The 143,029-nt window shown below is 42.4% G+C and overlaps 5 protein-coding genes and 1 long non-coding RNA gene across 10 annotated transcripts in view; 2 read left to right on the top strand and 4 right to left on the bottom strand.

Annotated features, from left to right (window-relative positions):
• The window catches only part of LOC130577934 (uncharacterized), a 13,585-nt gene extending 3,737 nt beyond the window's left edge, over nucleotides 1-9,848 (top strand). The window contains exons 3-4 of the long non-coding RNA XR_008965833.1: nucleotides 7,560-7,720; nucleotides 8,799-9,848. This is a non-coding gene — a long non-coding RNA (uncharacterized LOC130577934). The remainder of the gene's footprint in view (nucleotides 1-7,559; nucleotides 7,721-8,798) is intronic.
• Nucleotides 9,849-25,714: 15,866 nt separating this feature from the next.
• On the bottom strand, nucleotides 25,715-32,015 carry PSMB1 (proteasome 20S subunit beta 1). Its single transcript, XM_057373634.1, has 6 exons — nucleotides 31,851-32,015; nucleotides 30,576-30,683; nucleotides 29,008-29,089; nucleotides 28,443-28,572; nucleotides 26,784-26,890; nucleotides 25,715-25,992 (listed from the first exon to the last, which is right to left on the bottom strand). Exons 1-6 carry the CDS (start codon nucleotides 31,952-31,954, stop codon nucleotides 25,807-25,809), a joined length of 717 nt encoding a protein of 238 aa, XP_057229617.1. The 5' UTR covers nucleotides 31,955-32,015; the 3' UTR covers nucleotides 25,715-25,806.
• A 2,882-nt stretch (nucleotides 32,016-34,897) lies between these two features.
• TBP (TATA-box binding protein) lies at nucleotides 34,898-46,591 on the top strand. 2 transcript variants are annotated; one of them, XM_057373604.1, is made up of 8 exons: nucleotides 34,898-34,964; nucleotides 36,553-36,789; nucleotides 37,449-37,786; nucleotides 38,834-38,921; nucleotides 40,912-41,003; nucleotides 42,140-42,307; nucleotides 42,586-42,680; nucleotides 43,812-46,591. In XM_057373604.1, exons 2-8 carry the CDS (start codon nucleotides 36,736-36,738, stop codon nucleotides 43,889-43,891), a joined length of 915 nt encoding a protein of 304 aa, XP_057229587.1. In that variant the 5' UTR covers nucleotides 34,898-34,964; nucleotides 36,553-36,735; the 3' UTR covers nucleotides 43,892-46,591. The 2 variants fall into 2 exon arrangements, with proteins under 2 accessions (XP_057229587.1, XP_057229588.1); XM_057373605.1 differs by lacking the exon at nucleotides 34,898-34,964 and adding an exon at nucleotides 35,330-35,392.
• Nucleotides 46,592-46,602: 11 nt separating this feature from the next.
• PDCD2 (programmed cell death 2) lies at nucleotides 46,603-51,150 on the bottom strand. 2 transcript variants are annotated; one of them, XM_057373602.1, is made up of 6 exons: nucleotides 50,803-51,139; nucleotides 50,472-50,723; nucleotides 49,952-50,116; nucleotides 48,831-48,946; nucleotides 47,503-47,619; nucleotides 46,603-46,837 (listed from the first exon to the last, which is right to left on the bottom strand). In XM_057373602.1, the coding sequence occupies exons 1-6, from the start codon at nucleotides 51,101-51,103 to the stop codon at nucleotides 46,673-46,675; spliced, it is 1,116 nt and encodes a 371-aa protein (XP_057229585.1). In that variant the 5' UTR covers nucleotides 51,104-51,139; the 3' UTR covers nucleotides 46,603-46,672. The 2 variants fall into 2 exon arrangements, with proteins under 2 accessions (XP_057229585.1, XP_057229586.1); XM_057373603.1 differs by lacking the exons at nucleotides 46,603-46,837; nucleotides 47,503-47,619 and adding an exon at nucleotides 48,004-48,141 and having other exon boundaries at nucleotides 50,803-51,150.
• A 225-nt stretch (nucleotides 51,151-51,375) lies between these two features.
• On the bottom strand, nucleotides 51,376-71,783 carry GNPAT (glyceronephosphate O-acyltransferase). Of its 2 annotated transcripts, none has more exons than XM_057373599.1 (17): nucleotides 71,433-71,783; nucleotides 70,921-71,289; nucleotides 67,564-67,755; nucleotides 65,041-65,217; nucleotides 64,059-64,188; nucleotides 61,775-61,902; nucleotides 61,229-61,304; nucleotides 60,520-60,671; nucleotides 60,299-60,429; nucleotides 59,417-59,640; nucleotides 57,027-57,272; nucleotides 56,533-56,612; nucleotides 54,678-54,818; nucleotides 53,651-53,750; nucleotides 53,464-53,557; nucleotides 52,307-52,368; nucleotides 51,376-52,015 (listed from the first exon to the last, which is right to left on the bottom strand). In XM_057373599.1, exons 1-17 carry the CDS (start codon nucleotides 71,766-71,768, stop codon nucleotides 51,972-51,974), a joined length of 2,682 nt encoding a protein of 893 aa, XP_057229582.1. In that variant the 5' UTR covers nucleotides 71,769-71,783; the 3' UTR covers nucleotides 51,376-51,971. The 2 variants fall into 2 exon arrangements, with proteins under 2 accessions (XP_057229582.1, XP_057229584.1); XM_057373601.1 differs by having other exon boundaries at nucleotides 67,564-67,752.
• An 8,943-nt stretch (nucleotides 71,784-80,726) lies between these two features.
• Nucleotides 80,727-120,258, bottom strand: TRIM67 (tripartite motif containing 67). Of its 2 annotated transcripts, none has more exons than XM_057373606.1 (10): nucleotides 119,117-120,258; nucleotides 112,936-113,031; nucleotides 108,929-109,051; nucleotides 107,553-107,663; nucleotides 105,294-105,453; nucleotides 98,829-98,974; nucleotides 95,828-95,966; nucleotides 94,556-94,859; nucleotides 87,591-87,753; nucleotides 80,727-86,683 (listed from the first exon to the last, which is right to left on the bottom strand). In XM_057373606.1, exons 1-10 carry the CDS (start codon nucleotides 120,038-120,040, stop codon nucleotides 86,618-86,620), a joined length of 2,232 nt encoding a protein of 743 aa, XP_057229589.1. In that variant the 5' UTR covers nucleotides 120,041-120,258; the 3' UTR covers nucleotides 80,727-86,617. The 2 variants fall into 2 exon arrangements, with proteins under 2 accessions (XP_057229589.1, XP_057229590.1); XM_057373607.1 differs by having other exon boundaries at nucleotides 105,300-105,453.
• Between the last annotated feature and the right edge of the window lie 22,771 nt (nucleotides 120,259-143,029).

Genomic DNA, 143,029 nt, shown 5'->3' with positions numbered 1-143,029 from the left:
GCCAGTGAATTCCCTCTCTCATCTTAAAAGCCTTCTGCTTTCCCACAGCTCTGTGGCATCTTGTAGGTCTCAGATGGGGAATTACAAGTTGTAAATTTCTGTCCCCCTTTCACACTTCTAAGAGTGAAAAATAAAATGCTGCCAGCATTTTATTTTTGCAGCAGGGCCATCCCTCTGCCTCTGAATAAACATTTGTGTGAGGGCTCTTATTCTTGCCAAGGTGTTAGGATAACATTATCATGCTGATTCCCCTGTCCTCCTTCAGCACCCCCGTGCTGGAGATTCATTTCCGAGGCTTTGAAATGGCCACGCTTTCACCTCGTCCCATACACATGGAAATCAGATCACCAGAAGGAGCAGCAAGTAAATCCCAAATCCCATGGGGTTGCCAACAGGGCAGGTTAGGAAATTATGACCTTCAGTGTTGGATGAAGATGTTGGATGATTGATGGTTGGATGAAGAGGTCCACACAAAGAAACTGCAATGGAAATGGAGGCAGCCAGACTGCCCAGGGCATGGAGGCATGCTAAAGGGCTTGAGCTTCTCTTTCAGATTCCACTGCCCATTTCATCACTATTTCAGCAAAAGCCAGGGCTTTTAACTGTTTGCTTATGGTTATAAGCACAGGACAGAGCATTTCTTACAATTAACCACTGTCTGTGTAAGGATTCGGATGTAATCTGACCAAAAACTGCTGAGAATCAATAGAGAAAGCACAGTCATCACCCTCATCTCAACACATGCACACTCTGTAGAGGACACCAGGTACTCAGGCTGCTTTTCATCTGGCTTAAACATCAGATGTTAATACTTTTGTGTACCTTGCAGATCCTGGTGAAGATCAGCGTTTCTCTCTAGTGCAGCAGAGGTGTGTTAAAACCCACCAGGATTTACACACATTCTCTTCAGAAGCTCAGCTGTAAAAATAATTCTCATCACACATTACAAAGCTGACTGTGGTGTTAAACACAGCAGACATTTGGTGAAGCATGCTTCTGGACAGGAGCAAGGAGTTGTTAAGCATGCTAAGAAACAGTTCTCTCATTCAAACAGAGGACACCAAAATGGTTTTTGAATAAGAACTCACTGAGTTTTTTTCCCCCTTTCATCTTGTCAGGAAATCTTTGTGAACTTCCCTCCTCTCCATTTGCTTTCCTTCCCCTTTCTCTGCTGTCATTTACCAGCTGGGCCATTTTCTTCAAAGTACCTTCCAAATGTCACAACCACTGAACAACCACAGCAAATAATGGAATGCTCTAGTAACCTTTCCCAGAGCAGTTATATACCAGCGCTGAATAATTTGACCTGCTCTCATTCTTATTCCCATTCTTGGGAACGTATTTCACAGTAGTAGTAGAGGAAAGAGAATGGGTTTAAGATTTTGTCTCCTTTTCTCTTGGTTCTCTTTTGATGTAAGAAAAGCTCCACAAACATGAACTAGAAAAACCATACAGCCCAAACCAGGTACCCCTCAGAAGGAGTGTGCCAGCTAATGCAGCATGAGGAACATTTCCATTTTGAGTGCTGTTGTGCATGCTTCACCATGTACCCCTAATTATATGAAAATTACTTAGACATCCTCAGGGACCTCTAAAAAAGATTAATCCATAACAATAAAGGGCTGGGATATAGCAAAGATGTGCACAGATTTGAACACAGGGTTTCACCCTGGGAGAGACGAACTGTGATACAGGATTTCAGGCAGTAATTCAACTCTTACGTCAGTTTTTATAAAACAAGTGTTTTTCAAAGAGCCATGAGAACTGCTTTTTTGCCTATTCTTTCTAATGCGTCAAAAGGCACTTGCTGGAAAGGCGCATGCTAATTGACATTTAACCATGATAAATATGTTAAGATGGCCTACTTGACTGATCTTGGAATTTCTCTATAATTTCATTCAGTGTTGGTTAAAGTTCTCATCTGCCAGATGAATTATTTCTATCTGTTTCTTTGATCACTTTGAATTTCACACTATTTTGTATTCAAGGTGTGCCTGGAGCAGTGTCCTCAAACCATCTCCTATCCAACATGAGAAAACAAATATTGAAATCAGGATTTAAGCTTTGAAGATGATCTTATTGCAGTCTCAATCAGATCTCTGGATCTACTCTGGATCAGATCACTGCCCCCTTTCTCTTTCACAGGGTCAGGGCAATGCTGAAAGCGTTGTCTTTCTCACAATAGTTTCCCCTCCTTCACTTCAGGCCTTTCACTGAACATAATTTCTCTTTCCCTTAACAAGCAACCAGGGACCTTATCTCCTGTCACTAGAGAGACACCTCAAACCTAATCTGAGTTACTCACTCTCTTTTACAGGTCAGGAGTGAGCAGAGGCTTCCTCTGCAGCTCTCAGAGGTGTGGGTTTAGCCACACACTTAACCCGTTTGCATGTAAGTTCCTCCTGAGCTGCTTTCCATTTGCATCAAACAAAACAGTAGCACTGAGGGAAACCAAAGTCAGGGTCTGAAGCCCTTCATGTTTCAGGTTTGTGAGGAGCACAATCAGGGCACATGTGGTGCTGGGATGACCTGTTCCCAACCAGTCTGGTGGCAGAGCACATTCCTGTTTCAAGCATGACCTTGGGAAAATTGTTTGACCTGTCCGCTGTGTCTTTATTTCCCAGTTTTGAACTCAAGTTGATACGTTGCTGCCTCATTTGCTGGATTGCATGAGTAAATTAATGAACCTTTCAGAGCAACTCAGAGACCACAGTGACATAAATAGAGCTGGCCAGGAAACTCTTCTCAAATGCTTCAACTTTATTGCACATCAAGATAAAACAATCTTTCAAAGGCTGCTTGGTGGACTGGTAATTGAAACAAAAACATACACAAAACAAACATCATTTTGACGTAAGTGTGCTCATATGGGATGTGGATTCACATTCAAATTGCCATTGACTCCAGAGAGGGTCTTGAACCTGGGGCTTTCCTTTCCTGGAAAACTTCAGAATTATGGTACAGAATAAAAGCTGGCTATGTTAACAAAAAAAACCAAACCAAACCAAACCAAACCAAACCAAACCAAACCAAAAAAAAAACAAAAAAAAAACCAAAAAAAAACAAACAAACAAAAAAAAAACCTGGCTCTGAACATAGTAAGAATAGGAGGAATGTGATTCATGAGTGCAAATTTTAACCAGCACTTATAGAGAAGGCAAGGCACAATGGGGAAGAAAAAAAACAGAAAGAGAACACAAAAAGGCCTGCATATCTATCATCAAATGTGTCCTTTCCAAAGCTGTGGAAAAAAGCATCACGGAGAGTGCAACACAGTAGGCTAGGTGTGGACTGAATGCATAAACCTGTCTTCAAAGCGTGGAGTAGTGAGGTGTGAAACAGACAAATTTAGAGAAAGGAGAGCTATGGCAGCAGCAGCATCAAAACGTAGAGACTAGAGACTAACACAGCCTTGTTTAAGAGAAATTAGAGGCAGAGAGAGGGGAGGGAGAAAGTATTAATAGATTATAAGATTATCACACATTTCTAAAGAGGCCTGAAAGAACTGACTTCCTGCTGAGGGTTCCTCTCATAGTGGTGTGAACAAGCATCATACTGTCACCTGCGAAGTCTTTAGGTGCAAGTGGTGACACTTCAGCATTCACAGCCTGCCTTAGAAAATCCAGGGGAAGCAAAAGGAAGATGAAAACCATGCAAGTCAAAAGGGTGTTGCTCCCATTGTTGTCCTTGCTGCTTGGTTAACTGGGAATCCCTTTGAGCAACAGAGGGGTCACATCTGTCCAGATGTGCTGTGCTTGCACCAGAGGGCAGGGCACTGTGGAAGCAGCTCCACACAAACACCTTTCACCGTAATAATGCAATGAAATCTCCCTTCTTGGCAGGACCAAGCTCTCACGAAAGCATGTTTTTAGCAGAGTGTATACCTGCAAGAACAACACCTGCGGAAGATTATTATTGCCCTGTGACATGGCAGCACAGCCCCTTTAACAGAAAAGGCAGGACTGAAAACACTCAGGACAGTCATGAACTTCATGGACTCCTGAGACCGAGTCTGAGCGACCAAAGATAAGATTGGGTGCCCCCAGGCTGTCTCCAGCCAGGACCTTGGTCATGGCTGCTGCACCCCTGGCCATGAGTTCCTGCTGGTTCCAGATTGAGGACAGAACATGCTGTCAGGTGTGTGAAAACGTGAAGCTGAAGGAAGCTGCTTGTGGCTTTGGCAGAAGGGACCGTGAGCTTCACAGTATCATAGCAATGAACAGGTTGGGCACCAAAAACAGAGGATAAAGGAAAATCAGCCTGAGATCTTGACACCAGATAATGAAATGGCTGATCAGTGGGGTCACTGGAGTGTTGTGCTGAACCCAAGAAAGAGGTTAGCCATGTCCATATGTTTTGCTGTGTGTGTTTACACCTTGTAACATAACTTGTAACATAACTTGTAACACCACATAACTGCCCCAAAGAGAGTCTTGCCTTCCAAGGGGAGCTCTGCTATCTCCCGCAGGAAGCAATGGGCTGCCAGTCCAGCCTTGCTGATGTACTGTGTAATGTGAATCTGGAACAAACAGAGATAATCAAAATCCTTTATTTAGGTGATATAACACGAGTAATAAAGCCTGGCTTATTTTCCAGGAAGAGGTGTGTGAGAGGGTTTCTTTTGGGAGTATGGAGAATATGCTCTGAGTGTATGCTTGCCTAGCTTTAATACTTATTTCTAGCGTGGATAACCCCATTCATTTGATGTCCAACCCTATAAAAAGGACACAAGTAAGGATGAGAACTAACTTTATGATCCGCAGCCCTACAATACCTCACAGCCATTTTCAGCAACAAAAAAAAAAGCTGCTCATGTTCTTGATTCTTCTTGGGAGACAAGATGTTGTCTATAGCCACCACCAAAAAAAAAAAAAAAATCAAGTGAACTTCAAATGCTTTGCTTTTCACTCTTATTCACCCCTCCCCAGCAGTCCATTTCTCTTTTGAAACAGCAATATAATGTGTCTGGCAGACACTTATTGAAGAGCTGTTTGAGCTTGCCTTCCCTGCATTTCAAGAAAAAGTATTTTCCCTCTTCTAATGAAAATTCACTTTTTTGGTCTTCCTTTATTCATTTATTTTTGAGGCCTTCCACCTCTGTTAAGTGTGGGAAAGGCTTCCCTTTGCCAGGGTACAGCATGCATTGTAAAAGTAATTAAATTTTACACCATAACAATGACATGATCAAGGGAACTTTGAGCTGGCTTTGTGATCAAGAGCATTTCACAAGTATGTGAAAAGCTTCCAAAGAGCCCTGGTGAAAGAAAGGAAGATTATAACAATAGGAGAGGTATTTTGATAGCGGTAAATTAAGAGTCATAGGAGTGACTCTAATCAGGTTAAGCTTCAAAGAAAGAAAAGCACCTTTATATCTCTTGGGTACAGGCCTGAGTGCATTAAGAACTGTTGAAATTGTATTGGGACCTACACAAATCCCTGTGGTGCTCAGCTCTTGCTCCTCCTTGGGCTGAAGAATTCAACCCTGAAAGGAGAAAGCTTTTTCTAGGCAAAATAAGTAAAACTGCATAATTGGACTAAGTACCTTGGAAAAAGAATATTGAGTTGGTTTGGGGATTTTTGGTCAATATCTAGAACTCTTTAGGAGTTGTTATCTTCCATTTTGTTCCCTGTGGAAACCTTCTGGCAGTGTCAGCATGGGGAGAGCCTGGTGCATAAAAGTAGTGATGAACCATTCACACATGTTACAAGTTTTCAAGATCTGTGGAGCCTGAGCCCGATGCTGCCCTGAGCTACACCCCAGTGAAGTGCATCATGTGTCACATGCAAGTGACAGATATTTATATACGCTGTATAAATATGTGTATTCACATGCACATAAGGTACAATGGTTCTGGGCACATCATTAGAAGTCTGGGCTGGTAAAGGATGTGTACAGAGGTGTACACTTTAATGGAGAATCCAGCTATCTAAATAAATAACACCTACAGACAATCAATTTGTTAGGGTTAGTTTTGTTGTTTCTCACATATGGCTTATTCAACAACTTTTATATATCTTTTACTGTGAAAAATGCTCAGATTTTACCCAGGAAAAATATTATAACTTGTCTTTGTTGAGGGGAAAAAAAAAAGAAATGAAAAGTTGGGGCTGCCTCAATTTTCCAATCGACAGGGACACCTACAGGAAGACAAAATTAACACACTGGCATATTGGGTATTTTCGGCTTTATTTGTTCACAGCTTGAGCCTATTACCTAATAGAGACACAAGAAAATGGCCCATCTGTTTGCAGTGGGCAAATGTGTGAGTAGTACTCTCTGGGGCTTCCTGGGAGAAGGGCTGCTTTTCAAGGATGTATTTACTTTACTCTCTGTTTTCTCAACGGTGTATATAACTCAATACTAAAAGGCTAATTTGTTTAAGAAAACCAGACCTGACTTCTCCAGTTAATTGCTTACAGAAAAAGCCATAGGTACTGCATGGATTCTGTGTGCTTTGCTGAGTGCACTACAGTGGCCTCCACTATGTGGCCATCGAGGATTCCTAAAAGCCAGCTCGATGGCAGCAAAGCACTCATTGTTCCTGTCCTGCATGCTCTGGTGAGGCTGCAGCTCTTGGAAAAGATCGGGGATGTGTAAGGAGTGGGAGAGAGACAAAAGTCTGTCTATCAAGGAATGGAGATGAGGCAGTTGGAAGGGAAAGTCTGCTCAGGGGCACATGGGATTTGGGATATGATTAATACTTTGGCAGAATGTTAACAAGAACAGGATCTGGCAACTGAGAGGAAATGCCTATGTGTTCTCTTGCAACCAGCCTCAAGCCAGAAGAGGAGCCTGTGCTCAGGCCAAAGTGAATCCAAGCATCTGCATGTACATGAGCAGAAACAATCTATAAAACACGGAATTCAGAGACCCTCATCCTGCTGGACCTGTTCCTCCAGCAGGAGATGGATCTGCTTTGTAGCTCCTTTTATCAAAGGGAAACAGAAGAGATTTTTGACAAACAGCAACATTCTCTCCAAACCATGTCAGCAGTCACTGCATCCTCTCCCCAGCATCTTCACCACTCAAGATTTTAAAACAATTTTTGAAACTCCTCCAGTTAAAACCACTGATGCCAGAGGCAGCCTTTATTTCTCTCTAGTCTGCAGGGCAGAACTGCTTGAAGGTATTAGCTATGCTAAGCCTCTTAAATAACTATTAAACACATAAAACTCTTAAATGCACGCAAATCCTGTGTAGCAAATGGCAAACAATAAGGAAAAGCTGATCAACCATTATACGGCAATTTAATCTATGCAATTTGCATAATTTTGCCCAACAGAAGAAGGCTATGGTAAAATTGCTCTCCAAAGAAAGGCAGAAATGCTGTACCAAACAGGTAAACAATCAGGAATGAGGATTTTGCAAGAACTTGGCAAATTCTTGGCATATGGACAAAGGGAATGTGATATAATTGCAGGGGATGTGATGCAGATGAACTGGAGGAGACAAAAGACAAGTTGAGAGCATGTAAAAAAATCATTTTGCAATCAAATTAGGGACTTTAGAACAAAGGTTGAATATGTACTTTTAACTCTGTCCTTCTGTATCATTGCAGTAAACTTAGTTGTGGGCATCCTGTACCTGCATTCCAGCACTCATAACTCCTACATACAAACTGCAGCTTCCTGCAGTGTTTGTGCATGTGCAGCACCTCTGCGTTTGGACAGATCAAAGACTGGTCACTGTGCAGCAGTCTGCTTTGCAGATGGCCACAAGGTAAATGTGCCACCAGCACTAGAACTCGGGGACACCCAACAATGTAGCCTGTGCCTCCTGTGGGGTTCCTGCAGAACCTGTTTTCTCTGGTTTTCAGTCTGTAAGGTGGGTTTATATTTCCAGTAATGCCTAGCGCACTGTGGACTACATAACACTGATATAAACTCACATATTTAGTGTGCAGGTATTTCAGTGACAGGAGCTGTGCAACTTGTAAGTAAATAAGTGGAGGCTGCATGTCATTGCAGAGCCACCTGCTTAGGGTCAGCCTCTGCACCCCATGAATTTACACCAGGAGCTCACTAACAACTTAGTGCTGGGCTGCAAAGCAAGGTGGGTTGGTGGTTGTTTTTTTTCAGGAATATCAACTATTATGTTCCCAGCAATCTGGTGGTCATCAATGCCTTGCTGATAAACTGGAAATCTTCACTTTCTTCTATCCTCACCTCTCAAATGACCCATGAAAGAGCCTTGGAGATCAAAGAAATCCTCTTCCATCTTTATCCTTCAGACAGAAAAACTGATGGGATTTAGCACCCATGTGGGAATATGAGCATTCATAGCTGGGGAGTGGTAAGGGTGGAAAATGACTGGGGGAGGTGGTGATGGAAGAGCCCAGAAAATGAATTATCTGGGGAGGAGGTGATTACTGAATTGGGGGTTTTCATTGTAAGTGTGAGAGGACAGAAGAGAAATTACTTCCTCTGCCCCAAATAAAGATCAAGGAGTATTTGCATTCAAAGGAGTTGGGTTGTGCACATACCTCTTTGGCCCCCTTCTTTTAACTGGAAATCCTCACTAATTAATTGCTCTGCAAATTCTGCTTCTGCACATCATATAACTGAAGGGCTTGTTTGTTTCTCTGATACTGACTGCATGTGTTCCTTAACCTTGCATTTTTCTCTTTAAAGCCAAATGAAAAGTATGAAGGAGTTGGTGAAAAAAATAGGGGATTCTCTGAAATTTTTAAAGGATCCTGGAATTCCAATATGTTCAAGTATAAGTGTGTGTGCTACAGACTACCAAACAAAATGTCCAGTAACAGTTACCCATTGTTATTCCTATTTTTTCTTTCCAGCACTTTTAGGTTTTATCTCAAATTAACTTAGTAAACTCAGCAACGCGTGGGCTTTTCACAGCACCTTAGGCAGACTGAAGTGGAATTGATGAATAATCAGTGATGCAACAGCTGTTATCCAGAGATAACAGAGGTCTTCAGGCTGCAGATGTGCATGGGGTCAAGGGAGACAATGTTGTACATGAAAAAGACATACAATGGAGTTCTGTGTATTTTCTTCAGATTTCAAGAACAAAGAAGCAACGATCTTTTGTCTGCTGCTGCCATTCCCTGCTTCACCATTAAGGTCGTTTTCTTTTCTTTTTTTTTTTTTTTTCCTTAATGGGAGGTATTTTGAAATAGACCTCTGTCAATCATGCCCTGAAAAAAATGAGCCCATCCATGAGCAGAAGCCTTTTAAAAAGTTGAAAAATGCTGAACGTCAAAATGTGTAGCAATAAGTTAACATAACACTTTGGATACATGTAATTTGGATATTTATTTCAAAGACACGTTCTTTTTTAATCACTCAGTATGCCAAGTTTCAAAGGAAAATGAAAAATCGAAGAAAACAAGACTTGCGCTCAGTAAAGATCTTTCCAGCCTCCAACAGTGGTCAAGAGAACTGTGTAAGGACAGGGCTAGCAAAGAGAAACCATTCCTTCAGTGTATCTTCCTGGCATTCTGTGATTAAAGAATTTCTGAGTTCATGTTGTATCCAGATCTTTGTGTTGAATTGCATTTATAAACCATTCTTGTCTAGCTTTGTTTCTTTGTGTTTATAATTGATACTATACAGGAAAAGATGCTGCCTCTCTTCTGATCTTGCCGTTCATTGTTTCAGGTGAAGCCCATTAATATTTGTATTGTGAGAAGTGGTGAAAATCTTTTCCCTTGCTGCCTCTCTATATCTGTCACAATGTTATATACATCACTGCTGTTGCTCAGTTAGAGTCTGTCTGCTTAGTCGCACTCAAAAATCACCTCTGCTTTTAAGCACATTTGTGCAATATTTCACCGGGCTTCCAGCGCAGCTGGGGAAGGAAGCGCAAGACAAACCTTGAGCTGTGCCATCGTCCTCCGGAACGTGCCAAGCTTGCCTGACGAGCAGTCCCGGGCAATCCGGACGGGAGCAGGCAGCTCCTCCCAGCCTCTCCCCACAAGTGCCAAACCTCTGAAGCCCTGCCGTGCCAGGTAAAAACACGCGAGGATAAATTTGTGTAATGCTGTGCCACGGGAACAGCTCACCAGCAAAGCCAGCGCACATCGCCTGAGGCTGGGCATAAACTTCTGTATTCCTCTTGTCAGGCACGGGTGCAGCTGCGAGGAGAGGAGCCCAGGAGCCGAGTTCTGTGCCAGGTGTGTGCCAGGAGCCCCGGAGCAGAGCTGTGTGCCAGCTGGGATCCAGGAGCCAGGCGTGCCGCTGCCTGCGTCCCGGCCCAAACCTCTCCCTGGAGCTGCCCGCAGGCTGCCCCACGCGCTTGGCTGCCAGTCCCTGTGCCACATCCCAGTGCCCTGCCATGAAGCAATTATTTATTCTCACCGGAGAGCCTTAATGAAGTAATTACAGTCTAACTGTTGGTTTTTTTTAAAGGAAGGTGAGTGCTCTTAGACCATCTCCCCACGTAGGCAGGGGTGCATTCTTCCTCTGTGAAGCATCCGGAATATTGAAGAGACAGAGCTGTGCTGGGCTTAGCTGAGAAATGCGAGTGAGAGCACACAGAAGTTATGCTCCCAGCTCAACTTGTTATTTTTTATGGTTCCCGTCCCCAACAGAGGACAATGGCTTCTGTTGCTCTTACAGTCCATGGGAAGCTGTGTTTGACAGTACACTCTCAACACTTCAGGTTTGTTTTTTTTTCTGTTTGGGTTTTATTTTACTGTTGTTAGGATTTTAGCTCTTTTTTGTTGTTGTTTTGGGTTTTTTAATTGCTTTCTCCCCTCCTCCACACTTTATTCTTTTGGGATAGGACTGCCATTCACCAGCTGTTCACAATTCCTTCACCCCTTCTGTTTTTCAGTACCATACTGCCACGACATAGACTCAAAGGACATTTTATTCCTTGCTGGAGGCTTCCCACACCCACTGAATACATTTAATAAAAATACTTCTCTCTCTCTTTCCTGCCTTAGAGAAAAGTTGATATATCTGTACTCCTCACAAAATTCAGATTGACCTATCATCCTCAAACTGCCCAAGTTTGATTTCTTGAAGGGTTTTAGATCCTAGAATGACTTGATTTTGTCTCTCCTTGATAAAACAAGCTCATCCACAAAGTGAGTATTCAGCAAGTACTTTTGAATAAAATGTTTGTTCATCACCTCATAAATCTGACCTCCAAGTCCCTGCCCTTTCCATTTTGCTTTGTGTAATAGGGTTTTTTTCTAGGCTGAAACTTGCGCAAAAATCAGCACATTCCCACATATCAGGAACTGATATCCAAAAGAGGATAACTGGGATGACACTGTGAAGCAATTGACTACAGCAAAGGTGTCTGCTGAAGGAAGGAGAGCTATAGCTGGGCGATGTGCAGAGCATGGCAACTCCCACTGTTGCTAACAGGAGAAGAGGCTGCTGAACTCCTCTCAGGAATGTACTGTTTCAATTTCTAAATGAGCTATTTGTTCACTTGTTAAAGAACTCCTCTCTCAGGGCAGTGACTCTCAAAGATATTAAGAGTGGCTGCACGCAGCCACCAGAGAATTCATTGCAGCCACAAGACAAAAACTCGCTCTGATTGTTCAGTTCTGTTTTGACTTAAACCATCAAAACTGTGGCCACCATCGATTTATTGTGATCATATGTCACAGCTGCTTGTCTGAGAGGTGCTGGTTAGGGCATCCTCTTTTGGGCTCTTGGAGCAGGAGTGCTAAGGTGCCTCTAACAGGCCACATTAGCTCACCTGCAAAGCCTCTCTAAAATGCATCATGTCCATGTGGCTGCTTAGGCAACAGTGGCAAAACCTGGAGCAGTCCTCTCCTTATAGTGGATGAAACAGAGGGCTCAGTGTACTTTTCTGGTGCCAGCTTGGCTTTCTTCCCAAGTTCGGGATGAGACAGAGTGGCGCCGCTTGTCCTTGCTGGCCACCGAATTGCTCCAGGAGCAAAATCAAAGCAGCCGCAGAGGGGGTGGCAATCCTCAGAAAACTGTTTGCTCAAGCTAACAAACCCGATCTAGCTAAACAACAGCTAGGCAACAATGTAACTCTGCTGCCCACAGTGAGCAAGGATTCCCACAGCTCCGATGCTGAGGTCCAAAAAGCCAACAGCTGCGTGGCAGCCCCAGCTTTTAAACTGCCCGTGCCGCTCCTGCCCCTACTTCCGAGTTGGATTTGAATGCACAGACACCTTTTGGGCATAAAAGCTGATGGAATATAGGAATACAGGATTGGCACAACATCAGSCCAAGACAATGTTCAAGGTCCATCCTTTCCCTATGGAGTAAATGTGATGCCTCACAGGCATCAAAACAACCCCAAAGCCAGATTTTCTAAGGAACCAGCCACACCAGACTTTGTGTGCAAAAAAGGCCCTAATCCAAGAGAGTCTCAGAGACAGATTGACTCAGGACTAATCCCCTTCAGAAAAAGATCCTGCTCATGAGATGGCTTCTTTTCCATTGCTGGCAGACAATGACAAAATTAAGCACATGAACCAACTTATTTTCCAAAGGCAAAGTTGCAGAATTTCACACAAAAGCCCAGTTCTATAGAAGCATTTGCTTCTATGGCTTAGCACAGGACTTGCACTTGGTTCAAAACTTGCAAAAAATAACCCAAAAGAGCGAAAGAAAATTGAGTACTTTGGCTTTAAGGAAAAAGATTGACTGTGGACAAATAGTAATACTCTAACAGTGAGATAAGGCATTGATTTGCTGCTGCTGGTCTGTTATGAGAACTGCTTGCAAGAGGAAAATTGGGGACCCCTAAAATTACTGAGACAGGACCAAGCAACCAGCTAGAAACACTTCTTACAAAAAAACTGCAGTCCAGGTGAAGTGAGGCATCCAGGAAAGGCTGCAGCTGAGTTGAGTAACTGCTGGTGAAGGAAAGTCAACAACAAGTTGGGTAGGCTAGAAGCAGCAGTGGGAAATAGACTCTGCTGCTGGGTTTGGGGCTCTTCTCAGGGGGAAGCTGGATGAGACTTCCTGTAGAAGAGGTGAAAGCTGAGGACCAGTGAAGCTTGAATAAGGTGAACCCAAATGTAAGCATCTGAATTACTGTCTTTTAAGAGGAGAGTTTGATATTTCTGGCCTGTGAATCCTTTGAGCATTTGGGCACAGTCCAGGTGCATGTGCGCAATCTGTGTAGGACATGTGCAGGGGGCTGGATATGCTCTCCCTGCACAGACCTGCAGTGTAGCATGCAGGATGTGTCTCTTGCTGCTAGAACCTCAGTTTGTCCCCTCCAAGAACACTGGGAAGGCTGCAGAGGGTGCATGTGGTGAAAGCACCAGGTCTGCAGCATCTGCAGTGGCTGGCAGAGGTTACTGCCCTGCCTGTGGATTATGAAATGTTCACAGCACACCTGAGCAAAGCTTACAGGAGAAAGAGGTGCTGAACCTGTGGCAATTGCCCTTGTTTGCTGGTGATGAAGGAGCACGCTGCCCACACCAGGCTGCTGTGCCTGTCTCCACCTGCTGACAGAACCTCTCGTCTGCTGCCTCGAGCTCCTCTCCGATATGTGGCACATGTCAGAAAATGCGCGGGTGGCATAAGTCCCTCAAAGTCTTAGTTGTGTAGAGAACTTGTGAGTTGAAGAGACCCAGGAAGTTGCACGTGACTAGCTGTGACTTCGTGCCCAGATCCTCCAGAAGGATGAGGAAGGCAGCCTTTCCTTCTTCACTTTCTCAAGTAAAACAAAAAAAAAAAAACCCAGGGACAACTCTTTTGTAAGGGTCATGTCTGTTAAGACAGCCAGCCCAGATGTGTCTGGCACTGTAAATAAGGCTAAGGAAATTTAGAACCTTCTAAGATGAGGCAGCAGCTAAGCACATGTTTTGTTTTGGATTTGTTGTTTTTTTGGGGGGTTTTGTTTTGTTTTGTTTTGTTTTTTGTTTTTTTTTTTTTTTTTTTTTTTTTTTTTTTTTTTTTTTTTTTTTTTTTTTTTTTTTTTTTTTTTTTTCAAATCACTACTTTGTTGGTTTTTGTTTTTTTTAAATAAAGGAGGCTTTTTTAACAAGTCAAAATCTCTTTCAGTTTGCATCCCTCCCCCATTCAAACAGAATGTAACAAAATAGAGCTGGCTCAAAATACTCTTGTGATACTTCCTGAAATGCCATAAGAACCCATGTCTTCCATGGCAAGTCACTTTTAAGGCTGAGACATATATCTGTTTTGTGATATGCTGTGGGTTAGTATTTGATGGGTGGGTGCATCCCAGGCCATGGAGCTGCAAGTTCAGAATCTTTGACCAAGTAAGTTCACGTTTATCCAAAGCAGCTTCTGCTTTCAGCAGTGCAGACAGCTTACATACTGGGAAACTGTTGAAGAAAATCCACAGCCCAAAGGATTTTTCCCCTAATAATACTTCCGTTCAAAACGGCACAAAGCCAACAGTAGCGTAAGGGCACAGATCAGCAACATGTGAATGCAATACAGGGCATTCTCAACTATGAAATGATCTCCTGTCTTTCAGAAAGGATAATATTTTCTGACATTTTAATCCCAAATCTAATTTCTTTAGATCTGTTTCATCTTAAATTCACTGTTTTGCACCTATTTCTAGCACATATATGACAAGCCAATTTAAAAGAGACAGCTGTGCTGGAGAAATCAATCTGCAAAGCAACCATGTACGCTGGCTAACATCAGGCACAAGAGAGAGGCACAGCAGATTGTTTCTGAGCTTATCCTAAATCCTTTGGTCTCCCAGAAGTGCCAAGGGCTTGTGGTCAAAGCCAGGCTGCCCCCAGGTGAGGAGGGCACGGGGGTGTGGGGCTACCTCTGCCAGGTCCCCAGGGTTTGAGCAAAAAGTCTGCAGCGAGCCTGCCTTTTCACACGAGGGAGGGAGCTGGGAGGTGCAGCCTCAATTCTCGTCAATCCAGAGCAGTGCAAACGTATTTTGTGCTTTTCTGGCACCTTTGATATGATCAGCTTTGTCTTCAAGTACTGCTGTGGAGATTTGTCATCAATTTCTTCATTGCATCGTCACTCTGTCCTCCTTCCCTCCTTGCCCTCTGCCCCTTTATTGGTGCCCCTCCACCTTCCTCCTGCTCGATTGCACTCAATGAGACATCCTGAATTTTCCATATCTACTTTTTTTTTTCTTTCCCCCCTCTTTTGTCTTCTGGTAACAGCATCTGGCATTTCCCGGACAGCCCGTACTCCATAAGGCCTCAGTGTCTGAATACGAGGACCGCTTGAACATTGCCTGCTGAGACCGAAGAAGAACTTGAGTTAAAATAATCCTCTCTTTTGTTCCGCTTGGGTTGCTTTTTGTTTGCCTGACAGATGTTCAGCCCCTGTGCGTGTGCAAGGAGCGGCTCCTCCGCCAGGCCCTCTGATCCGACAGCTTATTGATTTCTGCCTATCTGTGCGGCTTGTCTCCAGCCTTTACAGATGCAAGGGCTGGGGCGGCAGCCCCTCTCCTTCACACACAAATATGGCAATCCTCTATTGTGAGGGGGCCAGCAGAGGAGAGCCAGCCTCACTCCCTCTTGAGCCATTGTGACAACTTTGGGTGGGTTCTGGGGGGCAGAGGGGGGACAGGCATGAACCACCGATGCTGCGTTCTGACAGGTTGTGATGCTGCCACACAGGTGTCTGAGGAAACGGAAAGGAAGTGGCTGTGGGCAGGAAGGACTCAGAGCTTTGCTCTGTGCCTGTGCATTATCTCAGGTTCAAATTTCAGTCATTTTACTGCGGAATGTGAGGATAAAAGTTGTAGCCAGGGAAAATCTTTGAAACTGTAGTTTTGCTCTTCTTCTAAATGACAATGCTGTCCACTGCTCTGAGTCTCACTGACTGGACTAAGCATAAAGTCACTGCATGCAAGACTTCAATGTTGCAAATAAAGGCCTTGTAAGCCACATGTAATTCATTTCTTCCTTTTTCCCCCCCCCTCTTACTATTCTTCCTCCTGTCAGGGTGTCTGTCAGGGTGCTGTGCAAGAGAGGCACGCTGCAGACCTGCATCCACATTTTGGCATAGAGCCGCGAGTTCACTTTGCTGCTGACAGCAGTTTGGCTTTTGTTAACCCTTGACATAAGTCTGCTGAGGTGACCTGTCACTGGCTCTAGTGCTGCGGATGGAGTGTGGAAAAGGAGGCAGTTGTGCAGCGCTCAGCTGTCTGCCCTCGTTAAGCCCCTGTCCCTAAAAGTTGTCACTGGGCGTGCCGCCCGCCACATCCCTGTGACAGCGGCTCCCCACTGGGATCGGTAATGCACGTGCAGAGAGGATGCATTCCCAAGGAACACCCCTTTCTCTGGGGCTGGGACAAAGGCTATAAGCGTTGTTCCAGGGTGTGGCGCATCCTTTGGCTTCACTGGTGCTGCCAGGCTCTAGGTTATCATTTACGGCCACAGCAGCTGGGCACCAGTTCATTGAAAACTACATAGTAACGTGTTAATGATCTGCTGCTTGACAGAATATTTTACCCTGAAGAAACAAATACAGACACGTTTCTAGTGCTACAAAGTTCATCTATTCTCCTGAAGTGTTGCTCTTTGCTCACAAGGGTTGGGGTAGCTCGGTTAGGACTTGTTAAGGCAAAACTCCCACTGACATGTTGTGGTCTGTTGGATCTTACTGAGAGGCTGTCAAGAGCTGGCAGAGATACTTCACATGGTGTCAAGTGATTTATATTGTCATGAAAATCAGGCAGAGAGTTTGCAGCCTGTGGTGGCCTGTGTTGCAGCTCCAGCTATGTTATGGGTACTGGATCTGAGACTGAAGCTACAGTATTTTGCCTCACAGTCCTTGGTGGATATTTTCCACCAACAGCCTACTAGGACAGGGCTCAGTCAGAGCTGATGGCAAAGGAGGTGGCTCTGTGTAATACTTCTTTAGATGATGACTAGCAGTAGGCTGGAAAGAGAGACTTGGACAGCATCCATGGGGCAGAACAGGTGTTCCATGCAGTCACGTGAGCCCCTGCTGCTTGCATCCCTCTCAGTGTGCTACAGCATCATGGGGATCCACTTCACTCTCAGGAGTAACACGAACAAAGTGTGCTCTCAGCATCAGTTCAGAACTTGAGATTTCCTTTTATGATCTCTGTGTCATGCAGTCCAAGAGGGGTGTGTTTATGGGCCCCTAATTCAGGGAAACTAACTTTGACAAGCCACAGCAAATTCTGTTGCCAACAACTTGCATTACTCTGTTAGTCTTGGATCTCCCTTGACACATATGTAAAAATCAGGCAAATCGGCTCCTTTGGAAAGAAGAGCTGTGTAAAATGCTCTTTGGTTTGACAAATGGGGCCTTGCCATGTCTGCAGGACCTTCTATTTGATGTCTCTTTCAATGTCAACAGGAGAGGACTGTAACTGCTGAGAACTGCTCACTCCACCCTCTGCAAATGGAATTTTATCTTGGGGGTGGTGCCTTAGGATTTTTAGTTTTTCTATTTTCATGTGTCTGTATTCTTGTACTTTTCTAGTACAGCACTAAAAACTACCCTTCGCTCATGTTTAGACAAAACAATCCCTCTCTGAGACTGAATCCTAGGACACCTCGCTGCCTCAGAGCCCCAAAATACGTAAACAGCAGTGAGTTGGGGGGAGCAAGTTCGGGGTGGTTGATATCATTACCTGTAAAGATCATTGGAGAATTAAGACCCAATATGTTAATAAGGCAGAACTTATAAAAGGTGAAGATCTTGTGACCCAGTGTCCATTTTGGGTGTAGCCACAGGAGAAGGCTTTTGTCTGCCCTAATGTACCAGTAGGCCTGTTAGGCCAGTATTAAAGTTGTCTAATTTCATTCTCTTAGGTTTGTCTGGCCTCTATTTCAGATTAGCCTGATTGATAAGGCATCAGGGGCACCACCCAAACACGCCATAAATTGGATTGTGTCTTGGTGGCATTTAAGGTGTTGGGCTCAACATGCTGAAAACAAGTTCTGAGGCTCAGCATTCAGTGAACTTGCCTGCAGGGAGCTCTGGGGACGGCCAGACTCCTTGCTCAAACCAGGCAGGATAGCAGGCGATGTATGAATCATTACCCGAGGGAGGATGAAGAGGAGACAAAATTCCAAAATCCATATCCATTGATCCTCTGCAGTCAGGGTGTGGAGTGATAAAAATTTCCTCTGGCTTTCAGGAAGGAAATGCCCTGTGCGGGTGGGAGAATCAGTGAATGCAGCTGAGTGCATTGGTTACTATCTTCAGGACAATGTAATGGCACAAGTGATTTTGTACATGTGCATTTTTGCAAAGGCCAACAGTGCTCTGTAGGCACTGTTGGACCAACATAACAGTGAGAGTTATGTACAGCAGTTGTATTTCATAGATGGTATCTGAAACCCAAGCTGTGTGTGCCCATGCTGAGTGTTAGAAAGGGAAAAATCAGTATTTGGATTAATTCCTTTCACTTGTTCCTGCTTTACTCTCACAGCCCTTCCCCTTGCTCCACAGCCTGTGGATGATGTTGTTTGTTTTCAGGGCTGTGTTCGAGCTATTCTGTGTCTTTCCTTTAATCGCAGTTCTTTGAAATTCTGCTGCTTCTGTAATGGAGGTTRAGTGTAGTTGCGTCACTGTTGTGATGGTCTTTCAAGCCATCTAACTGGCTTGTCTCATTAAAACTTACAATTGGCATTTACAGGGCAGCAGTCCTATAGTCCAACACTGTAGCTGGAGCCACACTGGCTGACCAGACACTTCATGTGGGTTGGGATGTGGATGTGGATGGAAAACCATGTCTCTCATGAGCTCATCCCACAGCTCCTACGATAAAGCTTGAGTGATCAGACCACCTCTGACTTCACCTTCTCTGCAGTGACACTAACTGGAGTAATTCAGTTAAAATCAACAAACAGGTGGCTTTTAATCCTCAGTTCAGAGCTAAGACTCCTGGGATCTCAAACTGGACACTCAAGGGCTGTGTCTTGTTGCTGGATAGCTTGGCCTCAATGTTCTTCAGTTAGTGAGAGTATGAGAAGGAAATGATGCAAGAAAAGGGCAGATTTGTGTAGCCACTTACACAAACAAAATACTTTGAGTGGTTCCAAAATACATTTTGGCTTTAAGTGGAGAGACGAAAACAACCCTTTACATGTGCAGGTCAAAATATCAGTTAAAACACTGCAATTGCACTCTCTTATGAGAAGTCTATTTTTATGTTATTTTAATCTGAGCTAACTAGTCAAAAGGATCTCATTTCAGGAGTCTATTTCATTGTTCTTTTTTAATTTTAATTGCAATGATGTCTTCTAGCAGCATAGTTAAATTAATGTGGGAGAATTAATTGGAGCTCAGAGCTCTAGGTTCGTGCAGAGAGCGGATATCAGTGTAGCTTTTCTGCTAACACAGAGCTTAAACTAAGCACTGGATTTAAACTAAACCACCAAGAACCCCTGTTAAATGTTTGTACAGGAATTTTATGGGTTAAATTAGGCATGTGAATGCCAGCATATAGAGAACTGCTTTGGCCACTGTGACTCCCCAGCTGCTCAGAGAAGAGCATATTGTCTGTTTAGTGCTTCGCTGTGTTTGATGGAGAGTATGCCTTTGACAGAGAAGCATCTTAACAGAGGTGAAGGGCACCACAGCCACTGACTTTAAAGGCTGGAGAGCAAAACAGAATAACATCTGATGGTTTAGATGTAACAGCCTGCACTGACTCAAGAGTCTATCTATTCAAGGCTGTAAGCTTAACAACTTTGCACTAAGGGTCTGGACAAATGAGGGGGAAACCAGGTCCTCCTGTTCCTGTGGAAATGCTTTTGTCTGCAGCTGAGCATGTGCTCTGGCTGGAACAGGACAGCTGGCCAGGAGACACCAGCTACCTAGGTGAGCGCTTGAAAGAAGTGCAGATACACTCTGTTATACACCCATTAGCAAATGTGCAGCTCAAGCTGAGCCACACATCACAGCAAACTTCACATGAGCTTATGTGAATTCTGCTCAGCCTCACTTAACATGCCAAAGAGACAGCAAAGTTTTCCGTCCCCTGCCTTGCACAGCACTACTGAAATCCTGTTTGGTTGTGTTTTTTAAAGAGCAATTTAATGTAAAAGCTCCCCCTGAGTACCAGCTGAAAACATTTCGCATTACTCTTTAAAATGTTTTCACTTCAAATTTTGTGGGTTAGCTTTTGAGAAGAGCCATTAAAAACTTAGACTGTGACTTATTTTAAATCAAGGAATGAATACACATTGCATGGCCCTTCCAAAGACAAATTATCTTTCATTTTAAAAAATCCCATCTAATTGTCATTAATCAATGATAATAAGATAATAAGATGGATATGATAATAAGATGGATATGATAATAAGATGGATATGATAATAAGATGGAGGCAGGGAATGGAATCCCATTCCAGCTCAGGCAGCTGTTGTGCATGTCAACCAGTTTCAAAACTCTTGGCAAAAGTTGTAAATGCAAATCTAATGAGATCGGTTTGTCTGCAACTCGCAAACACATACCAGCCGCACCAAAATGTTTGTTTGCCATGAGACTTAGTGGAGATTGTGTTAACCATTCTGCATTCAAGGGTACATGTCAAGAAAAGTTCAAATCAAGCACAAGGCAGTGACGCTGGAATGCAGCTTTCTTCAAAATGATCACTTATATAAACCCTGAAAAAAAGCCTCCACCTCAATTCATGCTTTTTGTTGTGTGTGGGGGTTTTTCCCCACCAAGACCCTTAACTTTCTGGTATTTCTGTGCATGAGGTTCCCTGCAAAGGCTGCATAAGCAAGCTACAAACAGAAGTATGTTTTCTACTGTGATGTTTGAGGATGGGCTCCTGGAAGGGGACCAACTTTCAAGGCATTCTACAGCATCTCTCACCTGCCAGGTACCCCCAGCTGGGTATGGATGGCTCCATCAGCTGCCCAAGAGCTGCTCTGGTTGTGGGGAGAACGTGCTCAACTGAGCCACCCAGGGGCTCCAATGTGTGAGTGTAGCCTTGAAGGACCAGTGAACAGCTCAATCATTCACCCAGCCTGACAGCCAAGCTAATCAGAGCCAGTGTCCACAAAGCCTGGGTAAATAGAGGATTGCTCCAGAGGGACTGTTCAGCTGAGCCACCTTAGTGGCCAGGCACTGCAGGTGTCACATACCAACACCTGGGTGGGCACCTAGGTGAGCCAGCACATTGGTGACTTCTTGGAGAACCATCAAGGAGACCATCAAACCTGTGTAGCTGCAGAAAGCTAAGCAACAGAAATATCTAAGTTTCAGAGAAGCCAGGTCTCAGGAAAGTCAAAAGCACACCCCAAATGTCAACACCTTGTTCCTCTTCCTCAGCACAAAAAGGAATCCTGGCTTTTAACTTTCATTTTATGGTCCTTTGAGCTTAAGTACAAAGGACTGGTTAAATTTCTGGTACTGTGACTACCGTCTTGCCAGTAGCCCTTTAATATGTATCTTGTGCCAAAGAATATTAATTATTGTAGGCTACAGTGAAGTCCATCCCTACTCCCACTTGAGCCTCTGAAATGAACAGTGAAGTTGAACTTTGCCAGCAACTGTTAGGAAAAGAGCCAAAAACAGCCTAACGGGAAAGATACTCAGGATTTTTTGTTTGTTTTTTCTGCTAAACCACGTTTTTGTAATTGTGAATACTTTGTTGAAATTGCTTGGAAAAGGAAGTACACAGAAAATGGTCATGCAATTCAAACTACATGTTAGTTTTGAAAGAATATAAGACGGGTCTCACTCGGTTGCACTCACACAGACAAAACCCCTTCTCAGAAGGAATTTGGCTTGAGAAGAGAGATCTGGAGACAAATCTTAGTTAACTTCAGGCCCATGTCCTTATTGTCTGGTTTAGGACTGCCCCAAATGGCCTAAAAGCAAAGGACATTCACACCAAACAAAAGCAATGGCTGAATGAAAGAGAAAAGAGGACTTGGAAAGCTGTCATTTCTAAATCCCTTCTACTCAAAAGTTGTTTCCTGACTTTTGATAAGGAACCCCGAATAAGGCAGCAGTTACTTTATGCTCCTAAAGACTATCTTCAGCTAGACTGGAGAAACAGGACTACTTTATTTTGTTTAGATTCATGTGAATGCTGCTTTAATTAGTCCCCACTTGCTCCTGCCACCTTTGCCCACGTTTAGGTTTGTAAAATCCCCAATTACTAAACTGAGATTAAAAGATTGCCAAAGCAGTTTTCTAGACCATATTTTCTAGACCATGATTACAGGGTATAAAAAAAATTTACAAAAATGGAAAATTACAACTTTGTCCCCTAAGTAAATAAATACTTAAGAATATAAAGGAGTAAGTTGCTGTAGGACCACTTTAAAATACTGCACTTCATATAGTGTTTTATAATTTACATTTAAATGGTTTTCTCTAGTCAGCAACCTGGTCCTGGCTCCCATCACACAAAGGCAACACACATATGTTGTGTTACAGGCATATCTCTGTAAAAGCAGAAATGTCGCCCTAGAGTAAGAAAGCTCAGTATTTCATTTATATAACAACATTTTATTATTCAGCCTCAAGAAAGTCTTGGTTTTAGTGAAAGGAAAATTGAACTCATGACTTATACTGTGAAGTTTTTAGAAGCATATATGCAGTATTTATGTGTCCTGTCACTTTTCACTTTCAATAGTAACAAGCCCCCTCTTCCATACATAAAATGCATTTGATGCATAAACAATATTGCTGGAAACATGTCCAAAAATAAAAGACTTTGCTTTACAAACCTAGTTTTTAAGGCTGGTTCTGACTTTGTACAGTCCCTTACATAAGTAAGGGTATACAGACATTTGGCTGAGATCAAAATAAAAGTCTCCCATCTCAACAAACAGTACCACAAAGCACATTATAGTGGGATACTGGGAAGGATGTATGACTATTTCCAGCCATCCCGTGTGGAACTGTGCCGAGGTCTGCGACAGCAAACAGCTATTGCCACCTTAGGGTGGCCCGTAGTACTGCCACAGATATAGAGCTGCTTGCTCCCGCTCTTGTTATACACCCTTACAGTTAGAAGTGCTCGGCGCAAGGTTACTCCAATCCTGCAGCGCACCCTTCTCCCCAAAGGTACATGTAACATGCTTCAAATTAAGGAATGGATTGCAATATAAATATTTTTGCTCTCCCAACCTTTTCTTACATAAAATCAGACATCTGATCCCCATCCAAGTAGATTTGCCATACCCAGACCTTTGCTTCCAGCACCCSTAAGTGGCGTTGTTACAACTGTTTTGCCTAGCTGCACCTCTAAAGCCTACCTACCTAGACAGTTCTGTGACCAAGTAAGACTTAAAATGCTTCATAAAGTGTTATTTTACATTGATAGAGCAATGAATACTGGATGAATACTGAGCTGATTTACACATGAGAAGTACAGGCATGGAACTAAGGAGAGCTGTAGACAGTCGGGGCCTTCCCACCTCTATCCCGAGATGACGACAATCTTCAAAAAACAGCTAGGGAACTTGGTGGATTAAAAATATCCTCTTAGTGGCTTTCATCTGTAATACACATCAGACATTTTGGGATGTTTTAATACTAATAAGCAAGTAACTTCTAGCTGAGCAGCCTGTGAATACTGTTGTACTCACTGTACTTCTATCACTCCTGCAACTCCTCACCCTGAGCACAAGCAGTGACGACCTCCAAGCAGGGCATAACTGGATAGTTAAAAAAGCGGAAAACAAACCTCATCTCACTGGTTCCAAATTCATCCACAAATGGAGTGAAAACAGTGCTATATTCATCTGTGAAAGAAATTTGTTATTTTCAGTCCAATGGGCCTGCGAAAAAGCTTAAATTCCCTGTTGGTTCTTCAGCTAGATATATTCTGCAGGAAAATCTGAAAAGGACACAAAATGGCCATCTCACATGGGCACAAGTGCATCAATAGGATGGCACTGACACAGTGTCAGGAAAACAGGTACCTGCTGTTGTACCTCTTCTGAGACTGCAAATGACACCTGAAAATTCTAATCATCTTGTATTTCTCCAGAAAGAACTAAAGAGAAGCAAGCCTAGCCACATAAAACTAAAGCCAGTAATTCCTAAAATCTATCTACATGCATTTATTTTGGATGTAAAACTTATCCTTAAATATAATCCTTAAATAATAAGGATTTAAATCCTTAAATAATATCCTTAAATTTATCAGAACTTTTGAGTTACATCATTGCAACTCTCCTACATGTCTGGCATCCTGCAAGAACATTGATTCATGTAGAAATTAGCTAGTTCTCATGTTTACGGCTCTTCCCTTCACTGTTTAGATCTTAGATATTGCAAACAGCCCGAAGGCAGGCATGTCAACTTGTTACCCTTGCCTACTTTTCTTTGCAACAAAATACTATTTAGTTTCACTAGATTTCACCAACTTTGCAAAAAGCTCCAACACTTGAGCAATTGTGAAACACTTGAGCAATTTCAACATAAATCTGGTATCGGACAGCTGAACTTAAGGTGCTTTAACTTAATTTTGCAGAAGTAACAGAGCATGTTTTTAATTTGGTATTGCTGATTTGTACTTCATAAGCACAGGCTTTCTGTTCTTAGAATTATTGCATGGTGTGCTATTTGCTCGGTACAGACAGCATACAGCTACAGTCATTTATACAATCAACCTTGTCCATCTATGATGAATTCTGCAGAAAATGTTAAACATCCCTTTACATTATCTGAAAATGTACGGAAGTTTTGTTTGTGTGACCAAGTGTCTTCAGCCAGACTGAGATGCTGCATGCCCTTCTTACTGCCCAACTACCCAGGAAAGAGCTGTTCCCTCCTTACTCGGCCCAATACTGGCACCCAGTGGTCAATTCTTCGGAAACGATTTGAAAAACTTAGTGGATTTCCTGAACACTAGATAAGAGTTTGTTTAAGCGGTTGTTCGATTACTGAGGTGCAAAATTCTACGTACTATCTGAACAGTCTAGGAAGCCTGAGACTACCATCATAGGTGAAGACTAGCCAGAGCTACAAATGCACACCACACAAAACGCACATCCAGAGACAATGTTACTGCAGGGTCCAACACATCAGCAAAATTGTTCTTTTAAGCAACAAGTACACCTTCTCAAGCAACTAGATACTTCATATGGCCTCTTCTAAAGAGCTACTGACTGTGAAAGGACTCCTGTGCTAGAGAAAATGATCTTACCCTTGATGATGCAGCTCTGTTTTCCTAAAGGTGCTAGTGCTGAAACCAATTTCCAGGTGTGTGATACGGCACATCAAACGAACTACACTTGATAATATTTTCCAAGAATCAAAAGCAGTAGTAGCACTAACAAAGGCTCCACACATTAAAAGGCATTCAGGAATCTCCATTCTAAGTTATTTTCCACCAGTACCCAGAAGGGCATTAACAGAGGCGAGCCCAGATGTAGCGTTCAGGATTAAACTCTGAAAGATTCCCTTTAACCTTCTTCCCCCTCTAATACAGTGATACTGGTTTCAGATGACTCATGCAGTCCTTACAAGTAAGTACACCGAAGTCAAATGCCAGGACAGCATGTCAGAGAAATAAAGAATGATAGGAAAGGCAAGCTATGACGTGCAAGGGAAGGAAGCATGAACAGAGCAACACTAAATGAAGGCTGAACTGAAAGAATTGTCAGAATAGTCTGTGAACCTAAATTTTAATAAGTTTAAACTCCCTTATATTGAAGCATGAGGCATTGTGAGAAGCAGATTAAACTTGCATTAGAATTAGACTGATCAATAGATTAAGATGAGATGAAGTAAACTGACTTGTAGCTTTTAGCTGCTTCCTTACCATGACCTGCTCCGGTTTCTAAAAAACATTACCATTTCTAACAAAGTCAGAAAATACTCAGCAACACAGCAGTTGAACTTCTTGAAAAAAGATTTAATAAGCAACTGTCTTCATAATACAGGTAAATCGTACATCAGAGATTACTTGCTTATATGTGAACTGAATTAGTCTTTTCGTAACTGGACAGTTTGCTCTTTAATTCCATCTTTTGTGACAATGCAAATCTTAAGTGCATCCCCAGTGTACACATCTCTCTCAGCAGCAGAAATGAAGACATCCTTAACCAGCTGCAAAGCCTTTTCCAGGGTCAGAGGTACATGTTCCACATTTTGCATGTTCTTGAAGCCAATCTAAGAAAAGATGAAAATGCATTTTATCCATTTAGCATGAAAACTGTTTCAGCCTCTGCACCAGAATGAACAGATTTAGATGAATTTAAAAGAAACGGCTTGTCTATTTTAAAAAACCCAAAGCTGAAAAAGCATTCCTCCACACAGTTTACAGATGAGCGCTTTGCCAGTACCAATACTCTTAGAAAGGTAACTAGAAGCAGATCAAATATCCAGCCAGAGTATCTCCTGCTGCTCATTCAGCATATACAAGATCACAAAGAACATCTGGATCTGCACTGATACTAATTTGAATCGCACGTGAGCCTTTTTTCTCTGGTCACTTGTAGTTAGGAACATTTCTTAAAAGCAAACATTCCTCAAGGTATCCAGACTTCAAAAGTAAGTCTACAGTGGAGCATACCTGGTCCTATTAAATAGCATGAGTTAGCTCACAAATTAAGTGTCAACTTATGACAACTTGGTTCTTGTAGAAGATATTTCCTTCAGTTAATAAAGTAAAAAAAAAAGGAAAGATTCTACTCCTTTCTCATCTGAGAGGAATCAAGAATGTTTATTATTTTTGTAAGCACAAAAGTGTTGACATCAGGTTCAAGTGACTAAACATCAATGCTGAACAATAAAACAAGTAAAACATGCTTTGGTACTTCTCCCATTCAATCATTAACAGATTAAATATGAAAATATTCTTTAAGTTTTTTAGACAGACTTAATTGAGTAAGTTAAATGAATGTCACAAATGTTTACTGAGATATGGAAAAAACAAAACAAAAGCCAACAAGATATTTTACCTGGTTATCCAGCAAAGGCTGCAGCATGGCACTTGCTGATCCACCTGCTTTGAAGGAATCTCTCTCATAGGAGCCCACCGGATCAAAGCTGTAAACTGCTCCCTTCCCTGAAACAAATAAAAAAAAAAAGTAGCATGTAATCACAATTTAGAAGGATGCTCAGTACTGATAAGCATTTTCAATAAAAACTAGCTCTCTGGATAAGCAGTGTCTGGGACACCGCAAATCCCTGTAAATCTTTGCCAAACAGCAAACTATGTTCAGATGATGCTTTGTACAGCAGGCTCACTATGGCTGCAGCCTGGTACAGCACCCAAGGTTATTTTCTCTATTTAAGCCACAAGTATGTTCCAACAGATATTTTCTACAGTACTTACCACAGAAAAAGTGCTGATGCAGAATAATCAAAGCAGAAAAATGTGCTAGAGTGTAGTGCTGCAGAAAGAGCTCTGAGGGTTCTAAGGCTAACACAAACAAGCAGCTCAGACATCATTCTTGGATTATATATTTCTTGAATTACCTTCAAAAAGCATGCTTCAATGCCTCTGCACCACGCTCACAGAACCAGGCACGGTGCTCTAGTCTCTTGCACACTTTGCCCTGAAGCTAGGCCAGGATGTACAAAGTTTATTGGCTTGCACCAACGTCAGAAATACAGACGCACTGTAGCTCTGAAGCATCAGGGTTTGATGAGGACATGCCAGTCAACATGCAGGAGCTGGCCATGCCCAGCCCTCTTGTTAGGAGAGGCTGCATCCAATTCAAGAAACTGGTCAGTGCACTTGGCAGCACAGCAGAGGATCCGAACAGCCCTCAGAAAGCCAGACAAATTAAAAATCAATCATGCCGAACCCAAATTTAGTCCATGCAAGCAAACCTGTACTCTGATTCTTATCAGCTGCCACAACACCCTTATAATCTGAGATTTACCATTATGAAGGGCAGACTGATCCCCTGCCAGATCCCACAAATCATCGACATGTCTTAGCAAGACTGGGAAAGCAGTATAACTTAATGGTAAAAACAAACTGCAGGGAATGGATAAAATTATCCAAACAAGACCACCTCTGAGCTCCTTCTCAGAGCCAATAAACAGAGCCAGAGAACACAGTATTTCAGCAACTCAACCAAATCACTGGACAGGAGCTCAAGTCCTGGAAGAGTTGTACATTGAACTACAGCTTCTGTGTAGAGGTCATGACTTTCATTAGAGGTTAGATAACATTTAAAAATAAATTTGTAGAAACATGTCTCTGGAGTAACTCTTCATATTTAATAACTCTTAACACACTCACAGGTCTGAGTAAAATAGATACAATTTCATCGATGACATCTCCTTTAAAGATGCAATTAAGATATCCAGCACAACTGTTGTAAAACTTTCCAGTCTAAAGTATGAATTATTTCACTCTAGAAAAATTATTAGCAATCAAATAATTATAACATAGCTTTTAGACCTTCAGAAATGAAAGATCAAGTTAATAACAAAGACTAGGAAATAAGTCAGATGCATAATATGTATTTGATCTGTGTAAGTACCATAATGCCTAAAGGCAGGTGTTACGAATAGGAACACAAGCTTCATTATTCCATCAGTACACTTGAGATATAAAGGAAATTCAGCCTCTCTTTCTTTTATTTTTCTGTTTCAAGACTTACCTTCCTCATCAAGTCCACCAATTATGTTGTAAACATAGTAGGGAAAGAAACGTCGAGAATACAGGATTGTAGACAGCATTGCTGCAATAGCCCCAGTAGTCATGGTCTTGTTATTGGAATGCTTGTACATCTGCCAGTGGTAAAGCACATCCAAGAACAAAGTCAAAACACTAAAGCTGACAGCCAATCAAAATTACATTTTCTGTAACCTCACTATAGAACAATCTGATGTTAAGCAAAATTATTAACCAGGACAATTACTAAAAACATGCTGGTCTAAAAGGTAAAGCCTTATTACAAGCCAAAGATTAACATATCTTCAAAGTAACCGGTGTTGTCTCATTAACAATATCCTCTCCAGCTGTTCCATTCTATAAATTTGTGGTGTCAAACTCAGTAAGAACAAGCACCAATTTTCTCTTCCTGATCTTTTACTAGCATAACAGTTATAATACTAATACTTGAAAAAACACAGCAGAAGTTATATTTAAAACATGTCATATTATTGGTCTCAAGTGCAATATTAATAATCTAAGTTTCTAAATACAGTAAGATAGGTAATTACCTTTAATCTGGCTTCAATAATTTTAGTAAGGGTAAGGCAGTCCCCATGAAAACCAGTGCATCCAATGACTGTTTGTTCTGTTCTGAAAAATGCAAAATTTTGTTGTGACTTTAGACTTACCATGAACAGCAATTTCTTACACAGTAGGTTATTACAAAAACATCAAATATATTTTCAGTTTTCTAGTGCTGTCAAAAACAGTTGTCTAAAATGTAGTAACAGATGTGTTATGTATGAAAGGCATCTGCAACCAACATCTTAGAGATGGACCACGCAAATGTCTCTCTTCAACCCACTTCTTTCTTCAACTGTCAGTAAGACTAACAAAAAGAAATTCTCCATTTCTTCATGAACCCTTAACTCCAGCCATAGCAATTCAGTCTTGCTAGATCTGCTTCACACCAGAGAGCCACAGATCCTATCACTCAATCTAATTTTTATTCCATTGGACCAGAGGGCTGCATTTAGCTTGTACAATGGTTATGTGACGTTTACCGTGTTAGTGGCTTTCTGTGTCAGCACAACAGAAGTTATCTGGCTGCAGATGCACTACAGAAGCTTAGCTCTCCAAGCAGTTTCAAAATATTTTACAAACAATAACCACAGAAACACACACTTGAAATTTTAATTCTAGGAAATACAAGAGTCTAGAAACATTAACACACACAGATTAAACCAAAGCAGTCATTCAGAAAACTCTTAAAAAAAATATTCTCTCATCCTGTCGCTAGAATTACACAAGGAGTCATTGTGTCAGTATGTATACTGTACCAGAGCAATCTCCATTTGGACAGTATCAGTCAGTCAAACATACAGTGACAAGTTAGCCACAAGAAACAAATTATTTTGATCTCATGTCATCAACTTAGAAAAATATAACAACAGAAAAAGAAACAATAACCCACAAGAGAAAAAAAGTTTATGTAGTTGATGACAGCCTACCAGGCAAGCACCTGCCACAGTTGAATGTAAGTAACATATAGTTGTAAACTGAGGAGATAGGACCTAGGTGTGTTAAACTAAGCATAAAATGAATATAGGAAGTTCAGTAACAGAACTACTGATAAGTTTACCTCTCCTAAAACAAACACCTCTCCAATAAGCCAGGCAGTTAACTAGAGAGACACAGTACAATTGGGAGCAGTGGGCACACTCGTGTACCATTGTCAGGTCTCCTGATGAAGCAGAATGAGTTATCATAGGATCAAGTTTTGCTACAATTAAGTAGTAAAACTTAATTGTTTTAACTTAAAAGTTTAACTTAAAAAGTTAAAAAATTTTAACAAAGTTAAAAATTCTTCTGATTATCCATCGAAGAAACCCCACATTCATCTTTGCATCATGCTAAAAATGTTCCATTCTCAGTTAACTTCAAGAGCATGAAACAAGATATCTGGCTATATTTACATCACCACATCTTGTATTACAGCAAGGGTCACCACAGCTCCAAAATAGACTTTGTTACTGCGCTTTTTCCATGGAATTATGTTTAAAGCAGGGGACAAGTAACATGGTCAGCAATACAAAAGATTCTTCATCTTTTTCAATCCTAGTAGATCTGGACTTACAGCTTGTAGCATTTTGGACTGTCCCGGCAGTGAATTGCATAGCCTTCACTCAGACGCGTGTCAGAAGCAACAATACAAAAGTCTTCTCCAGCAATCGCCAGCACAGTCCTTAAAGAAAAGTATTGATATAATCATGACTTCTTAGGCAGTAATCCTATAACCAGACTCACGTTTTGTCAAGCGCCTTAAATTCCTTGCTATGTTTCTCACTATGCACACCCCTACTCAACACTGAAGGAAGAAGACACCGGACACACTGAAAAATATGCATGGCCCTCTACCTTGATTTAAAGGAATATAAACAGAAACTTGGCAAAACCGAGACTCTACACTAGGCAAGAACCAGACCCAACGGACCAGGTGTTTTAGATGTCTGATAATGATGTATCCTTCTAAAACAACCCAAGTACTATGCAATAGTATCATTACACTTAAACATTGCTTTTGAAATCTGCTGTTATAACTTCCTAACAAATAGTTTAGTGATCATCACCATTAAGTAACAAAGAGATGCCCTTTAAAAAACAGTAGTCACCATAAGAGAAAAACCTACCTGACCAGATCACACCACCAACTCAGGCATGTAAAATATCACCTGCCTTTTATAGTTACAGCAAGGTAGCATTTTATGCAGTTACATGTTTACTAGCAACAGGACAAGGGACAATGGCCATTACCTAAAACACAAGAAGATCCACCTCAATATAAGGAAGAATTTCTTTACATTGAGGGTGGCAGAGCACCGTCACAGGCTGCCCAGGGAGCTCGTGGAGTCTCCCTGTCTAGAGACATTCAAAACCCACCTGGACGCCTTCTGTGCAACCTGCTCGAGGTGACCTTGCTTTGGCAGGGGGTTGGACTGGACAATCTCGAGGTCCCTTCCAACCCTAATAACTCTGTGATTCGGTAATATGACCATTACCTGGGTTTCCTAAGCCACTATAAAGAAACAACCGTGCGGGCAACAAAAGGTGCTTCCTTTAAGACCAGTCAAAGTTTAGGGATCCCGGGTGTTCCAAAGCCACACAGACAGGTAAGAACAACCCGAAAGGCTGCAAGGCCTCAGGGCAAGGCCGGGCCGAGCCCAGCCCCTCCGTGTGCAGCCGCTCTTTCTCTASAAAGAGGAGACCGTCAGAGGTGACAAACCCGCCCTGAGCACCGGAGGAAGGCATGAGTAAGGCGAGGCAGCCCCAGCCCCAGCGCCGCTCTCCCCTGGGCCCCCTGCCCCGCGCCGAGGGTGCCCCGTCCCGCCCGCTACCCGGCCGGGTCCCTCACCCTCCGTTGAAGGTGTATGGCGAGAAGCGATAGCGCTGCACGGACGCCTCCAGCCCGCAGCCCGCCTCGGGCGGGGAGGGCCCGTATCCGGCGGCGGACAGCATCGCAGCACCCTCACCACTGCTGTCTCACGGCGAAATGGCGGCACCGGAGGCGGAAGCGGAGCCGCTCTGGGAGGGCAGCGCTGCCTCCTCTCGGCTGCTCTGCCGGGCGGCGAGCGCCGTGCTCGGGCCGGAGGGCGGCGGGGCCGCTGTGGGCACGGTGTGTGCCGGTCCCTCGGGTAGCGCCGGCACCGGTTCTTGTCCAAGCGCTGCCAAGCCCTGTCACCTGCGTGCCCTCTTGTAGAAACACGCAGGCTGATGAGCAGCTGTGGTGAGGCCATCAAACACCCCTCGTGTTCGGGCGGGGGAGCAGCGCGGTGGCTCCTGCTCTAGCGGAGAGAGTGCTTTTGTGAAGAGTAAGGGTCGGTAATCAGAGAATAGCTTTGGTTGGAAGGAACCCTAAGGATCATCTAGTCCCAAACCCCGTCACAGGCCGGGCGGGGTTTCACCTTTCACCAGACCAAGTTGCTCAGAGCTCCATCCAGTTTAGCCTTGAACATTTTCAGGGATGGGGCATCCACAACTTCCCTGGGTAACCTATGCCAGTGCCACACCACCCTCAGGGCAAAGAACTTCCTCCTAATATCCAATCTAAATCTACTGTCTTTTGATTTGAAGCCATTCCCCCTTGTCCTGTCATGGCATGCTCTTGTGAAAAGTCTCTCTCCATCTTCCTAAGGAGGTCACCCTGAAGCCTTCTCTTGTCCAGGCTGAATAATCAAAATTATCTCAGCCTTTCATTGTGAGAGAGGTGCTTCATCCCTCTAAGCATCTTAGTGGCCCTCCGCTGGACTCACTCCAAAAGATCCAGGTCTTTCTTGTGCTGAGAGCCTAGAGCAGGACACAGTTCTCTAGATGGGATTTCACCAGGACTTTGAGGTGGACCATGGGGTGCGGTGCCAGGCACCATGGCACAAGTGGAAACAAGCAGGAAGGGCTGGGATAAAAGATCAAAGAGGTGCTAGGGGAGAAGGATGGGGGGAGGGGGGGTCAGTGTGATGAAGGGGTGTCTCGGTTTGAAAGACAGGTGCTTGCCAATGAAGGCAGGGATTCTTCTCAGAGTGGTGGATATGACCCCCCTTCCCTCCAAATTATTATAGCTTTGAAAATCACAGGCTTTCAGGCAAAAATATGGGTAAAAGGGAATAACAATTTTTACTAATATGTATAACAAGGTGAAACAAGTAACAATAACAATAGCAACAACCAGCCCAGTCACAAACCCAGTGACAGCCTCACAGAGACACACCCTCCCCTTTGTGCAGTTACAGTCTCAGTCGGTAGGGGCGCTGTTGGCTCCTGGCCGGGCAGGGCAGGTACGATGATTCCCCAGCGGCTGCAGGGGGCGCTGTGGCGCAGGTCCCGGCTAGGTTCAGATCTCCCGCGTCGACAATGGTGGACACAAAACGGCAGGGATGGATGGAGAAAAGTTCTTCTGCAAACTCACAGCAGAAACACCGATCTCGGTGCTACTCTGGACAGCAAGAAACCCCAGAATGGCAAAGAGACGAGCAGAATCCTGCGGCTGTGAGACGGAATGGAACAGGACTCAACCCCTGAAGCTGGAATCTCAGGAGTCCCCAGCAAGGCACAGGGGAGAAGATCACCGTGCAGCAAACAGGAACTAAGGAGCGGAGATGCTGAGCTCTGCAGAAAAGAGCAGACGAGCTCTCCCCTGCAGCTAGCAGGTCAACCTCCTTCTCTGAGCCAAGCAGTGCAGGAAGTGAAGTTACCCCCTACCACATACACACACACACACACACACACACACACACACACACACACACACACACACACACACACCCTCCCAGTGCTTAGCAAGATTGTTTAGGTGGGGCATAGGTGTTATTATCTTTGCTAATCGCCCACCCATCAAAAGGATGACCTGGCAATCAGTGTATCCCAGCAACAAATTGGGAAAGAAAAATTCCCCAAGAAAGGAAACAAAAGGAGAAAAACTTAACCCACAACAAGAGGACACATGTATTGTTCCGGAGAAGTGTGGCCGTGGTGGCTGCAGTCTCCATGGGCACTGTGCACACACGGCGGCGAGACCCGCAGGTGGCAGCACTGCAGCGATAATGTGAGGAACCACAGCCTCCGTGAGGGGCTGGTGCACTGCCAGGGATCCCATAGATTCACAGGCTCTGTCAGGCTGCAATGGATCAGAGGCGATCATCTGATGCAACATTTCTGCTCGAGCAGGGTCATCGTAGAGCACCTGGCACAGGGTTGTGTCCAGACAGTTCCTGAACATTTCCCATGAAGGAGACTTCATAACCTCTGGACAATCTGCCCCAGTGCTTGGTCACCTGCACAGTGAAGTTATTCCTCGTATTCAGGTGGAACTTCCTGTGCATCCATATCTGCCCATTGCCTCTTGTCCTATTGCTTGACAACACCAAGAGCCTGGGTCTATCTTCTTCACACCCACCCCTTAGATATTTATGCACATTTATGAGGTCCCCTCAGTTGTTTCTTCTCGAAGCTGAACAGACCCAGCTCCCTCAGCCATTCCTCCTCAGGGGAATGCTCCAGACCCTTAATTATCTCTGTAGCCCTCTGCTGGATCTGCTCCAGGAGCTCCATGTCTCTCTTGTAATGAGGAGCTGGAACAGCACTCCAGATGTGACCTCACCAGGGCTGAGTAGAGTGACAGAACTGACTTGCTGGCAATGCTCTTCCTAATGCATTCCAGGATACCATTTGCCTTCTTGGCCACAAGGGCACTGCTGGTCATGGACAGCCTGTTGTCCACCAGGACCCCCAGATCCTTCTCCGCAGAGCTTCTTCCCCAGCTCGGCCTCCAGCCCGTCCTTGTGCAGGGGGTTACTCCTCTCCAGGTGCAGGACCCTGCACTTGCGCTTGTTTAATTTCTGAAGGCTTTTCCCCGCGAAGGCTGTTGTCCCGGTGGCGGCGGGAAGTGACGCGCCGGGAGCGCCGGTGGCGCGTGGGCGGGGCGCGGCCGGGCTCCGGCAGGCGCTGAGCGCGGCGAGAGCGGAGCGAGCGGCAGGTACCGAGCGCTCGCCGCTCCCCCGCGGCCACTGCTCGCCCCGCTGCCCGCGGACGGGCCGGCGCTGCCGGTGGGGCCGCGATGGTGCGGGGCAGGCCGTGCCTGGAGGGCGGGGACGGTGCGCGGGGCCGGGCTCGCTCCTCACCTCCGGGGCGGCCTGAGCCGCGGCGAGGGAAGCGGGGAGGAACTCTCGCGGCGGGGAGGAGGCGGCCGCSTTTCTCTCCCCGCTGCGGCTCGGGGGCGAGCGGCCGTGGCGGCGGGATGGGCGCGAGCAGCGGCGGGACCCTGCGATGACGGGCGGGAGCGGGGCCGGGGCTGCGTGGGGCCGGGACCGATGTTGGATGGGAGCGAGGGGGCGCGGAGAAGTGATGGCCGGACGTCGAGCGCTGCTGTGTGGCTGGGAAGGGAGCCCGAAAGGAATCTCGAGGGTTGGTCGGGGCCTCCTCCGGGCTGTCTCCTGCTTCTGGACTCTGTTCCCTCGATCAAAATGTTGCCCGGCGTTTGTAGTGGAGATCTGAGCAAGCCGCGTTAAATGGTTATAGGAGGGACCTCTGCGTAGACGATGCCCTGGCTGCAGGTTTTGGCATGCCTGGTATCCAGCCTCCTTGCTAAACAGCTCGGCTGTCGAGGAGTTGGATTTATTTCTTCCAGGATAATTTAGGCTTCTAATGTACCCCCGTCTCCAGGCTGTAAAAGCTGTGTGCTCTGCTTGATACCTTTGGTGAGAGTAAAGTATGTTATGGTCATGGGGGTAAAAAAGCAGGCCTCTTTAGCTGCAGTGTAAATATTAATRTAATTCTAAGCTCTTATATATTTAAAAAAAACCAGAGGCTGAATTAACTGTCTTCAGATTTTGAGGCGGCCTACCTCTGGCCAGATAATGACCTGGAATATTTCTGGGCAATAGTTAAGAAATTTACATATTAATGGGAAAATATTTCATATCATTGATATAACATTTAAATTCTCCACTCGTTTATTTCATGACACAGCAACAGAGGTATAGTTAAAAAATAAATTCATTATACATTTCACTTGTATACTTGAAATTGGTTTTCACATACTTTTTTTTTCTCTTGAATTGCATGTCATTGCTGTTTGAAATCTGTTAGTGATTTCTTTTATGCAATTGGATGAAAGAGGTTTTCCTAGCTCTGATTTGACCAGCAATGCTTTCTCATAGAAGAAAAAAAAATTTAAAAGCCCAAGCCTTAAAAGGGCCAGGAAGAGACTTACAAGCAATGTCAATTAGTAGTCAGGGGAATTCTAAAATCATCAGTACTTTCCAGCAAAGCTTGGAGTAGAATGTGCACTAGCAGTTTGTGCAGGAGGGTTTGGTTAGACAGAGGCCTGCCCGTGTGAGTCAGGTAATCTTGCAGGAACTTCAGCAGAATCACACAGCAAAGTTTCTATGGAATGTGCCTGAAAAATGTTATTTTTATGGATTGTGCATGTGGGTATGCGTACGCGTGAATGTTCTTATATGTATTTGTACGTGGGTGTCTCTTATCTGAGTCAGCAGTTGATAGGTTTACTTTTGGGTTGTGTTTAGACATTATTCTCAAGGTATTACTTCTTTTCTTTCCAGGCTTTGGTTAGTGTTTTAGGCTCATATTTCTTTGGAGCTGATGTTTTCCTAACACTTCCAGCTTGGCTTTAAAAGCCACTTTGCTGGAATGTTTTAAACGGTTAAGAACCCTCTAGGATTTGAAGTTTATTTAAATTGGTTGAAGAAATAACTTCTGGCCTCACCAAAGAAATAACTGGAATCATGGATCAGAACAACAGTTTGCCACCCTATGCTCAAGGCTTAGCATCCCCTCAGGTAAGAACAAATTATTGAAGATGCAACTATGATCTGAATTTCTTTGTGAAAGTATTTTCTGTTTCTTACATGTAGCTTCACAGTTTTTTGTTTGCAGGCGTGAAAACTTCTGTTAGCTATCGAATAATACTAGTATAAAGCAGAATTTTAAAACCATTGATGTCTACATCCAGAAGTGTAAGAAACATGCGGTTTCTTGTACATGGGGTGTAAGAATGTACATGGGATTTCTTAATGGGGTTCCTCTAAGTTGAAACATGACCGACAAGTTGGAAAGATTAATTTAATTTTGGTGGTTGCTCCTTCAGCTGTGTACATAATGTATTATTGCTGGGCTGTGAATACATTTGGTACACTGAGCACAGTTGGTGTTGAAACAATTTCAAGTTAAATTGTGCGTCGAAGTTGAGAAAAGCTTGCAAGGTAGTGTGAGAAGCATGTCATGTCCCTAGATCCCTGTGGATAGTATTTTATTCTATAGACAGCTGCATTTCCAAGGATTTCCTATTTTTAACAATTTACTGCTATATGCTTCAGATTTGATATGAGCACATCAACAAACATAGATTTACTTTTAGACTATTCCTGAAAACTTTGTCTCTTAAAACAAAATGGAGTGAACATGAGCTATGGTTTCTGTGTCACGTTTTCTTCTGTAGGGTGCAATGACTCCAGGAATCCCAATCTTTAGCCCGATGATGCCATATGGCACAGGACTGACACCGCAGCCTGTCCAGAGCACCAACAGTCTGTCCATACTGGAGGAGCAGCAGCGGCAGCAGCAGCAGCAGCAGCAGCAAGCAGCACAGCAATCCACATCACAGCAAGCGACACAGGGAACATCTGGTCAAACCCCCCAGCTCTTCCATTCACAGACTCTTACCACAGCCCCTTTACCAGGAACCACACCTCTGTACCCCTCTCCAATGACTCCCATGACTCCAATAACTCCTGCGACACCGGCATCAGAGAGCTCTGGCATAGTGCCACAACTACAGTGAGTGCCCCATGTGTTAGTGCATCATGTCCTTTCTCAGACAGCCCTTTAAAGATTTAGGACTAAAGTCACATGAGGAAATAGGTACTGCATTTTGGTGGGAAAGGAGGTCCTGAGAATTTATGGGTCTCTTGTAGCAATGTGAGTAATTTTTGCTTTTATTTTTAGCTGAGCTTCATTACTAAACCACTTAGTAATATAAACAGTGTCTTAGTGATTTGTCAACAGTACATCTTTGGAGCATACCAATGGAGGATTATATATGTCTTCAATTAACACCATTGTAGCTTTCAACTCCTTGCACTTTAGGAGTTCATGATGTTCCCTTTTCTAGTGCATGGCTAACACTGAGTTTGTGAGATGGGAAAAAACCCTCGAACTAGTTCTGAGTTTAGGTATAGGTTTAGGTATTTTCAGTGAAATTCAGTTTTAAAAAGACTTTTTCAAAAATTTACAGAAGAAACAAAGAGAAATGGTTGATAACATAATTGAAAAAGTAGTTTCTCTTTTTTTTTCCCCCTCATTGAGGACCTTTAAATTTCAGAGTTTTTGCAGGGAAAAAAATATCTAGGAACTTCTTTTAAACTTTCTGGAGACCTGCTATCCCATCTCCTGGCAATGGATTTACCTCCTGGGTCATTCCCACTTAATTCTGCACCTTCCTCCTTGAAGGGTGTAGCAAGGAAAATTTCAGATATACTACCTTATTTTCTCCTGTTTCCAGCACCTTCCTTGATTGTGGTGAGGGCTCTCAGCATCAAAAATTTTACCTTCCAAACTGAAACAGAGATTTTTCTCATGGGACACTTTTCATAATAGCTGGCAGATACAGAGGAATCAGCAGTCATAGGCCTTAGGAGCTACTGCCCTACAAAAAGAGGTTCCTGAGATGAAGCACTGCTCAGTGCTCCTGTAAAGATACCATTCAAACTCGCTCGTAGAAACAAAATAATAAAAAAATAAAATTGATTAAGCTTGGTTAAAAATGAGGAAGATACATGAATTCGTTACTGTCTTTTTTAATATATTTCTTCAATCTGTCTTTAGGAATATTGTGTCCACAGTGAATCTTGGTTGCAAACTTGACCTAAAAACCATTGCACTTCGTGCCCGAAATGCTGAATATAATCCCAAGGTAAGAGACATGTATTAATGTTTATCCTATAATGGATATGTCAGAGGCACAGACTGTGGCTGCACGCTGCTGCAACAGACTGAAAAACCTACCTGCTATATATATGCAGTTTTATACTATAGTTAAAAGGGAAATCTTAATAGACTTAGAGCATTCTAATTGCTAAAAAGCATTTTTATGCTGAGGTAGCTGTGATGTGCACCAGGTTGTAAGTTGTTAGATTTAGGAAAAACCTAACCAACAGTGTAATATACTAGCCAAGCTTTTTGTGGTAGAGCTGTCCTCTGCTGCTGTTCATATGGGAATGTTTGTTTGTTGTGCTCAGACAGCTTTTTTTGCATATTACTGTGAAATGTCTTATGATGAAATCTTGTTCCCTGTCTCCCAATAATGAGAAAGGAAAGAAGAATTCAAGTCCTGGCTCCTGCAAGAGCTATGGTTTCCTCCACCTAGCTGCTCTTCTGGAATTCTTATGGTCTCAGGGCATTCGCTTACTTTTTACAGTCTCGCTTCCCCTCTGTTCCCACGTGTTCTCCCCCAGTACTTCTGCCATCTCATTGCTTCTGATGGCTCAGTTTGGCGGAACAGCAAAATTTTTTTTTTTTTTTTTTTTAGCTTACATATTAGTTTTACTTCAGAGTTGTCTGCTGCTTCTAAATAGTAGTGGGGTTCTAAATAAGTGGGGTTTTTTTTTAGTTTTAGGGAAATTTGAACACCACCGAAGGACGTGGACCATTAGATCAAGAATTATGTTGCTTCATGTTTCTTTTGGTGAACCCTCTTGAAAATGTTATCTTTGCAACCACAGTAGCTGGACAGTAATAAAAGTTTAGATGTTGTGTAGTTGAATTGTTTGTCTTGGGAAGGGTTCTGTTTTCCTGGAGTGTATGTGTTTTCTTTGTTTTAGCATTTTGGGATTTAGCAAAAAGGGATTTGCTGCAATTGACCTGAACTCTGCTCTCAAAGGTTAAAGCATACATGCAGGCATATATGATAAATAACTGTTACTGTGAGTTTATAGCAGTGATTGTGTTACATAATTGTGAGTAAGATATTAGTACAGCAAACATTTGAGCATGCCTTGGTAACTCCTAAGGTAGGGGTGTAGGTGGCTGTGAATAATCTTGTAGGCTAGAATAATCAATATGAAACACTTTTCCATGGTAGAGGGAAAGAAGGGTTATGTAACACACTCCTGACATTTACTCAGTACATTCTTCTATCAAAGAAAGATGTTGCTTGGCTGTATTATTTAAGACATATTTTGACAAATGTGCTGTTGGGTAACCCACGCTACCGCCTTGGTTATGTCAGCAGAACAATTCATGGGACTGCTTGGTGAGTTGTTCCAAGTTAAATATAACAAACAGGGGTTTGTATGTGTGTGTATGCCCACATCAGTTTCCAGTATCTCTTGCTTCAAGGAATGTAAGAGTATTTGTAAATGCTTACTTAGAATAAAAAGCTAGAGCTAATCGAGCTGCTGCATCCTACTGTGGTTGCTGAGGTGACTTCTGTTTACACGGGACTTTGATTTCCAGCTGTTCTGTTTGCTGGTATTATAACACTGTCCAATTAAAGAAAACAAAATCATAAAAATAGATCATAAAATGTTTGTAGATAGTCTTCCATCCTGCTTACAAGTGAGAAAATTTCAACACATATGGAGGAATTTTTGTCAATTTTTAAAATAGTTTCTATTGCTCTGTTGCAAACGCTAGCATTATTTATGTTGCATATATACTAATGAGAGATGAATAGAAATGCAACAGTAAATATCCTTCCTACTTGGTTGTACTTCTCAGTGTGTGTGTTTGAAGGTACTTAATGGTTTAAGCATTTCAAGTAAAGTTTGAGTGATCTGTAAGTATGTTGGACCTTAGTTTTTCTTTGTGTGACACTGTAATTTGCTACTTAGATGATGCAGATTTGGTTTTAATGTAAGGATGACAGCAATATATCACTAACAGTCTCAATGCTCGCACTTCAGCGTTTTGCTGCTGTTATTATGAGAATAAGAGAACCACGTACTACTGCACTAATATTCAGCTCTGGAAAAATGGTGTGTACAGGAGCAAAAAGGTATGTTTAGGCATTACAAGCAAACTTATTCAGGCTATCTTTTCTTATGTATCATGATGCTTGTTTATATATACACATGTAAGTTGTACAGGTACAACAGGTAATCTTGCTTCACAGTTACTCCTAATTATACGCATTTCTACACAAAATGCCTGTTTATGATTGAAGGGACTTCCAAACTTATGGGGAAATTGTAGTTTTGTTTCTGATGCGCTTTCATTCAGTGTGACAAACTGGTTTACAGAATATATTCAAGTTTTTGTCTTTGCAGTTACCTGCTTTTTCTAATTTTTAAAAAATCTGTAACTGTTCATTGGAACTGCTTAAAGTTTAAAGTGTAAAGATGGTGACAGAAGGATTTTATATTTGAATAGCTTCATTCATCACAGGACGAGAGCTCCAAGTCTCTGATCTGTTCTTAACATGACCACTGAAGCACAAGAATTGAAAACTAAATACATGCTTAATTCTGGTGGGCAGGAGAAAAATTCTGCTCTGAAGAAGTCTGCTAGGAATCCAAAAGGACTAAACTAATGAGCAGAAATGAATGAATAGATCTGTATAGGGAAACACTTTCTCTGCCTGGTGACACTTGAAATTCAAGTTGTCTTACTCTGCATCAAAAGCAAACAGATCCTCAGCTGTTTACAAACCTGAAGCAAACTGAGTTCTGCAACAGTGTGTAAGTCTGTGCAGTTGTGTTAAACCCATGTTTGTATGCCTGGGTGGAATCAAACAGAAGAATTTGACAGCTGACAAATTTTTATAGAAAAATAGAAATCCTCTGCCAGTAGTAGTTCAAGGTTGTTCTACAATGAAAACTTAAGTAACAGTTTTCATGTCCCTTTAGAGGGACTCCAGTCAGTATTTTAAAAATGTAAAATGTACAGATTTATAATTTACTGTTGTGTCTCATGAACAATGAATGTAACACTAATGTGTCTGGGAGCTTATTACCTAAATTAATATGAAAAGCAGTGTTAGTTTTTAATTTTGGATGTAAAAATTTTGCCTGTGAACTCGCCTCTCCCTCAACACAGACTTTTTTTCCCAATTAGTGATCTGTGGTTTAATGCTGCTTGCTTGAAGTAATACTTAACTGAGGCAGTAATATGGACATCCTTTTCTTACATCAGTGAGGAGCAATCCAGACTGGCAGCAAGGAAGTATGCAAGAGTTGTTCAGAAACTGGGTTTTCCTGCAAAATTTTTGGATTTTAAAATTCAGAACATGGTGGGCAGCTGTGATGTGAAATTTCCCATCAGACTGGAAGGATTGGTACTCACACACCAGCAGTTCAGCAGGTAAGAAACGGCTTGCTTATGTTTCATTCTTGTTGCATACTATCTTGGAGAGTGACATCTGTTCAGATTATTCTCTTGCACCACAGGGAAACCTGCATCTTTGTTCCCATGTCTGTGCTGCCTCAGGTGTAACTGAGGCTGCCCTATGTGAACCCATCAAAATGATCTTCCCTTCTACTCCAAATTTCAGGGAAGTTATATCTGCTCTGCCCAGTCCTGCAGAACATAGAGTGGAGTATGTGTCTGCAAGCATGTTTAAACACTCTCTTCTCTTACAGCTACGAGCCGGAATTGTTTCCTGGCTTAATCTACAGAATGATTAAGCCAAGAATTGTTCTGCTCATTTTTGTTTCTGGAAAAGTGGTTTTAACTGGTAAGTGAAGACAGTTATCTTCCTCCCAAGAGGTAAGCTTTAGACTGTATTACAGAGAACACACAGGGATATGTAACCTTTAGAGATGACTGAGAAAGGAGAGTTAATAGAGTATTCCATGGATGGTGATATTAAGGAAACTTCTCAGTCCAGCCAACCAGCAGCTGCTCTGGCATTCAGAGCCGCACCAGCTGCAGTAGGACCAAAGCCTGTTTGCAGTGGGCAACTCCAGCAAGCCAACAGGTTGCCCTGCTTGACTCCCTACAGCCCACAGTCACCACTTCTTAAGGGCACCTGGCTTTGTTATACAGTGATTCAGGAGTACAGCCCTCTTGCCTGGGGGTTCTGCACCCACCCCTATATTCTTTAACAGATAAGAATGCACATTTTAACAGCACATGTGCTAGATCATAGGAGCAATGATCATGAACCCTAGTCAGGTACGCAGGTGCCCAAAAAGCAGTAAGAATGCAGGTGATCTTTCTGGCAAAAGCTGAAATAAGTTTCTGTGGGCTGAGTATGTGTGATTGAGCTAGCTGTTTTTTAGCAGCTTGGCACCAGGCTGCTGCCCATTCTTGATAGAGGAGCCAAAGAAGGTGAGATACTTGAGCTCTAGGACCTCTTCAACCTCGGGTGGTCCACCTACTCCCTTCCATTTCCTTTCAGGCTGTGTCTTATTATGGAGAAGAAGCCCCACAAGACCTGCAGACAAAACAAGGATCATGTCCCTGCAGTATGAGGAAATGCAGTCTTCTGCAGTGGTCTGCATTGTCAGACCTTCCTCCCCCTGATATTCATGCTCTCAAAAAATGCTCCACCAGTTAGGCCTTTCTGCACAAAGCCTACAAAGCTGTGCTTGTTGAGTCTTCTGTGGAAATTATATGTAGAAAAATTCCATTTGCAACATAGCATCCTCACAGAGATGCTTATGAAGGCTTTAGCAGTTACCAAATTAAACAGAGAAGGCTGATGATGTAATCTGTATGAAATGTGTTTTAAAAGACTGTAAAAACAGATTATGGACACGTACAGGTTTTATATAGAGTTGTGTTCAAGTATACATATTCTGAAAGCTAAAATAAAGTGTTTGGTGAAAGATACAAACTGACTTAATTACTTCTCCTTTTCCAGGTGCTAAAGTACGAGCAGAAATCTATGAAGCATTTGAAAACATCTATCCTATTTTAAAGGGATTCAGAAAGACAACGTAACAGTTTCTACACGATTCAGAAAAATCAGGTGTATATTTTAAAAGATATTGTGTATGGCACAGCAGTAACAAGAAATGGACTTCCAGTGCAACTGCAACACCAGGACTTGGACTATTTCCCAGTTAGTGCCTACTTCCCTCGTGCTCAAGGGGAACTGTATTCTTGAATATGTCTACTGAGTTACTGTGAGTTGCTTTACTGGACTGTTCTGGAGCAGTCCCTCCCACTTTTATTTATATTCTAGCTTTTAAATAGTTTTAATGCCAGTTCTATTAATAGAAAATCTGTAAGTTGTTTGAAGACTAATGCAACTGTGTCACTCAGTGTATAAATCACTTAAATTGCCATGTATACATGTTTTAAGTTCCTTCCATAAAACAATGGTTTTTATAATTTCCAGAACTTTACCTTTTACATTTTTTCAATTTTAAATTTCTTTGGTGCCAGACACATTCCCTCTTTACAGTATTAAGCAAGATAAAATAAATTTATTAATTAAAATGGCTCACTGTACATATATATAATATATACCTTTCTTCTCTTTCCTTCTTCAACTCCACATGTACAATAAATCCTGTTTATACAACTATGAAAACTGTCTTAATAAATTTTAAAATTACCCAGCTGGTAGAATTAAATATATTGAATTTTTTTTTATTTAATCAGTTTTTTAATAGCAGATGCACTACTCTAAGTGACTCGTCACTTTGGTAGAATCTTAACAATGCTCTGGTTTGCTTACCAGGAGTCACATCCTTGGCATTGTCTACCTTGAATATTTCCAATGTTAAAGCAAAAGAGATGACTGGTTAAAGAACCTTGTGTTTGAGTATGTGTTGCCTCATGTTCAACAGATGGGATTTAGGCAAGTCTTAAATAGCTGCACTTGATTGAATTGAAACAAAAAATCCCTGCTTAGCTTCTAGAATTTCTTTAAATTACTACTTCTGTATTTTACCAGCTGTGACAGCCTCACTATATTAGTGTTCCTGTAAAATGTCAAAGCCTATCCGACTGGAGTCAGTATGTACATAATCTTCCTTCTGAACCATGCTTGAAGCTTACTGAGCTGAGAACTAAAAATAAACTTTTTTTTCTTCAGTAAATTTCCGGTAATAACAACCTCTCAATGACTTACACATTATTTCAAACAGCTTTTATCTGAAACTAACCGAAATGTAAACAATGGTCTCACTACTAAGTTGGTGTTTCATTCCAGACAAAATGAAGTTTTGGCTGGCTTTGATACTGCTCCATTTCCAAATCCTGAGTGACCTTAATATTCAGTCTTCTCTCCACGCCATTGTTACTCCAGGCATTTTAATAGCCAGTTTCATGAATCTTACCAGAAGGATGCTCTTTACTAACATAGCTGCACATGATAAGTTCAAGATACTCGAACACTGCATTGCTTTCAATATTGCACCACTGTGTTACGAGCTCATGACTATAACTGTTCCTGAGAGCTCTTGACTATAACTGTATGATTGTCCATGCTTTTGCAGGACCTGAACTATTACCAGATTATGTGCAAAACTTCAACTCTTCAGAAAGCTTGGAGCCCTAAGAAACAGTGGGATGGTTTCAAATAAAATGAGTTGAGCTGTACTACAGTGACTTAATACACACTTTGCTGTTTCACGACACATACCAGGGCTTAAAACTACCCTGCTAGAAATTAAGCTCAGTGATAACAAAACCACTTACAGGTACAGCATTCTCTGCCTGCTCACTTGAGTATTTTCAACATCCAAATGATTTTAAAAACCCCACAGTGAGCCTAGGACTTCTGTAAAATCACTTTCAGAGTCACAGGTAAGCAGCCATGAATGGCTGGAGCAGAATGAGGGAATATCTCAATTCTGTACTGAAACGCATAAAAAAGCCTTTTCTGCAAATACAGTTAATAGCCATAGGAGTAATTAAGCAACTACCACAGTAAACTCAGCATCATGGTTTGACTTTTCTTGTGCCTGAGCTATATGGCAGTCATATAGCAGAAGAATCCCTGCAGAGGACACTTATTTATAAACTCCACCAATAATGGCAGACTTAAGGTACAATTCAGCTTGAAAATCTGCTGCTACAGGCACTGTGTAACAAAACAAATGTGTTCTGGTAGGGCTGACTTTGTTTAAACTGTTTATGATGGTAGGGCTGACTTTGTTTAAACTGTTTCTGCACCAAGTAACTGAGTTAAACTGTTTCTGCATGGAGCTAATACTTTTAAGTCAGATAAAACACATAATTTTTGTGCATTTTATCTCAAATACCCACTCAATCAGAATATGTAAAAAACTCACAAGTTAGGTTCGGTGTACGTGTTGAGAAAGGGAACCAGATTTAAGTTCCACAACAGAAAGCTGTGGAGCTTTGTCTTAGCTGACTCCGGTACAGCTCTGAACATAAGCACCTGAGTTTACAGTAGTTTGCTCTTTTCTAAATGAGTGTTAATTTTTGAGTAGCTTAACGAAGATCCTGACAGACTACAACCTTCAGATTTTTGAAGTTCCATGACCAACAAAAGATAAAGATGGATTAGTGAAATTATGTAAACTTTCAGAAATGAGATTTGAAATGACACTCTCTAAACAAATACATCTGGCTTCATTCCCAGGTTGAAGTAAAAGCTCCTCTGGAGTACAAGAGAGGCTGTCAAGGTCTAGTTACAGCAATTTTATTATTACAAGATCCAGAGTTATCAGTTTAGTTCAACTACCTGTTTACATAGTGCAGAGATGTAGTGAAACAAGTCAAGTATTCCATTTGGATGATTCAACTTCATGAAGTACAGCCCGTGGAATGGTCCTGTTTCCATATGAACTCTTCCAGGTATTCATTTCCCCCACCGCAGCTGTCAGCACAAGTGTATACCACCAGCGTTCCCCAGTCAATGCTCTCTTCAAGGCTGTCAACCTGAAGGTGGTTCAGGAGCTGTGGCATAATCTTCAAGGAAAACCAAAAAGGTTTAGAGGCAGGCCACAGTCTCGTCCTCTTTACCCTCTTCTCTTCCTGAAGAACAGTGCTGCATTTGGTGCAGAGAATGTATGTTCTCTTACACCAAAATCCCAACTGAAGCTACTATGTATACAGCAGCTCAAATAAAATTGGAAACTGGAATTCTATGCAAGTTTTATTTGACTTTACAAGCCTTGCCTGATCTGTGGGTCTCCCGCCATTTCAAATTCCCTTAATAACTATTTTGTCTTTGCACGACATTGAGTGTGTTTACCATACACCTCTAGCATTCAAAATTCCACAGGTGACTACTTCCAGCCAACTTGTTTACAATTTGCATAATTAAGTTTTCTCTTTTTTTTTCTTTTTAAATATACAATACCAGACTCGTGTTATTTAACAGTTGGTTCCACATTTTCAAGTGCACCATTTAATGGATATTGCAAATTATCTGATGGAAACTTACTTCAATATGTGAAATTTTTGTGTGAAAAAGCACTTACAAGACTTAATAAAGGTTCTTTACTATCATTTAGCATACTTAGTTTGTAGGAACTTCAACCTTCTTACTCAAATTACAAGTCAACACCTGTACAATTAGATCCTGAGCCTGAAACACATTACCTGTATTATTTTTTAATTAGTTAACATACCTGGAATTCAAATATCCTTTTGGCACCACATACACAATTTGGGATATCTTTTTCTTCAGGCCGATTTTTACCTGACACCCAGAGTGGACCTCCTCCTCCTCTGCAGTATCTAATAATCTGAAATACAGAAGTTTAAGTTCTCATTACTATCTTTTCATCTTGACAAAAAAATGGTATTTAGTGACATAGACAAAGCTGTAGATGGAGAAGAAAAAGGTCATTTGGTGTAATAACCATGGCAAAATATCATTTGCAAATGTAGTATTCTAAATAAAACAGGTTGCTTATGAGTTTTCTCACTCGACTATGTGAATCTTTCAAGTATTCACATCATGGTTTTTCAGTGATCCAGGGATAAATTGCAGTGATTTTTATAGAAATGCGAGGTTGTATATTTACATACTGTTTTGAGACAGTAAGACCACCTGAATAATTAGCACACAGACCTGCACACAGTCAGAAATGCAGTCCAGATTCTTCTGTTTGCAGTTCTGCATCTAAGACTATCCTAATGTTCAAGAAGGTGTTTTCAGACATATCCTTTGTTTTCCTGTTACTAGCAAATCAGGCATTATCTGCAAGAGGATGCTTGGACAGATCAGTCAGTACAGAGACGATCAGAAAGAATGAGGCACATACCTAAAACAGAGAAGGGAACAGACTCAAGAGTCTCCTACTTTCTGGGTATGTACCTTAACCCCTCAGCTACCAGGTAAAACATGGAAGGAATTTGTTCTTCACCACTTTCATGGATTTAAGCCTGTGTCTCCCCTGAATGAAACCAGGGGCCACGGTTTTGTTTGACAATGTAGCTTTTTTGCCTTTTGTAGTAACAAGAAATGTGATGGGGGAGATTTCTGTTTTAAACAGTAGACATTTTAAAGCCATCACTAATGTCTTCAATCTTTAAAAAATACCAATCCAGCCCCCAATACAGCTGGTGACAATGACAGAGCTCTTCTCTGCAGTTTTCATGCTGCTGAGGACAGCCAGCAGGGCCACAGGCTGGGGAATGGTGCAGTGGTTCCCTGTGTCCTTTGCATAGAACCACGTCACAGGATGGTGGGACCTTTCACACTGTGGGGGCTTCAGCAGCCTCATGCCATCTCATCTTGACCAACCGCTGTTTAAGATGGATGAGCAGGTGCTAAACTCTTACTTTGGCACGAACTAAGTTCAGCACATAGGGAAGATGAGGGTTTGTTAGTTAGGTGTGTGGAGGATGAGGAGATATCCCCATTTCCAACTAGGTGCAAAAGGCAGTGAAAAATGTTGCAAGTGCAGCAGGATGCTGTGCCAGAACCACTAAGGCCACCCCATCTTCTGACCTGCTCTGGTTCAGCAGCTATTTGTTTTTTAAATGTTCGGAAGATTTTATTTTCTTCATTCTCATGTTTTGCCATTGCTTCCAATGTCTCTTCATCTAAGGATTGAAATGCTTCATCTAAGCAAGAAAAAAAGAAAAAAGTTACAGGCAGTAACAAGTAACAAATACAAGACAGTAAAAAATTAAAAACAATGTTAGAACCTGTAAATTCATTTTGCTTCATAAATCATTCCTGGAGTAAATCTCACTAAGAATTTTTTTTCTTTTCATGGCATGTTAAGATTCAGTCACACACAGGTCCACTTAATAGTTTTAGTTGCATTTTAAACATAGAGGTCAGTACTGGAATAATGGAAAGGGAAGGAGTTAATTCACCAAAGTTTATGGCTTCTAGCAGGTATCACTGAGACTACAGAACCTTCAAGGTAAGACATCTGAAAAAGGCCATGCATGCTGTGCATGTGCCAGACTTCAATTTTTAGCACTGAAGAGTGTCTGTTACTCTTCAATGTCCATGTCAACTGGAGGCACTAAACACTCTTGAGACAGCTTTGGACCACAGCAAAGGACAGCCAGAAACCCAGCATCATCACAAACTCTCCACCGTAGGTATGTTCAAATCCAGTGTGTTCACTGCAAACGCATCATGAATTTAGGGGGAGCACGGAGAAGGAGCCTGCACTTCAACTGATTAATTCAAAGTCAAAACAGTTTTCTTCTAGCACAGACAAGGAAATTTTCCATAAATTAACACAAATTAAACTAAGTCAAGCCAAGGCAATCTAATAATCTCCTGATTGCAGGCATCTAGCAGCAGATGCTCAGGGTCCTGGCTTTCTCACTTGAGTTGTTCCTTACCTGCTGGAAGCACACAGGGGCACAATGTAACTCTGCTATCTGCAGCAACAGCTGCTTCAACAGCTCCTAGGGTCTAAGGCTTCATCATAAAAGCAACTTATATTGCAGGATGTCTACAACGAACTTCCATCACAAATGGCTGCAGATTTAGCCTTTTTCACCAGTAGTTTACAATGAACACTTAAAAGTCACAGTATTTTATATCCTGAAGATGTGATGCCAGGCATCACTGGGAAGAATTACAGGCGGCATTTTATTTCTGACCTGCAAAGCCTGCAGCTCCAAGTTCATCTTGTTCTTTTGCATCCTTTGATGTATCTACAGCTCCTTGTTCATCATTAGTGCTGTCTGATTCCTCAGGTTCTATCAAAATTTCATATTCTGGAAAAAGGAAATCGTTACGCTCTGGAATTGCATCCGTCGAGTCATCTACAAAACAGAAGACAGATATCACTTCATAATGTCATCTGTATTTCACGTCCTTTTCCACAAAAGCTGCACAGCAAACTACACAGCAAACATTGCATGAGCAAGAAAGATTTACTGCTAAACCCGACCCGAAGGGAAGAAAAACTGTTACATTACGGCCAGTGGAAAACTTCAACAGGCGTCACGCTCTTTGAACCTCTGTAAATTCAAGGGATGTGGAAGGCAGACCAAACAGTGATAGCAGCAGGATTTAAGAACTCGAAACCTGCAGCTTATTAATTAACCTATTAACCACAGACTGGCACGTGTTTCGGGTTCCCCCCGTTTCAGAGGTCACTGATGGCCGCAGACTCACCTCCGGCGGCGTGTTGCCCGCAGGAACGGCGGTGCCCGCGCCGCCAGTCTAGCGCCTGGTGCTCGGGCCCGCAGTAGGCGGCGCGGCGGCAGCGGCCGCAGCAGCGCGGCCCAAGGCAGCCGCAGATGCGGCACAACGCGGCGCCGCTGCCCAGCCGCCGCGGGGGCGCGGGGGCCGGGCCCGGAGGCGGCTCCTCGGGGGGCGGCTCCTCGGGGTACGTGTCGTTCCGCCGCGGCAGCTGGTTCCGGAACACTGCGGGCGAGACGCGGCGGTCAGCGGGGCGGCGGCCGGCGGCCCTCGTCCCATCCCTCCCTCCGTCCCTGCGCCTCACCGCGGAAGGGTCCGCACGGGCCCGCCAGGCGGTAGCAGGCGGGGCTGCGGCAGGCGAACACGAAAAGGGTGCGGTGGAAGGCGTCGGGGCGGCCGGCCAGCGGCGCGTACAGCTGCAGCAGGAAGGCGCAGGGCTGCTGGCAGCGGCCGCAGCGCAGGGCGGCGGGGCCCGGCAGCCCGGCCTCGCCTAGCCACGCTGGCCGACCCCCGACCTTGCTGGGGAAGGAGGCGCTGCGCAGCCGCCAGGCACCACCCGGACCCTCCGCCGCCGCCGCGAAACCCAGCTCCGCGCCGGGAGCCATGTTGCTCCCCGTGGGCCGCCGCGCACCGAGAGGGGCGGGCGCTGCCCCGGCTCCGCCCGGCTGGCTGCATTCCCTGGCCCGGCCCCGTCCGGCCGGCCCCGCCGGCAGCGTTCGGGAGCTCAGCCCCGCCCCGGCCCCGGCGTCGCTTTTCTAACGCGGCAGCAGGGGCAAACACTGGGAAAAATACAAGCCCTGGAAGACGAGGGCAGAGCTCTGCCGCCTGAACAGACACCGCAGTCAGCGGTGAGAGGGGGGAAGAGATAACAAACACGTTAACGACGCTGCTTTAATTCAATGTTTAAATATAACATTCATTAAGTAATTAAAATAATGCCAAGCTGCCTTAAAAAAAAAACAAAAACCCAAAATCAACCACAACAAAAAATACCAAAGCACAAACCCCAATACATTTATCAGTCCTAAGTATTGCCCAAGGTTTGATTTGTGCTCTTCATTCAATGCCTTGCATTTAGCCAGCCAGCAACGGTTTTTTACTAAATATTAATAGCAAGTCTTTTAATTCCCTGTTACATTTTCACATCCATGAAATATTTGAAACCAATCACATTCTTTGTTACAAGTCTAGAAAAAATGTATTTAGGTAGCCATTACTGTGCATATCTCTTTAAATATTTATTTTTAAGAAAGGACAATGTTTAATTTGTTTAGAAAACAAAACAGAGTGAGGATGCACATACACCTCTAAGCCCCTCAGCAGCAATTCCTAAGTGGTAATGAAGAGCTCTCCAGCTGAAGAAACACTTCTGTGCCTCCCTTGTTTGCAGGCTGGCTGGGCAAGAGGGTAACCGCTCCAGCAGGGCAGTGGTCCAAGTTCTCAGTAGGACCTTACATCCACTCACAGCATCATTTAGAGTCGTGCAGCAACAGGTTTCCGTACAAGTATCCGAGCATCTACAAAAAAAAACTAAATACTTCAGATCAACATGCTGTAAACATGCCATTAAACTACTTATTACTTTATTGCCCTTGGTCACTGGGATGCACAGAATGTGAAATAAAGAAAGGAGATTCAAATCTGTAGCTCATGACGCCAGAAAAAGTATGGTAAAAAGATATTACTAAGATTTTTATACAGTTAAATCTATGGTACTACTAGGAAAAAAGCACTGTCTGTAACATATGGGCATTGTTCAAAGTAATTTATAACTTGAGCTCTCTTCAAATTAATTAGAGAACACTTACCAAACATGTCCAGGATTTTACTAACAGCCTCTTGATTTACATTGTAAGTGAATCCATTGGACCTACAATTAAAAAAGAAATTTATTCAATGAATATTTCTTATTCCAGTCATTTCTACACAAATAATAGGAATTAAAACATTTTCATAATTACATAATATTTTTCATCCTATCAGCATCCATACTAAATTTAAGGACATCTTGGACTTCTACTCAAGAACAGCCTCGGTTTCTTTATCCTTCTCTTGTTCACATGCCCCATGTATCTTTCTTCCCTCATTATTTTAACTGGAGACAACTGCAAGAAGGTAACATATTTGCTTGTTTTGAATAATTTATTTTTCAAGGCTCTTTCTCTCAAATGAACCAAATCTTCATCTGATATCAAATTCTGCCACGCTCAATTTATTCCTTAGCTATAGACATCTATCTTAACCTATTCATTTCATGAACAGAGGTATAAGGAAATGGCTCAGGTCATCAGGTGCCAACTATGTTCTGTGAAACACTCAAGACACTGTAGGGATTTGTATTGGGAACTTCCATGGTCATACTTTTAATTACAGTAAGAAGCACCTCAATACAAATCCATTAGTAACAGAATAGTACATAATACAACAACAGGTGGGTTTTAATCTTAGGCCTATAAACCATGAATTGTGTTGACTTTATTTAATGATTAAGCTTTCAAATAAATTGTTTTGAGATGAGTTCAGTGCTGAACTTCCCCAAAAGTAGTCCTGATCTTCCCCTAGCAGTATTCCTGATTATTGCATTGCCTGACAAGGCTTACTCTAGCAGAGTAATTCTTCTGTTATAAATAAGCAGTGCTGCTCCTTCTGCTTATCAGAGTCTTGGGAGAAAATTTGAAAACCAAAAGGCAAATGGAGTCAGAAGCAGCCTCCCAGTGAGTTAATGAATTTTATTGCTAGGTCCCACAGGAGTCTTTCCACTATGAGGGTGTGCCATTCCAGTTCTACATCATGTACAGAAAGGAACAACCGGGCCTCCACCCTGACTCCAATAAATGCTGTAAAACTCTGGTGCTCAGGCAATTGGGGTTCTGCTGTTCTGCTTCATACTAGGAGCTAAGACATTAAGAATTTCCATTAAGAGTACTCACTGGTTTCTATACACAAAGAATCTAATGTTACTTACATTTTCTTCTTCTTCACTGCACCTAGTTGCACAAGAGCTGATAAGGCATTTTTCTGCATGTCAGAAGACAGCGCTTCATAACATTGTGTACTCCCTATGGAGAAAGCAGTGATGCAATTAAAATTTTTATGATTTTCAATTAACAGTCTACTCATGTAAAATCACATTGCATAACAGCTATACACACCCTTCTCGAGAAGTTGAAAAACAAAGTTGCGGACTCCAGGTATAAACTGCTTCTCTGTAAATGCTTCTTTCATTTCCTTTGAGAGGTATCTGAAAATTAACTGGCATTTTAAAGAAAATGAGCATTCCTTTCTTCCTGATTGTCAGCTTGTAATGAATTACAAACATATGAGTCCTTGTAAGTAAGTAATACTATTCCAGTTTGAAAATCATAGGAGAGGAACTCAAAAGGTATAATTGCACAGGGTGTCTGCAAGTTTTATTACTGTTCTACACGTGAGAGAATCCCAACATTAAAATAAGGTTCAGTATTTCTATAATAGCTACCACAGACAACAGTTTTAAATTCTTATTCTTATAATCAAAAATACTTTAGTTTTTCTAAAACAATACCTGTTCTAAAGATGAGAAAAATGGGCAAATCAGTACAGTTCCACCCACCTCACACATCAGATCACTAACTAGATTCCACTGTGTTAAACGTCTACAGTCTCAGCAATTTTATGCTGACTTACCTGAGATTTTAGCCTTCTGGGTTTGCATACATTGCTTACTACAGGAATGTAAATGTTAAATCTTATTAAAACCTTGGAAAAACCAAAAGAATTTAAAGAGATATGGATGCGACTAATGACTCCGACTCCCACAATAGCTATCAGATAGGAGATGCAAACTCATTTCCACATCTGCTAGGACAGCCCACATAAAATGAATTAAGCAAGAGCTCCTCATAAAAAAGAACAATGAACCTGGTAGCAGCACACTCCCTATGAATCTTATAAACCCACAATGAGCCATCACATTACATGGTAGTTACTGCTTTAGTAAATTGGACAAGTCTGAGGCAAAAGCTAAAAGTGGGATCCTGAGGGGAGGGTGGTGTGTAAGATTAATTACTGTTATTTCTTAACTCTTCAATTTCCCAACCATTAAAACAGTCTCTGTTTACATGGCACAAGTATCACAGCTCTCTTAGTGTCCCGACAAAAGACAGAAAAATAAAAGATCATTTTCTAAGGACAACATACCTGATAACCTTCCACAAAAGGTCTGAACATAGCTGACAAGAAAGACACTGTAACACTTCCTTTGTCAGTAGGGCAAATTTCCTGTTGACTCGTTTGAATGGCATCACATTTTGTGAGTAGAAAACATCCTTCCTCAAAATCCTGGATGAGGAGAGATGCATAACTGAAATTCTAACATTTACAGGAAGTACAGCTACAATTTCCCACAAAATCAACAAACCACAACAGGACACCACTTCCATTTCTGATTTCAGTTCTCAAGAGACTTGAACCAAAACTTTTCCTATCTCCCAGAAATACCCTTATAAAAAGGCAGTGGGAATATGCTCTCAAACACAACAATATCTTAATGCACAACAGGCCTTGGCACAAAGACAGTGATTGCTATTGCAGCTGCCAGCCTGAGCACCCTCAGGGTTTTGTCAAAACAGGGTCAGGTTGTCCAGTTTAGGCTTTTTTTACCTGTCAGTGTTTTTTATGTATTTATGTCTTTTTGAAGTAAGGGTTTGCCTTTATCTCATGTTCAATGTTTGGAAAAAATGATATAACAGTTCACTGATGTCTTCTCTACCAATGAGACAACAAAACAGCCAAGAAGTTACAAATTATGGAAATGTCAATGACAAAACCATTTTACTGCCAATATGGGCAAAAGTGGGACAGATTACACAAGGGGATGGGACATAGACATGAGAGGCACATGAATGAATAAAGGGGTAGGTGGGTAAAAGATCCCTTAACAACATAGCAACTCTTTCATCTGACTCTAGTAAAGTCAGTCACAGCCAGCCCATCTTCCTGTTCCCTGCTATTACCTGCTATTTCAAAAAAGCTGCAAGAAGCAACAATTGCTAACAATTAAGACTTAGCATAACACTGCCAATCAGCCTTTTAAAAAGGCCCAATTCTCTTCTATATAAAAATTGATGAGATTTTAGTATATTTTCAAGTCTCGAATATTCTTGTGAAAATTATCTCTTTTTTAATGCGGGAAAGATTGCAACTATCACCATCCTGTATTTGGCCTTAGCATTGATAAAAATCACACGTAATCAGTTTAAAATCCAAATATAAAACTACACATACCAATTTATATTGGATATGATGTTGAACCAGTTTTTTTGCTGATAAACTTGTTCTCACCTGCATTTCAAGCTGGCTGGACCAGAGCCAGCTCTGACCCAGCAGGTGTGTGTACAAACTGACAGAGCAAGTCCTGCAGAGAGCCAAGTGCTGCCTGCAGTTTTCCCAGCTTGTCCATATCCAGCTGTGCTAGGGGTGCACGCAGGCACACTGAGCCCTAGAATAAGGCAGTAGGCACAAACAATCCTGGCTTTGTCTGACTGATGGTTGCATGGGGCAGAAGGTAAAATGAGAGGAAACTTCAAGCAAAAAGGATGCACCTAAAGCTTCCGTAAGACTTTAAGAGGGAAATTATTAGGCTGGTAAAAAAGCCCTCATCTCAAAAAATTTCACAGGCTGCATCCCTGACACCATTTATGCTTCATTTAAAAGACTGCTTTAATAGGTATTTTCAGATCTGTACTAGAAGGCTGGTAGCTTTATGCAAAAAAGCCAAACTTTGCTACAGTTCATTTCAATAGCTCAGAATCAGGCAATTTCAGCAGTTTCAGTTTTTTTACTGGGAAGGGGAATATTTTGCATATGTAACCTTGTGGATTCAGACAATATTTTGCAACTTTCTAAATGACCTCCCTTTAAATTCTCCCTCCCACTAACAGATCAAGGTGATATCACTGTAGGTTTTTATCACAAAGCACTTGTTTGGCAGTGCCCTGGAATCAGATGCTATTTTAGTTGGTTGCGTTACTATCAGTATTTTTCTTATTTTTACCTTCAGTGAAATGCCAGGAAAGAAGATGAACTCATCAGAAAAAACATCTCTCAAGAAGCTGAAACAGCTATAGACCTCCTCTGAAAAACATATTGTAAATGCAAGTGAGAAGCCATTTACTCCTTATTTTTGACAGTTCCTACTTCAAATAAAATATGGACTTCACATTAAAAGCATACATACAATGGGAGAAACCACAACAGATCAGCAAGTACTCAGCAAGTACTTGATTCAACTGTTAAGAAAAGGAAAGAGCAGAGCTTGTAGCTTCTCAGAACATGCATCATACCATAATCAAATCCTACAAAAGGATCAAAGGGTAAACAAACAAAAAAAAGGCAAGCAAAATACCCCCATGCCCTCCCAGCACATCCACCTATCCCAAGTATAACAGTCTCATATAGCTCCCGCTAGCAGTCACAGGAACCTGGTGCACCTCTCACAGCTGATAGCACAAGGAGCAAAGCTAGTAGATTCTCAGCACCTCAGTGTACCTTTTCTGAAGCTGTGTGTCATCTGCAAGGCGACTGCCACGAGGGCTGGGCGCACGAAGATGTTCAGCAGCTGGTTCCTGTAAGTGGCACACATGAGCACGGCCAGCGCATGCCTGAAGATGATTTCCCCTACGGGTCCATCTTCCACTCCCTTGTCATTTAGGACTACATGGCCATTGACAAGCCGAGCAATGTTGGAATGCAGGGTGAGGTCAGACAGGACTGCTTTTTTGGCACACAGGTTATCTAGCAGGAAAATGCGACACTCAGGAAGTTGCAAAAGGGAGCATAACTCTATTGAAACAGCCTAAAACGGACAAGTATTTCAGTTATTACACCAAACATTCAGTTAGAGAGATGTTCCAAAATAATCCATACCAGGAATTGGCAAACTAGACACAGTATGACAGGGAGAGAAAAAATTTCAAATTGTTCTATAATTAAAACACTTTGAATTCTTCCACTTGCTAACAATTACAAATACTTCCTTTGTCTCTGGAACAAGTATTCTGAGCCTCCAAATATGAAAAGGATAGATCTGTCTGATGGATACATCATCAGTAAGGAAATGGAGAGTATACTTCTGCTTAAGACTTCTGACACTACAAGTTTTGAATCAGAGGTACAGGTCTTTATAATGACCTTTTAGTCAACTCTCATACACAAGCAAGGCTTCATCCCAAATTAAATAAATAAAAATTCTAACATAAATACTATTATATAACATACTTGAACAATGAGAAGCATTCCCTGCATCAAATCGGAATCCATTTTGCAAGCAAGCAATAAAAACTTCATACTGAACACTAAAGTACACTTTACATATTCATAGCACCACAAGTATATCAAATCTATATACCCTCTGATAGAAAAAAAAAATCATATTCTTTAACACAGATCTCATGTAGAATCTCCTTGCAGCTTACTGACTCATTCAGCCTACTTTGTTCCAGTTTTGCTAAAGCTCCCATTTCTCAGTGCAATAGGAAGCAGAAGTCTGAGCATGTAATTTTATAGTTCCTATTTTGAATAAAAAATTCCTAAAAGCCAAGCAAATGTTCTGCCTGTAACAACCAAACAGCATGACAAAGGCAGAAACCACCAGCTGTTCGGATACAGAAGAGCGGTCAGAGTACACATAGCTGCTGGCATCATCAAATTGGCCTTTAAAATGTAATTATCCTTTCCAATTGACAATCCAAACCAAAACAACAAACCCAGTTTCCATGCAACTGATGCCTCAAGTACAGGCAGCACACTCCAACAAAATCTGTTCAGCTGTTGTCATTCCTCCACTTCACTTCCATATGTCTTTGCTATTCCCTGACTACGTTGCTAAAGCACATGCTTACTCACTGTTGCTAAGAAAAAAAAAAATTAATAAGCAAACCTGAATGTGGTATGTTTTTCAGTTTACTATGTAGTAAGATTCTAAATGTAGCCTAAAAATTGCCATGAAATTCGTGCTTTTACCAGTCTGGCAATAGCAGACCTAGCTTGCACTCCCTGTAATGCTGATCCCTGAAAGAAGTGTTTTTCTTCCAGAGGTGACAGTGTTCTTCTATACCAGCAGCCTGTTCTCATTTCTTTATTGTAGTAGCGGAAAGGATCCTTGATTATACACAGGACTATGAAAGCAAAGATCCTTGGGTTAAGTTTACCTACAGCAGAAAGGTAAATGTACTTGCATTATACCGTATTTTTCTTTGCTAGCATTGCCACTTACATCCTGAGGCTCTAGAATTAATTACCAGTATACCTCTGGCTCACAGAGAGAAGTTCAAAACAAAGTTTGAAAGCCCAATCAACCTTTCAGCAGCCAATATATACATTACATACATATATAAAGAATGCGTGTATATTAATAAAACCACCAAAGAAGCCTTCTCTCCAAAAGTTATAATAGTTTCTGGAAATAAAATGAAATTTTAAAACAAACAGCCAAATGAAGAGCTTTGATTTTCTCCCACCCATTTGCTTCTGCTAGTTCTTTGCACCAGTTACAACTTAGACCATAGTCCATAACAATCAGTAAACATAGCATGACACCAAGGTAACTGGAGCAGATCTACACAGAGCTCGGAAAAAACAGACCCTAGACAAACCTCAGTACTCTAATATAAAGTACCTTATAATTTCCTTCTCATGCCACACTTCATGATACAAGAGTAAAATACCTGTTCTGTTTCCACCTAACTATTTTTCAAAGTATTATCTTCAACAGGTTAAGTCAAAACCTGTCAGATTTTAGCATGATTTTTAGCATATCCTAAAATCCATTCACAACTCTAAAAATTCTGTAAAGCTGTCACCATACATTGTTTCCATAGAAATTGAATTTATCCTTCATAAGCAACAAGAGGAACAGAAATAGTATTTTCTCTGCATACCAGGCCATTCAATGAATCCACCAAAAGTCTGTGTTAAGCCCTTAAGCCACAGGGTCTTTTCTATCAGAAGTTCAAATTCCATGGCTGGAAAATTCTGCAGCAGGACAGCAGCAACTAGCACCCACGGGCTCAAAACCATGTTTTCTATTTGCAGGAGTTCCATTTTATAAGCTACATCACTAACAAATTCTTGGATATCCTCAGATGGCTTTTGGGGAAGATGCCTGAAAAAAAAAATGTAATTTAAGGTAAAGAGCTCAAAAAGTGGAATATAAATCACACCCCTCTTCATTTTGTCTATATTGCTCCCAGATCCATAACTTTACAACACCTACCATCTCAAGGGTGATTCTATGTGTGATTCTATGTAAAACAGAAGCCTAGAGCAAAACATCAGTAGCTTCATGACAGTACCTGAAGCACAGATCCTGTATTGATGCTGTACATTTGCTATCTTAAAGCAAAATTCAAAAGCATTATGTTTTACATAACAAATTGCAAAAGCCATGCAATCCAGTCACAGCTACAGCTCCCTGGCACAAGATCACTTAACAGGTTGCAGGAATAAGACAAGAAGTGAGAGAAAGTAGAAAATTTTAAGGGGCAAAAGACCACATTCTCAGAAAACAGAGCTTTGCCTGGTTCATGCATCATCATTAAATGTTAAAACACAGGGCAAAGCCATGCAAGTGACAATCCATTGCAGAAACACCCATAAGCACAATAAGCCTCTGCTCAAACAAACAGGTTCAGCAGTCTGCACAGTCAGATGGAGAGAGGTGAGAGAAGATGAAAACAAAGTAGAAGAGAACATTTTAGTTCACAACAGTGTAGACTAAACAAATGCCTTTCCTGTGCATACACCATGGAAAGATGTGGTACCTGGGAACTAAATTGTACGGGCAGCGATTGATTCTCCCAGATGCCAAAGTTCTAAGGGATACTGGCTGGCCAACGTAGATATGTATGGTACCAAAATTGTCACTGAGGATTCTTCTGGCTTTTAACAAGCCCTATGAAAACGGGAAGAGGAAAACTTAAATTCTGGTGCTACAGGGTGTGTATACATCCACTTATGTTCTGTTCTTAAGGAATTTACATACAGATGTTGATTCTTTGGGCTTTGGGACTCCTAAGAGTTCATGAGCATACAGGGATTCTTCTAATATCCTCTCATAGCTGATGCTGATGGGAACAAAGTATGTATCAAAGACTTCACGCTTAAAAAAGGGCTCCATCACAATGCTGAGAAGACCTGCCAATTGAGAAAAAAAAAGTAGTGAATCACCTGTCTTTTTCAAAGAGAGAAAAGCAACTGTAATTTAACTTTGAAAAGGCTAACTTTGCATTTCAGAAACTGCTGAAGGGTGCATACTGTGCCTGTTCTCTCTTCAAGCAAGCAGAACCAAAGGACATTGCCCAGGCTTTAAAACAGAGCGTAAATGGAAACAATGCTCTTGGAAAGTTATTCATGCTCTTTTCAGCAGCACTCCTCTGATTTCCCATAACTTCTACAGTTAGAATTACAATATCTCTCTCTGGCCAGGGGATGCCTATTGCCCAGGAAGAGAAGGGTGAAGAGTTATTCAATTTAGTACACAGTGGAGCAAAGGGAGCAAAAGGAGTAGAGTATATATTCCTATTCTTTGTATGGCCTTGGAACCCAGCCACAGTGTTTTCCAGTACTCTGACAGACTTCCCCAATTCTCCTCTACTCCAACATCCCTTTCTATGCAAAGAAATTACAAAGTACATAGCCACTAATGAAAACACTAATAATATTAAAAAGTTACAAATCTTCAATAAACATACCAAATTTTGGAGTCAGAGTCTTGGCAGTGCGGCTTCTTGTCCCTTCAAGGAAAAATTCGATTGGGGCATAGCCACTCTACAAAAGTAAAACAAACAGCTAGTCAGAAAAACATTCCTTCTTTACTGCCCACAAATTGTTTTAAGCACTTCAAATGTAAGTAAATTGTTTTTTTAATGGAAGACACACATCAGTCATGTGTAAGCCTATATTCATCCACTGTACTTGCCACACCATACAGTTAATGGAAACATTGTGTCTGTCATGGGATTAGGGTACACAATCCAAAGCAACTGATGAGCAGTAATGTGTTTATCACTTACTGCTGAATTGTGTAATAATAACAGAGCGCAGAGTGGTCTCTGTTATAACAGTGTAATAATAACAGAGTGGTCTTCTCTTCCAGCAAACCTGAGGTAAAAAGCATTTAATCAGATCACTGTAAAGACTTTCAATCACACAGCCATAACATCCTGCATATTGCACATCAATTGTTCTGACAGAGTATTTCTGAAGTATGCATTTTGAGAGGTCAGCAACTTATTTACCCTTAACATAGTTTTTACATATTCAGCAAACACAGCCCAGTAGAGTCTGTTCCCACCAAAGGAACGTCGCATAAAAAAGGCACCTGCCCTTCGTAGCAGCTCACCAACTATTTTCATTCCCAGGAAATCTGAAAAACAAGCAAGGAAAAAAAAAACAAACCACACACACAAAATTTATTGATTAATATCAGCCAGCAGAATCAACCATGTTCTCTAGCACAATGACTACCAGAATACAGAAGACCTCTTTCAAGGATTCCATTGTTGTCGATACATTCATTTGCTTTCAGATTGTCAAGCAAGACTTATATAGACAAGAATAGCATATTATAATATGATTTCAATTTTCTTTTAAACTGCATTCACTTAGAGCAATTTATTTTCATAATTTAGATGGTCAGAGTTCAACCATACTAAAGACTAAGTTCCTGAAGTATACTGTCTCACTCATCTTTAGAAAAAAGCAGTTACTACTGAACGTGTCCCAGAAGAAACAGAAATTAGCCAGCCAATTAAACTATATTAGACCATCTATGATCCTGACTCATCACTTTGGGGGATGTGCACCAAACTAGATAAAATTTCTTTATAGTTTTTTAGTTTTAAGCAACAAAAGCCAATGCCTAACTTGTCAAAAGCAGGAAACACTTAACATTAACAACTTCCTTATAGAACCATTTAAAACAAGTCTACACATCAGGTGGTAACGTGCCACTCCAATCTTCTTGCTGCCTCAATCCATGAAACATTTGAGAACAGATATTCCCTCAGTAAAATAAATGCACATTTCCAGTTGCAACGATGACAATGACTGCCTTGAAGATGTCAGGTGTCAGAAACATAATCCCAGGACCAGCCACATTCCTGCTAATGTATGAGGATGCACTACAGTCACTGGCAACTGTTTACCTTCCCTTAGCTAATCCCCACAGATCCATCTGTATGCTTGAAGCCAAGAGATAACTAACAAAGAAAAGGCACACACCACCTACATCAAGTCCCTCCACTCTGCACAAGTGCTGCTTTGAGGGTGAATTTGTCAACCACACCTTTTGAAACTCTAACATGATATGTAGTAACTACAACTACAACCACAGGCAACTGTATCTTCTCCAGAGGAATTTAAAATAATACATATATACAGGCAGCATCAAGCTACAAAACCCTAATTCTTCAGGAGAACTTTGAAGCACTCACAACACTCAACAAAATGTTAATTACTAAAAAAATCCTTACAAGCTAAACTAATACTATCTTAAGATACTATTTTGAGGTACAAAACTGAAAAATGCTCTAATCCAAGTCAGTAAAGGATTACAGCAATACCTATTACAGCATGCAAGCAGATTCTGACCAATACATGACAGGCAAACTGCAATAGCCTGATCAAGGCACACCAATTTGTGAATCCACCACCATCTAACCTGCATTACTCAGATGCAAACTCAAAGACCAGAGAAATCTCATCTTCCATAGCAAGCATAGTCTCACAGTTCTATTAGTCTTCCTAACCTCCTGATTGGAAAAGAAGACTACAGTAAAGCAGTAGGTTCCAAGGTCTTTGCTAATTTACCTGTGCATACTACCGTGCTGCACGAGACCTGAAGAGGTTTTCTGCCTGCTTAGAAGACCTGTTTTGATACCAGAAACTTTCAAGATCAGGTTTCTAAGTTGAGTGCTGATAGCATCCAGATTTAAAGAAAAGCACATTAACTTGGAAGACATTTACTCTTCAAGCCCTCAAGAATTCCCACACACATACTAGCTTCATCTGCTTTACAACTAAGTATGTCCAAAATCCTGACCTCTGATGTGAGCTATCACTTCCCAGCCAGCTCTGCTCTCCACATTTTACATAACAGAGTTCTGCCAGTTCTTCAAAGGAATCAGTCACATCAGAAACAAGCTTGAGGTGGCTGGCACTTCGTATCTGTCTACCATGACTGCACTTGAAAAATATCACTAAAGTTCTGCACCTACAGTAGCTCCTCGGCAAGTTTTTGCCTGTTCCCAGGCCATAAAACCAAATACAAGTCATCTTCACAATTCTTATCTTTGCCCCAGGGTCTACAGATGGGGCACTTTGGGGCAAACTTGCTATGAAAAAAATTCACCTTTGATTGGACTCAAGACCAATGAGAAGCTTTCAGACACTGTAAGCACCTCCACCCAAGGAGGCTTTAACGACAGATTTGGAACAGAAGAACTGTAAGAAGCTATAGTTGCACCTACGAGAGAATGCTACCAATTCTCTGAATCCTGAAAACATTAAAAACATACTTGCCTATTCCTGCAGCAATGACAGGCAAGGCCAAGTCATACGTGTACAGTAAATAAGACAGCATCAGAAAGTCTACATAGCTTCGGTGGCTGGGCAGCAGCACAACAGGATGCTCCTGAATGGCGTGTTGCAACTGAAAAACAACAGTGCAAACAATATTGTCCCAATATTTACTGACTGTTGAAATTTGCAAATACAGACCTTCACACAGTTTAAGGCAAACAAAACCCCATTTGCATGAGGGTGGTTTTTCTGCCCACACACTTGATACCTCTTTCAGCATGGAACCCATAGGAAATTTGAAGTAGTTGTTTCCAAACCGGCAACCTGATGTTGCCAGCATCAGAGGACTCAAAAGCCAGGGCCACGCCACTATGGGACAGTCTAACTCAAGTCCCCTTTGATGGGGATGGGAAACCAAATAGGGGTTGCTGGGACTGACACTGCTGCCTCCCAGGGAATGCACTGCACCCTCCAAAACAGCAACATCCTGAAATGAAATAGGGGGATAACTAGTCCAGTTGTCCTGGAAACTGAGGCAAACCTAGAGCAAGTCCTACCTCAGAGGTGCACAGCATTTCATTACTCTTAGCTGTATCAGGATTTTGCAGAACAGCCAGTCCTCTCAGACATACAGTATTATATTTTGACCTGAAATTCAGCTAAATGCATTATTATTTTATAATCTCAGAGAGAGATTGAGAGACTGAGAGTCTCTCAGTGGCTGATCTAACAGAACAGTCACATGGTATTCTTTAGCATAGAAGTATTTGAAAAATATATAAAAATACTGATAGTTGTTTGGCTCTAAAATACTTATTATTTATCTCCCACATTTACTACGAAATGCACTGATAAATAAAAGTGAGTGCAGTAATTTTCTTTTCAAAAGGTACTTTTCATATTTGTTACTTGAAGATTAGAGTTCTTGTCCAAGTGACTGGTGTGAAAATATCATAACTTTTTCCATCCCACCAGTACTCACTCTCTGCATTCCTTCTTCATTCACACAAACTCTCTGGAAAAGCTGTTTAAATATTTTGCTCAGARTAAAGGCAAAAAATCTGACAGCTCCTAGTTGCATACGGTGGCCCATCTCATCCAGGATTTCCGTGGCTTCTTCTTGAATAACATCAGGTGATTCCCCCATCTCTTTTGCTAACTAAAGAGAAACAAAACAGCAGTGAAGTTGTTACAATCTCCTTGCCCGTGCACACCATTCTAATGTGCCACAGCTACTACAGGAGAACTACAAGATTTTATGTGATAAGCATATATCTAATCACACTGAATCTGTTTGATGCCAGCTGAAATAACAAAGCCAAGTTAAAACTGATCAAAAATCAAAACAAGTTTAGATGTCAATGGCATGCAGGGAGGGTGTGCAATAATCCTCCCTCCAAACACACCATCTGAATATTTTAACTTGTAGCATATTCAGAGAAGATTTAAATTCAAAGAATATTTCATCTATTATCAGTCTGAAGAAGGCTCTGTGCATTTTTCTTTGAATAGTAAAATGAAGCCTATGTTTATAGAGACAGTCAAGATGTAAATATTTTAAGTGCATTTGAGTTAGAGTTTACAAAGAACCTTAGCACTATCACACTTCAATTTCTTTCTAATGTATTACCTTGGCAATGGAGAAGTGAATTGCATACAAAGCACTGTCTCTACCAGCTGTGCATATCAATGATCTTTCTTCTGTTGCCATGCACATTCCCCCTTAAAGTTTCTTAAAATAGGCTTAAATAATGGCCATCCCTCCTATCTGGCACTTTGAATCCAGAAATATTTAATTGAAAAGTTATGCTTTTTATTTTCATGGAATAAGGAACGTAACTTTCCTTCTCAACACAGAGAAGAAAATGAATGGCAGAAGAAATAGCTAAGAAAAGGCAGAAGAGCATGGCTCTGCTTGAAAGCCAGTGCTGCTTTCCCATTATTCCCATTTTGTAACATACAAGAAAATCTATCTCCTCCAATCTACTCCCATATACCTTACTATCATCTTTACTGGTTCAAATGTGTTTTCTTAAATTGTCCATCATCCTAAGTATTTCCACATGTAGTTTAAGCTGATTATTTTAGCTGCTTAAAGAAGCCAAAAACTGCTTCCACTTAAACCTGAGAAATCAATCTTGCTTAGGAAGCCAAAAAATTCCTCTTGATATTCACTAGGGAGAGATTCTCTTCTCATTCACCAGCAAAATGCTTACCATACAGTTCATCTTGTCTGATTTAAATGCAAATCCACTATGGAAGGAAGCACTTCCCAAAATCAGTAACCAAAAAAACAGACCAGTCACATATAGCAAGCTAAAAGATACAAATGATCTTAATTTCACATATTGAACTTTAGTAACCTCAACAATTTGGCACGAGAGCAAATTCTAGTGTGCCTATGTAAAGCTGTGTAAACCTTGCCCAAGCCGGAGGGACACTAATCGTAGACTGCTGGGCACATTGCCCAAGGCAGTCTCAGATACTTCTGTAATCTCTAGTGTAAAGCTGGTAACTAGACTGCAATGCCAGGTCTGCTAATTCCCTTCAACCACTAGAAAATATCAATCACAACCATTTTCCATCAAAAAAAACAGCACTTCAGAAGAAAACAACACACATATGTCTTCCTGTCAAATCCTCTGTATTTTCTTTAAGTAAATTTTTTAGTGAACCAAATTTCAAAGATTTTTTTGGCTTTCATACTACTTAGTGAGCCGTAATGGCAACAGGACTACTTTGACGGATGTAGTTTACTTTGTCACATTATAACAGATTTTGATATATCATAAGTAACACTAACCATTAAAAGAAACAAATAGAAAAAAATTACAGTAGCCAGTCACTCAGGATCAACCAAAACATCTCATGTATTTCTATTTGCTTGGAGCTATTTTTCATGAATACTGAAATTATTACACTGCTAACACACACTCTTATTTCAGGCACCTAAACACAATGCAAAATAACAGCCAGCTTAACCATAAAGTATGTTATTCGATAGATAGGAGTAGCTGTCCTTCATGTTAAAACAAAAATATGGTTACATCTTAGACAGTGTTTCAAATTCAAATAATTATTTATGAAATACAACTCTCATTTTAGTGAAAGTAGCATTTAGGACAGGTTCATAAATATATCACTAACCTATAAAACTCCTACAAGATACCCTCAAAGTAGAAAAATGTCTGCTAAGGAGAGTGCTCATGTCTTTCATAATGTTGCTCTGTGGTGAGAACAGTGGAGCAGAAGAAGGAAAAAAAGGCACACTGGATAAACTAGGGTGAAGTGTCATATAAGCAAAATCAAAACACTGTTTCATGAACCTGACAGTTTTAGTGGCAACTCCATTTTTTTTCTGCCAAAAGAGAGTTATTTATTTACTGGATCATCTTCCAAAGTTATAATTTTAACCAAGTCACCAATAATCTCTTTTTTCCTGCTGCCACACAAAGCTTGGCTGTGTTTTATCTACCTCATCTTACAGTTCCTTGTCCAGACTCACCTGCTTGATAACATATTGAACTTGCTCTGACTGGAGAACAGCACTTTTGATGGCATTTGGCTTGCAAGGTGAAAGTCCCTTGTAGATCACCGGGGTATAACATTTCATTGCGTATCTCAAGTCACTGGACAACCGTCTTTCCTCCAAGATATCCTCAAACTCATCTCTTTTCTTTGATGAGAGTTCTTTCTGCTAGGAACATACAAATGAAGAATTGTATGCTATGTATGAAGAATTGAGCTATTTGGTAATCTGCTCAGCTGCAGCACCAAAATAATGATATGCAATACTTCTACAACATTTGGGGTTTCTCTTTAGCTTTCAGTAACGTCTGCATTCCACACTCTGTGACTGCAGCAACCAATACTACCTGCTTGGAAGACTGATCCAGAAAGAAATTAAAAAGAAAAATAAACAACATCCCCCCCATGAAAAAAATCCCCACCCTAATCCCTTCCAACTGCAATGATTCCCAAGTCACCCTTTGCCACAGTACTTAATTCCAGTGCAATAGGAAGAAATTGAGAGAACACATGGGCTTTTAAAGCTGAAGTGTCTTGCCTCTAGCCTCTCTATGATTAATAGGTATTAATGAAAAGACCTTTGATTCCAACTCTCTCACAGCTTCATTAAGACAATGCCATGATTGACATAATAAAAATGCAATCATCTACACACAAAAAAATAATCCCTGCTACTTAAAAGTTGCATCTGGGGCCTTGGTGAGTTGTGGCTTTCACTAGCTTGGATGTAAAGTACACGAAACCTTACTAGACAGGAATAAACAAAAACCCCACCTCACTGTCAGCTGTGTGAATGCAATATGGTACAAATGTAGGTAAAAAGAGAGAACAGCCTCTGAGTAACCAATACCCCCACTAAGGAAGAAAAACCGCCAGGACATCAAGACCTAATTGTGGATCCATCCTGCTGCAGAAAACTCAGAAACAAAACTCTTCTCTTTGAGCCAGTAGACCTGTGTGCTGGGCAGAGATGTCTCCTATTATCTCCTATATCACTAGAGTTTGTATGAATGACCCCTCAGTCTTTCCAAGACTGAAACTGTATTTGTCTAAACTTCAAAACTGCAGCAACAGCCACCAGATAAAAGACAACTGGAGTAAGCCTCTATGAAACAAAAGTAAAAAAGGTTTAATTATATCCAACTATATTTATTAGAAGATGCTAAAAACAAGAATGCTTATGTCTTCCTCCACACTACCACTTGAAGGGTAGCACTGGCAACCTTTTCATTCATTCCACCTCCTCCTTCTATATATGACCTATGCAGAACCAATCTCATAATGAAGAACAAAACACTTTTCATGGGCTCTTACAGTGACTTTTTCTAGTGCAGAGTGAAAAACCTGGCCAACAAACACACAGGGAAACACCAGGAACAGAAAAGCAAAATGCTCAGCAGTGGCAGATGGATTTTCAACCTTGGAAGAGGGAGTCAGGTTTCACTGCTGGCCAACCACAGACACATCAACRACACTATCAGAGCTGCTGTTATTCAACACAAGGTAATTTGGTAGAACAAAACAAAACAAAATAAAACTCAAATCAGGAATAACTCTGCTTAAGAAAGACAAAATATCTTTCAAAGCCTCATCTGTATCAAAAATCAATTTTGTTTTATTGGAGGACACAAATCCTACTACAGTGTTTGACTTTCTCAAGTTCTTTTACCCACACAGGACAGGCAAAGTTGGAGACCATCCTTCTACTATAATTGCATTTTGTAGATGATATAACTTGTCTTTCCACACCTGCAGTTTGGAGAATTACCTCATAGTAATTGCAGAATAAACTCTCCAAGGACTTTCAAAACAATCCTACACAGGTATTAAATCCAGACCTCTATTAATGTAAATAGTTTCTATGAGCCATCTGTTGCTGTTGACACCTTATATCAACCCCCTTGATTAAAAATAAATGCCTTATGCTCTACAATGGTAAAAAAGCATAGCTCAGAATAGAAGCAGAAAATATTTGGCTCTAAGCATACACCTACTCACACCAGTGTATGACAGATCATTGCTCAGAAAATCTAAGCAACATTTATGTCAGCTACAAAAGTTCAAATCCTGCAACTACATGAAATCCAGACAAAAACCCAGCACCAGCATGGGCATCATCACCCACATCAGCACTCACTGTGCTGCTGCAGCTACTCCCCAATACACTGCTGTGAGAGCATTGCAAAGGACATGGCCCATTGAAAAATCACCTCTCTACCTCTGCTCCTCATCTGATGCCTTAAGACACGATTTGCAACTGATTGATCTCCATGGCAATGATTGTTTTCACATCCTGTTCAGAAGGAGCCAAGCTTCACACTTTACCAACCACTAAAGATTTATAACCGTGCTTTTACACATTACAGCCAAGCCGTTGTTCCAGCTTCAGTTGCCAGCTGGTAGAGAACACACTTCGAAAACACACTGCTAGAAACCTGGACATCAGAAAATTCAGTGACATGCACTGTTGCTGCAACAGCAGTGAAGCGTGAAAGCAAAACAGCAGCAGGAGCCTGGAGCTCCTCTACTTCCATATAACTAGGATATGCAATATAACAATAGTGCTGGTGATGCCCTTGGGATACCAGCATACAGACAAGACACAGTAGTTAGGGAATCTGCCGAAACAAGGAGCTGTTTCCCTCTCTCCCTATTCCCATCCTCCAAATGCTTGTAGAAAGGTAGGGTTTAGCCTCCCACACCCAAACTTCATTGTCTGAGGCTGGCAGAGGAGCTGCAGGGAACAAACAAGGCCAAAAAATAATTTTCACAATGTAACACGGGAAAATCCTCTTCGGCCACTCCATCCCCACGACAATCTCCTAAGCGCAAAGTTCTCCGTCACTGGCAGGACAGGTTTCTGCCCTGCGGAGCGCCCGGTGCCCGGGCACCTGTCGCCCCAGAGAGCCGCTCCGGGACACTGCCTCCGTAAGAAAGAGTCACTTCCCACCTCCCCGACCCTGGCGGGCCTTCCGCAGTAGTCTAGGGCGAGACGGGGCTCTCGAGATCGGGAGCTCCGGCTGTCGCGACTGACACGACAGGCAGGAAAGGAGCAGCCGAGACAGAAAAGGGCGCGCCGGAAGGTGACCTGGTGAGGGGAAACGTCCGGCTCCCTCCGGGCCCCGGGTGAGGCCTCGTCCCTCCCTCCGCAGCGTGGTCGCCGCTTCCCCGCGGAGCCAAACCGGGGTAAAGGGGCGGAGGGGCAGACTGCGCCAAGTGCCGTCATTCCGCTTCAGAGCGAGCGGCACCGCCGCGGCGCGGGGGTGGGTGAGGGGGGTGAGGTGAGCATCCCCGTCCCCGCGGCACTGCTCCCGCCGCCGCTGCTGCTGCCTACCGAGTACATGGGCGCTCCTCGCCGCGCCCTACCGGGCGCCGCCGCCGCCGCTGTCGCCATGGTCCTGCGAGCTCCGCCGCGCCGTCCTACGGCCCGCTCACCCGCCCTATCCCGCCGCAGTGCCCTGCCGCCCGCCGCCGCCTCCCGCGGCGCCCATGACCCCGCGGCGCCCCGGCCCGGCTGTCTGGTGCCGTGCGGCGGCGGAGGGCGGAGGCACCGCGCCATGGGCGGTGCCATCTCGGGTGCGACAGGAGGCGACGGGAGCCGCCGAGGGTCACACGCCGGTCTGCCCGCCGGCCTCGGCAGCCATGGGACCGCGGGAGCCGCGTCGCCGGTTGGAGGCGGTGCTCGGCGCCCTCTACGACCTGGGTGGGTGTGCGGGGCCGGGCCCGGCGCTGCGCCCGCACCGCCGTTCTCCCTAGGGGCCGGGGGAGGGTGTGGGGCCGAGCGTGGGCGCTCTGGAGCGGAGCGGCGGCGGCACGGAGCTGACCCGCGGCATGTGCTCGACACAGGTGAGGAGCCCGACGGCGCTCGGGGCGCTGCGGAGGACGGCGAAGCGAGAGCGGTGCCGGCAGCGGAGGAAGAAGAAGAGGAGGAGGAGAGACGGGGGCCGAGGCCGGTGGCGGGCGGGCGGCACGGAGCCCGCGGCTTCTTCGGGGAGTTGCGGGTCGAGCTGAGCGCCGCCGCTGCCCCGCCGCCCCCCGCCGCCCCGCCCGCCGTGGAGGTCGTGGTGTTCCGCGGGAGGAAGAGGAAGGAGCGGTACAGACACTCGGCAGCGCCCGCTGGCGAAGCACAGGTAGAGCGGGGCGGGTGCGGGGTCCCCGCTGCCCCGAGCCGCCCCTTCCCATGGGGGCGCGCCCTGGACACGGAGCTAGGCCCCTTGTCCTGCCTAGGTTTGTCCCTCTTGCTGATATGACAGCCTGGAAATCCGGGATCCTGGGGAGATCCACGTGGTCAGCTCGATGGCTTTCAGTCCTACTGATTTCCAGGGGGCCTGCTGGATGTAGCAGGGGTGTAGGCAGGACTTGAGGACTTCCTTTTTTCTCTTCCAGAAGATCTCATGGATTAGAATCCTGTGTTTGAAATGGGCATATTCCAGCAGAATAAATTGATTTGCCGGCAGGCCTGATCATGCAGAGCGAAGTGAATGAAATAGAAAGTTAAAGTCTCTTGGTTGCTTCAGTGCCCAGGAGTTTTGCGTGCTGCACTGCTTTTGTCAGTAGGTGTGGATGTGAGGTGCCAAAACTTGCTTCTCTTCTCTGGTATCATAGCAGCATGGGTCATTGATAAGCAGCGTTTGTCTTAGAGGATCCGTGTTGGGTAGTCAGTGGAGGAAGGCATGACAGCATTAGATCTCAGTCCTCTGGTTTCCTTTGTCTCCTAAGCTCCCTTGCACTACCAAAAACTGTAGCGGAGCTGCTTCAATAGAGAGGCCTGGATAGGTTTGGCTGGAAGCTTAGCAGAGGAGTTGATTTGTCTCCCGACTATTTTGCTTCCCTGGTTGTTTTCCTTGAGTTGTCTTTATGGCCATGATATCAGAAGCCCAATTCTAACTTGAATACAGGGAGACTTAGTGATATGTAGGGTTTAATTGCTTGGAATTCAGAACTCCAAGAGACTGACCAAGGAGTTGGTTGAATCCATAAACTTTTGTGCTTTTCCCAGCATGTTTTCCTCTAAAATTTTTTTAGATTTTTTACAGTTTAAGTTGTTCTCCCTGAAAAGACTGGAGTTAGGCTTGTTAGCAAAATGCTCTGAAGAGAACCAGGTTTGCTTGTGGTTGAAATGGCAATTTTATATAGAAGCTTTTGCAGAGCTGAGAAAAGTTTGGCTGTGGTGGATGCAGAGGAAGCCCTGATTTAACCCTTGGGCCTGAACCTGTAACTCACTGTACCCTGAGTTCCTGGAGAGTGAAAAGTAAATGCACGAAATGCATTTCAGTTCAGCTTTCATACTTATGTAGTATTCCTGCTTCCTCTGAGTGGATTCTACCCTTGGGAGCAAAAAGGGGAAGGTGAACAGATGATGTTCTTGACAGATGGTATTTTGCCTGCCCACATCAGCATGCTTGGGAGTGGGCAGAGCTTCCACTCAGAGAGATAGGCCATCATATCGTCCCTGTCTGAAATCAGAAAGCTGACAGTCTAAAATAACCCTGGGAGACTTTTTACTGCTCCACAGCATCCCGTGTGGGACACTCCTGTCACAAGCAAGCATGGAGCTCTCTCCCTGGGGATTTTGCACTTCTTTGTCTTCCTAGGATAGTCTGTTGCCCCTGAAGACTCCCTCTCCAGACTGAGAGCTGCTGATGACAGGTCTGTGTGTAAATTGTGAAGTAGAGAAGATGGAGTTTTCACTGAGCTCATTTTGAGCAAATTCTTTCTTCAGACAACACTAATCTATGTCCATGTAGTTGGAATTAAACTTACTCTGCATGTTGCTCCAGCTTTCAGTACATGCACTATTACCACTGTGCTCTCTTACAGGTGAGCAAACAAAATTACTTAAAATTCATGTCCTATCCTACATTAACAGTTTGGTACAGGTTTGGAAATGGAAATATGAGTGATGCATAGCTCATGTGTGGCAGTTTTTCTCTTGCGTATCTACAAAAATGGCATTGAAACTCTCTTTTAATAGATCCATGTGATAAAGCTAGAAACTGCTAGAATACTGCTGGAAACCTGTGTATTCTTCCCTAGAGCTAACTTTATAGTTCACTGCTTTTCAAAAAACTGTTCCAATCAGCATTTAAACTCATGTTGCTTGCATATTAATTTGGAGTGTTTTGTTTTGTTTTTCTTTATAGACCCTAATAGTGAATGAAGAGAAAAATGCAATCCAACAAGAATTTAATTTTGAAAAGGTAAGTTAATAGAACCAGTCTAATGTCGCTGGTTTATGTTCTTGAGAAAGCTGTGGTGGGACTGATAGGAAACACTTCCAGAAATGTTATCTCTTCTAAGTGAGGATTTCCTAATAATTCTGGCTGCATGCCATGCCAAAGGAGGAGCAGGCTGGCAGCAGTCTTGCTTCATGTGGAGAGAGGTGTGTTACAGCTCTGTGGCCATTCTTTCTGATCTTTCACTGAAAATTTGAAGGAGGTCACTGTATGTTAGCTGTGCAAAGGTGCTTGAGTTCCTATAATGTTGAGCATATACAGCCCCAGGGTGTTAAATCCCCTCCCATCTCACATGGGAAGGAAAAATGTGTATTGGTATCCATTTTTGATACAAAAGATGGCTTTTTTCCATTTGTCTTTTTATTCTCATCTGTTCATAAGCATAACTAGCATTGGCCACCTTAGCTATTCATTTGTTTATAGATCTGTGTAAGTTGTTTCATGTGCCCAGTCTCTACTCAGGGATATGCTATGATGCAGTAGAATCTCTCACTGGAGATTCTGCATGGAGCTCTGTACTGCTAAGAAGAGTGCACATTTAATCACTGGTTTTGAAAAGATTATGGATTCACTAGTTGTTTTGCCAAGGTATTCTTGTATAGTGTTAACTCTACATATGTGTGTAGTCAAACCACTTCACCATCTACCTATCCATGTTTCTCAGTGGTTAAGTACTCATTTTTTACATGGAGGAAATCCATTCCAAGTGTTGTTTTATGTGAAATGAGGAGAACTGAAGATTGTCCCCTTGACAGTTTTCACCATCCAGAGGTTATTTGGACAGTGGTTAACTGCTCTGCAGTATAGTTCCAAACTCAGTTAATTTTATTTTATAACACATAGATTTCAGTATTGGCCAAGATTTCTTTGGGAGCATGACTTTGTTGTGCCCTTCTAGTCATTACAACAGGTTGAACGTTGTGAAATAATTGCAATTTCCTGTAATGTTCTAGGCTCGCCTGGAAGTGCACAAGTTTGGAATCACTGGCTACAAGAAGCAGGAGCAACGCATTTGGGAACGGGAGCGTGCTATCATGCTGGGAGCAAAGGTAATTGTCCATTGGTCTGTGCTGGAGGTCACCCAGCTGTTACAGTGCAGAAAAGCTGTAAAGAACATGGGGAGCTTTGGTACTATTCTTTCAAAACACAAGATTTCCTGCCCTGACTCTCTTCCCACTTCATCATCTATTCTGTCTTGTTTGTTTTCTGTAGATGATTAGAAAATTAGTATGGCTATGTTATCAGAGAAGTAGTATAGATGAAATATGACTGATGAGGCTGAAAAACATTTACTAATTTTTAATCAGGCCACTAAAAAATAAATTATTGGAGAGAGAAGCTCACATTTTAAAACTTCACTCTCCCAGTGAGTTAAAGATGGAGAAAAGTTTTTAAAAGTTTATCGTAACTAGTGTAAAAGAAAAAAAATTTAGGTGTTTTATAGGGAGTGGGATTTTTTTTCTAGCTCTATGTGTGAACCTTGTAGGACTGGTAACAGAGCATTATTGTGTCTCTCTCCTGTCTTCACCAAGAAAGATACAATTTGTATGTGTCTACCTTATGTCCATTAAGTCCATTCTTCTCACCCACAAGGAAATAAGTAGTTCTAATGTTTTGCCACCACCACATGAAAAATACTGTTAATACAAGTGTGTGAGTAATCTTTGAACCTATTTAAAAATTTAGTCAGTGGTATCCATCCTGATCTTTGTTGCAGCCCCCCAAAAAGGAACATGTGAACTACAGGGTTTACCAAGAGAAAATGAAAGAGAAAAAAGCAGCGAAGGATGCTGATAAAGAAAAGGTTTGTGTGAAATTTTCTGTATAAAAAGGCAGCATGTAGGAGCAGCCCAAGAGCTTGACAGATAATGCCTCAGGTGCAAGAGGAGTTTCTGAGCTTGCTTGACACCTGCTGCTCCCCATGGATTGGGTTCTTGGCACCCACAGGATTAATCTCATTGCTAAAAGCTGGTTGTGAGCAGTATGAAGGCAAAGAATTAGGCTTGTGTTATGGTCAGTTTCACTGCCTCAGCCTTTCAGGCTGATAGACTGATGAACAAAATTAGCAAGGCATTTTTTATCTTTTCCTTCTAAGAGGAAACAAAATGGTCCTCAATTAAAGTTTGCTGCTTGTTGTCTAACCACAGAGAGCTGGATCTTCAACTACTTTTCTATCAGCACAATTCCATCTAGGATCTTACTCATTATTTAAAGCAAGGGTGAGGTTTCTGTTGCATCCATCTTCTAGCACAGCCCATCTGACACAAAGCCTGCCTCCCTATGGAGCCTTCTCATGTAGGTGGGAGCAGGCTGGTGAGGCAGGTAATTGCTCTATCAGCCCGTTTCCTGCCACCCTATTTCCCAGGGACCTACTTTTTCTCCTCTGTCATGTGGCTCAAAGTACATCCAGTGCATGACCAGACGTGGCTGAACCCTGTTATTTGACAAGTACACTCAGTTGGGTGACAGGACACACCTGCCTAGTAGCAAGTCCATCTTCTGACCCCAGGATTTGTCACATGCCCAAGAAGCAAGCCTCTGCTTCTGCATGTGGCAAGGACAGCATGTTGGTCATGAGTGGGCTGTACTTTCCGTAAGGTGCTGGGAAGGGCTCTGGGTACTGCTGGCAATGGCTCCATAAAGTGTTGCATCACTTGTTCTGTCAGGTTTCCCAGCTTGCTTTAAGTGCCTGCTGCTCTCTGAAGCAAAGCCTACTGTGTGTTTTATGTGCAGGTGGTTGTTTAACCAACATGCTCCATTTTTCTTTTGTTAAAACATGTATCTTTGAAAACAGGAACATAAAAGTGATTCTCTTAAGAAGAAGAAGAAGAAGAAGCAGAAAGAACATAAGGAGAGGTGAGACGTCTTTAACATGGCTGAAATTAACATTCTCTTGTACAGTCTCCCCAGTGTATCTCACCTATGTAACTGCACAGTCTTATTCCAGAAGTCATGCACACCATAGTGGAACAAAATTCTCCAAGTGCTGAGTTCCTCAAAAAATAGTGACACTGCTCTGTGCTTAGCAGTTCCAGACGTTTCAGTTACACAGCTTTAATGAAAGCATGTCAGTTCTGTCCCAACACATCTTAACACCACAACTGAAGGTCGGATTGATGGAAATCCCTGTGTGCAAACCCACAGTACACCACTTTTAATACATCTGCAAAGCACAGGCTACAGTATGCAGAGGCTTGAACATCTCATCCTAGTGCAGCAGGTTCACTCTATATTCTGTCCTCTCTATCCAAAAATCTTCATGTTTCTAAACATTTAAAAATGTAAATCATTACATCATGTAATGTGCTGCAAATTTTAAATGGCTGTGAAGGTAAAATGTTCTGGAGTCATTACATGCTATGGTTTATTACTCCATAATACCAGACTCTGCATAAGTAGTTGACATTTTTTACCATATTAAGCGTTTTCATGTGTTTCTGCTGTTTCTTTTAATTATTGTTTTTCCTCTTTCTATTTCAGGAAGGCCAAAAGGAAGAAATCAGTGCCTAGCATTTGGCCTGCAGGACAAGTTGGAAAATTCAGAAATGGGACCTTGATTCTGCAAAGCCATGACATAAAAAAAATTAAATCATTTAAAGCTAGCAAATGAACTTAATGATAGAGAGTGAAATGAACAATATGAATAAGATAGAATTTACATTGCTACCAAAACAGACTTCTGGAGTCTTTCACTTTCCCACCATATCTTAATTTTTTAATCCTATTTGTTATTGCAGGATTTTTATATACCATTCTGCCTTGGGATGAATATTAGAATTTATCATTTTATAAATAAAAATAAGAGTTTTTATTAAGCTAATTTTTATTAGTCAATATGTGCTAAAGAAAACATTTCTTTTTCTAGAATCAGCTTATTGGCTGAAAGTAAAACTCTAATTTAATCCATAAATTAATGGATATATTTATCTTTCATATAGAAGGAATATGGCAAAAGCATTATCTTACTCACTCTGAACCTGAAGTAGGTATTCTCCAAACTTGTATTGGACTGGACATAAATCTGTTTCTGTATCCTTATGGATTGCTAGTGGATAGTGGAATGGCACAAGAAATTTTCTGTCCAGTAAAACTTAATTTTTCAAAATTACCTGCTTTGGAGCGAAAATAACATTTTTTCTGGAGTTTTTTCCCAGAAAAGAGTTCCAGACTCAACTTGTACATCTCTATAAAGATCTCCAAATAAGCATTTTCAAAGAGTGGTTTGGTGGCTTAATTGGTTTTTAATAACAAAACCATGTAAGACTGAGCTAAATGAACATGGAGACACTTAATAGGTACTGGTCGTTCCTGGTCAACTCATATTTGTTTGGATTCCATGCCTCTTAAAGGCTCTTCTATGAAATCTTTGCCAAAACTGAGTTTTGGTGCTATTTGGATTTCAGCAATCTGGTGTTCCTGGAAGAACAGTGTTTGTCTTCTGTTGCTAAAGTTTTGTTGCTGCTTTTAAAGTTTTGTTGCTGCTTTTAAAGTTTTGTTGCTGCTTTTAAGGTTGTGTATCCATTACAAATGGCAATAGTTAGTAACCTTACAAAATGACAGAAACCAGAATTTTAGGGGGTGACAAAACTGAGGTTTACTGTTAAATGGCAGAGTTTGTATTGTAAGGAGGTTTGGAGCTTGTTTGAACAGCTCTGGCAGTGAAGGATGCGTACATGAGAAGGAAAAGAACCCTTTCTGCAGAAACTTGTTCTAGGTGTACTGGTACCCCTGTAGGAGGCTAAGCCTATGTCACCCTGAGGTCTGTGTCAGCTTGCAGCAGGTAAATAGAGCAGCATCAGAGGCTGCCCCCGTCACAGGATGGTAAAGTGTTCTGGGATAGGGAGAGCCACGCCACAGATGGGGATGCTTTCTGGCACACTGCTTTCCCCTTACCTTCCACCTTGCAGGTCTTGGAGAAGTGCTCTGCCAGCACAGAAAGGACTAAGAGGAGGGAGAGGGCCTGGAGAGCAAGTGCCAGGTAAAAAGCAGAAGGGTGTGTTTCTGGAGCCACGTAGGAAGAAGAGGGCTCTGCAGAGTTTGGTTGCTAAATGCTGTTATCACACTTCATGGTTGCATAATTTGATTTCTTCAACTCAGTATTGGTTGCAGATTTAAACTGGAATTAAGAATCCTGTCTGGTTACAGACTTAATGACTTTAAACCTTAAACAACTGTCAAATCACGATGGCATGTGAAGGTGTAACCACTAAGCATAATTGAGTACAGAGCATCAAGACTTGTTGAGGCAACAGACGGGCTTTGGATGTTGTAAGATAATGTGTATTTTTTTAATTCCTGGTTAATCTTTGAGTTTAGTGTTCACTGCTCATTTCTTGATAAGGTTTTGTTCAGTTGGCTTTCCATGTAATGTGGGACTTCGTGTTCTCCATCAGCTTTGATAAGTCAGAGTTCACTTTCCACCTCCACAGCTCCCAAAAGCTATGTGGTAGTGAAACTTGGTCAGAATGGAGTGTCTAATTTTTGCAGTCAAGCTTGTAAGGTCTGTAAAGGGCTGAATGAAATCAGTCCTTAAAATAAAAAGTTTAAAATTGAAATCCAAGTTGAAGGTGGAACATTAAAGTTTTGGGCAGAAGGAAACGAAAAGTTTATTCAAAGTGTTGCCTCCTCACACTCATTTAACGTTGCTGTGTATGCATTATGAAAGGCTTCTGTTAATAGAGGTAGGTTTGCTTTTTCATATCAAGTCTCCAAGGTAATTTGAACTGGGCATGCTACATTCCTGTAGAAGGCTTTGCTTGGGTAAACGTGGCACTTTGAGTCCTGTTTTATTACTAGATGCATCAAGAACATGGGCAAACAAGGCTGTTGAGAGCCGGTTGCATCCGGTGTATCTGGGCTGGTATGTGTTGGTGGCTAACAGTATTTAAGTGTACAGACAGCAAGCTGTGTTGGTTTTGGAGCAGGTGCTGATACATGAACGGCAGTATTGACTGAATAACTGATTATGAGAAGAGGAGAGCAGGGCCCTCTGTCTGCAGTTGCATGGAGGAATGAGGTGTAAAGGAAGAATGCAATGATTTCTCCTTATCTGCTCTCTTTTTCATGCCTTATCCTATTACAATTACCTTTATTCCCTGCTTCCCTACATGTTAAGCCACATGTGATTATCTTTTCTCCCAGTCAAATTCTTTGCCATAAATGAGTTGTTGACAAGCTGTCTTTTGCAGGCATGGATGGTGTCTCCACACTTTGTACTTTCTCCTGATTGTCTTGTCTGAGATCCCATTTCTTACCCTGCTGCTGCTGCTGTGTCAGAATGCTTTATTCTCTCGTATTAACAGATACCTATGTGGCTTTGTAAGTGCCTTTTGTCACGGGCTGGCTGTGGTGCCTCTGTGGCACTGCTGAGTCCCTCCTTGATAGAGGTGCACAGCTCCCAGATGATAGGTCATTTTAAACCATCTCACAAAGTCTTCCCTGCCCTGACAAGCTTTCTGCCCAGTCTGACTTTTACACTTACCTAAAGGGTTTTCCAGTCAGTTCCTACTGGTGCCACAGTTCTTTCCAGGCTCTGCTTTTTCCAGTGTCAGAAACTTCTGGAGATTGGGAAATCACCCAACGTGGGTTGCAGCTAAGTAACAGATCCCCAGGTGTTCTATAACCACTGTGAGCCAGAGTTCACGGAGTGGTGCTGAGAAGGAGAGTTGTTTCATGCCAGTGAATCAGGGTATGTCAGGCTCAGGCACAGATGGTTGCTCTGAGGAAGGAGTCTTGGCTTTCTCCATTTACTGGATTATTCTTGACTGGTAACAAAGTATCAACTGTAGGAGATAGGCATACCAACAGTATGAATGCCTCATCTATGTTACAACATAGTATTTTTGAATCATAAATTGTAATAATAAATAGGGTACTGATGCTGAATTTGTTGGCAATGTTATAAGAATTTATTTAGAAACTGTAAAACAGCATAAACTTATATGTCAGGTTTTCCAAAAGGGTAATAATAGTAATAATACACCAAATTTTAGTTGGACCAAAAGACAAAAAGCAGTTTGTTTCTAATTCAAAAATTACAAACATTTGCTACTGGTATAAAATTATAAAAAGTTTGTATTTTCCTCTTGATCTGGTGACAGACACATATAGCAGAGATGTATATTTCACCAGCTCCAAATTCATATAAGCTATGGGAAATGACAGTAAAGAAAAAAAAACATTGTAGTTCAGAAGAAAACATAGAAACAACTTCTTGTCTTTCATTTAACCAGAATTGAACACCATTATCTTATTCCTTTGCACTTTTTTGGTTGCCAACATTTAAATTAGTGTTACTCATGCTTCATATAACAATCAGAAATAACAGCAGGTTTACCTCATGCATTTATCTTTAATATTCATCACATAATGTCTTCTCACCATGCTACCTAGGGCGGTTAGTGTTTTTATTGACAACATTTAAGAGAGGTGGAGCATAAAGAAATGCAATCAGGATGCAGGAATATTTCTATCTACTGCCTCACGGGAAAATGTTAGAAATACTCCAATTAGCATTTAAAAATAGTTTTTAATTAATTCTGCTTGGAACTGTTTGCAATAACAGATGTAAGAAAGGTCATTTAACAGAAGGGGAAAATGTTGAGTGCTTCTGTTAGTGACACACAAGTCTTTCTCCTGTATTGTGCAAAGATGCAGGAGCCCCACACATCTAGTCTCTGAGGTTTGCTTATGGGCTTCTGCACCTGAGAAGACCAAGTGTGTCTTATTGATGATGGATTTGTGCTTCAGGCTGCTGCTCCACCTGGTTGGGTGTGTGCAGCTTTCAGTTGAGCTGGGCAGAGGAATCACCAGAAATATTGTCAGTAAAAACTAGAAGCAGCTTATTTTTTTTCCTAAAAAAAAAAATAATAAGACTCTCCATCTTTGCCTCGTAGTTTTCAGTGACATGTGCCCTTTACGTTTGCAATGTGGTTGATTTGTAACTGTAATCTCCCTTCCAAAGTTGATCTAGCCAAGATATTTGGTGTTCTTGTATTATCTTGCCTGGTTCAAAATTAAATTATTAGTTCTGCTATTTAAGCTGAATGCTGCAAAGCTGGTAAGGCCTGAGATAAGGTCTAACAACTCCTTCCTCATTTTTCTCTTTGTGACCAAAGGACATACTAGATGGCAGCAGTAAGCTGCTGTTACAGGGTTGAGGAATTTTGCATCCTTTCTCACAGGAATGGGTGATCTGAATTGTGATCTAGATATGCACTACCTCTTTTTGGCAGTTGCAGACATGGTGTTTTTCATACAGTGGTGGTGGCAGCTTAGTCTTAATCTCATCTCTCTCTTACCTTGTTTAAGAAATACCATGTAAGAAAGAAAAGCTGCATCTCACATTTCTTCTTGCTCTAGAACAACTCGGAAACCAGAGTATGGGGTGCTCTCTGCCACCTTACTAACTACACTTTGAGGAAAAAAGAAATAAAATAAAAAACAACTTACACAGCACTACCACAGAACTCTATCACCAGCCAAGAACAAACTACAGCAATATACTATGATGATATTATTTACAACATGATGGAACATTATGCATATAATAAATTACATTTAATACTTTTCCTCTAAAACTCTGATGTATGTAAGCTCATGCTTATTTTATTTATTTTGCTCAGTCCAATATATTTTCCTCTATATATCTTAAGTGCATAGGCAAGTATAGGAGGTGACAGGGCTGTTTGCCTATCTTTTCTATGTTTCTAGAAGCCAAATTGCTTTCCATCACAGTATGCTACTGTCCTCAGTGACATTTATTTTAGACCACATACCTTTCCACAGCAGGAGCAAGGGATTGTCAACTAGATGTGTGCTTATATTGACAGTAAGTCTTACTAAGAGATCTTGTGAGCTTTTTTTGAGTTGATGAGGGAAAGGAAAGAAGTGGAAATTGTATAGCATTGCATGCCTTGGGAAGTCTGACAGTGCTCCTGATGGCAGGCTACTTCTGTCTGTTCCCACTGAACTTAATGGAAATTTGCAGAGGAAAGAGTCAGGAAGAAGGTTCACAAAAGGCTAAGGTTCATGGGGTAGGTGAAAACTGAGAGTCTTTTGTTGCTCTGCGGGACAAAGTTTGACCGCTGTATTTATTTTGCAGCTGTTCAGAGGTTCCAAACCAGTGTATGCAGAAGTCAAGCTTTATTGTGTTAAAAAGGGGAAGGCCTCTGTGTTTTTCTGGCTTTTTTTTTAAACATTTATTCAATTTACAGCTACACTGTGTGGGCTCTGTGCCACAGTGCATGGGATTCATCCCAGTGCAAAAGGTTTTGCTCTCCTGCTTATAAGAAGCAAGCAGGCCTCTAGCATCTGAAGAGTCTCTTGACAGGCAGCTTTGTGTGGCCCAGCTGCCAGAGGAGCTTGGAGTCCTAGAGAGCTGCAGAAATACTCTGAGGAAACAAAAGGAAACAAGAGCATCCAAAGGGTATCTATGCTGCTCTTCTCTCTCTGGATTCTCCCTGCACAGTCAACAACAGTTTCTGCAAGGACCATACTGCAAATTTCTGCAGGGACTAGAGGCTGATGCCCTCCTAAAGAAAGGAGGGAAACAAGAACTGGCATAAGAGATGCTATAGATGAAGAATGTGCAAACTGCTGGGTTTATAATGGGATGGACCTTGGAGAAGTTGCCTGCAGAGAAGGAAACTACCTCCAGCCTGTGCAGAGTAGTGGGAGCATCCCACTTCTCCCCACCTACTGCTATTCTGCAAAGGGAAAACTCTGCTCTGCTTTATGTTCAGATGGCCCCTGCATGCTCTGCATAAATATTCGCATGTGGAATTGCTAGTTTTCTACAGTGATTTTMACTACTTAAGCATTTTTTCTGTTAATCAAACTATGAAAATGTAGCTGAAGTCATAAGAATGCACTCTATGTGGGTAATTGGTTTATTGCTACAGGCCATACCAAATGTAAGTCCTTGATTGTGTACACAACTGACACATGCAAACACTTTGTTTGGTTTTTGACCTAGCGTAATCTTACTAATGCAGGTAGCCTACTTCTAACTATTCCTTTTAATTTATTTGCATTTTTGCTAGGTTAAAGGAGACTATAATGTAGCTACCCTACTTCTGTGAATGTTAGAATGTAGAGGGTAAAAACTGGGCTTCTCTATTTACTGTTGCTACCTACTGTCCATATATTCATTAGAAATTAACAACATGTCACTCAGTCTGTTCTCCCCAAGATATAATACACCAGGAACTGATACCAAAGCAACTATGAAAACGAAAATCAAGTATTGCAAACACTTCTAAAACCCGTTCAGAATTAATTTTAAACATCTGGCAATGGTTGAGAAGATTGGGAAGTAGTAAATTCATTTGAGTTTCCTTTACAGAAGCTAGGAGTAAAGACAAAGGTTCTGTCCCAAAACAAACAATGTCCTGTCTTTTTTAATACAAGTGGAGTGCCTCCCATATTAAAACTACCACAGGATGTTTCCCAATACAAAAAAAAACTATATGCAATTTATGTACAATATTCCCATACACTACTCTGACTGGCAATACTCAGAGCCAATGCTATGATTACAACTGTTAGGTTCATTGAAGAGCACACTCAAGAGGAAATTTGGGGTCTGGTAGCATTCTAGCTGAGGTAGGTTAAAACAGACCTGCTAATTAGAAAATCTTGCATGAGTTCGTATGGTATTGAATTAAACTGAGGATTATAACACAGTTGGTGTCTGATATTCTTTACAAAACTGAGATGAATATAGCAGTTATTCCATTGTCTAAAAGTTTACTAACACAATCCATTCCAGACTTCAAAGRAAGTAACATTGCTTTCTCACTTAACAGCATATGTTATTTTTTGTCCCATCATTGGTCTTATTTCCTGTTTCAGTCTTGATGTTGCTGAAGGTGTGCTGCTGTTCTGCAGGCCATGTGGGCTACAGGATGCTTGCTTGGTTACAGGCAGCAGGATGACAGACTGCTTTGTGTCTGTGCAATAGCCCAATTCTGTTCTGGGCTGCCTTCCCGTTCCCACAGTGGCTGTAGGGTGGGATGACCCAAGGGAAGATTCTGGTTGCACTGCCACAGGGAAGCCTTGCCACCACTCAGCACTACCTGAGTGATGTGCTCCAGAGAGAGACCAGGAGTGGACCTGCAGCAGGATACCTGGGGGCTGGCAGGCTGCCCAAAGGCAGGCCTGGGCTGTTTGTCGTGTGGCTGTGCTTTAATGCAAGGCAGTAAGCTGGATTTTGGTCAGAATATTTGTTTTCAGGTTCAATGATTACATGCCTGTTAATAATATGCGTGTGCGTATACATATGCTTGAAGAAGAAAATTTGTATAAGCAGCAGGATTTAAAAAAAGGAAATAGTAAATTGGTAGGATTTGAGAGTTTATGCTTTTCTTGTTTGACAGCACCACACTTCTAAGGGGTTAGAGTGACAAAAGTCCAAGATGTCATGGGCTCACCCATTCTGCTGCACCTTGTCTTCCCGTGTTGCCGCTATACACACACACACACTTGCATACTGGGTTAACTGGGTTCAGAGGAAACGAAGCACACAGGCAAACAAGTGTGTTTTCTGACAACTGCATGCAAGTGACAGTGCCATGGCTAGGAGAAAAGATCACTGTCAGTCAGACTCCAGTTGTCATGAGCAGTGCCTGAAATGGCTGCTCATTTTTGTGGGAGGTGCCAGGCACAGGTTAGGTCTTGCAAAAGATTTTATGTCCCAATCCAGAAAAATGCTTAGGGACTGGTTTTGCATTACTGCTATTGATCTCTCTCAAGGTTTCACTAGGATCAAGACATTAATTGGCTCACAGTAATCTAATAGAAAATTAAGGCTTCAGATCTAAATGCTACATTGGAACTACAGCTGTGCAGGGTTTATCAGGATCAAGGCTGGAAAGCAACATTTCTCAACGTGGGAGACTTTGCATGTGCCATATCTAAATAAATCTCTTATCAATTCAGTTCAAAGGAATCTCCCCTGCTTTCAAGAGTTGTGCTGATAACCACAATCAGATCTTCTGTATGTGTCTCCACAGTCATGCCTAAATAACAAACACTAAGATGTATCAAGGATGTTTTTCTCTCTATTTTCTGTATCTGAATCCTGCACGTATCACAGTGCTGACTAAAATGAGCTCAACTATTTCATGGCAGTGTTTGGGAACCAGCCTTGGTCTCGTTGCAGATGATAAGGTAAATTCTGCCACTGAATTCTAAGGGTACATTATCTTATAGTTTACTGCAGTCTAAACCCAGGAGGAATAATTAATGGTCATTTGAGCCCCTGAATGTAATTGACAACCAGGAATTCTTGAGCACATAACCTCCACCTCAGCTGTCAAAACATGCTTTTTTTTATTTAAGGACTTCAGGTGGTAAGGAATCCAGTTCATCTACTGGTAAACTGCTCCAACATCCATTGTCCTTCAGTCTCACCCATTTTTTCCAGCATCCCTCATATTTAAGCACAAATCCAGCCATGAGAGAAAATACACTCATTTAACCTTTTGCTCTGTAGATGTGAGTTTTTGTGTGCACACGAGTGTACATATATATGTGATGCAGAGTAGATATGTTCAGATACCCATCTGCAGCTGAGTGCCCGTTCAGTGGATGTGCTTGCTATGGCTGTTAAATTGGAAATGGAGTGGCCTAGCTGCAACTGGCCGATTGTTCGGTGAGAAACATGCTGCACAGTGTTTTAAGTCAGGGAAGAGAATGCTTTTTAACTGACTTACTGAAAAGTGCCAAAACACACTGAGAAAGCTTACAGAATCCAGCACAGTGTCAGGCAGGGGCTTTAGCCCCCTTTTTTCATTAGTTGTTGGGCAACTTGGTCTGTTTTACACATTGTGGCACCTCCAGTCCTGTGTGTAGGGTCACCTGCACAAAAAAGAAATAAAGTTACATTCAAAACTGGGACATCCTCTGCAAAAAGCATTTGTGATAGTAAAGTGCAGGTAAATGACATATAAAGGGCTTTGGGACTGCAGGTCCCAGTTTAAATCAAGACTATTAATGGAGACGATATCTAGCCCTGAAATGAAAAGTGTCCTCCTGCCTTCCTTCCTAAACACTGGGACCTAGAAGCCAGGTGTCTCTACCTTTTTCCAAATCTAGTTGCACATCTAGAAGTGCAGCTTGCTGGATAAAAGGTGCATGGGGTCTCTGCATGAGGGACCCCGAGTGCTTCGGGACAGAGATCACACAGTGGAGCTCATGTACATGATGAGTGTTCCACCAGGGCTGCCTTGGCCCTGCCTGACCTAAGCTGACCTCCTTCAGTCCTCAGGCTCCTGGATATTTCCACAGGCTCTCCCTTATACCACAACCGGTTTCTATCCATGTGCAGTGGTCTTGAGGTAAAAATGCATTATTTAAAGACAGTTCCTCCAAAAGGAAAACAAGAATGATGTGCTGACTGTTGCACTAATTCTCTGATCTATGTTGCCTTTGCTCTCCTTACCACTGGGCTGCTCATACTTCAGTCATTTGTCAATGTTAAAGAGGAATTAGAATGGCTTTTAGTCATACAGGCAGGGAAAAACCTTAGAGACACTGCTTTCCCAGTGGAGCATCACAGGAAAATCAGAGCAGGTACTTTGACTTGTTGTACAGCATTACTCTTCACATCTATCAGGCAAGGCAGAAGGTCAAACGCAGTCCAAAAAGTGTGAGTAGCCTAGATGTAAGTCTGAGAAGAAAAGAACCCTTATCTGCACTGACTACTTACAGATGACATGATCTCCTTTACATGGAATGGGTATGTGGGGCTGGGCTGCAGGTTTACCTGGACATTTCGATTGAGGCTCAAGGCAGGCATGAAGACGCCCTCGATGTTTTCGAATGCTGGAGGCCCCTGCTGCTGCCCATTTATGTAAAACGTCAGGCTGTGCTTGTTCAGATCCAGGAGAACGCCAATGGTGGCACCTTTAGAAACTCCTCCTTCAGTCCTAAGGGACAAAGGGACATTGTTGGTGAAGGCAGTGCTGCTGTGTCTGTGCTGCTCTCTCTAGGACACGCCAGTCGTACTAAGCAAAGGGAACATGGAGCAGCACCATCACCTGTGGCATTTGGCACTGACTGATCCACACCTCTGTCTGAAGCTTGTGTACCACATCCATGGGAGCTTAATGAATGCTAAAGACAAATTACATCCACATCTCCTGCAACTACATTAAGAGGTGAAAATGGGGTCCAGAACCAACAGGTCCCCTTGGCTAATGACAAACAGGGGAGTGAGCCAGTGGAGTCCTGGAGACACGGCACCTCAGAGTATCCCTGCTATGGTGAAGTGATGCATGGCAGGAAATGAAAAAGCAGGAAATTGTTTTCCTAGGTGTTCATTTCTAACCATTATGCCTGCTAACAGCTCAAGAGAGAGAGACTCCCAGTTCAGCTCCTCACCTTGGCATGCTCCAAGGCCACCCAGATTTCCAGAGCCCAGGGAGCCAGCACAGGTACAAGAGACAGTGGCTTGGGGGAGGAAGTTGGCGCTGGTTAGGCCAGCATTTATCTCCCGACTGACAAGGTGTTCAGCTACAGGACTGGGAGCTATCTAAAGCGTGCAGGCATAGTCATTAATACCAGTGATAATTGGTTGTGGCAGCAGCAGCTGCTGAGAGCTACTGTAGTGTCAGAGCTTGCCAGGACAGACTCAGCCACCCATTACACGCCTGAGTGATTTAACATTAATGCACTTTGACTTGGGGGTTAGTCAAGCTCAGGACTACTTTAAAGAACACTGAGCAAAAATATCCACTAGATATGCAGCCTGGCCACAGGCACTGCTATTCTGCTAATATCATGGGGCTCTGCGATGGATTTACAGCCTGACACAATTTGTTCAGGGTAAATCAGATTTCAAATAATTTGCAGTAGGAAAGGAAGCAGCTGTCTTTTGTTCCATGCACTTGCCTCAGGCACACAACATTCACAAGATTAATGCTTTTTTAACATAAAATATATCACAATAGGTAGGCAAAACATTAAAAAAAATGGGGGCGGTATTGGAATATGATTAGGAAGAATATAGTGCAATATAAAAAATTTTTCTCTTGTCCACTAGGTGTCATAAACTGTTTTCCCTTAGACTAAATGTGGCACGAGGCATTTCATCTGAAGATATATTTTAGAAAAGTGTTCTGACTTCTCCATTTAAAGCTCTTCAAACAATAATAGTATAGCTAAGAATCGTGGATGACTCTGAGACGTGTTAGATATGAAAATTCACTGTTCTCAGGTTCCTTTGATTTGCTTTCTGGTCCTATAAGCATTAATAGGTTTCTCTTTGAGCTCCTCTCCACTGCAAAAACAGCAAAGTAAATTATTTTCCATCAGAATTTAGGATGCTTACCTACCCTCAGTATCTCAGTATATGGACTGTTTTCATTAAAAGCCCTCAATCATAAAACTCATTATGAGGTTGTGGAAAGCAACAGTACTATGATTTGGAGCTATTTACAAATTTATTACCTTTTCTTCCTCTGTTTAGGAACAGCTTTGATTGTAGGACACCAAATTTTAGATCCTGCTTAAAATGGATTTTATTACATCCTTTTAAATAACATTGACTCTCTTTAGGGAAACAGAAACAGCAACTTTGCGTTTTTGAGATTATGAAGTTCCTTCCTATGATAAGCTAATTTGTTTCTTGTGGGCTAATTAGCTGTGTGCTGCACAGTGACATTGAGTGGCTCCTCTGCAGGCCCTTGGGACAGCCCCACTGAAGAGGAGATAGACTCTGCCTGCAGATTCCAGCCCAGGCAAGGGCAGGACCTAGCTGAAGGTCCCACAGGATCTACAGGGGTGTGAGGACACAGCAGAAGGATGGGGACCTTCTCCTTTCCTGCCCTAAGCCCTGCAGGAATTCAGCAGGTAGATTGTCCCATTCCTAAGCTGTCATCTTCCCACAGTGAACAGAGGCTCTGGCAGGACTAAGGAAGGGCAGAAGCAGGCAGGAGCTCTTCTCCACGCTGCTGCCAGGGAGGCTGGACTTCTTCTGAGACTGAACAGCTGCTCTTTACCAAGCATCCCTTGCTTTCCTTGGGAACAGTACTTTGAAGACTCCAGCACTTCTCGGACTCTTTTCCTAGTTGCTTTCTTTAGGAGAAGTGGGACAGTTCACTTTATGAGAAAACTTATCCAAGGCATTTCCCTACTCTTATGTACATCATTTAGACAGCATACAGGATAACTTTCCTAATAAATGCTTTTGTTGCAGTGAAAGAGGCCAGCTAGCTCAAGAGATTCAAACTGATGTTTCTCCCTCCTGGTGCACTTCTGTGGCATCATGTCAAAAACTGTTCCTTTGCTGTAATGCATTTCTAAGCTACTAAACGACATACCACAGAGACCCAGAAACCTTTCATGTAAAAGGAAAATACAACTTTTTTGCTGCACTATTCCCTCAATAAATTCTTAGTATTTATTAACTGACAATCCAATCCTAGAGATAGAAAATACTGTTTCATTTTTTCAGGAAAATCCCATTTGTCCTGCACATTTTGATTCCTTTGTGCAATAAGTCCTGAGTGCAGAAGTCTGTTAAGAGGCCTGGAAGGTCACAATACAGAAAGGGGAATTTGGTTACTATGAAAAATGCCATTGCCTGTGGCAGTAGAGGCTGTTATTCCAAGAGACTTTCAGTAACCAGCTTGGGCAATGTGCAAAATAACATTGCATGAATTGGCTTGAGGAATTAAGAAAAGTAGTTTCACTATATGTGAAAATAAATCTTAACCATTTTTGAAAGCTTTAATAAACTGAATAATTAGTTCAATTCTCCATTAACAATATTTTAAGTGCTAGCTTTACAGCACTTTAACAATTTTATGATATCTATTGTCAATGACAGCATATTTCATTCAATTGTAGTAATTTTGTGTGATAAAAAAACCTGCTCTTGAGATATCTGAAGTCAGCTCTGAAGATCTCTGAAGAGCTTTCCTGATTGCAGGGGCTTTAAGACTAGAATGCATACACTCTAGATTTTGACTTTCCATTGTCTTTCAGTATAAAATATTTCAGTGCGATTTACACTTCTTTCTTTACATAAACACGTAGTGGCTGGAGTACTGCCTGTAGCATCTGGTACCCCTGCTCTTGGGAGCTTTGCCAAGGAAAAGATTTATTGCATTGAATGTCAGTGCCTCTTGTTAGTGGGCATACAGCATCTCTTACAGAACACTTTGAGTTGGAAGGGACCTTTAAAGGTCATCTAGTCCAACCCCCCTGCAAAGAGCAGGGACATCTTCAAGTAGGTCAAGTTGCTCAGAAGCCCATCCAATCTGACCTTGAGTATTTCCAGGGATGGGGGCATCCACCACCTCTCTGGGCAAACCTGTTCCGATGTTTCACCACTGTCATTATAAAGAACATCTTCTTAAAGCTAGACTGAATTTACCCTTTTTAAAAAAAAAACTATTCCCCCTTGTCTTATCACAAGAGGCCCTGCTAAAAAATCTGTCCCCATCTTTCTTATAATCCCTCTCTAAGTACTGACAAACCACAATGAGAGCTCCCTGGAACCTTCTCTTCTCCAGGCTGAACAACCGCATCTCTCTCAGCCTTTCTTCAGAGGAGAGATGTTCCATCCCTCTGATAATTTTTGCCTGGGATATGGTTGTCCTTCTGGACAAGTGCACTCTGGCAGGTAATGACCAGCTTCTCATGCACCAAGAGCCCCAAGTCCTTCTTGGCTGGGCTGCTCTCAATCTCATCCTCCACACTGCCCCGACCCAGATACAGGACTCTGCACTTGGCTTTGTTGAAGCACATGAGGTTCCCATGGCCCCATTTCTCGAATTTGCCCAGGTCTCTCTGGATGGCATCTCATCTCTAAGGTGTGTCAACCACACCACTCAGCTTTGTGTCATCTGCAAACTTGCTGAGGGTACACCCAATGCCACTCTCTGACATTGGTGAAACAGAACTGGCCGTAGTGTGGACCCCTGAGGGACACCACTTGTCACCAGCCTCCATCTGACCATGTAGCTGTTGACCACTATCCTCTGAATGCAACTATCCAACCAATTCCTTATAAACTGCACAGTCTATCAAATCCATATGTCCCAAATTTAGAGAGAAGGATCATGGGGGACCATGAAAGGCCATGAAGATGGATGCTGCCATAGCTCTTCCCTTGTCCACAGCTGTAGTCACTCCATCATAGAAGGCCAGGAGGTTGGTAAGGCAGGACTTGCCTTTGGTAAAGCCGTGCTCACTACTCGAACTACTTCCCTGTCCTCTGTGTGCCTTAGCATGGCTTCTGGAAGGATCTGTTCCATGATTTTCCCAGGCACAGAATTCCAGGAACAAGAAGACTGAAAGGTACCTCCCAAAGCTATACCTCTACCCTATAGTGCTTTCTTAACCAGTTTCATCAACCTATTCTCAAAAGAATCCCTCTGTTTCTGGATGCATTAGAGTCCTCTGTTCATGCCCCTTCCAGCATTACAGAAGTCATTCTAGATCCAATTTTGCATGCTGTGAGTGAAAGAAGCAGAAAAGTCCTCGAAAGGTGACAGGTTGCACAAATTTGTCATTCAAGCTCTACCTCAGGTTATCCTTGAAACTATTAATCTATTAATTACTCTAATTTATTCTCATGAAGATTAGGAAGCATGAAACTATTACTAAGGGGTAACTTTCATCATAGTAACATCCCAGAGGCTAAAAGTTAACAATTAATTTCCTTTGGATTTTGATACTGTGCTGTCAGGCACTCCTGTCCAGTGGGAAAAAACAAATAGGCAGCAATAATTGTTTCCAGAAGATTATTACAACTAATGAGTTTAAAAACTGACCTAGTTGACTGTCACAGTTAAATATATAATGCCTAGACCTAATTTCATTGAAGCACATTTGATTTTGTAAGACTACATGCCCTTTGCGAGTGTATTCCCCTTGAACAGATATTCCACAGGTATATCCATGCCTTGCACATGCCTTTGTGTTTTATCTGGTAAAAACAGAGAAACTATCAACAACATAAAGCACTTTGTTCTCTTGATAAAGCAGGATGATTGGAAATCCTTAGTGTTTCCATTGCTTGTGCTTCCCAGAAAAAAAGCTTCTGCTTAGCTTGCGTATTGCCTGCCAGGAGGAGCATGCAGAGGACCAAATCCATCAAATAGGTTTTTGGGACAGTGGTACACAGAATGGTTGCCAGGTTTTTTCCAGAAAACATAAGCTGTTCCACAGAGCAAAAAATTAATACAGCCTAACATTACTTCCGCTCTGAATTGAACCAAGATGTTAAAGGGACAGAGAACTTTCTGGTATATTTAGTAAACTGTTGTTATTTTACTCTATATTGTCTTAGGATGTGATGTAAGGTCTTTGGAGTCACGGAAAACAATCCAATTGCCTTCAGATAGCTTTTGATCCACCTACAGGGTTCTTCCGCTTGTCTGTAATGAACTGCAAAATTACACCCTGTTTCCAAACAGACATGCCCAGCAATTGCAGCACACTCACATAAAGAGTAAAATATAAATGACTATTTGATGGGAGACATTACAACCAATGGACACAACCTGATCTCTTTAAGGACATACCTGCATTCCAGTGTTTTAAAAATCACAGCAAAACATAGTTTTAATCATTTGGTATGACAAAAACAACACCTGAGACAGTGAGTGTAAAAGGGCTGCTGGGACAGTCAGTAGAAAACTAAACACAATTTGTTTCCAGCTCTGCCACAGACCTGCTTACATACCCTTGGTCAGTCACTTTATTCATACATCAATCTCCTATTGTGATAGAATAGGTATACACAAACACCATTTCCCAAAATAAGCAAGAGATTTGGGATCCTCTCTTCAGCAGAGATCTTCCTCAAGGGTCTCAGTACCCAGCTGACCTTCAACTAAGGCTGACCCCCTGATGGAACACAGAGAGCAGTGCAGTTCTGCTTTGGTGATGCCTCAAGGAACTTCAAACAAAGTTAAGCATGTCTCCCCTGCATAGTCTGGCATCATTTCAGTGAAACAAAAGCCAGCACTAGGCAGAGGTAATTATTCTGAGCCTTGAAAGTCATGCAATCGTGTCAGAACAGCACAGGATCTGTGCTGACAGTTGCTCTCTATGTGTGAACCATCCCTGGAGGTACCTGCAGCTAGAACACGTCTCTCCACTGCTCTGTTGCGTCAAGAACACAGAGCCTCTGAGTGGTGGGAGACAGAGAGGCTTGGGAACAGTGGCTTGGAGGCATTCCGAAATCCTCCTCTGTCTAAGGTGGTCGTATTAGTTGAGGTGCTTTTCAAAGCTCTTCGGTACAATGGCTCAGTTGAACGAAAGCTGTCATTGTGCCCTCGTTGCCAAACAGCCCCTTGTGTCCAGACCGGCCTCAGTGTGACCTACAGCAGTACCTTTAATCAGCATTCAGAACTGGAAAGAAACACCTGTGGCCTAATTATTGCAGATTCTTCCTAAGGAAGAGAATCAAACACCTTTCTCCCTCCAACAACGAAAATCCTGCATCCAGCTGTGCTGTGCTCCTGTCTGCTGATGTGGGTGGGACACACAATAATGGGTTTAAGTCACAGCAGGGGGGATTTATGCAAGCTATCAGGGAAAATAAGATAACAAACACCAACACAGATTGTTAAGGAGCAATTACTGCCACTAGTGATTTTTAAGAAGAAATAAACTAAGTACATTTAGCTGGGAGCCAGACTAGATGGCTTGGTGAGACACCTTCACAGCAGAAAAAATGCTCTCTAAGGAGCAAAGTGCAGAGGCAGCACTCACCGATTGGTGTGGGAGTTGCAGTGCATGAACCAGCTGCGGTTGTTGTCCACGTACATGGCCCACGCCTTGTCGTCCTTGCCCAGCATCATGTCCTTGACCACGTTAATCCTGGCAATGCCGAAGGCTGGATCCGGGTGGTTGTCGTATCGGTCCACGTGCAGTTCCCAGTAATGCACGCCCTTAGAGAAGGCTGCGGTGCCCAGGACCACCCGGTCATCGTAGCTGTTGCACGTGGCAGTCAGGTTGTCATTCGACAACACTATGTCTCTGTGAGCTGAGGAGGGGTCAAAGGTGAACCATGCCACTGTGAGGGACAAGGAAAGGCAGGATTACACCACGAGGGGCTGTGTCCAAGTGTTGTCTGCTTTACTTCAGCAAGAAGGATAAAATTCTGCCTTTGTAAAGACCCCGCTGCACTTTGATAAAGACTTTAATAAAGACAGTATTTCCTTGTTGCTGGAGGCAGCTACACAGGATTACTATGAGCTGGTACCCTGCTGTTCTTCAGAAGTACTTTATATTATTTGTGCTCATTTCCCTGAAGTTAAGCTGCTAAGGACAGCGACTTTGTGTCCACACTCACTAACAATAAAGTCACTGAGGAGACCAAGGCTTCTCCATGGTACAGAAACTGCTCACATATGTCAATTGGTTCAGAATCTCTTTTAATGGAAATGGAGACCAGCTGTGTCCATACTGGTTAGTATTGACTTCACTAATTTATCAAAGTGAACTTTTTTTTTTTTTTTTTTTTGAAAAGGGAAAAAAAAAACCCTAAAGCTCTTAAAGTATAAATATTTTACACTGGCCTATTTTGGCAACACAGCATAAAAATGGAAGGGATAATAGCAGGCACTTCTTGATTCATTACAGTATCATTAATGAAGATGAACTTCCTGAAATGTCTGTATGGATGTCAAGTATAATTACAGAGGAACAAGCATGAATTCCCATCTCTGTATTATAAAACCTTGCTGGGAAATTGAAGCAGTAGTGGGGAAAAAGGCAAATCCCAAAGATATATGGAGAAAGGGAGACAGAGTGGAACATAAAATATCGCATGAGTTGCGTAACTGCTTCTGTATGCTAAAGTAAGTGTCTTAGTTAGATCCTAGATTTTACAGAAAACTAAAACCACATAACTTGAAGCCTGAAGTGTTAGTGATAATGGAAAGTGCCAGTAAGTGTCAAATGCATTAATGGGGGTAAACGGATGAAAGTGTCCTGCTGCTGAGACCTGCTGCTTTTCATTTAGAAACTGCCCCAGCTCACCATCCGATGTCTGTAAAATGACAGTCTTGCTGTAAGGACCAATGCCCGAGGAGTTGAAAGCTTTGACTCTGGCATTGTAAGTGCTGTTGAAATGAAGGCCGTCAATGGTGCAGAGTGTCTCCTTGCCAACATATACTTCCTAAACATTCCAAACGAAAAAGGAGAGAGAGGGGGAATCAGGGACATTGTTCAACACAGTTAAGACTTCTAAAAAAAAAGCCAGAAGTGAACAGCTTGTCTTTGCTTCCCGGTATGGATGAGTTATGCTGTTACAACACAGACAGCCACAGCAGGGGAGGCATCAAGGATGGTTTGTACTGGAGAAACTAAGGTGAAGATGAAGATGGAAAGACAAAGCCATAAAGGGCAACACAGACAGATCTTCATGCTCCTCTTTTCCTAAATATCTACTCCAAAGAACTACTTTGGAGAGTAGTCCTAGTGTCTGACACACTGTGACCATTATATTTATGTAATACAAAAAAAAAGGGGGACATATAAGAATAAAGGACCCAAGTGCAGTTCTAATCTGTTGGAAAGGTTGTCCAAAGCCTGTGTTAAAATGTAATTTTGAAACCTGAAAACACAGATCCAGAAGAAAATTATGTCCTAACTATTAGGATTACATGCACCACATGACAAAATGGTAACTAGGCCACAGAGACATCAGAAAAGTCTTCAAAGATCCATGAAACAGCAAATACTTGTGCAATGTGAAATACTTCAGGAGGGGGAACACCTAGACAGACTAGTGAAGAGGATCAGATTATAAAGGCTATGATGAACTGAAAGAAGCCTAGAAAATCCTATCTTGGTAGCAGGTTAAAAGACAAATCCTTTCCACCTCTGATTCCTCTGGTTTTGTGAAATCTGTAGGTTTATGGTAGCAAAGGCACCAAAGTGCTTAAAGCTGTCACTAAGCAGACCACTCCAGCCCCAGTTTAGTTAAGACCTTCTAGTAATTCCCAGAAGTACCTCTGATGATTAAGGCTCTTTCATATGAACCCAAAGTGAATTAAATATGTGGTAAATAAGAAAGGAATTGTTTAAGTTTACAGCAGAACATGTTTGTCCAGTTTTCTACCACTGTGGCAGTTACCAACGACAAAATCTCTTGGGTCCTGAGTTAGCTGGTGATGGTTCATGGAGACAAAGAAGAGTTTTAACAGAATAACTTAGTTTATCTCTATGTCATAAGATATGTTGACTGTGAAAAAGTGGTATTTCTAGAACAATGTTCACTTTTTCTAATCCACTTTATTTTTACCACTATTCATTGCTTCTGTTTATTCAGATTTATGCTCTCTGCTACAATGGGAAACCAAAAACATTCTTTAAATCCACCCATCAAATATTGAGGAAATGTACTCAGTCACTGATTTCAGATATTCTCCATTAAAAAGGTCAGCAAACCCTTATTGAAATAGCATTGCTATGGCTGCCTTCTATCTTTTAATGGGTTAAATTGAGGATGTTCCTACTACAGCAAGAAGAGCATTTCCCTAAAAAATTATCATATTATATTTTTAGGGATTGAGATGGTTTTGTATTTTTTTCAATCCAAAATCTTAACGTGGCACTGCTAACAGTCCTAAAATGTTGGGCAGCAGCAAAAACTCACCCAGACAAATGAGCTTGGATATGCACCAGCCTGAAATCTTGTTATTCACAAGTATTTATTTAGACGTGAATACTACTTTAAAAGGTTTATCCTGGATAAACTGGATAAAAGATGCTGGGATTCTAACACCCTATCTTAACTCTTCATTCATCATGCACTGACAACCCTCTTACCTGCTAATATTAACTATGGGGCAGGTCTTAGCAGCCATTCACAAAAGTACCTCTTCACATTTTCAGTAGTGGAGCCCAGGCTCTTCAAATCCCTGCGAAAGGTTACTTGGACCAAGGAGCTGAAGAGACCTTCCAAAACCACAACAATCTCTTCAAAATGCCATGCCAATACTGCTGGCTCTTCTAAGGAGAGGTCTCCAAATCAGGTACTTTGCTGGCTATTGGTGTAACAGTTTGGCAGTTCCTCTAGGGGATCCATGCCAGGTCATTTTCAGCTTGAGAAATCTTTCGGTTTCCAGTGAGGAGCCAGTTTGCAGCTCCCAAAGAAATGCCATCACAAGGTTTTGGCAAAATTCCCCGTTTGCAAAGAGAGCACTGTACTTCACAACGATCTTCAAATGCTTTTGAGGCACTGGCCCTAGGGAAAGCACTGGGCCAGCCTGGTCCTGAGCAACAGAAGCATGAAACCTGCATGAGGAGGAAGGGCCACAGCTTCTAGCAGGACATGGCTGGAAGAAAGCTGACTGAATTGCTTCTCTAGCTTGTTTACCAGGATGTGTTGAAAAAGTATGGGAGGGACCCTAAAAGCACCCTGCACCTGCAACCAGGAGCATCATGTTGTGGCATCACCCTGAGGGTCTGGAAGGACAGCACTTGGGAAGCCTTTCCATATTTATCAATTCCATCACAGCATGACTGTAGAAAAAGCTTCCACCAGCCAGGTCTTGTCAACACCCAGGGGAAAGATTTAGAAATCCTGTATTTTGATGAAGGATAATATTTTTACTCAGAAAATCAGGAAAAACTGAGTTGCATTTCTGGACCAAGAATGTCAGCTGTTGAAACATGGTGCTATGGACAGATGAGAGTAGGGATTTCAAAGAAATTGTTTTGTGCAATGAACCCCTTCCAGCTCCTGCAGGCTTGTTTAGGAATTTCTTCTACTCTGGTACACACTGGGGATTCCTCAAGACCATCTTTGCAAGAGAACTGACAATGACCTCAAATAACCTTCCTACCCAAGCCAGCAGTCCTTCTGTTAAGCAGCATCTGCACTGATTTCTCCATCAACACAATGGAATTAGGGAAGTTTTGACAAGCCACATCTTCTCTACCTCTCTCTCCACCCTTGGACAGAAAACAAATCTGTATCTGAAGGAAATTCACATACAAAGAAACACAAATAAATGCTAAATGAAATTCTCACTCGGAATTGGCCACCATCTCCATCATCAAGTTCCAAGATATAACCCTCCACCAGGTTGTGGCTCAAGGGTGGCATCCTCCAGGCCAATGTCACACTGTTGTTCCTGGTGCAACACTTCTCGAGCTGCAGTAATGGGACGGGTGGCACTGAAACAGGAACTGGATACAGGTTAGTGTAACTCTGCCCTGCCCCATTAGTCTGTGCCATGAGCAGTATGGCAGCCTCTCACCTCCTTCCTCTCACAGGGGAGCCAGTGTTTGTTAGGAAGAGTGTCCATTCTCTTCCTTGAAGCAAATGGCAACAAAGATTATACAACAAAATGTTGTTACCCAGTTAAGACAAATCATTCAGCTGAAATACATGAACAGAAACACATCTAGACTTGATTCTTTTGTCGCATAAGAATTAGAATCTGAGGAACTCATGTGCAGTTTCCTTCCCAGGAGTCAGTGTCCGGAAGAATTCTTTTTCACAGCAGAGCACCCATTGTTCCCAGGAGGAGGGGCCGGGGGTGTCTCAGGCCATAGGGCAGCATAGTGCTGCCCGTTAGCCCAGTGCATCAATGAAGAATTAACAAGCTGAGCAGCCACTCCTCCTTCCACAGCTGAGAGACAGAGCCTGCACTCCACCAACAGCTGGAAAACAATTCTCCACTATAGCTGTGGAGCATTTTAAAAATCTAATTTCCCACCCCTCCTTCTCCCCCTAGTTTGTCATCAAAACCACCTTGGACATGTTATCTTTATGGCAACCATACTTAAAATAAACTGTTGATGAAAATTGTTCCATTTGCAAACTTTATCTAAATCCCATTGTTCAGGTAGCAAAAGGAGCTATTGCATCACAGGAGACGCCTCATGGAAATTACAAGTGCAAAGTTTTCTACCACCATTCCTTTTCAGTGACTTGCTCAGAAGAAACACCAAGAGACTGTTTACCAGACCAGCATTTTAAAAATAAAAAGAAATAGAGTAAAATATTCAGCGGTGTGAAAGAGGTGACTAACCCACCTCTCCTAAACACAACTAAACTCTCACTGTTCACTCTTTGCTGGCAATTATGAAGTGAAAATTTAGTCTTCTGGATAGACCTGGTATGTTATCTTATGCACTGCTGAAACAATTCAGGTTAAGTAGGATGCAAGAGATTCACAGACCTTGCCTAGTCTTCTGCCCAAGGCTAAATTTCACCATTCAACACCTCAATATCATTTCTGCAGAGCTCAATCATGTCTGACAAAAATCTCAGTGCTCTGCAAATTCATTGCCTTGACAATATCAGTTTGCTCTTCTTTTATCTACTCCACTTTGACCCTCTAGTTTATTTTCCTCCTTCTGTCTTGCATGAGAGCTGAGCTCTTGAGCTGTTCCTTTCGTCCTATTTTAAGTCTCTGGATTAGAGAGGACTGCTCATGCTCTGTGTACCAAGCAGGCTGTGGGAAAATGGATGCTACTGTGTGACAGGGCTGAGGCTACACCCCCACTTTGGAAGTGACATGAAAGTCAACATCACACTTGTGATTAACAGTGCAGAAACTACCACGGCTTTCCACTGGCATTTTCTATCACCACAGTGAACGCAGATGGTGGGTAGCCCAGAAGAATGAAACAAAAGAGCTTTATAAATTAGCTCTTGGAGGTTTTTCTGTGAAAAGGAAGCCTTGTTCCTATTCTTTGATATTTAAGGATGATTCAGAGGGTGTAATAAATAAAAAACTGCTTTCTCACATGGAAAGTTCAGACTTTTCTCTAGGAGATACTGTGTCTGGAGAAGTCACACACATGTGACAAGAGTAAAAAACCTGAAAATTAGGAATTCAGAGGTAATGGAATTTTTTAAGTGAACCATTTTAAGTTTAGATTTTTGTCTGAGTTTGTTAGCCTATGTATTCCTAGTGACCAATGAGTGTGGGAGAAGATACGGCTGCATCAGCCATCCCCACTCTTGCGACTTTTGCTAGCTGGATAACCCTCAGGAGGCATTTGCCTGCTCCTCCCCATTGCTGAGACTCCTCCAGGGAAGACTGGATGAACACCTAATTCCAGAAGTTTATAAGATGCAAAATAGACTATGCCCTTTCACCTCTGAATAAACCACTAACATTTCCAAACATTCAAGAAAGCTCCTAACTCCTAGGAACACTGATGGGAGGCTTTCAGGAACCATTCATGTAAGGCACAATGCTGAAAAAAAAAAGAGCAGAATTTTGGGGGGAGGACATATGTTTTACAATTCCTTTTCAATTATATAAACAGAAATGCTGTCTAGGAATAAAATACATTTTCACCCAGTAGAGTGTGTTGTTCCCACCTCCCAGTGGAAGTGTGACTTTTCGCCCTATGTGTGAGAGTCACATATGCTATAGGGAAGTGCCTTGGCTCCTTTAATGTGTTGCTGGATATTCAAGGCTCTGTGAGCAATCCATATCAGCCTCCTGCTCTCTCTGTGCAGCCTGTGGCCTCCACTGCACAGCTCTCCTGAAAGGAGACAAGAAGCTGCCATCAAGCAGCTGTGCAGCTTTGCTGGATGATGCTCTCTCTGCCTGCCCTCCTGCTTCCTCCACTGGATGTGCAGAGATTTGCCTTGAGCTCAGATTCCCTTTGGGAGGAGAAAAGATGAACACTTGTAAAAGTCCTAGGAAAATGAGTTAAAGAATCGTGACACTGGTACATACTTCACAGTGATAAGCAATGGAATAGGACTAAGAAGAGGAAAATACAGGCTAAGTGTCAGGGAAAAAAAAGAGTCAGATATTAAATTACAGTGCTGTCCCATTTCTTGACCAACTTAAATTTCTTGAGAGACTTTTTGAAGGAAAATATTTAAAATATAAAGGGAGAAAAGATACTGCATTGGCACAGTGAGCCCTATTAATGAGAGTGAATGATGTCCTGCTATTTTAGAAGTGTTTCATGCAGGTCACTCTTCCGTAAGAATTGTGAAATGACTGGTGTCTTGTCAACTCAGCAGYTCCCAAAACACATTGCTCAATGTGTCTCACAGCTGATCAGGGTAGTCCCTCACAGGGTACAGTAGGGCTGCTCTCAGATGTTGTCTGCTGTCCTCTTGACAAGCAAGTGATGCCATGATGCCATCCACCTTCCCAGACTAGTTTTTGAAGGCCTAAATGCACAGAAAGAATGGGACCCCCAGATATATGAAAACTTTGACTTCCTCCAAACTGCTGTAAAGCTCTGGAACAGCCTGAACCATTGCAGCATCTGAAGAAGGGTGAATCATGCCTGGCAAATTTGGTGGCCTTCTATGACAGAGTAACAGCAGTGGTGGATGACGAAAAAGGATCTGGTGTCACCTACCTGGAGTTGTGCAAAGCATTTGACTCTGTTCCATTTGACATCCTTGTCACCAAAATGGAGAGACAAGGATTTTAATGGATGGACCTTTCAGCAGATAAGGAATTTATGGCTGATGGCTTGATGTGCAAGAGGAGACCAGTGACAAGTGCTGTCCTCAGGGGTCAGTACTTGGACCAGAACTGTTTAGCATCTTCAATAGCTCGCTGGCAGTGGGATTGAGTGCTCCCTTGGCAAGTTTGCTGGTGACACCAGGCTATGAGGGACCATCAACATGCAGGAGGGAAGGGATCCATCCAGAGCAATCTGGACAGGTTTGAGAGGTGGTTTGTGCAATTCTCATCAATTTTAACAGGGCCAAGTACAAGATCCTGCACTTGGGTTGGGGCAATCCCAAGCACAAGTACAGGCTGGGTGGAGAATGAAGCAAGAGCAGCCCTGAAGAGAAGAACTTGAGGCTGCTGGACTTGATACATCCATGTGCACTTGTAGCACAGAAGGCCAAACACATCCTGGATTGCAGCCCAAAAGATGTGTGACCAGCAGGATGAGGGAGGTGATGCTCCCCTTCTACTCTGCTCCTGGGGGACCTCACATGGAACACTGTGTCCAGCTCCAGGGCCCCTAGCACAGAAGGGCATGGAACTGTTGGAATGGGTCCAGAAGAGGGCCACAAAGTTTATCAGAGGGCTGGATCACTTCTCTTATGAAGACAGGCTGAGACAGCTGGGGCTGCTCAGCATGGACAACAGACGGCTCCAGGGAGACCATATTGTAGCCTTCCAGTACAAAGGAGGACTATTAGAGAGCTGGAGTGGGAGTTTTTACAAGAGCATGTAGTGATACGACAGGAGAGAATTGCTTCAAACTGAAAGAGAATAGGTTTAGATCAGATATTAGAGGTGAAGTCTTTACTGCGAGGGTGGTGTGGCACTGGCATGGGTTGCCCAGAGAAGTTTTGGATCCCCATCCCTGGCAGTGTTCAAAGCCATGTTGGATGGGGCTCTGAGCAACCTGGTCTAGTGACAGGTGACCCTGTTTGTGACAGAGGCTTGGGATTAGATGATGCTGAAGGTCCCCTTCCAACCCAGACCATTCTATGATTCTAAGATAACACAGATCTGGTTGAGGTCATAGAAATAAAATTTCAGGAAAAAAATGGCCCAAGTGTCAGATTGAGCAGTTCAAATGGAAATAGTCTTGCTGTCATAAATGGAGAGAGATAAATACACATCTATATATGAAACAATCCTCAATATTTGTGAATGCTAGCTTGGAACTGGCCAGTGGCTTACTCTGCTTGGGCACACACAGAGGTGTGAAGGGAAATAATGTCATCCCTGATGCACCTTCAGAAATGTTGCCAGGTTAACACCCTTTCCACTATTCTGTGTGTGGTCTGTGCATGGTCACACCAGTTGTGCTGACCAGCATGATGGGACATGCAACAGATAATCCTTGTCAAGGCCAGGAAGCTCAAGCAAAAGCCCCTCCTGAGGGATAACCTTGCCTCTGGGCAGCAAAGCCCAAGGGTGTTTGGAAGCTCTACACAGGTTTGGGCAGAAAAAGTTCTGTCCTCTTCTCTGCTCCTCAGACTGTGTCCAGCTCAGCACCAGAGCTTCCCTGCCACCGCATGACAAATGAGTGTGGCAGACAACTCTGTCTTTCATAAAGCACCAGTGAATCTGGCTCAAAGTCTTGAGAGTCTCCAAGCTTAAGGCCAGGTGAATGTCCATAAGCAGACACGTAAGTTGCTCTCACCTCAGGTAACCTGTGGTTAATTAGCAATCCGTGTGACTAGTTTAACTAAATTTTTCATGTGTTTTTAAAGGAGAGTGGTGGAAGATTAGTTACATATATTTCATAATGGGTATAGCTAGCATTAAATATAGACTGATAATAAAAGGCAAGTGCAGACAGAATTCAGAGGAGTTTTATCAGTGATATTCCTTCTCTATTGACTCCACTTGCCTGTCTGACAACATTTCAAAGGAGCAGTTCACAGATGTTTACTGAGTAACTTTAACACAGCTGCTTATGCCAAGATACAAACCATTCTTGGTGAGCAGACTCTGGTCTTTAACTGTTTGTTCATTATTTCTCCACGTATCTGCCGAATTATCCACCCTAATTACTTCATCTTGGGTCTCTTAGATACGGAATTAGGCCAAGAGAGAACACGTAAGCTGAACAGAAATCTTTATGGCTGCTCAGAGCAGAAAAAAACCCACATATGACATCACTACACAAATATCCTTAACTCATTTACTGACTTCTGGCAGCCTCCATCCTGTCACCCACATGTTTAATTAAGGCTTGAATCACCATTGGGGGAAGCTAATGGCATCAGTCCCAGGGACCACAATGCCTTTCAAATCCAATCATTCTATGGATCTATCTAATTCTGATGCAATGCTCATCCTGCTCCATATAAACTAACCTCATTACAAGCTCATGATGTTAATTTTCTTTTTCTTTATTTTTTTTAATATCAATTGCATCTCCTGTTCATCAGACTCAGCTTTTAAATACATTTTTAACCTCATTTCTGTTTCACTTGTCCTCAGAATTATCCAGATACCTGGAACCATGGCATGGTACAACCACAGAGTACTTTCCCTTTCTGAATTTCTTCCTTGAGAATTTTTTTTAAGATGGGCACTGTTTGCAACGCAGTCCAGATTTAAGTCAAAAGGCTGGGGTTTTTTCTTCCCTATTCAAGCATGTGTGTGGGTGTGTGTGTGTGTATGTATGAGTAATATTTATTTTCTATTTCATCTATTCCCGACAAGATAGGAGTAGTTGTTATCTTGAATTAACTATGTCAAATCCAGGAATGCTACAAAATGACATGGAATTTCATGCAGCTCATGTCTTATTAATCTTCAAAGCTCTACTCTGAAGAATTTATCTTTTCAATATTTAAGGGCACCTGGTATGTCTATCTGAGCTTGTTCAGCTCACTGCATGTGAGGGGAGCACACCTTTCCAGGAAACACCCAGTAATCTGAATTTGCCTGGAAAAAAAACCTTTTAAAACTATCCAGCAAATTCAAGTAGTTCTTCTTTCCTCCTTTGGTGTCCTTACCCCTCCCAGAACTGTTTCAACACATGCACGAGAAACAAAAAAAGGAAAATCATAAAAGCTCACCCCTACATTTCATCTGAATAAAATCCAGCTGGTGAATTGACTGCAGTAAAGGTTCACTATCCAGAGTCAAGTCAAACTCAGCAGACACTTTTGGCTCCAAGGCTCCCTTGACCCACTGTTCCTGAGATACCTGAACACGCTTGATTAAAGCATCTGAAATCTGAAAGAAAGTATCAAGTTTATAATGAAATGACAGACGCACATATTAAAAGTGACAGAATGCCTGTGAGATACAGCACGAAGGAAACAGGATTAAGATAACAAAACAGACGAGATGAGATCTGGTTGTTTTGGGATGAAGTCCATTTATGTTGCATCCTTTCATCTAGTCTTTTCAAAATAAATCTTATCTTAGGCTAGGAAAGTAAAACAACATTTGTAAAGCCTGTTAAGATTATGTTGTGTGTCATGCCTTTGAATGCCACATATAATTCTGTACTCTGTTCTCTGATCTTCAGAGTCTACTTTTAGTCTCCTATTTAAAAAGAAGCTGCACAATGACAGGCTTAAATGTTAGAGTTTCTCCATACAGAAGAGATGATTCAGTGGATGAAAGCTAAAGGATTAAAAAAATCAAATAGTAAGGGAGGTGTATATTACTCACAGTGAGGGTGATAAATTGCCAGCTGGATTTTCAAAGTATATGATGGATTTTCTACCATTACATCAAAACTGAATTTAATTTTTAAAGCTTTGCTCTAGCTCATCCCACAGACAATCAGGCCAAAAGTCAAACTAAAATTATCACAACAGACTCTTCTGGAAGTGAAATCATGGCTTTGTGGAAATCAGTAAACTCAATTGTCCTTGAGTTCAGTGAATCTGTCATTTAAGGATCTGGAGTCCCTGACAGTGAACTTCCTGTAAGTCACAGGAAGCAGAATTTTTTTGTGGGTATGTCAGAGAGAGCTTTCTTTGTTGCAGGAATTCTGATGCTTTTTCTCATTACTTTTACTGGGGGCCATGCCTGTCTGAGCCCCTGCACCAACATCTCCTAATTAGTCTGTGCAACAAGTGAAGGAGCATCCCACAGCGTCCTACAACCTTGGAGTTACTTACTGGGATGCTGGATCCCTTGGCCATGTTTCAATATCCTGGCTGCAGCAGTAGTTGCTCAAAGTAATGCAGTTCCTGAGTGTCTACTGGCTGTCTTGAAAGCATCAGTAGACAAACCAGGAAAAGGTAAAAACAAAAGTGGCCTTTTTTTTTTAATAAAGGGGGGCTGAAAAGAATGAAGACACAAAAGATACAGGGAAGCAAGCGGAAATGAAAATAAAGCATATATCTAGCTAGCATGTAGGTAAGACCTAAAGGTTTCATTTGTCCTGTAGAGTCCAACCAAAAGCCTGTTAAAATCTGTTTAATCTTGAGATTAATCTACACCACACATTCCCCTCTCTTACTTGAGACCAGTCATGACAGTAACAATCAGTCTGGAGTGCTGATAGGTTTAAGTTGGCTAATTCTCATCCTGTTTTTTAGGGATGCTCTGACAGCCCAACACTCATGCATTCATGAGTACAGGTCATTTTGTTTGATGTGTCTTTCTTCTTAGGAAATTAATAAGGCAACCAAACTAAAAGGGCAAAATAAAATAATAAATAAACATTAGAATAAATTAGGCAAAATAATTTATGGAAAAATAACAGTTATGTTTTGTCTCATCAATAGATGCTTTCACTGTTTACACCGAATAAAAAACATCCTGGAAATTAAGGCAATCATTAGCCAGGTCATGTTTTGCAAAGAAAGGGTACCTGGAGATATAATAGGTCTTGAAGCCACTTCAGATGCAGCAATCTCAGTGAAGCAAAGCTACATGCAAGCCCCTTCAGACTAGATTTCCTTACAAGGAAGATGTTGAAAGGACTTTTTCACATGGGAAAGCAAAGGGGAGAAGCACAAGGGGGAGAAGTACTACTCTACTTGGTCACTGACCTCTCCAAATGGATCAGAGAGCGCTCTGGGGCTTTGTTTTGTGTTTCCTAGATAAGAATAAAACACTATTCTGCAAAAAGCTATCATTAACTGCATAGCATCCTTCATTCAGCCCAGAAGAGGAAAGGCATCAGCTAGGTCAGAGTGCAGCTGTTAAAGCCCTCTCTTTGCTGGGGTCTCTGAACTTTTCAACAGTATTAACAGGAATTAAGGTGAACCTGCCTTGGAGGTGGAAGAGAATAATTAACAAAACCACTCATTTTTAGACTTAGCTTTAACATATTTTCCTTTTTTCCCCCAGAATACTAGGAAGAAAAATACCTGTAAAAACCCAGAGGGATCATTTTCTTTGATAACCTCTAGGCAGTACTCCATAAGCCCTGTTGACTGGCGCAGCTTCAGTGTACAGTGATTTATCTGGTCCCAAACAACCTGGAAAACAAGCATCACTACAGTTCTGTGACTGTCTCAGCTCGCAGTAAATTGTATAAAATTGTTTCAGAATAGACAAGGAATGGAAGAGTTCGTTAAATCTATGCTTAATTTAGCTGCCATATGGCCATTGCCATATCTCCATCAGCTTCACTCACTTGCTCTGTATCGTAAATAGCGATAATTAGCTTGGCAAAATGCTGTGCACGGGGAATCTCAATTTTTAGAGCACATTAATTGCTCAAAGACTAGGCTTGCTTGGGGCAGAAAGAGCACAGACATGTTCCTGTATTTGCAGTGTTCACATTTCCAATCACACTTTCACTAACATCTGAGCTTTTTAAAAGTCCTTCACGTTAGAGGCAAACTGTTGGAGTGGTTTCTTGCAGATTCTACTCTAACATTCTCTTTACAATTTATCATTGAACTTGCTCTAGTTAAGAACACATTGCTGGAATTAAGAAATAAAAGAGCTGCATCTCATTTTTCCAGATTTTAGCCTTGATTCTGATGCCACATGGCTGTAGACTGGTTCAGATAGCACTGTGTTCTGTAGGACAACTTGGGAAAACAACGAACTGTAGGGTTTACTGCAGGGTTTATTGCAGGGTTTGCTGTGCTGTCAGCAGTATGTCCTAAGTGTTGTTCAGCAAGGTAAACGCTGATCTCAGGTAAATTTTATTAACTGATATGTTAGAAAATTCAGTTCAATTTTACCTTCTGTCTTAAGATACTTTTAATGTGAGTGGCACTGTAGTACCTCAAAATCACGTAAAGTTCAGCATTTTAAGAAACATGTCTGTTTCTGTTTAAATATTTTTGACTGCCACTTGGTACAACTATTTTAGATTTCTTCTCACCACCTCCTTATACTGCATTTATTTAATATATTGTGAGTAGCCTATGCATTCCTGGAGGTGGCTGGCCTGAATTTCAAGATGTGAAGAGATATCAAAATCACAAGAGTTTACTCGGGCAGAAGGTCCCAAAATCCAAACCACACGTAGGTTTCACTGATAAGCTCCTCTCAAAAGATAGCCCCAAATATCAGATAAAGAAAGATTGATGGCCTGATTCAAGAAACTGCTGAAGTCTATCCTTCATTTAAAGTGTGTAAGCACACTCCCACAACACTGCTGAACTGGAACATAGTAAAGGACTTTAGGATTTGTCACTAGGAAATTTCATGCTGTAAGGGGCTGGGGAACTTGACAAACCACACCAGCCTTCAGCAGCTGTGCCGAGCTGATGAGAAGAGTGCTCACCTTCAGCTTGTGCTCCCGTTCTTTGGTGACCTTTGTGAGCAGTTTTGCCTTTTGCCGTGTTAATGCATCAACCAGAGCATCGCACTGAGCGACAAGACAGGCTTCGTAATCCAACCCATTCTCCTAGAAGAAGGTGAGAGTCATACTCATCAAAGAAAGCACAGTTTGCAGCTTATGCTATTGCTCATACCTGTTTTTCTATGCAGAAAAGATTTCCTTTCAAGACCATCAGCATTTTTGTTGCCTGTCTGATTTCATTACAGCTGTACCAGTAATAGCTGCACACTATAAAACAGTAAGATGCCGGCCACAAATGGGCTTATTCAAAACCTTGATTTACTGGCGTTTTCCGGACAACAGATGTAGTACAACATACTGAAAATGCTAAATGTAACACACACAGTGCATATGTACATAAGAGGATTCTGTTCCAATCTGTTTTAATTATCCCACTGTAGCAACTTTGAAATCACTGGCTCTATACCACACCAATTAGAACAGAATTATGGACCAGAATCTGATCTACTGGCTTATTACAAGGAAATTAATGAGCTACAAAGCCCTAAAAAAATTTTTAAAAATTGCTAGCAATTGGCAGTTCAGCTATGTACTTGATTAGCTTATCAAAAGAAAAAAAAAGGCAAGTTTTTATTCACATTATGGTAAAACTCTTTGCTAGGCAGAAATCAGCATGAGGTAGGCAACACAAGCCTTTAGTAGGATCTGGGTATAATTTAGCATGACATAAATGCTCTGAACAGCTGCTGTAGTACCCATTCAAAAGTAGGTCTCCCTCACCTCCTCTGCTCATGAGACCAAAAGGAGAAAGCTTTCAAACTCTGCTTCCAAGGAGATGTTTAGATATACTATCAGCTTTCCTCCCAAATACCCAAATTAAAAAAAAAAAACAAAAAAAAAAAAAACATTAGATGTGAGAAGATTTTAAACATGTGCTGAAGGAGAAGGACCTCTTTGCTAAACCATCCTGCTCCCCTAAATTATTATCTCCTAGCTCTTTTGTTTTTCTCTTCTTTTTTAGTCATTTGTCTGTCTTCATTATCTAGAGTTCAAAATTTTCGGCACTGTGCTCCCTCCCCTCACTGTGCATCCCATTCTCCCGGTGATGGATGCAGGGTCAGTGCTCCGGGGAGGCGTCCACTGCAGCCCTAGACCTGCCAACGAGATGTGGGCGGGGGCTTTATCTGGCGGTAAGGAGACACCAGACGGCTCAGTTCCTGCTCACAGGTTTGTCTCAGCCTCTTCCTTTTTGCATCTCTCCCTCCTCGGCTTATATGACACCCAGCTCCCCCTTGAGCCTATTTCCATCCCGTTACTCTGGAAGTACTGCTTTGTGCACAGAACCCAAATCAGTCGATGGCTATAGTGCATTATTTCTCTCCTCATTCTCTGTTCACACATCAAACGGGATGTTTGGTGACATGCCTCCTTCAAGTGAGAAAGCTTGAAATTGGTACAGCAGATGGGAAAATGTGAAAATCAGATCACGACAGCAACAAGGAGAAGCAAGGAAGCAACAGGAACAATGAGGAACAAACAGGCAGTATCTGAAAAGAAAAGACCAAGAAATATAAAAGTGACCTCAGACAAGAAAAGGGAAGGAAAAAAGTGGGGGAAACAACAGATCTGCAAAGAAAGGGAAAAGGAAAGTAGATTATGAATTTGCAAAATGCCCCATGTAAGATAAAAGCATGGTTCCTGGTAGCTCTGGCAAACTCAGAGAGGAGATAAAGAGTGTGGATGGCTGTCTGGTCTGCTGTGCTTTGAGACAGGATAATGAAATGTACATATTGCTCGCTCCTTTGTGTAAACATATYATTAAAAACATTTTTGCGGAGGGGTAAATGTCCATATGCAAGTGTGACAGCTGTCATACAATTTCTCCTAGAAATAACCTGGTCTGAGATTTGTGAGTCTGATTATAAACTTACGCACAAAGGCTACATCTGTTCCCCCCAAAAATAACAGTACAAGAACTGTTCATCGGGCCAAATGTCAAAAGGCACAGACTGGCTCATGACACAGCTAAACCCTTTCCCCTCAAAGAGTATGGCTGTACCAAACCTGACAACCAGGAGCACGTACCTGGTACATGCTATCATCAAAGGCTGTTTGAACGTCACACGAGAGGAGTGAGATTTGTCACAGGAGAAAACCATTCCAGGGAACTCCTTAAGGGCTAAAGTGTGTGGGTGATCATCTTGGAATGCCCCAACCTTTGTTTTATTTAGGAATACACATGCAGCTGATTAATCCTACTGTTTTGGTTTACTGAAATTTGATATTTTGCTCAGACTCACAGTGGAGACTGGCTCAACATGTGAGGGTCAGATTCAGCTTTGTGCCCAGACTCAGCAAAATGTTAGAGTGTAATGCTGGGTACAATTTCCTCTTCTGAGCTCTCCTCCAGCATTTTAAGCAATAAGCAGCATCAGATAAATGGCTTGGGTTTTGATGCAACTGTAGCAACTCCCTTATGCAGAGCAATTTGGCAGTGATTGTACTGAAACACATTTAAAGATTTTTCAGCATAAATAGTCATAACAGACCACTTCTGGGTTTCAGGAGGGAAAAATACATTTTTAATACAGTTAGATGACTGAAGAAAGATTGGTGATAGATCACTGTTTTGGATGGGTTATTCCATCCTAAAGTAGCTGTTCATACCTATAGGAAGAAGTGCTCTCTAGAGGTGCCTACATTTTCTTCTCGGGCAGTGAAAGAAGTCTAAAGGAGTAGACTAGCTGAGCTACAAAACTTTCCAATGGGCAAGTCAGCTGAGAGAAACCTCACACTATAGGCAAAATATGGCACATTACAGGTGCCAGTCAGTAGATTTGACCTGGTTTCTTTCAGTTTAATGTCCTTTAATTTTACCAGTTTCTCAGTTTTGATTTGTTGCCTTCTCCACGTGGTCATGGAAGACTGTGAGGGTGGGTAATTATGCTGCCCTGAGCCAACCCTGAGAGCTTGAGCAGCTCCTCTAGTAGGAATTCATCATCTAGGGCTTGAAGTGGAATATTTTAATGATTAAATTATAAACTGAATACAGATTTTTGAACTTCTGTTTTGGTTTTCTGTTACTAACAAGCATGGGACTTGCTGATGAAAGACAAGCAAGCAGCAGAGAGGCCTGCAGAAGAGCAGACGATGTGTATCTCATCGCTGCAGAGCACTGCTGCTGCAGAAAACAAGTGACCCCTCCTGGACACTGTGCTGCCCAAACTACAGTGGTACATTTCCAGGTATACTCTGCAGGGTGAGAAGGACATTGAGGATCATCTGACCTTCAGCACTGATGAGTCTAAATTTGATTGAAAATTGGACTTGTTTCATTTTGGGTTTGTGCCCTCAATTAACTGCACTCACTATGAGCCCTTTTCCTGACTATTAAATCTGGACAATTACATACATGAAAATAACTTATGCTCCAATAAACGACATATTGATTTAGCAGCAGTTTTTTGGTTTTTTTTTAAATTAGAATATTCCAGTATTTTTGAGTATGAGTAGGACATTCCTACAAGTACTGTACTAGGCAGGTTGACTGGATTTTGTGAAGAAATTTGTGCATTTTTAGGAAATGTAAGACAGATTTACTACCTTACACTAAGATAACTATTTAGAAGACTAGTAGTAAATTTTGAATGTGTTAAAATGAGAACTTATCCCAAATGCTGATTTCAGGCAATTGCAGTCAAGGAGGAGCCCAGAAGCTTGACTAATGGATTCAATCAAACACTAATCAACACAGCTCAGATGTCCAGTATTGAGTATCAGCTTCTTGCAATAAACAGCAAACAATTTGAAGCTAAGAGGGGCTTGCAGGCATTATTTGATGAATAATTTTACCTAGCAAATCCATTCAAGAAAGGTCAGATGATTCCAGGAAAGATGAGAATAGCGCAGGAGACAAAGTCATCAAATAAATTATTCACTCAGTTCTATTGATTACTGTATTATCAAAACAGATAATGTTCTACAGTTACCTGAATCTGCTGCAATAAATTTTTCAGCTGAACCAAAAATTCTTTAGCTTCCTTTGCTTTATCTGAAACACCATTTAAAGCCTGAGAGAGCTGTGCCTGCAAGGGAGAAAAAGGAAGAGGGAAAAGAAAAGGTTAGTGATAAAATGCAAATGTGTTTCTTACTAATCCTTGGATGTGCTAAAAGGCTTACTTGTTGTTGCATGTATTCTTAATTCCACGAAGTGTTTGTACTAGAAAAGAATAGTTAAGATTTTTGCTGTAATAAGGTTTAATTAGGGTGAAATATGCATGTGGAGGCAGTCAAGTATTGTGTCTGCACATTCCACTTTGTTGCAGTAACTTGGTAAGTCAAAATACCTTTCTAAATGACAGCAACCCACATGTATAAGGAGGTAATAGTCTTACACTTACACAATRGCATCTGTCATACTGAAAAATCCCCAAATGCTTTCCAAAATGACACTTCTTATTCATCCAAGTCTGAAATCTTTAAAATGTGGTAGATCTTACCAAACCTGAGATACAGTAGCATTTTAAAAACAAATCTTCTTTCTCAGACTTCATAGTAATGTCCCTTCAGGGCTCCAGTTTCCCATGCTCCAACTCAACAAATGGGTGAATGTTTCTGGAAAAGCTGGAAAAAAACCTGTCCTCTAACTTTTGACTGAAAAGGCATATGGAAAATGTCTTTTTTAAGTCCACACTGAAGGCCTAACCTTCCCTATCTTCAGCTGACACCTGAGATCACTAAGCTGAACCAGAGGCTTGTCGATGAACTTCAAGGATGGGAAAGAAACAGCATTTTTGCCCTCAGCAGACACAGAATCACCAAGGTCTGATTGGACACAGGTGCTGCTTCTCTGGAAACCTGCATGGCATTACAGAAATCATACTGTCCTGCTTGTGCTCCAACATTACTTCTCCATGCAGACAGGCCTGTTACTTGATCAGGATGGTCACCTCACAAACAGGGACACAGACAAGGCACAGGTGCTTAACGCTTTCTTTGCTTCTGTCTTCAACACCAGTAAGAGGTTCTGGGGGTCCCAGTGCCTTGAGCTGGAGGATCATGACTATGAGAATGATCAACTCCCAGTCAAATCCAAATCTGTGTACAAGATTTGATGCCCCAGCTGGATCCGTGTAAGTCTATGAGGTGCAATAGGATTCACCAAGTGTACTCAAAGAGCTGGCTGACGTCACTGCAAGACCTCTCTCAATTATTTTTAAATGGTCTTGGGAATCAGTAGATGTCAACTGGAAACTGGCAAACATTGTCTGAGTTTTTGAGAAGGGGAAGAAGGAGGACCCTGGAAAACTACAGGCTTGTCAGTCTTACTTCAGTGCCTGGTAAAATTACGGAGATTATTCTGGGAATTACTGAGAAACACCTGAAAGACAAGGCAGTCATCAGTCAAAGTCAGCATGGCTTCACAAGGGGAAACTTCTCCTTGTCAAACCTGATTTCCTTTTATGACAAGGTAACCCACCTAGCTGATCAAGGGATGTCATCTCTTTTGATTTCAGTAACGCTTCCACAACAAACTCTCACAGGATCCTTCTGGACTAAATGTCCAGCACAGCTGGACAAACATGTAATGAGATGGGGGGGCAACTGGCTCATGAGTTGGGTACTAAGGGCACATGGGGTGATATCAGACTGGTGACCTCTCCCTAATGGGGTTCTTCAGGGCTCCATTCTCGGGCCAGTGCTCTTTAACTTCTTCAAAAATGACTTGGATGCAGGACTCAAAAGTTATGCTGATTAAGCCAACAACACTAAACTGGGAGAAGCTGTTGACTTTCTCAAAGGCAGAGAGTCCTTGATTAATTAAAGGCTGGACAATCACCAAGCACATTTAGTTTAACATTGGCCCATGCTGGGTTCTGCACCTGGGATGGAGCAACTGTGGATGTATAGACAGACTGGGGAACAAGAGGCTGGAAAGCAGCCTGCTGGAAAGCACATAAGTGCTAAATTCTAAATGAAAATATGCTTTACAAAATTCATTTGTAACAAATGTAAAGGGAAGACACATTACTGTGCATGTTCTCAATATTTGAGTATTTACTACTTTCCCACACAAACTCTTGTAAATGCACAAAAACCTGAAACGATGATGTTTGATATTAACAACTACTTGAGGTCACAGAAGCAAACTCCAGGTAAATGAGAGTCCCTGTTTTCTGCCAGATCAGATGATCAGAACTTCAGGTTAGCGCTGCATGGGCTGATTACGTTTGCCAAAGTTTGAAGCGCACCTTTTTTGATCACATTTCTGCTCCACTCACAAAGCACATCTGAACCTTTGGTTTGTCAAGCTGACACCAAACAAGGTGAAAGCAGCTTATGACCAAGTAGCTGGGGTGCAAACAAGAAAGAAATAGGTGGCAAAAGCATTATATCCTCTGTCACTGACGATCCTGACCAAATTGTCCCAGGGAGACAAGGGCTCCTTTTTCAAACCAAAACCAATGGGTGGTCCTGACAAAAGTAAAACTTCCACTTTTCCAACATCTGCCCTAGCTCTCAGATCGTCTCAAAGTGCATTTTACCAGATCAGAGGAGACAAAAACTGTATGTGGGCATCACAGCAGCTGTAGAAAATCACCACAGATTAATTGTAACCAACATATGAACCAATGGCAATTGCACAGCCCCTCCCGGCTCCTGGCACACTCCCAACTGCAAAGAGCTCCAACAGAAAGTCAGCCATGTCACTGTGTAAAGGGCTCATGAGCAAACTGATCTGTTCATTAAAACCTGTGGTTGCACTGACTCAACTGAAGCYGAGTAGAAGGCCAGATTTCCATTTGTGAAACCCACTTAGAGATAATAGCCTTCTTTTTCCAAGCATCTGTAAAAGATACCTTGCAAAGCAGTGGAATTTAGTCATGCACTTCTCATTAAAATCAAGTGGAGCTACATGACTAAGCCCTCAATAAACCAACCAAGTCATAAAAAATGCCCTGTACACCCAGAGCAATCTCTCATACTGCAGAAATATTTATGGCAAGCTGAACTGAGATGCAGCAAGCTCTATTGATTGGGACAATTAATAACTCCTGACCAGTGATACTCTAACTGGCATTATCTTTACTTTATACCTGGTCTTGCAACCAGTAATGTTGGGGCTGAAAAAGGATATCAAGTTTCTATTTCCATCAATTATAGGAACACAGAGATCACAAGGGCAAGTGATTAAACCCAAATGGGCAGGGAAGACCGATGCTTCCTTTGATTTCAGAAAACGAACCAGATAATGCCATGTCCTTTTTCAACCAAATAGTTCATGCTTATTTAATTTGCCTTACCTCCATCTTCCTTTAGCAGCAGATTAACTATTGATTAGTAAGTTTGTCCTGGTGTTGAATTCTCATAAAACCCATATGGTTTTGGGAACACAAGGCTTTAGGCCAGGAAATAAAATCAGGCAGGTGGACTCCTACTCTTTCTTGTAACTCCCTGCCTGCCTGCCCTTCACAGACCTATCCAGCTGTGGGTGTTTTCAGCATTTCGGTACATACATATATTTAACCATTTAGAATGGCCAAACCTGAAACGTGTCCCCCATCATTCCTCATATTTCTAGGTCTGAAGTCCTACCTACAAGTGATAACAGTGTCACTGTTTGTGCTAAGACATGAAAGGACAAACTTCAACAGAAGACTAAGTGTTTTATTTAATCACCTTGACCTGCTGGTCCAGATGCACTTTTTGGGCAAGTGAATATAACAAAGTCCTGCTAAATCAGGGGATTTTCACAGATCTATGCCACTGGGGCCTTTTTGTTATTTTGTTATTTTACACCAATTTTACTTTCTCTGTAGAAGTTACATTCAGCAGTGTAATGGGGAATCTGCACCACTAACAGGGGCCAACCAGTATAGTACAGCTTTGGTGTCAGCTGTACAGATGAAGGTAAGTGCACATTTTTTGCATGGTCTGCAGCACTCTCTGGACAAGGTTACACACTCTGTAATTTGCTACTAGATCACTATGTAAGGCCCAGACAAAGGAGAAGTCAAACAAAGGGCCAATACCAGGAAGGCTCCTTGGTCTGAGAACAAACCTTTCAGCTGCCTCTACCAGTTATACCTGGAGCATCTAGAGAGAATACATAAACCTTAAATTAAATCTAGCATACCAGTCGATGTAAGTAATTTATGGTTTGGCCAAAGTAACTGCAGGTAATAAACTTGTAGAAATTGCTGTATCAGAGAACTATTCCTAAATAGAAGTATCTAATTCCAAAACAATTTATCTGAATGTATGTAAGCTGATGATTTAGGCTGCCTGGCTATACAGTTCCACTATATTTATTTTCTGCCAAGCACATTATTATGGAAAATGTAATATTCAAAAGAGCACAATTTTAGAGTCCTCAAATTACTTAATTTTGAGCGTTTCTTTCTTCTAGAATTTTGACATTGATTGAATATGCAAATCAAGAGAAAAATCATGTTCTGCAATACCTCAATCACAGACAAAAATATAGTAAAAATACAAACCAAAAGGGTTTTTTTCCCAATATTTTACAGTAGGAAAGAGAGGAAATGAAAAAGAAAATCTGAACTTGATTACACTGGAGTCTAAAGTTCCAAAAGGCATCAAACAGTTTTAACTCAAGGCAGACCATAATACATCACAACCTGGTCTCCCACACTCTCCAAAATATCAGCCACGGTTGAACTGTGAACTCAGACCCTGCTCATCAAAACAATTCTGCTCATTTGTGGATTCCACCACTGGAATGTGAAAAGCAGGTGCAATTTTTTTTATTTGCTGCTTCTGGGCCAGGAGAAAAAATTTTCATCATGTCAGGGAGGTGGTAGCTGAGATGTTGGCAGAGCATTCAAACTGAAACACCTACAGAAGAAGTTTGTCTTTCTTCTTGGATGGACAACAATGCAGACCACCCCAAGGGACATCTTTTTTGGATCTTAAAATAGAAAGTCCATTATTTGCCTTGCCAAATACCTTAGCCTAGCTTGTGCTCAACAACTCCTCAACAATGCCTGAGGGATGATGAGACTGGTTTTTGACCTTCTCTGCAGTGCCTGAAAAGATCTCTCTGTGCTTTCTTTACTGCTAACTGCAATCAGAGAGCAAAAAGAAGTGCTCTTTGCACAGATGTGGAAGAAGTCCTTTATGCCCAGCACGGCAGGAAGCTCCAAAGGACTGCTCCCAGCTCTCAGGTATTGAAGTTCCCTCTGTATGGTCACATGAATTAAATAATAATTTTTCCAGAGTCCACCATTCTCAGCAAGAAAAAAACTAACTTCACACATTTTCAACTTCTAAGGCCATGTCTTGCTCTTTATTCACATGGTTGCAAAGCCTTATTTTTAGCAAGGAAACCATGACCAAGTGACCCACTAGCTCTACCAGACCTCAGCAAACACCCTGTGTGACAAACCGGATGGCCCTGACCTCTCCACAGAGGGATCCAGGGAGAGGTAGGGAGCATCCCTTGCAGGAAGCATGAATCAGACAGTGACAATATGTGAATCAGAAAAGCTCTACTTGTCCCTAGTCCCCATCTACAATTCCTTATTTATCTTTGTGTCATCAAAGTCCCTCCAGCCATTACTCCTGGCTTCTTTGGGAACGGAGTGGGAGGAGACCTCTTAAGGCCCAGAAGACAACCCAATGTCCAAAAGCACCTATACCAGGCTTTCTTGTCTAAAACATTTGGATGACTTAGGGCCGTTCTCCCTCATTAACATATGGTTGTGGCAGCTTGCACTGGATCCTGGATGAAAGGGAGGTGGTGAATGGAAGGAACAAACATCTTGTCTCCTCACACGTAGGTGCTGCCACCGCAAGAGGATGGGATGGCCAAGGGCCCTGTGGAAGGCAAACAAGTTAGTGAGATGGACTCGACAATCCCACGTATCTGTCTGAGACCTGGTTGAGCCTCATATTTTCTGGTCAAGGTGAGGCCAACATGGGAGGGCATCTGTGGGTTTTCTAACCGCGAGCAGAGGCTGAGGAGTCAGTGGGAAGTCAGGAGGGGCCAAAGACCTAAGAGCACCATTCCAAAGGGAGAAAAGTCTGAGAGGATGACGGACATGAAGAACCTCATGTGCCACAAAAAGCAACCCGCTGTTGGGGCATTGGGATGAACAAAGTGCTAGACATCACGCCAGCTATTCCCAGCCGGCTGGCGGGACTCACCTTGTGCTGCTTCCACATAGCTCCCAGGGCCTTCACGTCATGCTTGCTGTGCTTGCCCTCTTCCAAGCACCGGTAGCAGACGGGGCTGCGGCAGCTCACGCAATACATGCTGTAGTTCTCCAGGTCGTGCTCGGCGCACGTCGGCAGCTTGCGAGCGCCGCCCGCCCCCTTCCCGCCGCCGCCGTCCCCGCCGCCGCCGGGGGCGCCCGGGTGTGCGGGCGGCGGGGCCAGGCGGTGCTTGGCGAAGGGCCCGCGGGCCGGATGGCAGCGGAGCTGGCATGCGGCGCAGTACAGCACCTCGCACTGCTCGCACTGCACGGCGGCCGGCTCGGGCGGGCTGCGGTCGCACAGCTGGCACTTGGCGGCGGCGGCGGCGCGTCCCTGCTGGTAGCGCTGCACAATGGCCTCCAGCAGCCGGTTGCGCTGGAAGCCGCGGAGCCCGCGCTGGTCCAGGGACGCGCTCCGGTGGCACTGCGGGCAGGTGAGGGAGGAGCTGGCGGGGCCGGCGCCCCGCGGAGCCGCCGCCGCCCCCGGAGGCGCGGGCACCAGCGGCAGCACCCGCACGCCGTTGGGAGACTTCAGACTGGGGGTGTAGGAGCCGTAGCCGCTGTCGGTCTCGCTGTGCAGGCTCAGCTTGTCCGCGTGGTCCCCACCGCTGCCGCCGCCGCCCGCCGCGCACTCCGAGTCCAGGCAGGCGGCGGAGCCCGCGGCCGCTCCCGGCCCCGCTCCGGGTGCCGCTCCCGGCGCGGCGGCGAGCGGCGCGGGGCCCCGCGAGTGGAGCAGGGGCGGGAGGTGCTGCTCGCTCTCCGGGGTCTGCACGGCGATGGTGCGGGCGCAGGGCAGGCAGACGTTGTGCGAGCAGGGCAGGATGATGGGCTCCCGGAACAGTGAGCCGCACACCGGGCACTTCAGCTCCTCTTCCATGGCCGCGGCGCCGCTTTGTGCGCGGGCTCCTCAGGCGGGCGGCGCGGAGTCGCCGCCGACTCCCCCCATTCCCCGCGGAGCCCCCTTCGCTGCCTCCCTCCGCTCCGGGCTCCGGGGCGAGGCCGGCAGGGCTCCGGCCGCAGCTCCCGCGCCGCGCGGTTCAGCACCCGCCGCGCAGAGACAGCTCCGCACGGCCCGGCCGAGCCGGGGCCAGGCTGGGGTAGCCGCCCGGCGGCCGCAGCCGGTTCGGGGCCGGGGAAAGGCTGCCCGCCGGCCGCGGCTCGGGCAGGGAGCGCGGTGGGACTGTTTTAACGTTGGTGGCATAGAGTAATAATATATAGGAAAGGGAAGCGGGGGGCGGAGGAAGGGCAGGAGTAGGAAGGGGCGGGAAGAGCCCTTTCCAGCAAATAAAATGGTCGCTCTTTCAACGGCTGGCAATGGCGAAAACATTTTTTAAAGGATCTCCACACAGTGATGTCTTCATATCTTTAAATAAAGCCATTGTTTGGGTAGCGGACTGAACGCAGGCGGGGTTTCGTTATCTCTAGTAGCCGTCTCTCCCCTCCCCGAATTAAAGGAGGATGCTCACCAACAAACTAAGCTCGTACCTTTCCCTCACACGGCTCTCACCGTGCTGGAGCACAACCGAGATGCACAAAATGACGGAGGGGGGGATGAGAAAGGGGTTAAAAGGGAAGCACGAACCCCGGCAGGGGCGGAAGAGCACAGCGAGCAGGGGACGTGCCGCATCGCCTCAGCTCCCAGCCCTGTGACCCCAACAGGAATCTATTGCGAAGATAAATCAGGGATGACAGGTGAGAGTTTATGAACTAAAAAACCATCCTTAGAAGAAAGAAACCAGCAGTGGGAAATCCCCCATCTGTTTTGTTTACATACGCTTAGCGTGGATGTAACAGTGTTTTATTTTCATGGTGAAGGGATTATATGTAAGAATGATGTCACTGATTTTTATTCCTGTTATTTGTCTATCTTTAAAAGCCACTACTGTATTGACTTCAATTCCAGAAGCAGATCCTAATTTTTTGTTTCTTTGAAAATGCAAACTGGTCATTTCAGAGCAGCTATTTTTAAAATTAAGAACTAAGTGGTATCAAATGAAAAGAAATAGAAGAAAGAAAGAAGAGATAACGTCTTAAATCTATTGAGTCTCATCATAACATTTCTTGGTAAATTATAAGATTTTTTGTGACACTGGTTAGGAGAGGGTTTTCTAGTTTCAGATTTTGCTTTTGCTAGATTATTAAAACTGTTGATGCACAGAAAAGGAGGAATGGTGTCAGAGAGTAGGAATATATTCAAGCTTCAATTTTTTTCAGTCTGTCCTCTCTGCAGTTCCTTTTTGTATCTTTCCCAGCCACTCTCATGACAAGCTGAGGGGCAAAAAGCCTCGAGGGGTTTTAAGCTTTGTAGTACCCCATTTTAGGATGAAAAGCAGCTGGTTTGGCCTCTGGCACATAGTAGAAACAGTCGTGACCCACATAAACCTGCCTGTCAGCTGGCTAGGTATCTTTTCCCTTTATGTGACCTCTGTGCTGAGATTGAGAGTTTATAGACTGATTGTACGTTTGGGCTACCTCCATCCAGAAACCTCAGTAGTGCAAGAAATGTTCTGAAACACCAGTGATTTCACAGCTACCTTATGCTACTACATAGTAAGAAGTGGGTGAAATACTGCTATCTTCATAGTTGCTGTTCTCTGCTCCACCATCTGTCAGCAGTGGGAGTGGATGTACTCTAAAGATTTCTTGCAGACATATAGGGGAATCCAAGTCACAAATTTCAAGTCTATGTTGGAAGCCATAAACCTAATGGTAATTTGGAAGGCATCGGTAGCTTTTTCTTGGACTTTTACCTTCTTTCTTTACCTATCCTGTGTGTGAGATGACAGTGATCATAACATGAATAATGGTAGCATCAGGTCTGAGACATCTGAGAAAAAATGAATAGAGAGGTAAATAGTGGAAATGTAAAGGTATGAACACCAAACTTGACCAACTGCCTTTTATAGCTGCATTTTAACCACAGCTTGCAGCTTCCTGAGTTCTAATACACTGAATTTTACCTTTTCCATTTCCAATCCTACTCTAGAGTTTATGTAAAATCCTAGAATTGTTGGTGCTTGACATGCAAAAGGGCAAGAAAGAAACCGTCCCAGACATACAACCGCTGTCTTTCAAACAACTTCTCTTCTCTCCATAAGTCTGACTTGGCCTGAGAGCATACCACTATAGTAGGTGACATTTGAAATGGAGATCTAAAAGGTGATTTGGTCTTCTCTGTTCTGTAGTGTGACTTTGACTTCTTTCAGAGTCTTTTTTAACCTACTGTGAGAATGAAATGTTAATGCCCAGGAGACCTATGGCTTTGAGAGCAGGGAGAGCTGTGATACACTTGTTTACCTGTCCTACTGGTCCCAGAACAGCTGTTGTTGCCAAGGTGTTGCAGAGTTTCAATGCAGAAACCTTTATCCCCATGGCACCAGAGACTGCCGCTCGAACCAGCACCTACTTTGACAGTATTCAATTTTCTATTTAGTTTAGGTTACAGAGCACAGATTCTTCTCCCTGTGTAAGTGCACTGCTCTGATGCAAGTGAACAGTCAAAGCATCAGTGTCATCCTTTCTATCCCAGAGGTCAGGCTGGGAACTGGTCTAAGAGTTGAAAAATGTCATTGAGCTTTAGCAGACTGACCTTTGACACCCTTACTCTTGACAAGAAACAGATCTCACCAAGTTGATTCCACTAATTTTAATGGAACTATTCATAAAAATGTATTTGGTCTGAGCCTGAAAGAATTGGACCTTTACTGTGTTTTGTAATCAAGGCATTATTATTATAATGATTTTTCATCTTTTTATGTTCAAAAGAGTCTTTATCTGTAAGAGCTGTAGCAGTGTATGGATAACCTAGAAACCCTATACTGGCAGTCTTAGCTTTGATCTTAATTTGATTGCTTCAGTATCACTAGTATCATCCCCTTAAACTATTTACCCTTTGTAAGAACTTATTAGCATCTTTTATATCCTCCCATTGGAAAAAAAAGTTAATGAGATTTATTTACAGATTTACATTAAAAAAAACATAAGATAGGTTGTGGTACAACCCTGCAGTATGGAGAGATTTGATTAATCTTTTTGATTCTCTTGCTTTATTGCTTATGCCTTCTCATTCTGTTTGTTGTGACTTTTTTGTTGGCTTCCCATTCCTTTTCTTGTGCTTTTTTGTAGTTTTTCCTCCTTCTTTTCCCATTTTTTCCCTTAAATAGCTGTATACCAAGGTTACTTCACTTTGTTCAGTTTTCTTCTTTTACCACTGCTGTTTCTCCATGGGGATTTTTTTTTTATTTCAGTATTCCAACATCTCTTCCTCTAATGGGCATTGCTCCAAGCACACATCCTCTCATTTGAAGGGCAAGAGGGAAGAAAAAGGTTCTTATTTCCACAGGTTCTTATTTCATTGCAAGAAGGAGAACAGAGAAATGGATCATGTCACCGCTGTAGAGGAAGGTTCTTTGACACCACCCCCAGATGCCCATTTTCATCACCTCCCCTGCAATTACAGCAGCTTTCAGACAGCCACAGGCATTAATCCAGCCCAGGACAATTAGCTTTCAGCATCTTGATTCAGAGGTGCTGTCCTGGTTTTACTCGGTYCAATTTTTGGTGCTGGGGGGATGGGACCAAGAAACCACAAAGATGGCTCCGTTGACAAAGTTCTAGAGGCTTTCTCCTTCTTCTCCAGCAAAAGGATCCCTACGCCCTATGTTTTAGAATCAATCCATCATGGCTCCGAGGTTGATGGACAGGCTGCTGGTCAGGCCTGGGCCAATTGCTAAAGCTAGTTACACCTATGTGATGACATATGGTCTTGTACATAAAAAGTATTCAAAACAAGATCATTTGCAGCCGCCATTTTTTTTTTAGGTTGTTAGTATCATGCACTGGGGGAAGACAGAGGAGGAGGGTGAGGAGATGTAAGGAAAAAAAATGGAGACCCAAGATCACAGTAAGGAGAAGATAGGTACTGTTGCTGTGGTGCTTGAACACGGAGAGCCTTCCCCCCGCCCCCCCCCCATCTGATGAGAGTTGATGCTTAGAAGAAATTGTGTTCTGGGGCGTGAAGAAGATGTATTCTGCCAGGAGATTTGTTATAGTGGCCTTGGAGGACAGTTTCCCTTTCTCCCACGAGGTAAAGAAAAAGAATCCAGTCAGTTATACACTGACTGTTTCTTGGGAAAAGACCTTCCACAGCTTGGAGCTGTAACTCTTCTCCTATGATGCTGGACGATAACTGTAATGTGTAGTTTGATCTATGTTAAACTTTCATCCCCTACCTCTCTTGCGCCAGGAAAGCATGGAGGGGTGGGGAGGGACGACCTGGAAGAGAGACAGGTTCCAGGAAAGAATAACAGGTGTCTTAAAATGTCTGTTTTTATTTTCTTCTCCTTGTAAATTTTTCCCTATCTTTGTTCCCCTCCCCAGAGCAGTAGTATTTGTAGTAGTTTTTAGTAATAAATCTATTTTGCAACTTAAGTTATTCAGCCTGTCCGACCATTCCCTGGAGCATATATTTATCTTTCTCTCAATTATGTTATGTTATCTGAAAGCCATGAATTTTAGTAATAATTGGGCTTTTGCTCTCCCTTCTGTCTCTCCAGTGGGGGGAGGAGGGGAGGAGGTGGGTGTTTTGGCTTTCGGTCAAGTTCAAACCACAACAGGTGCCCATGACTACACAAGGACAGGAGTGGGGAGGAATGGCCCCTTGCAGCACCACTGAGAATTTGTACAAGATCCAAAAATCAATGTCTGGCCTGAGACATCAGCATCAGTCAAGTGAGGAGGCAAGTCCACAAGATGCCAAGCTTTTTTCATCAACACACCTCACCCTACAGGAGATTTATGCGTCCTTCCCTTCAGCAGCCCATTCAGCTGCCCAATAGGAGAGACAAAACAGACATCAGCTAAATCAATTGCACTTGCACCAGCAATGTATTCCTTTGCTTCATTTAGCATTATATTTTCTGATTTGAAAAGCACCTTCATTCAGCTTTTCTCCTCTCTTTCCCTTTGCTACATTTTCCTTTCACCTAAGGCAGCATCTTTTGACCTTCTTACATAAGCACAGAGATTCTGCTTCCCTCTTCCTTATGTTGCTTCCATCACTACTCTTCATTCTCTCCTTGATGCAGAGAAACTCCCTTGCTCCTTTACCTTCCCCTCCTGACACCTTTGCAGCCTTTCTGCCCTTCTCCCACTACTCATCTCACAGAGAGCACAGCTTTGCTTGTTCCACAGCTCTGCTTGTTCCCCCACCTCACACTGAATTCAGCCCCAGGTCACACCTTTGTCACCCCCATGGACAAGAGGGAAGGAATCTGGAGAACATGAATCCCACAAAGAGGTGGGGCAGTACTTGGTAATGGCTATGGCAAGAAACCCTCATTCAAGAGAAGGAAGATGTGTCCATCTGTCCCTTGGGCACAAAAGATTTTCCTTTTCCTGCCCTCACTGCAGAAGGACCAGCCTGCTGATGGGGTACGATGCTGGCCATGATGTTTTCTTCTCACGTCACTGTGATACAAGAGGCAGAGGATCCTCCCTGGGGAGAACCCCTTATGTAAGAGATTTTATTCATCAGTGTGCATTGCCAAATGACAGCCCAAAACAGAAAGACAGCAGAGAGGTTTGCATAAAGATGAAGGAAAACAGCATCACTCGACTCATATGCAGCTTCAGCAATCTGGGTCATGGAGGAATGTAGGAAGCTGTCACCATTTAGCCTACTGAGAAATACTAACATAGAAGAAATGCAAGGCTCTCTCTGATCCAGAGTCAAAAGGTACAAAGAGAACTATGGATCCCACAGACACACCAACAACCTGGTCCATCAGATTCTAATTCTTATTTACATCAAACTTTGCACCAATGTAAGCACAGATTTCAATTGCTTGAGCTGCTTTTTCATCATAGCCTGTACATAACATGAAGCATGCACAGAATGAAGAACAAACACTGTCTAGTTCCTGCTGTTGTCTTGTAGGAATGGCTAATCCACCTTCAGGCCTCCTGTTCATTCCTCAAGCGTTATAATTTCCTAGTACACATCACATGGGAAATCAGAATTCCATAAATCCCACTCCTCAAAAAAAAATTAGCAATCTGATTTCAGTTTTCTTCTTATACTTGCTTTGATACCCACTAAGATAAATGAAATGGCAATATTTGTGAAATACCCAATCTACTGTATGTGTATTTAAAATCAAGTCTGCCAGCTCATTACTCTAGCTGTAGAGAGATTAGTCAAAATCTCCCTCCTCAACTTTTCCCTCCTAAATCTCTTGCTGGGCTCTTGATTCCTCTCCGTTGACTCCACTTTTAATTTTATGTTTCCATCAATACCGAGGAGTAAAACAGCTGAAGGGAACAGATAAGGGACTTAGTCTGCTACAACCACCATCCAACTCCAAATTGGATTGACTGGCTGAGTGCCCCCAAATCCTCCATGGATATGTAATTAATTGGAAAGAAAAAGACTCCACGCACACAAAGAAAAATATACAGAAAATAATAAGACCACTTTATGAAACATAATAGTTTCAGCAATGTGCATATGATGATATCCTTAATTCAAATGAAATGCAACAGACATCCTTTTATGCCACCCAAGGAAAAAAGAACCCCATCTGATTAGTTAATTTGTCCTTTTACTAAATGATTTAATTTTAACAAGCTGTTATCCAAGGAAGAACATTAAAAAGAGCCATACCTCATCAGCCTGACAATGAACCTGGTCTACCTTATTTTTGACAGCAGCCAATAATGGGTACAGAGGGAAGTGCAAAATAGAAGTGCAAAAAAACAAGTGCAAAAGATGGGGAAAAAATGCTAAGGACAATTTGAGGAAGATGAAAAATAGGTTAAAGCAGGTGGAGGAACTAAAATAATTTCCTCAGTTAGAGTTAGGCTTTATTCCCACGGATAAGCGCACATGGATTTCTAGAGAGGCAGCTCCAAGCAGGATCAGTGCTCACAGGGAGCAGCGCCCTGGGCTGCGCATGCTGCACCCTTACCTGATGGCAGCAATGGAGATCAGCTGTCCTGCCTGCAGAGGCAGAGCCGCAGGGATTTGGCCAACCATTTATTTTAWATTTGTTTTTCCTTTTAACTTAACATACTGCCCCTAAGATTCAACCAGTTTTAACTTCAAGCTGAAATTATGTATCTTCAAAGCATGTGTTGGTACCTTCTGTAATTGCTCAGTTAATGGGAAATTAAGATCATAACAGTCTTACCAAGTTCCTTTGTGTCTCGGTTTTGAGACAATGTTTTCAGAGAAAAACGTTACAGAGAAACGTTTCCTCTGAAGTGAAAAAAAAAAAAATTGCCAATTTTTCCCCACCGATAAGAAATAGATGCCGGGCAAAAAGTGAAGAGAAAAAAGGTAGTTTATTAACAAACACAGTGCCCACAGGACACAGATAGAAAGTAACCGTTAGATATTCAAAAGCCCAGGAGCGCAGTTGCCCCCTCCAGCTCGCCACGTGGCAGTACGGAGAGAAAAAAAATGGCGGCTCCCGTCCCGGGGCTGGGAAAAAAGAAACAAAAGAAAAAAAACCCCACGTGGCCACTCCCAGTAACAGTGGCAAAAAGGAAACCCAAAAGACCTGTATTACAGTCCTTTCTTCCCTGTGGACGGATCAGAGGGCTCGGTGTGTTTCTGCTGCCAGCCCGGTTCGCTTCCGGAATCCCAGACGAGATGGAGCCGTGCGGCTTTTCTCCCGGCTGGCTTGCTCCAGGAGCAGAATCGCAGGAGACGCAGAGGGGGGGGTCTGTCTGAGGAGAGCTGCCGAAGCTAACAAAACCGAGCCAGCCGAAACTCCAACACTGTAACTGCGCTGCAGTCCACGAGCAAAAAGGACTCCCACGGCGAGAAGCGGAGCGAGAGCTGAGCTGGAAAAAGCCCCAGCTGCGTGGCAGCGCTGGCTTTTAAACTGCCCGCGCTGCCTTCCCAGCAGCCCCTGCTCTTTCTTCCTCGTTACATTTAAAGGTGCAAACACCTTTTTTGGGCGTACATGCCAACGGAAAAGGAATACAGAACAGAATTGACACAATCAACCCAAGACACTTTGTCCCAAACTGGGCAGATCTCTGCCCTAGTAGAGCTGTGCTCTCCCCATCTCTCCCTCTCACTAGGATCTTTAAAATTATTCCATTTGGCTTCATGGCTTGCCTTGCCTTGATCTCCTAATAGGATGGTGACCTCCTGATCTCTTTCCAGGAGTTCTACTTGAAACCTAACCTTTCCAGGCTGCCAAACTTCCATTTGCTCCTCATTTCCTTCCTGCTGTGCCACCAGTCTCATCAGTCTCCTCCTACAATTTGAGCTTTCAATTTTCTTTCATTATTTTTCTGCTAGGAACACACTGCTCAACCATCACAGTAGTTTGTGAGTAACAAAGAATCAGTGAAATATTACAGCATTTGCAGCAGCTCATTTAACATCACAACAAATGCTTTGTACAAGGACAGTGCAGTGATTTCTATTTGTTCCTAATATTTAGAATATTTCCAGTTTGAACGCTGCTGCATTGGGTTTAATTTTTTCTGATTTGGTAAAACCAAGTCTCCACTCATGATCTGTGCACAGTGCAGGTTCACAAGCAAGAAATGGAGGGTGGGATTAGTTCCACCTGGAGAGCTCATCCCTTCTCAGGATAAGTGCCTTTGGCTGCAGGGACCTACTGCCCACTGGCTGCCCTGCCTGCTTCTGGGTGTCAGGTTATTTCTGGCCTTGTTGACAGACCTCTCTGCTCACACACTGACTGTGGGTAGCAGTGTTAGCTCTGACATTCAGTCTTAATGACCCCCATCCTCAAGGATGCAGAGCAAAACAAAGGAAGGCCACACTATAAATACACTGAAATAGGCCACACAGCCTTGTCTGGAGACCCCTTCATCCCCCCTGTCACCATCTCACCCAGGGGTTCAGTGAGACTATGGGTTCTCTGTGGTGCCTGTCCCAGACACAGAGCCAGGAGCAGTCTCCCTCCTGCACATGAAGATGGTCCAGCACTGGCCCCATTGCAGGTACTGGTCCTCTCTACTGCCTCTTGCATGCTGGTGAACATTCCCCTGGTGTTCCTCATCTTCTCAGTAATTCTCAGGAACCAAAACGAGATGGATCACTTGGGGACTTGTTCGGCAGGGCAGGGTGTTCAGCTATTTCTTCAGGGGAATCTATAATTACCAATATTCTAATGTGAGGTGCAGCTGCCAGTGACAAACATCCCCTGCTCAGGCAAAAGACTGGACATTCTAAGCTCTAAACTGGGTGATACAGAGATGGGTCTCCATCACTACCTATGGGTGGTGACATCATCAGTGAAGTCATTATTTGAGACAACAGAGGTTTCAAACTAGTTTTTTCATGCATGTAAATTTGTTCTGTGGGTGTATAGACACGAGACATACCTGTTGATCTGCTCTGAGTAATTATAGCCTGCTTTTCCATAGTTTCATCACAACCCAGACAAAGTGTATGGGAATTAGGAGTGAATGAGGTCTGCAGGAATTCTGGAAGAAGCTTCTGAGGTAACCCCAGTGAGATTAGAAAGGCACTCACCTTCTGCTTGCCTCTTCCTCTTTAATATTAACATTTCAAATATTTTCACTTAGCCACTTGTCAGTCCACTACTAATAATTACAATGATAATCACAAGATCACTGCAAGCATTAAACTGTAGGTGTGTGATGTTCTAAGACACTCAGTTAGTTGAATAGTATTACATAATAAGAAATTAAAATTATTTTTCCAATGCATAAAATTTTTTATTTTATCTCTGTGTGAAAAGTTAAGTATGCCTTGGATCTGTACTATAAAATACAGCTGCCTTCACCTTCCAGGAGTACAAACTGTATACATACATACCCTTCCCTCAGTCTGCACAGCTGTTAATAAATATGTATTTTACATTTAGCCAGTAACTGCTGTTCAAGCTTTCTCTCTAGATGCTCAGGGATGAGTTAAACACCACTTTGATTACAGAGTGATGCATTCCCCTTATCAAAAGCTAACAAAAGTAGTTTTTGATAGCAAAAGAAACAGCCAGTTTCTGTTAAACAAGCAAATGCCCTGGAGAAGTGTCTGAAGTGAACTTCAGGCCCTCATCAAAGCACAGGTAATGTAAGCGCACAAGGCTAGCAGGAAGAAATCCTGTCTTTTATTAGACCAGCACACACCATCGGAGCAAATGGGCAACTTTTTATACAAAGGCCTTTCTTCAGCTCCGTCCTTTGGTCTAATAAAAGGTATGGTGTGTCCCTACCTATGATGCTTCACAGACCACCACTGAGCCAATACTCCTGCTGCTACAGCAGAGGAAACTCTTGCTGGCAGACATGATTGATGCCACCATGTCTAACACTTTAGGGCAATAATCTCAGAGCTTAATTATTCCAGTACAGAGACACAAAGAGAATTTACTTGAATTATTGGAAAAGAGCTCTGTCAGAGGAAGGAGAAACAAGCAGTTGAAGGACAGATTTGTCAAAATGCAGCAATTCCATTGAAACAATGGCAAAAAACTATTTTATTTAAATGACTCAGGTTACCCTAGAGCAAAGCTGTCTGAAGTCTCTGTCTTTTACAATCCCTCTCTGGTTTTGTTCAACTTTATTCCAGCATCATCAGATATTTTTTTCTTGATCTGTAGCTATGCACCCCTCTGTCCTACCTGACTGTTTGCCTGCCAAATTGAGACAAAAAGAGCTCTTCCGCCACTTTCTCTCAAGAGCTGTGAGACTGACAAGAAGCATGTCTGAGAGTGAGCAGAAAGCTGAGAAGAGCCGTCTCCAGCTCACATTTGCAAGGGGTTCACTGCTTCTCAGCTCTTCCTCATCTCTCAGCAGCAGCTTTCTCCATCCTGAGGACTTGTAATCTCTGCAGGGAAGGAGGCTGAACTGCTGATAAGAGCCTGAGGCACATGTGGCACGGCAGCCAGATAACAGAGAGACAGGAAGGAAGAAGGGAAAGGTGATTTACTGGGGTGAGAATTTCTGCAAAGGCAGCATTGGACATTGAGGTGGGCAACAGCTTGACGAAGGGTCTCACCTTCATGTTTTGGCTATAGAAGGACATAAACCAGATTTTGGGATTGGAATTGATTTATCCTGAACGGATAGCTGGATGCCCTGGAGAACTGTGGGATGGGACTGAACAGGGGGGAGGTAGATTCTAGTCCTGAAAGGGGTGTGGCTCTTTAGTAAGTACCTTGCTGAAACTACCTCCCCTTCAATGCATGAGGTTCATCCAGGCAAAAAAGCAAGACAAGGACAAGAAGGACAAAATTTTAAACTAAGCCTTTAGTTTTTGTTCCACTAAACGGAATGCTTTAGTGAAACATTTTGATCGAAAGTAGTGCTGATACATGCTCCAGTTACTTCCAAGCCATCTGTGATCAGAGAAACACTTTCACCAGCCTGCTTTGCTGCCAAGCAGGCAGGCACAAGCAGGAGTGAGACACGGTGGCTGACTAATTTCCAAATGTCAAGGTTTGCCTTTAACTGCCTCCCTTCCCCCTGCAATTTTACACAGGCTTAGTGACCCATTTGTGATGGCTCTGCCTTGGGCAAAAGAATTGTTATTGCTCTTGGGACAAGCAGTGCTGACCACTGTTCCTGAAGTCTCATCACATAGTAATTCCTGAGGAATGCATCTTCATCTATTTCTTCAGGGAATGGGATTTTTCACTCTGTATCATATTTTGTGAGCAGCTCTGTGAAGTCCTGAGTAAATGTCACTTGCGCTTTCCTTGTTAGTGAAGAGTGGAGCTCTTGCTCCAGATCCTGGCTTTGTAGCACGTACCTCTTTATTCCTCTTACAGATACAATACCCTGTGTACAGAGAGCATGTTAAACATGCCAAATGCATTCCCTCTCAGCTCAGAGGCAGAAGAGACAGTATTTCCCCAAATTAACACATCACCCATATATCTGATCCTTCCATATTCCTGCAAACAAACACCTGGGGAAGGAGATGAAATTGTAACCCTTCCCTGAAAGCCACTAAAAGCCCTTGCCTGTCTAGGACATGGCACCATGGAAGTCTTCACTGGAAATGTTGCATAGTTGTGACATATTAGACCTAAGCCTAGGTTTATAAATCCCCAAAAGCTCTTAATGAAAGATTTGACTCTGCACCAGCCAAAAATCAAATGCTGAGGCATATTCCGAAGAAAACAAGAATCCTCTCCAACAGCTGAGAATCAGAGTGGTGGCAATGTCCTTCAGCTACTGCCCGTCATCTGCTCACACTGCAAACCATGAGATGATAGTTTTGGCCATGTTCTGCTGAGGCTGTAGCTTCTCTGGAGTCTCTCGGGAGTAACCCCATCTGTACATCATACCACAATATAAGAAAGATATCAAGCTATTAGACAGCATTCAAAGGAGGGCAGTGAAGATGGTGAAGGGCCTTTAGGGGGAGCCGTGTGAGGAGTGGCTGAGGTCACTTGGTCTGTTCAGCCTAGAGCAGAGGAGACTGAGGGGAGACCTCATTGCAGTTACAACTTCCCTGTGAGGGGAATGGAAGGGGCAGGTGCTTCTCTGTGGTGACCAGTGTCAGGACCAAAGGGAATGGCCTGAGCTGTGTCAGGGGATTTAAGTTGGATATCAGGTAAAGGTTCTTCACCCAAAGGATGTTTGGGCACTGGAACAGGCTCCCCAGGGAAGAGGTCACAACACAAGCCTGAGAGAGTTCAAGAAGCATTTGGACAGTATTCTCAGGCACATGGTGTGACTCCTGGGGATGCCCTATGCAGGGATGAGAGACGGACTTGATGATCCTTGAGGGTCCCTTCCGGTTTGGCATCATCTGCGATTCTGGTCCTTCTTTGATATACATCCATAAACACAGAAAATTTATGTGGAAAGGTGCAAAGAAACATGTGAGTGGAAGAATAAGAGCTCTTCACTACATACATTAATAGAAGTTTCAGAAAAAACAGAGGAAACAGAACCCTGTCTCCTATGCATGCATTTGAGCATAGATGTTCTTGTTTTTTCTCTTTTACCACTTCTTTTGGCTTCTCCTTTCCACTTTGATGACAATTTTAGTAACTGTTTCAAGGGTGCTCTTTTTCTCAGCACTGTTACCAGGAAACTTGTATTTCCTTTTGCCACCTCTTTCTGTTTTTTTTTTTCTATTGTCTCACTGGTTACACACCTCACCATACAGCTGGGCCAGTGTCCCCCAAATACACACTTCAAATTTGCCCATTCCTCCTCATTATCTTTGCTCCAGCCAAAGCCCCAATGACCTTTGAACTGAGTTCCTCTGCTGCACCCCGCAGGAAAGACAACGCGAACTCCAAGGGAAGCAGGTCCAAGTTCTTCTTTATTAACTCCCTTTACCAGCAAACTAGCATGAGTTATATACATTTTCTTATCTCCCCCACATGCAGTTACACCAATCACACACGCCCTAGCCAATCACATGGCCGGGCAGCTTCCAATGTCCACGCACCATGATCCCTGTTCCAATTGGTTATTTAGTTTCACTTGACCAATGCTGTTCACCTCCGTGGCTGGCTGTGTCAGCTAGTCTGGCCCATACTGAGTCAGCTAGTCCAGCCCATACTGCGTCCGAGTCCAGCCCCCATATACAGCTGTAAAATCAGCGAGGGCCACCGCATTCCTCATTCCCTGCTGAGGTCCTAACCTCAAAAGAGGCTTTTCTTCTTGCTTTACCTTTTTTTTTTTATTTCACTGCTTCTTTTTCAATGTCATTTTCTCTCTTTTCCACAACCAAAACAGCCCCCCTCAAAGCTGCCCCTATGTTTATCATCTTTCAACATCTCCCATGACTCTCTTCATTGAATTTCCCATAAGGAACCCTGCAATGATTACAAGACCCATAGAAACCCCTGCCAATGTGATGAAAAATGCATTGGGTCTACCTATGCTGATAGCAAGAGCACATTTGAGTCTCTCACGTCATGAACTCTGCAGCTCATGTGGTCTCCTGCAAAGACTTTAAACTAGGCACGGGCTCCTGCAGAGAAAATAAAAGCCAGAAGGGCTCCCCTGGTGCTTTACTTTACACAGAAGCTTCAAAAAGTTAGGAAAAAATACATTCAACCTTTGCAAGACAAGGAAGCACAGCAAAATGTTGCAGAAAGACTGGTTTAAAAGCGTTTCAGAAACGCAAAGGAAATAGACAGCACTGGGTTAAGATGCAAGGGTGATAGAGGAGAGTAGTATAAAACTTAAGGTTCGCAGGAGAAAGAAGAGGACTGGGAGAAATTGGAGCCTGTGAATTCAAAGTTAACCCAACTCTTAAGCCAACTGTTGCATATATGGAAAATCAGAACCAAGATGGCTTAGAAAGGCTTAAATCTCTCTCAGTGCCTTGCTGCTCCAGGTTCTCTAACAGCCAGTTTTGACCCTGGACTATAAAGCATTTGACAACCTAAGCTCTCTGTAGCTTTATCAGTTCTTTGGCCCATTTTGCTGTCATCCTAAACTAGGTCTAGCACAATTTAAGTAGCAGAGGACGTACATAAGGGAATATTCTTGCACACAGGGCTGTAGTTTTTTGAAAATTGTAAAAGCTCAAAGTAGTTAGCAATTTCCCAACCACTGACATCAATAAATTATATGAGGAAAGAAGGCTGGAAATTAATTGAATCCTTGGATAAAGTGCAAGAAGTAGAAGAGGACAGGCACTTCTCTTGTCTTATCAGAGCAAGGACAGGAGAAAAGTCTGATCTTCTCATGGCCCTTGGGGCCCATTCTGAGGTACAGCAAGCCCTGGCTTGCTCTTGGGCAAGGGTACTAAACAGACTTGAGTTCTTCCTGCAGCTGGTGCATGAGGCAGGAAGAATAAGCAGTGCCTCTGGTCAGATCATGGATGTGTCCCTCCTTCACTGAATAGCTGACCTGGAACTTAAAAACCTGTGGCACAACCACTGATATTTATGTATGTAATTAATTTAACACTAACAAATTTCCAGGTGAAGCTTTTGCTCCAAACCAATGGATACTGTTACAACTGTCTTAAAGTGTAGCTTGTTTTCTCTAAAGGTCCATTAAAACAGTCAGTTCTGACTTGATTTTTGCATTGTTTTTATATAACCATTTGCTTCTACACCAGAGAACAGATGATGCCAGCTAAACACAAATTCGTTACTTCAGTGATTACAGTGAAGTTGAATTTAGTGATGCATTTAGCCTTTCTTGGTAGTGTTCCCTTCCTTCTGTATTTGATTAATTGGTGGTGGTGATCATGGAGTTTATTAAAACTGACAAGGTTTAATTTCTTCATACAGCTGTAAGCTTCCTACCTGATAAGCATTAAAAATTCTTACTAGTGTCACTTTTTTAATTACCTTTTAACCTATGTTGTTCTTGTTTCTGTCTCACTTGAGTATTTATTTTTTTATTTATCTTTTTTTTTGCCTAAATACTGATAGAAATGAAGTAATGTGTGATGACTGAGAAAAATTACCACACAGGCAATGTTTAAAAGTATGTCGTTCCACAGTGCTCCCGATGTAAACTGGGAGGAAAGGAAAAACCAGGGGGAAGAATTCTTTGTTTAGGCTAAACTGCCTCTGTCATTCAAGAGGACAAAATAAAGACAGTAGGGCATTGCCAGGCTGCACTTCCACTGCCATCTGAAAAGTGCCCAAGGGAAGTTGTGCTGTGCTAGCTCAAGCTATTTTCCTTCCCATCTGTTCAAGTTGATTTAGAGAAGTGCATTATGCAACCTAACTGCTATGCTGAGGTGGCAGTGCACCTCTCACTCCTAGGAGAAGTTCTGAGGAAAAGGAGTGATTATATAAAACCAGGCCTTTCAGTCAGGTATTTGCTAAATGGTTATTAAAATAAACAAACAAAAACCTGGCAAGGAGCCCCCATAAAAAAAAAAACACAAAGCCAAAACAAACCAAACCAAACTCCTGAGAAGATGAATATTAAAATTAAGAAAGGCTGAACCACACTCAAATGTATCAGCAAGATAGAGCAATAGTGTGAAAACCAACAAGGACAAGAGCAAAAACACATTACCTGTACAACTTAGGCATTTGGCAGCAAAAAGATGATGTTATTGTACATCAGTAATCCAGGCCATGGTCACTTGCAGTTCTTCAGATCATCTCCTATCACTAGCAATATCAAAAGCAGCATTTGTAAACCACACATTAAGTGTTTGCCCTCAGCTAAAAAGATCTACACATCTGTTCGTGAAATATGATAAAACATTCCTGTTTATATTGCTGAATGAAATCCTTCAAGTTCCCTACATTTTCTGTTATAAAATTGATTGTGTTCTTTACACAGAGTACTATTACAAATAACACCATCTTTCTTGATCCTTGTTTATGTGATTATTAGGCACCTCCCAGGTCTATTTGGTAAGTTGGTATAGCTCTGAAGACCGAGGTCCCCTGAGGAAGAGCTTGACAGCCAGTTTGTTTGCCAGTTCTTCTCTGAAACATCCAACATCCAGACACCACAGGCATCCACTTGCTTTTAAAGAGCAGAGTTAATTACAATGATCTGTGTGATCAAGCATTTCCAGCTTAATCTACACCTTTTTCTTCCAGAGGTAAAAAAAAAATCCTGAACACCCTCACTGCGCTGATTCAGCAGCTTGTCTTCAGGTTACTATGACACAGGCTTGCATTAGTCCCAAAAAACCCATTACCCCCCAAAACAGCCCAAATAATAGTTCAGGATGGTGTGGACGCACAGGATGAAAAGCTAAAGAGGTCATACTTCCCTTGACAATAGAGATGTATCTGGTGCTGGCTTCAAAAATCCCCAACATTCACAGATTTGGCTCTGCTGTGCTGTGTTTGTGTAATACCAACAGCTCTAAGCATCATTGCTCTTTCTGGGATGCCTTCAACCATCAGGCTGCTGCCCCCACCAAAACTGACATAGGCTCATCTTTGAGGCTGAGCACTGAGAAGTAGGACAAGCACAGGTCTCCCATTGTTTCAGACATAAGATCTAACCCAGTTCTCTCTACAGCTGAAGCCAGTGGACAGACTGACACTGAATTCCATGAGATCTGGATCAAGCCCCATGGGGCTTATTCTAGGAATGCCAGAGGTCTCCAGAACATATTAGGAAGCATCTTCCTATGAAAATTTTGGAAAACATCTTAAATTCTACACTTCTTGCAGTTTTAGCTAATTATGGCTTTATTGATATTTCATTAAATGAATGAGAATTAAAAGTAATTCATTTTCAGAATCAAGTCTAGAGCAGAGACAGAGCAGTATTTCAGTTTTGAAATTATTAAAAAATTATGATATTTATGAGTTAGTTCATCTTCTGATCCATGATAGTTCACCAAAGTGATATAAAATTATCATTTTACCTCTCTCTACATAAAAGCAATATCAGAGCAAAGCATGACTTGACAAGAATAAAGTTGGTAAATATAATTGTCTTCATTAAAAGAGGGAATGCCACAGGATGCAAGTAACCTATTTTCAAAGCACTGACAAAATTATGTTTATTCTATTTTAAAAGTGTTCATAATCATTGAAACATAAAATAGATGGTTCTTGATGGTTTTTTTCTTACAGTTGAAAATTGGCAGTAATTGTGAAATATCTAAAAGTTATTCCAGGTCACTGGTATCCCAAAAAGTTCTGAAAATTCATAATTAATTAATGAGCAATTGCACTCTGGAAAGTGATCATGTAAAAACAGCAAGTTGAAGTCAAAGCATGAATACCTTGCACTCCAAATCTTCTTTCTCACACTATAGGGCTTTGTGGCCTTGTATAAATTACATTTGGTTTATCATGTCAGTTTCTAAAAAAGCAGCTGAGAGAGAGAGTGAGAAGGAACAAATTGCTTTTTTCTGCCCAATCTGTAAACTCGAGATATTCAAAAGATCTCCACTACTTCTCTCTCCTTAGCACTCTTCAGGGATGTGAGGGGAAATAAAATGATTGATGTGCCTTAAAACTGACTTTTATTTTCCCAGCAAGTGTTGGATTTGATAGCAATGGTATTTTTGATAGAGCCCATTCAGCAAGCCTCTGTAGGCTTCAATCTTCCCAGGACAATTCAATAGAGAAAAGCAAAGAAGCCTTTAGATTACATTTGCCAAATGGAATTACTCTTATTTTTCCAGACTTGCCAAAAATACTTCTTAAATCCTTGTTTTTTCCTCCAAATCATTTGTGTACCTGTTTGTTCCTGTCAGTGACTGATTAGAGATCTGCTTGATCTGATCGCATTTCCAGGACTGAGGTTTGGACTTAGCAGCTTCCCCTCTTTGTGGTTATTTGTTGTCACATTTCCCCCTGTAGGAGTTTTTGCTTTTTGTTTTACTTTGAGTTTTCATTTTCTTTTGCAACCTCAGCATTTACAGTAGATTGCTTTTTATGTTAGGCTCTCTCTGTGCCATGCTCCAGATGGCACCATTGTAAAATGACGAAGAATTGACTGGATTATTATATGGTTTGATCCATATGTGGAGACGTGAGTTGTCTCCAACGTTGCAGCAGGTGCCTAAGGTGTGTGCAGGAATTGCTGCACTCCACCACAATTCCCACCTGGCAATGACAGCTGTTGGCATTAAAATTCTACCCCAAAGTCTCTACCAATGAAGAACAACTCTGAAAAGCTGAAGGGACTTAAAGGAGAGAAGATAAACTGAGCCTTTGGATCCCCTGGAGAGCTGGATGTGTTTCTCTCAGTCTACATGTCAGTCTGGGACAATCATGTCTGTTTGCAATAAATTGAGAAGCATGATTGTGTTGAGAGGCATATGAGCTCAGCATGTGCTGAGAAGAATATGATGCCTAAAATCAGGCTCATTTGAAACAGAGGCCAGACAAGTATAAGAATACAGATGAATGAAAGTCTGGAAACTAAAAAATCCTAAGGCATCAGATCACCCTCCCTCCAGGCAGGAACATAAACCTCTTGGGCAGGAGACAGAGGCGCAACCACACAGTTTGCATTGTCTGAGAGGGGCTTATTCTAAGAGAGGAGAAGGGGGAAAAAAAGGGGTGGATTGTTTTCACACTATTTGAAATGAGAACTGTTTTGATACTATTTCTCTGCCAGGTTCATGTCAGGTAAAAATCTGGTATCATGTACATAGACCAAGAAGTTATTTTCAAGCATTATTTCTGCTGCGTAGAATGTATTTAATTTTTTAATATCGACAGTATTTCAAAGTCATTCCTTTGTCTGTACCATTACAAAAGTAGGTTACCCATACAAAACAAGGCCCAAACTTGTTGCTCTTTGGGTGCTACATACTAAAATGCTGCAAGAAGCAATGATCATAGCTCAGCTAGTAGAACATCTACCTCTGAGGAAGTAATTGCTGAGTGTCCCTGCACTGAATTTAGGGGTCACTGGGGCTGCTGAATATGCTGTTCTTGTATGAAATATGAAACAAAAATTCTAGTCACTTGTTGGCCATTAAACAACTGATGACAGCTTTCATCAGAGACTCACAATAGCTTTGATCCTCTAATGGTGCCAGGTAATTACATTCTCTCTACCTAAATGAACTTTCAACTACAGAGAGTACCTTTCTCCCCTAAACTGTTTAGAAATGTTATACACTGTTAAATTATTCTCCCTGTCCCATTTCAGAGGTGGCTCAATTTCAGCATGAGACAAGGAGATCCAGGTCCACACAAGGATGATCCCCACGAGCACTGGCCTGGCCTAAATTTCTCTGGGTGCTGTGATCTCAGTCATCACTGTAGCCTCATCCATCCATCCTGTGCTGCAAGGAAGAGGACCTACTGAAATCTGCTCATCACTCTCCCTTCTCAGGGCCTACAGAGGAGAGCAGCCTTCTTGCACCAACAGGCCGAGCCCCAGGCAGGAGGAGGGCAGTGTGGGACAACGGCATTTGGCAGCTGAACTGAAGTGTATGAACTGGGTTTTTTACGGCCTCAGTTCGGAAGTTAATTATTCAGCAACTCAGTTTGGGTGCAAATCTGTCTGCTTGCCATTGTGGGAAAGGAAAGGTTGTTTTACAAGAACAGAGGTACATCTGAATATAAAATTATGTACCCCCCCCAACCAGCATTATAGCCATTATAGCTGAAATATTTATCTGAAATGTTTATCTTCTGACCAGTGTAGTCTACATCTGTCTTGTGAAAATATGTTACCTTACAGATTTCCATATTCAGATTGGAAAAAAAAACTTACATACACACCTGCTAAGGGAGAACACAGAAGAAAGAAGAAGTATGATCTCTTTGCTAACATTAGCTGACATAATAGTATATAGAAACTTCCATGTTTGTTTCCAAATTACCACTTTGCAGAGAAATAAATAATGTTTTTTAAAAATTACCAGTGACCATTCCTCACTCAAAAAGGCTTCAAGGCAGATTCAAACTGCCAGATCATCTGCAGTATACTGCACTCTGCAAGCACAAGTCCTTTCTACTTCTGCACACCTGCAGCCATACCTGTTCAGCAGCTTGCTTTCTGCTGTGCCGTTTCGCCTGCAGATTTGGAACCCCCATCAGTTTTACCTCAGATGACCTTGGCCCAGCTTAGACAGCATCCTCCAGATGTGACCCCAAAGTAGATCTCACTAAAGGAAAGGGTCTGCTCAGTGTCACTGGGATAATAAGACAAATACCCTTAAAGCCTGTAGCTCTGATCCCCTGGCGATCTGCTTTCAGTAATCAGATTCTGGAAAGCTGTTGTTGTAAGTCAAGTCGGACTATTGAGAGGAAGAAGTGAGTTGATGTGAGGCTAACAAACTGAACTAACCACAGAGACTGGTAATAAATGCCCCTTAAACCATTTTTTGGAAGAGGCATATGCTTATCAGAACTATACTGAACCCATAGCAAAGAGGGAGAAAATATCCCAAAGCACTTTGAARTTCTTCTTTTCTTTTGTATTTTTGACACAGCAAAAGGTGGTAAAGGGAATATGTTCAGAGCCATTAAGAGCTGTGGGCATGAGGTTAGTTTATTACACAGGTATCTCACAAAACTCTGTTGGATTCTTTCATGGCTATGAATTTTCACATAATACTGAAATTATAAATTCCTACAGCCTACCATTGTTTCTCATTTCATTTTGGGGGATTTAATTTTACCAGCTGATAAGAAATACTAAAATGGCTTTCCTTCTTAATGACAACAGAAATCCTGAAAACAAGGACACATTATAGGAATATGAATTTGGTCTGGTCTAAATTACAACTCTTTTTTTCTAGAGTTCACTTAATAGGGAAGAATCTATGAGGCTGGAGAGGTAGGGAAAAACAGACCGATACCACTACATCTGATTTAATGAAGTGAGAGGACGGAATAAGGAAATTTTAAAACCAGTGTTGAGTGCACTGAGGTATGTACTGTGGAGATTTATAGTTTGATATAAACTATAAACAGAGATATGAACAAACCGTACTTGGGCATCATCAGGAAAACATACAGTTGGTTACCTCAACTGAAGGTCCCATCAACTTTACTTTCAGATCCAGTCCTTATTTCTCTTTAGCATGATCCTTCCTATAATCCTGAACCAGATTTTTTGATATGAAAGTAGAGATTTTGAGTCTTTTTTTCCCTTCGCAACACAAACCAGCAGCACTTGGAACTGACTGCAGTGTAAAAAAATACAGTGAAAGAGAGGAATTAGACTACTCATTATTGCAGAAATGTAACTGCCTATTTGCACATGCACATGCTCTTCAGATTTCCATACTACTTCTCACTGCTTTAATTACTGGGCAATTAGTTCAAAAATCCATACCATCCTCACTGGGAAAAGGGGAGAGGACTCTGCTTTGAGTTGCTGCCACTTAAAAAAACTGAACCAAACCCAACAACAAAAAAACAAACTCCACAAGAAAACCAAAACCCAACGTGCATTATTGCTGGCTGGAAGTTGCCATCAGTGATGAAACAGTGTTACTAACACGTACTATAAGACGTCTACAGATCAGTCACTCCATGTAACCTCTGATTCCTGCTTCCTGATGCTCTTGCTCTGCCCACTCCTAACCACCTTTCTGTTATACCTAACCACCATGCCTGAGACACATTCTGTCTCCTGATGCCAAATGTTTTTTTCTTTTGTTTCCCCAAAAAAAGGGAAGAATTAGCAGTCTGACTTCACTGCAGCAGACTAAAGGGCAGCATCAGATATGGCAGAGAAGCTGAGGAAGACAGCAACTGAGGAACAAAATTGTTAGGCATAAGTTTAATTGTAACTTGCTTGCATCTTAGCATAAGTGGATCCTGCTCAAAAATTAGCATAGGTGAACTCTAAATGAACTCTGTTTGTTAACATGAATGGCTCAGCAGACAATAAACAAAGACCGGTTATCTTCAGATAAGGACTGAGACCATGGAGGGCCCCAAGGCTGGGCCAAGCTGTAAGATAAGAACTGCCCACAGGGACATGGAGAAAAATTTCAGTTAATTGTTGGAAGACCCCATGAATTGCCAATTGACCCAGAGGTGCAGGGCATGTGAAAATCTGGTGCACAGATTTTGAGGGTATAAAGGGCCAGGGATTTCTTTGTCCAGGATCGCTCTCCAGTGACACACAGATCAAGTGTCCATGTGTGGCAGCTGAAGCTAGAAAAGGCAGGCGTAGGAACTAAGGCACTGGAGACCATAGCTAGGGGACATTGCTTAGGAACAGGATATGTGCCAGGACAAGAACAGCATCTGGTGAAAAACAAGGGCAACAGCAGCAGGCTGAGAGAGTGAATGGCATGTACCAGGGTTTACAGCCACAAGAATACATTTCATCAGGATCTTTAAACTGGAGCCTGGATCCCCAAATCTCCATATTCGTGTTTCTCGCACTTTGTTCTGTTCCCTGCAAAGGCTGAAGTGTCTTTCTTGGGTACCTATGAGGTAGCTGATCTGTAAAAAAGGCAAGAGCCCTCTACTGCTCCTGTTTATTGAGGTAGCTTAAATAGGAGGATCTCTGC

The sequence above is a fragment of the Malurus melanocephalus genome, unplaced genomic scaffold (genome assembly GCF_030028575.1).
Source record: "Malurus melanocephalus ecotype Western Australia unplaced genomic scaffold, MMel_1.1 scaffold_203, whole genome shotgun sequence".
Lineage (NCBI taxonomy): Eukaryota > Metazoa > Chordata > Aves > Passeriformes > Maluridae > Malurus > Malurus melanocephalus.
This window is presented reverse-complemented; position numbering and strand designations above follow the sequence as displayed.

Excerpts from the sequence above, each read along its gene's own strand:
- PSMB1 (XM_057373634.1), bottom strand. The coding sequence starts at position 31,954 with ATGCTGTCCGCCGCCGGATACGGGCCCTCCCCGCCCGAGGCGGGCTGC. Across the intron at positions 28,573-29,007 it reads TTATTGAAGCCAGATTAAAG|ATGTACAAGCATTCCAATAA; the intron begins GTAATTACCTAT and ends TACCACTGGCAG. Across the intron at positions 26,891-28,442 it reads TGGTGGACTTGATGAGGAAG|GGAAGGGAGCAGTTTACAGC; the intron begins GTAAGTCTTGAA and ends TATTTGTTTCAG.
- TBP (XM_057373604.1), top strand. The coding sequence starts at position 36,736 with ATGGATCAGAACAACAGTTTGCCACCCTATGCTCAAGGCTTAGCATCC. Across the intron at positions 37,787-38,833 it reads GGCATAGTGCCACAACTACA|GAATATTGTGTCCACAGTGA; the intron begins GTGAGTGCCCCA and ends ATCTGTCTTTAG. Across the intron at positions 41,004-42,139 it reads GTGTGTACAGGAGCAAAAAG|TGAGGAGCAATCCAGACTGG; the intron begins GTATGTTTAGGC and ends TTCTTACATCAG.
- PDCD2 (XM_057373602.1), bottom strand. The coding sequence starts at position 51,103 with ATGGCTCCCGGCGCGGAGCTGGGTTTCGCGGCGGCGGCGGAGGGTCCG. Across the intron at positions 48,947-49,951 it reads TGGAGCTGCAGGCTTTGCAG|ATGAAGCATTTCAATCCTTA; the intron begins GTCAGAAATAAA and ends TTTCTTGCTTAG. Across the intron at positions 47,620-48,830 it reads TAGCTGCTGAACCAGAGCAG|ATTATTAGATACTGCAGAGG; the intron begins GTCAGAAGATGG and ends TCTGTATTTCAG.
- TRIM67 (XM_057373606.1), bottom strand. The coding sequence starts at position 120,040 with ATGGAAGAGGAGCTGAAGTGCCCGGTGTGCGGCTCACTGTTCCGGGAG. Across the intron at positions 113,032-119,116 it reads CTATGTGGAAGCAGCACAAG|GCACAGCTCTCTCAGGCTTT; the intron begins GTGAGTCCCGCC and ends TCTCCCTTGCAG. Across the intron at positions 95,967-98,828 it reads GAGATGGTGGCCAATTCCGA|GAAGTATATGTTGGCAAGGA; the intron begins GTGAGAATTTCA and ends TGGAATGTTTAG.